This window comes from Chlamydotis macqueenii, chromosome 2 (assembly GCF_036417535.1).
Source record: "Chlamydotis macqueenii isolate bChlMac1 chromosome 2, bChlMac1.mat, whole genome shotgun sequence".
Lineage (NCBI taxonomy): Eukaryota > Metazoa > Chordata > Aves > Otidiformes > Otididae > Chlamydotis > Chlamydotis macqueenii.
The window spans coordinates 127,025,805-127,147,700 of NC_141557.1; the positions used below are offsets into that span (position 1 = coordinate 127,025,805).

At 39.6% G+C, this 121,896-nt stretch overlaps 4 protein-coding genes, 2 long non-coding RNA genes and 2 other non-coding genes across 14 annotated transcripts; 3 read left to right on the forward strand and 5 right to left on the reverse strand.

Annotated features, from left to right (window-relative positions):
* Positions 1-14,371: 14,371 nt before the first annotated feature.
* Positions 14,372-60,899, forward strand: SGK3 (serum/glucocorticoid regulated kinase family member 3). 4 transcript variants are annotated; one of them, XM_086740900.1, is made up of 18 exons: positions 24,537-24,650; positions 30,972-31,195; positions 31,772-31,977; positions 36,858-36,941; positions 38,223-38,295; positions 41,084-41,159; positions 47,009-47,096; positions 49,022-49,071; positions 50,376-50,433; positions 51,244-51,327; positions 51,425-51,556; positions 53,059-53,171; positions 53,394-53,430; positions 53,545-53,631; positions 55,756-55,851; positions 57,041-57,196; positions 58,279-58,368; positions 59,499-60,899. In XM_086740900.1, the coding sequence occupies exons 3-18, from the start codon at positions 31,900-31,902 to the stop codon at positions 59,667-59,669; spliced, it is 1,473 nt and encodes a 490-aa protein (XP_086597026.1). In that variant the 5' UTR covers positions 24,537-24,650; positions 30,972-31,195; positions 31,772-31,899; the 3' UTR covers positions 59,670-60,899. The 4 variants fall into 4 exon arrangements, with proteins under 4 accessions (XP_086597027.1, XP_086597024.1, XP_086597026.1 ...); XM_086740901.1 differs by lacking the exons at positions 24,537-24,650; positions 30,972-31,195 and adding an exon at positions 14,372-14,393; XM_086740898.1 differs by lacking the exon at positions 30,972-31,195 and having other exon boundaries at positions 24,518-24,650.
* A 3,399-nt stretch (positions 60,900-64,298) lies between these two features.
* On the forward strand, positions 64,299-73,980 carry MCMDC2 (minichromosome maintenance domain containing 2). Its single transcript, XM_086742388.1, has 14 exons — positions 64,299-64,461; positions 64,555-64,685; positions 64,759-64,818; positions 65,125-65,320; positions 66,180-66,302; positions 66,472-66,579; positions 67,821-67,949; positions 68,479-68,710; positions 70,241-70,446; positions 71,073-71,239; positions 71,617-71,793; positions 72,322-72,464; positions 73,074-73,183; positions 73,680-73,980. Exons 1-14 carry the CDS (start codon positions 64,299-64,301, stop codon positions 73,838-73,840), a joined length of 2,106 nt encoding a protein of 701 aa, XP_086598514.1. The 3' UTR covers positions 73,841-73,980.
* Positions 73,981-74,884: 904 nt separating this feature from the next.
* On the reverse strand, positions 74,885-76,832 carry LOC147601816 (uncharacterized). Its single transcript, XR_015257858.1, has 3 exons — positions 76,715-76,832; positions 75,770-75,873; positions 74,885-75,248 (listed from the first exon to the last, which is right to left on the reverse strand). It is a non-coding gene; the product is annotated as an uncharacterized LOC147601816 (long non-coding RNA).
* Positions 75,323-75,401, reverse strand: LOC147601817 (small nucleolar RNA SNORD87). The gene has a single exon (XR_015257956.1). It is a non-coding gene; the product is annotated as a small nucleolar RNA SNORD87 (small nucleolar RNA).
* Positions 75,940-76,018, reverse strand: LOC147601818 (small nucleolar RNA SNORD87). The gene has a single exon (XR_015257954.1). It is a non-coding gene; the product is annotated as a small nucleolar RNA SNORD87 (small nucleolar RNA).
* A 1,755-nt stretch (positions 76,833-78,587) lies between the features above and the next one.
* Positions 78,588-83,660, forward strand: LOC147601819 (uncharacterized). The gene is made up of 2 exons (XR_015257708.1): positions 78,588-78,768; positions 82,010-83,660. It is a non-coding gene; the product is annotated as an uncharacterized LOC147601819 (long non-coding RNA).
* On the reverse strand, positions 82,006-88,231 carry TCF24 (transcription factor 24). Of its 4 annotated transcripts, none has more exons than XM_086740905.1 (4): positions 88,161-88,231; positions 87,013-87,098; positions 84,682-86,062; positions 82,006-82,135 (listed from the first exon to the last, which is right to left on the reverse strand). In XM_086740905.1, the coding sequence occupies exons 3-4, from the start codon at positions 85,063-85,065 to the stop codon at positions 82,022-82,024; spliced, it is 498 nt and encodes a 165-aa protein (XP_086597031.1). In that variant the 5' UTR covers positions 85,066-86,062; positions 87,013-87,098; positions 88,161-88,231; the 3' UTR covers positions 82,006-82,021. The 4 variants fall into 4 exon arrangements, with proteins under 4 accessions (XP_086597031.1, XP_086597030.1, XP_086597029.1 ...); XM_086740904.1 differs by lacking the exon at positions 88,161-88,231 and adding an exon at positions 87,263-87,511; XM_086740903.1 differs by lacking the exon at positions 88,161-88,231 and having other exon boundaries at positions 87,013-87,511.
* Positions 88,232-93,866: 5,635 nt separating this feature from the next.
* PPP1R42 (protein phosphatase 1 regulatory subunit 42) lies at positions 93,867-117,331 on the reverse strand. Its single transcript, XM_086742389.1, has 9 exons — positions 117,267-117,331; positions 116,138-116,348; positions 113,754-113,920; positions 113,169-113,307; positions 110,930-111,046; positions 104,128-104,245; positions 102,719-102,847; positions 101,450-101,603; positions 93,867-94,012 (listed from the first exon to the last, which is right to left on the reverse strand). Exons 2-8 carry the CDS (start codon positions 116,264-116,266, stop codon positions 101,467-101,469), a joined length of 936 nt encoding a protein of 311 aa, XP_086598515.1. The 5' UTR covers positions 116,267-116,348; positions 117,267-117,331; the 3' UTR covers positions 93,867-94,012; positions 101,450-101,466.
* Positions 117,332-121,896: the final 4,565 nt, after the last annotated feature.

Below are 121,896 nucleotides of genomic sequence, written 5' to 3' on the forward strand. Positions count from 1 at the left end.
GGATCCGGAGCCACGGAGGGTCACGGGGTGGGAGGGAGGACGGGACACGAACACGGGGCCTTTTTGCCCCCCTTTTGTTGCAGCCCGAAAGTGTGTGCGTGCTTTTCGTGTGTCCCCGGTCGTTTCTGAGGGGTGCGCTCAATGTCCGTCCGTCCCCGTCCCCCCCGCCCAGCAGAGCGGGTGGAGGGGCAGAGACACTGAAAACGTTCACGCAGCAAAACGCCGACCTGCGTGGGCGTACGGCTGCGGTTGCAGGGATCCGGTTACGGACTGGGGGCAAAGTGCTCGCAGATGAATAAACAAACAAACATGGAGAAACTTCAGCTTTTTTTTTTCTTTTTTCTTTTTTTTTTTTTTTTTCCCTCCCCAGCCGGTATAGTTTTAGACATTATATTTGCAAAGAAGTTGTGAAGTCATTCCACATTTTGCATTCTCCTCTCGTCTTTTCTTTTTTTTTTATTCCCACCCTTCTCCGACACTGTTACTTGCTCCTGCTAATACTCCTGCCCTAATGTTTTTATGCCTTACTGTGTGTATGTGTAGTTTTACATATTATGTGTTATTTTGCGTGGCTGGCTGAGTTTGGGAGGGTTTGGTTTCTGGGTTGCAACTACGGACAGCACCGAACTCCATTTCAGTTCCACTACTTAATTGCATATAGGCAGCGATGCTAAGCTGGAAGCAGACGTTTAAGAGGTAAGGGCTGGCTTGGCGCTTTCGTTCAGAGCAGATGAAGGAGCCCTTTTCAGAGATCCCTTTCCCCGCGCGCCCGTAGGACGGGGAGACCCCGGTTCACTTTGTTTTGTGCCTTGCAGAGGAAAGGCGTTTAACACAGTTCGGTCTGCGATCCGTCTTTCTAGTGGTCTCTGTGCCAGAGAGGCAAGGGCTGGAATTGCCTCTTAAACACCTGCGACAGGAGAGAAGGTTAGAGGCAGGGAGAAAATGAAAAGAGTGTTTTCTCCTCCTGTGCAGAAGGAGTTGGAAAGCACTGGTACTTTCTGCACAGGTCTTTTACAAGGGAAGGTAAAATTCCGATGCAGGCTTGGAGGATTTGCATTATGGGGAGAACTAGTGGAGCTTGCAAGAGTGTCCCACAACATTCACCTGCATGACTTCTTGTATTTGCAGGACGTCTTTGGCTCAGCTCTTTCATGAGCACTGGTCAGCGCTCCTTGGCTTCCCCTTGCTGAGACTTACTTGCTCCTGCAGAGCTGGTTTTTTTTTTGTTGGGAGTGTGTCAAGAGCAGGAGTATGCACTTCTTGGCTGCAAAAACCACTTAGTGATCTCTGTCTCTCTCTTTAGTAAGTGCTACAGCCTCTTTGTTACATGCTCTGAGCACTGAAATAGCGTTGACATTTATTTTGGACACTCAGAATAGATGCTGACAGCCCTTGCATTTAATTTCTTTCATGCTAATCTCATAAATTCACTACCTATTATTATCTTAAAAAAGGATTAAGCATTTCTTGAGGGGAATGAGAGGCGGACTGGTGTATACACGGGCTGCATCTAGAGTACTGCAAGACTTGTCATTCATTCCTTGTGTTGTTCTGAGGGAATCTTCATTCTGATAATCCACAGTTGATAGGAGTTGTTGCTTTTTATTATTGCTCTCTGCATTTTCATCCTCTCAGGACAAGCAGCTTTTTTAAGAAGCCTGACAAAGCTGGATGTTCAAGTTTCATTCAACAGAGGTCTTCAAAGGACTTGCGGGGGACATTACTTGGGCGGTTCCTAGCCCACTCTGCTTATAAAATAATGTATTGCAGCGAGCTAGTAGTTCAAGTTTTAAGATGTGGGCACTTTAAAATTACTAGTCTGTTCATTTTTTGACTTGTTTAAAGTCAATCCACAAGTAGGTGGATAATTTGACTGTAATGGCATGTGTTTTAAAATAGCGATTGCTGGTTTTTAATATGCAGAATTGTTTCAGCTTAGCTAGCTGGGGTAGCTGCAAGCCTCCAAAGGTGACTTGACCCAGCAACAAGATATTTCAATAGTGTATGCTGAGAGCCAAAATTAAAGTATATTAAATAAAATGTCACAGGTATTAGCAAATAAAAATAGATGCAAAGCAACTTGTCTCCCTTGGGATCTAGGATTTATGATGGAAATCATCTGTCATTTCATAATGTCATGCGTGCTAATTGCAGGTTCATGTTAATCATCACTGTGTAAGAGGGTATGTCAAATCTTGTTTTCCATCCCATCCATACAGGATAAGCTTCTAATAAGCATTCAGCCACATCCACACATTAGCTCTCCTCCGTTATCCTGCCTATATCCCAGATAATTTTCCAAATGGGTTCGGTTTTATAACTTGTATGCAAGTACAAGGGCATTTTGTCCCATGGTTACAAGCCATTGTATACACAAATGCCCAGCATTTCTGCATGTAAATCGAGATCAGATGCAACACGTTTGTAGTTGTAAATGAATACTTATTTTTGGCTGTCTAATTTGTCATTTAGAAAAATGTTATTTTTAAGGAGTGAGCAATTCCCAAAAGGAAAATTGCTATTGGTTGGTTTTGTCGTTTCATTTTTGGATGCTTATAAGTCACTGAAGACTCATACTGCTATGATTTTTTTTTTTTTTAAAGTAAACCAAGGAACTAGAAATTAGCATAAGTAATTTATCTATTTATATAGACTGGGCTGTAGTAAAGCAATATGTTGTTTTTATTTGAAGCTAGCACTTCAAGTGTTTATATCGAAGGATTCATTTTGTTCTAGTTTAGGTAGTATCCATATGCTAAAATAACCTGCAAAGCAAACACACTTTCCAAAGTAGCACTGAAGGGCTTCAGCATACTGTGAGAACATTTTCAAATGTGTTAATCGGGTGTCTGCTTGCTTTCCTAGTTCTCAAACAGAATTTATCTCCCCAAATCTTCCAAACCACCTAGTACAGCATCTGCCTGACTCTGAAAGTGTCTTAAATGAATAGAAACTCCCTCTTTAAGCAGAAAGTTCTTAAGCGCCTTATCTAGAGCTGCTGTATTTGGGCATCAAAGCCTTTAGGAGATCAAGAAACTGGGACACCTGGCAAGCACACTGTAAATACACGTGCTGATAGGATTGGTTGTGTCTCCAAATGCAGTTGTACGGGCTTTCTTTTTAAAACATTGCCAGAAGAGGAGCCAGTGCTTGCCTTTCCCTGAGAGCTGCTGGTGGTGGGACCGATCTGAAGAGTAGACTGTGTTCTAGTCATTGAAACCTGGGCTCCTGGTCCCTGCGCCCAACGGGGTTCAAGCCCACATCTTCCCCCACCTCCGCAGCTGTTGCACAGGCCAAAGTGAGTGGGAGGGCACGCTTCTCTCCTGTGTCTGACCTGGGACGTCTCCTGGAAGGTGCAGCAGGTTGCCCGGGGCTGACAGGAGGGAGCAGCAGCATGTGCCTGGCTGTGTTGCAGCAGTTTTTGTGTTCTCCTGGGAGCAGGGCTGGGATCTAGTGCTCGGTCACTGATAATGAAACTATTATCAGAGGTGGGAATTTCCACGATGTCCTCCATATTTTGGGAGAGGAGCAATGCTTGGCTAGTTGCTCCAGGAGAAGAATGGGCTCTGAGCTCTGCTGTAGATGGTGACAGCTGTTTGTAGTCCTGGCTTAGGAGTTTAAACCCTGAAGTTGAAGTGGAGAGAGCGTTCGGTATTTCCTGCCAGAAGACCCCATTTCCAGTGCAGAAAATCTCTGTCCTGGGTCACCTCTCTTTTGCAGTATCTGTGTGGCAGTAGGTGCCAGCCCGGCTGTTCTGTGTTCCCCAGGTGTTCGGTTCTTATCATAATCGATGAACCTGCAAGTTGGGGTGGCTGTGACCTGAACTGTAGCTCCATTCCCTCACCCAGCTCTGTGTTGAGATTTGTCTTCCCTAGCCTTTAGCAAAGGAAGACGTGAGGTTGTGTCTTCACATGATCTTTTCACTTGGTTCCTTCAGACACCCTGCAAGCATCATCTGACAAGGAGAGGGAAATTCCTCATTCCCTCATATCTGAAAAGCTTTGCTTTGCTACTACAGTGTTTCTTTGTTCTAGGGCAGGAAAGCACCTGGTTGAGGGATGGCGTGGATAAGCAAGACTGGTGTTTAAATTTATTTGAAAGCTCCTTTATTCAAAGAGATATCACATCTTATTTTTTGGCAGCTCTTTGAAACTCTGAGAGCGACTGGCAAGCTGCTAGTGCTAAGTGCCTTGCCAAAAACTATTGCAAAATACTGCCACCACAGAAGTTGCATAATTTGACAGACTGTTACAGTTGTCTTGGAGTAAACCAAAGAGGTACCAACTTCTGATCCTTTGTCTCTGCTGAGAAGCAAGACTGACATGTTTCCAGCTGCTTCCGAGGCACCAGTATGCTGCTTTGCTGCTACCGACTCTTCTAGTTCTTCCATTCAGTTTTCCTTCAACAGTACTTCTCCATCTCTTGTTCACTGCGCTGAACTAACTGACAAAACAGAACTATTTAAAACTTTTTCACTGTATTGTTAACTGCAAAATATTTTGGAACAGAGATCAAACCAAGGGAAGCTTTGCCTCTGGTTCTGAAGTCAATGTAGCAGGTGCATCAAAAGAGATTTGCAGTGTCCTGTAGAGTTATACCTCATATTTGAGTGTTTATTGAACAGCTGTGGAATTTAAATAACTCCCAAATATTTATATTCATCTAATTAATAAGGGATACAAAATCTGATATCTAAATATATGCAAACTGCGGGTTGATTTTTGAAGTCTTGTAACTTTTCTGTTTGCTGTTAAAATAAGGCACCAGCTAGAAACACAGTTCTTATTTTTCAGAAACTATCTTGATGGCTGTTTCAGGGCTTTGCACCATTAATCTTTCCTCAAATTGATACTTTAATGGGAAGTTGTGGTTTTGGGACTTGTGAGGTTTATTGTCCTGTAATGTTGCATCTAACATTGCAGTGACATTTCTGCATTCAGCTAGGAAGATGTGGTGAAAGGGTAAGAGCTGCTTAGAGCTAAAGGTCTTAAATCATGCAGTTATTCAGGTGAGAAGGAACCTTGGGAGGCATTGAGTGCAACCTGTTGCTCAAAACAGCGTTAACCCTGAGTTCAGACAGGGCTTTGTCAAGCTGAGTTTTGAAAACCTCCAAAGACAGAGGCTCCACAGCCTCTCTGGGCAACCTGTGCTAGTGGCCAGTTATCCCCATGGTGGTTTCCCTTCTGATGCAGTGCAATGCAGCAAAGAGACTGTCTCTGTCTTGCTAACCTTCTCAAAGGCTGCTGTTAGGTCCCCCTGAAGCCTCCTCTTCTCAAGGCGAAGTGAGTCCAGTTGCCTCCGAGTCATCTCCTGGAGTGTGTGCTGCAGCCCTGGACCGTCTGTTTTCTGGCCTCTTCCATACCCTATGTAGTTCCTGCTTAAGTGCAGGCATGTCAGATGTACATATTTAAATGTGAAGGTACTCAGGCTGCAGGACGCTGCTGTGTATTTAGATTATGAAAAGTTTAGGTTTAGACTTTTTTTTTTTTTTTTTTTTTTTTTTGGCATCTTAGTGTTAGGTATTTGTGAACTGGGATCGCTATCAAGCCCTAAAATATGTATCATACTAAGTTTAGTAAATAAGTAAGGACTGAGCATTCAGCAAATGAGTGCTTTTACTGAAATGCTGTGGAATTTCCAGTTTGTGGTGTGTGTTTTTCTTTCATGTTGGGCAGAGCATGGAAGAGGGATAGGAGGTAATTAAAGAAAAAAATAACTTTTGTACTCCCTTTGGATGGGATTTAACCATACCTTGCAAATGCAAGATGCATTAAGTCTGCGAGTTTGGAATCCCACCAAAACCTACAAAACAGAGAAAATTTAGAACAGTTCAGAAATAAAAGCTGCCTGGCAAAAGTGCCCAGGCTGTCAAGTGCCTGAAGACAAGTGCATCAAAGAACTAGGAGACTTCTGCTTCCTTGCTGCTGTAGTAACGGTGCATCTTGATTATATTATAGGGAAAAAAAAAAAGAAACCAAAAAAGCTATGTTTTCATAATAGGTAAGTAAAAAGAGCATGTGGCATTAAAGAGTATATAGCAATGTTTTATGAGAGGTAAGAAGTGAAACAGAAGGGTGTTATCTACGGTCATAGTAGATGCTGACAGCCTAGAAACCAATTTGCCTCTTGATTTATTTATTTATTTTCACAAATACTAGGCCCTCCTGTTTCATTTAAGCATTTAATTTAAGTAATGAATCTAATGGTGTTAATCTCCTGGTACTCACAGTAAATTTTTTTTTGTAAATAATGATTTTAGCTTGATCAATTGCTCTTAAAGGGTTCTGGATTTTCAGACTAACATGGAAATACTTAAGCAGCATTTTAATATTAAAACATCTAACTTTCACTCTCCCTGATCAGCCGTTGGTAAGAGAGTATCAGTTGTCTTTGGTGTTGTTGGGTCTAACAACTTTCCTGCAATCCCTCTGTTGTCAGAGCCCTGATCAAAAACGTACGTGATTTCTCTGTCAGGGGACCCCAAAACTGTCCCTTGTTGGTGTCCCTCAAAAATCATGTGGTACTTGCAGCAGTGACAGAAAACCTGAGCAATTGTATTGCTCTGGTGAGAGAGCATGGCCAGTGTGCTCCGAAATTTTCAGCTGTCCTAGTCTAAAGTGTGTGTATCAAGAACAAATTATGCTGTTTTCAATGAGGTTTTACATCTTGTATGTGTGTCCACACACCTTATATGTAACTCTGAGGGCGTGTGCCGGATAGATCGGTTTAACTTCGCTTTTCTTCAGAATTTTTTGGAGGTTGGCTGCCTCTTTGGTGCTCTTTTCATGTTAACTAATAGGTTATGTGGTGGATGAATAGGATTCTTTACAGAATTATCTAAAACCAGGCACTGATTTATTTGAAAACAAAGGGTTTCTTTAGAGCTAAGTTTAAGCTGGCATTGCCATGAATCCTAGAATTATTCTACATTTAAATGAGAGAACAGTGATGCACTTGTACTTGGGCTTTGAACAGCACAGAGCTGTTGACCAGAGACTCGGAGACCGCTGAGCAAATCTGTTTAGGTTCATTTGCCGAAGTTTGCAAGCCTACTTTTCTCTCCTTACACAGATAATGAAAAGTAAAGCTAAAAAGATGCTGTAAGTTGCACTGATCAATTTGTTTGGAGGTGCGCAAGCTCTTCTGCAGTGTGTGATCAAAAAATGTATAAAAACCTGAGCACTCTGTAGCAATCTGAATGCATGCTTTTTCTCTGTTTTGGTTTGGAGTGTGTGGGGTATAGCGCATAGCAGCTAAACAATACTTCACTTGTTTATAAAAAACCTTGGGAAGAAGGAGTGAGAAAGAAGAAAATATTTACAGTAGTTTTCTACCCAATTAAAATCAAAAAGCAGACTGAAAAGGAAAGAGTTCATCTACCGTCCAAGCCAATTAAAAGTAAGTTTTGCTGCTTGGATGTTAATTTGGACATCCAAGGCAATGTAAATGTAAACTAGAAGCTTGACTTAACCTCACTGGTTCAGACTAACTTCAGATTTATGGTTCATTTGGTTTTGGTCATAGCATCTGGGAATTTAAGCACATTTTATGTGAATTGACAGAGGCTATTAGAAATTCATAAACCGCCTTAAAATGTTAACCTTGTACTTCACCAGAATGTGCAAATAATGCCTGTCCTGCAAACAGAGCTCTGCAACACAAGCTGGCTGGGATCCTCATTTAAGATATTCTTAGGTTTGATGCCCTCAGCCATTTTCCTGTTGGTTAATTATCTGGGAATGAAACCAGATGAAAGAAATTTTATCACCAACCACCCAGTGAAAGCCCAGATAGTTATTCAGGGAACCATGTGGGATGCGTGATGTGCACAGAGTTAGAAACAAAACAGTCCTTGACAGTGAATCCGAAGTTGCCGAATATTTTGGAAGCTACAGAGCGATGGCCTCGTAAGGAACAGAGGATGGCCTTGCACCTTAGAATCTAAACAGGCACATGCGTACAAACATGTACAAGATTTGGCCCTTCTTTAGGAAAAGAAAGTTGCGTAATGAAATGAAGATGTGTTGATAAGAAGTTAGGAACCGGAAATAAGAAATTGGAATGTTCTTTGCCTTCATTACTGTTTTATGACTTGGCAACTGGAAAAGATTGATGGCTTGGGTGCTTGGCCTTTTGTTTTGGTTCTACTATTTTAATGTATATGAGTCAGAAAGTTCCTAGACATAGGTCCTCATTTAAAGAAAAGAAAGAAAAAAAAAAAGATTATAAGCAGTGTTATTTTAAAGCAACTGCAGTTGTTAAATGAAAACATTGTGATGGTTTGTTACAGTTCATTTACAGACCTACCAAAGAGTCCATATGTCACATCAGATGTCAGTTAAAATGGTCAGTGTGCTGTCTGGAAACAGGTGGTGCCTGGTGCCTAGGTGCTTGATGCCGTCACTCCAGTCATGCTTGGTGTTGCAGAGTGTTTAGATCTATCGAACAGGTGAGGCAAGCAGCGTTCTTCTGGTTTGCTGTGGGTGACCTGTCCTGCTTTGCTCTCTGCCACATGGATGCCACTGTTGATCCCTGGATTCCTCTGGTTTGGCTTGGGGTGAGTGTGTGTTACCGTATTAGTTCAATTTAGGAACCTGCTATTAAAGTACGTCCCTTGCCCCATTTCGGTTCACTTCGCAGAGTGATCTTGGGGAACATGAGCTGGATTCCTCTCAGATGAAGTGAGGCTGGAAGATGTTCTGCAGGAGTGCTTTTAACACCTACCGACCACGAATGGGTCTCCTGCCCACAGGACCAGGCTAGAGCTGGCTCGAAGCAAAACACACAAATCCTGCCACACCAGCATGGGTAGTGTGGATGTTGTGTCCTCAGCATCAACTGTTTTCCTCTCTATGGATGTGCTTTACTTGCACTGCAGTACTTCCTAAGGTAAATGTTGGAACAAAAACCACTGCAAGATTTTGTTGTTTGGTTTTTTTTTTTACCACCTGGAGCCTGCCTTTTCTCTTGACCTCAGGTGCAACCTCATAAGTAGTGCTTATGAAAGTGTAACACACCTCTGAAGTTACTCTCCCTGCAAACGGCAGTCTCATTTTTAGTTTTTTTCTCAGTTTCCTGCCTGTCCCTTGACTTCCCTCACTGCTTCTCCTCTCTGTGCTTCCTTCCCCTCACTTCTTGTCTGCCACCAGCTCTTTCCGAGAACGTTTCTCCCAGCCATAAGGTCTCAATCTCAAGAGGTCACTTAATTCACTCTGCCGCAAAGGTGCAATCTGTCTTTTATGAAGAAGTATTTTTAAACTCAGCTGTTTTCAAAGACTTTTTCCCTGGAATCTCTCCCAGTGCTTCAATACCCTTCCTTTTTCTTTTTGGTGTTCTTATCTCCCCTTCTCCAGTGTTTAACCTGAACCATTTCTGTGCTTTTTTTAAGCTCATTAGGACTTATCCAGAGCTGACTGAAGGGACAATTCCTTTCTCTTTGTAGTAGTCTTCCAATATAACAGCCATCCATTAAGTATTTTGTTCCCCCCTCCCCCATACTAACAAGTAGCTTATACATCCCACCTCCCCATAAGTCACATTTTCTAGACTACTTTCCATTCTCATTACTGTTCGCTGTGATGGGTCCACATCTTTCCTAAGTATTCAGACATGAACAGAGTAAAATAGAAGGACTTTTTTTTTTTAGTTCAGCAGATTATGCTCAGGCTTTGCACTCCAATAGATTTTATATCTCATAGCAATGTTTGTGTTTCTTAGAACAGCATGATATTTCTCTCGTGACCCGCTGTAGTCTGCTGCCTTGTTTCCCATCCTGTGTTTCTATGTTTGATGTTTCCTGCCTGTGGGCAGTACCTTGTACATAACCTGCTACATTTCACTCCGTCCTTCCAGATCACTACTCTATCCTGACGATGACATATTTAACCTTTGTTTCTCACATCTTGAACTAATGCTTATTCTTCCTGTATCTGTAGTCTGACTGTTAAAATACCTCAAGGCAGTTTCAAAGTCTTACTAAAGGAAAGATGTGACATCCGTGGTTTCTCTCCTACTTATCTGGAAGGCTTGTCAAAGGAAGTTAGCGATGTGATTTAACAAATCTTTTTTGGCTACTAGTTAAGATTATCTTCCAGGTGCTGCTCACTAATTTGTTCTGCATTGTTTTCCCCGGGAACTTGAAGTTAACCTGACTCATTTGGTCTCTAATATTCTTACCTGTTTTTTTTTTTGTGTTGCTTTGTTTTGCTTACTTGTTTGGGTTTTTTTCCATCATGCACATGGGCACACACTTTGATTCACATTCTCTCTCTCTCTCTCTCTCCTACTTTTCCCCTGAAATCTTACCTATCATTGCTATTATATATGCTAATCACTGCTTGCATTTGACCCTCTTAGCAAAGACTGATGTCCTAGACATGATAGCCTTCTGGATGTAATCTCTCATCAGTTTTCCTCTGTGTCGACTAGAGCAGCAAGGTTTTTCTTGCTGTTAAGCTAGAAACATATTAATAATAATTTTTTTGTTGCTAGACAGTTTGTTTTTGTTTTTTTTTTTAATTTTCATTATGATTCTATCTTAACCATGCTGATTCTCATACCTATGTACTTATGCAGATTTTGTACTTATTGCTAGCAGTTTGATTATATTTTCACATTCTATGTCTGGCTTGACAAATAAATCTTGTGCTGCAACTTTGGCTGTTTATTTTTACAGGACATAAGCACAGATTACCCTGTTGTATCATTTCTTGTCTCTCCTCTTAGTTTCTCTTGTGAAGTCTCCTCCCTACCGGAGTGCGTTCACATTTATCTTTGTTAGATTTATGAGCTCCCTCTCCTATTTCAGGAGGTTTAGTCAGCTTGTCCTCTGAACTAGTTGCTCTCCATTTGTCTAGAAACAAATCTAAAGGATCTGCTGCCTTCTGTATTTCCTCCATTTTTTTTTTTAATTAAAAAAATGCTGATTTTGAAATAAAAGCAGTGTGAGTCTAAACAACACTAAAGCTTCAAGTCAATTCACAGGCCTCTGCTCCTGGTACCTTGTGGCTATCAAGATAGCACGTGTTGTTAGATTCCCATTTCAGGCTTTTCTGGTTTATTTCCAAGTTGCTAGCTATTTGATACGTAGATTTGAGATATCAAACAAATAACCCTGGTGCTGCTAGATATTATTTAATGGCTTCATTGTCATGTGAACTGATTAGGCCTGTTAGTGCAAATGGCTTCTTGCAACGTTTCAGACTCTGATGGCTGCCTACCACGCGTTGTCTGTCATTGTGCGCAGTGCCAGTGGGTCCACCATAGTGGGAAACATTAAGGTAAAAAATAAAGAGAAGGCGTGCTTTCAGATTTACAGAATCACAGAATTGTTTCAGTTGGAAAGGACCTTAAAGATGATCTAGTCTAACCTTGTTTCTGTTTCTGGTCTGTAACCTGAGCCCATCTGTGGTGGGTCCAGATTTCGTTCCACAAGTTGTTGATAAGGTGCAAAGGTCAGATGCTGGATCCAAACTCTTCCAACCACGGATTTGTTTCTACTGCTTGTTACAGCAATGAAAGAAAACAATTTTAACAGAACCACTTCATCAGAATGAACAGTTGTGTGACTTGAGTGACTTCGGCAATTAACTATAAATGCCTCCCCTTGCTGTTTTGAAAGGGGAATGCTGTACTGCCCACTCCCAAGAGAGAACTGAGCCTTTGTGCATTCACCCTTGGTGACACCAGTGATGCTAAAAGCTTACCATTAACTTTCTTCAAATCCAGGGTGAGTGAAAAAGGCAGAAAGAGTGTTCCCACCCCACTATGGGAAGCCAGTCTGTGCAGCGTTTCCTTTGAATAAAAGCTGTGACGTGTGCTGCCACTCTTTCAAAAGACAGGGATCTAGTTGTTCTGACCAGCGTCTTAAGAGCTAGGAATAGAAAGATTTTGAAACTTTAAAGAATTACTCTGTAGTCCATTAAGCACAATAAGAGAGGTGTCTGCAATGATACCTATCTGCATGTATAAATTTACATTGTTATCTTGGTCATTGGCAGCCACTAGGCACCTGAAGCAGCATCAAGTCCACTTTATGCTAGATGTCTTGCACAAAATTAATAAAGATGACCTATTTTCCAAAGAACTTTGCTCTGGGTTTTATTCCTAGCTGGTGAGATAAGAGAAGTCACAGCTGCAGCGTGAAAATGATCCTGAACAAGAGTGGGTGACAGTGGCATTTGAGTGCGGAGAGAGCAGGAGGAGAGGGGTTGTGAGCGAAGAGCTGCACCTCTTGAGGGTTGAAACCCTGTGGGTTTCCTCCGGTGAGGCCGAGTTACAGAGAACAGGCAAGTGGAGAGGTGGGATGTAACATGGTAGACAGACATTATCCTCCCAGTGAAGGTAAACGAGAAAGATGACACACCAGAAATGGGAAGATATTTTTTTCATTGCCTACTATTTGATAAAATGTTTGCAAGTGTGTGCAACTGCCTGCAACCTTTTTTTTTCTGTGCTCATGAAGGAGGTACCCAAAATAAAAGGCTATTTGGGTTTAATATTATGATTAATTAGGCAAAGGTCTGCCAGTTCTTCTGATCACAAAATGCTTTTTTAGGCTTGTGTCTCCTTTTCTTCCACTTGCACTACCATCTCCAGCCCAACAAGACTTACTGTGATTTTGATGATAATTTATTTGCAGCCCTTTGTATCATGTATCTAATTAGAGATTAGTTTTAGCAAACTAATTCACTGAGCATATTAACACGCGCACCCAGATATTCCTAGGGAGCTCCGATCTCGCTGGGGTTAGCAAATGGTCTTCCAAATGTTTTATGTGACCTGGGGTTCTGCTTGTGCTCTACACCGATGAGCAATCAGTATTACATGGTGCTAGACAACTAGGGCTGGGGTGCTTTTAGAAGAAAGTAAGAAGTAGATTGTTTTTTTCCTAGCTGAGTAAAAAGGCTGTCCTTTGCAAGTAAACTTCCTCCACTGTGGGATAACGAACAAGATGCGCTGGGAGTTCAGAAGACGCAAGCTTTCTTCCTAGTTCTACCACAAAAACTTCCCTTGTGCCTTGGTTAAATCTTTGGGTCTGTGTTGCAGACACATTTTTATTGTTGTTTTCATGTTTTACAATGTGGCAGGTCTAAATTTTATTGTCCATTGGAATCTGAATAGATTTGGCCAAGAAAATGCTGCTACTGGCAAAGAAAATACTACTTTATTTATTGGGATTCAGACCTTGGTTTATTTATTTAGTCTCCTTAGCCAATATCTGGGATTTTGTTTGTTTCTTTCTTTAATCTGACTTCCTTCCAAATTTGTGATATGTTCTGTGCCAACGTACTACAGAATTAACCACAGACCAGCGTCAGACCTCTTTTCCTTTTAAGGCTTTTCAGTAAATTGGTTAACTTCTCAGATCTGAGGAGATTATCTAGCAGTATTTGAAAACTTTTAAAATGTAAGACAAATTGCACGAGTTGTGTGTTCAGAAGATACTGACAAGTATTCTCTGAAATAATTTTTTGTTCATATCAGATTTACTTTTCTTCATAGTAAATTTGCCTCCACCCCACATATGGTTGCAATTTTTAATATTTTTTTTTTTTGCCTTACGAAAGAAAATATCTTTTTTTTTTTTTTTTTTTTTTTTTTTTTTTTTTTGTAAAAAAATAAAGTAAAGGAGTGGAGGTTCTGCATGTTTTCCTCTCCCCTCCCCCAGACACTACAGGAAGTCATGGGCTCTGCTCTCAACTTTCCTGGCAGTAAAACAAAACTTCATATAATCCTATGTAAATTTAATAACTAATCCCACCACCTTCCTGTTTTCCATACTCCCACAATTCTAGCATCCGCACAGGTATAGTTTGACTCTATACCTGCCCACTGTGGTAGGCATATTAATGCTTTCAAGTTTGCATTTATGTGAAATGTCCAAAATGTCTTTTTCTCTGGTGTTAGTTTAAGGGTTTATTTGTTCTCTTTTTGTCTCACTTGACTGCTGGTCCTTTTAGTTGATAGAAGCTCTACTGTCATTCCATTATCCCATAAAAGTGCCCAGCTGCTCTGGCTTTTGTGACTTGAGACATCCTTCCCATAAACCAGATTTTAAAATGGGTTAACTGTGCAAGTTCACAATGGATGCAATAAATTGTATATGAAAAGCTCTATTGAGCAATTACGCATGTAGGAACGCTGGAGTCGGGAATCAGCAGTATAAACAGCCATCTTGTGTGCTTTGACTTTAAAAGAATTAGGTGAAAAAATGCTTTTGTCCTCAGTACTTCCGCATTTCTCTTGTCAAAATTAGGCGTTATTCTTGTAAGAGTGAAAAATAAACACTGCTTATCTTTTCTGATTTTGAAGATGCTGATCAATCGATCAGTGGAGGCAGACGGGTGAAGGATGAAAATATCTATAATTACCTTGACTTTTCTTTAACGGAGGTACGTGGTTCGGACCCCTTGGTGGGACACCAGCCCACCGGCCCAGGCGCCACCAGGAGGTGACCACGCCAGCAGCGCAGGCGTTCCCTGCGGTTCTGGTGTGCTAACGACTGTGTGCGGGTAGGCTTAAATTGGTGGCAAACAAAGAAAAAAAAAATTGAGCAGCGTAGGCCTGGGAGAACCGCAGTTATATAAAGGTGAATGATGAAACATTAATTCTGAAATGGGTATTTTGAAGGGCTGTTACTGCAACACTTTTTATATAAATGAAAGGTACATTTGAATCGGAAGCAATTTGGTGTAGAAACCTGCTATTGACAGAACAGAGCTAGTGTGGCACGGAGAGATTTTTTGAGCACTTGCGCAGTATCTGCTTCAGACTGAAGTTAAATTTTCATCGGTTAATCCAAGAGTGAAAGATAGGAGCACCCTCCTCCAGCACTGCTCCTGTTAGCTTCCATTAGTGTGGTGCATACTCCAGTTTGGGTCTGGATTTGGGTGTAGCCTCACCACCATTGCAATTGCATCTGAACAGAGGTTGACTATTGGTAGTTCCTGAACATTGTGCAGATTCTGCACAGCTCCTCTATTTTACTACCAATGCAGTAACAACGTATTTGCCAAATGCTTCAGTTCATGATATGTACAACATCTTGAGTTCTCATGGCTTTACAAAATTCTTTACCTTTCTCTAATTATTTTTTTTTCTCTGCTTAATTCGGAGATTTATAAAAACATTTAATGGATTGAGTTGACACAAAGATTGCCAGGTAATTAGAAAACTTTGGCACTTTGCTCTTTTGTGTTTTTATGCAAGATTAAAATTGCGCTGTCATCTACAAAAATTACTTTAATTTGCACAGCATTGTTGGAGAAAACTGTAGTTGGAATAAGACTTATTCTTGATCTCATACCTTATAGAAGGAAAACAAAGTAGCGCGAACATTTTCATAGGAAACATTTGACTAATTGGAACAGTGACTGCAAGAAAATACTGTGCCTTTTAACTAATATGGCTGCTATTGTCCCTTTAAAATAGCTGTATGTACATCAAAGCAAAATCTCAACCGATGAAATTTTGTGATAACTTCTCCTACTTAGTATTTGGGTTCCCTGTTGTAACCTACAATATCTTTCCTTGTTCCCTGTGGTTCTTACCACCTAACACCATAAAAGTGAATATTAAAAAATTGCTGACCTGAAAGATGAAACACTGCCATGTTACTTTTTAAAACTGGATAATGGAACAGTGGTCTTCAGTTAATGTTGAGATTAGAGGGATTTATGTAATTGTTGCTTATGCTTTATACTCAGATGTACAACGTTCCAATAACTGGCTTCTGCTAGATTGTCATAGTATAAACTATATGTTAAACAAAAATTCAGTTTAGTGGAGTCCAGAAGTTGATAATCTGTCCTCTGTCCCTGCTTTTCTTGGACATCCTGTGTTGTATTGGTTTTACCTAGTATATGGGGACAGGATGTATCTCTCTCTAAATCTACTGCTGCAACTCACTTTAATAGTTCAGACCCACATGCACACTTAAAACATTGACCCACGGCTTGAAGGGCTGAAAATGAGAGTATTTGTGCTTGGAGAACAAAAAACAGACTCTGTAGTTGGTAGATGGAAATACATCTTCTCTGTGGTTGAATATCTGGCAAACGTGAGAAAATGGCTAGATAAACAACTAAATAAAGTAAGGACAGCAAATAATAAACTCTTACAACAATTTGCTTAGTTGTCTCTCATTTTTTTTGATTATGAGATACAGCTTCTTGCTTTGGTAGTGGGGTTTTTAAATCAGTGCTACCTTTTTTTCTACTCAGGTTGGTGCATAACAATGCTGTAGTGTGCAACAATGCTGCATGTGTCTTTTGGCATAAACAGTTTGTTAGAAGTATTAAGAAGAACAGCAAATCCAAATCTGGTCTATTCTGTAGATCTTAGGCTGCCTTTAAAATGCTGGTATTTTGGAAAAAGGCTGTGTGCCTTTTGTGAGGGGGTGGGAGTGATGGGAGGACACCTGCCAAACCTTGTTTAGTTTAATTTGAATAGAATACCTGTACAGGTGAGCTACCAGTAAATAGCTTGAAAATGCAAATGTGGCGATTGTGTTCTTGCTCATCTCTACAATTTGGGGAAGAACTCTTGACATTCTGGGTAGACCCCACCTACATAACATTGTATGCCAGAGCATTTGTTTACCAAAGCATGTTTGTTCACCCCAGCCTGTATTTGCAATTCTAGTAGAACGTGCTGTAGCTGGCATTCTGGAGGCTGAATTAAGAAACATCCATACAGAATTACTACTTTCACAGTGGTTTTTTTATACTTCGCTTTAGTATACCTTCCTGCACAAACTGCTCAGATCTGCAAACCCAGATACTTGGCCTGTTTTATAAAACTGTATTTAGAAGCTGAATTCCAACGAGGCTTTTAGGAACAAAATGCAGGTCTTGCAGTACTATGAGTTGGGTGGGTTTTTAGTAACTTATGCTGATACTTCGTGAGATGTGTTGAATAACTCCAGCTTTGAAGTGTTTAACAGTGCAGTGATTTTTTTACTGTGTTGTATGTGTGTCTGCTGAAACTAGCCCCAGAACATTTTAGCGTATACCAATAAGCTGTATATACCAATAAGCTGTATATTTGACATGTCAAGATCATATTTTGCTATATATCTATAAAGAAACCTGTTATCTTTGGCTTTTTTATGTTATGTATTCACCCTTGTAGGATTTAGTGATAAATCAGGTCCAATGCACTTCTTCTTTATATTCGTGGAACCCATGTAAAACTTCCATGTGTCCACATAAGCAAGTGGAGGTGGCTTGAGGCAGTACCTACAGCGTGCATCTCTAAGATAACGGAAAGCCAAGGTAAACTAGGCTGTCTGTAGTCTGGCATTCATACCATTATTCTGCTTCTGGTACCTGAACTAGTTCGTGGAGATTTGTTTGGGTACCTGCTGTAGGCTGCACACTGGCAGTGAGTGAGGGCAAGTGCAAGGCAAAAGAGCTCTGGACCCTGTGGGGAATAAATCCAGGTGTATGTCCATGTGCCCGCAGTTAGTGGTGCTTCTCCTCGTGATGAGGCTATAGTTGGGTGACATCTCCTGGTGGAACCCTGCCAGCTCTTGCACCCATAAGCGAACAGGATGTAAACAGCAGGCTTTGTGTCGGAAGTGAGCTGTGTCAGACAATTCACGTGCACCTCACCTTTCACTTTAAATGCCTTGCATAGTAAGTAATTTTTAGAAAGTAATCTTACGTCATTTTGCTTTACAACAAAACATTGTTCAACTTGCCCTAACTAAAAAAAGTACTCCAACATTACTGATATGGCAATAGTAATACATTTCGTTTGTGTGTATGTATGTGGGAACTAAAGAGCTTGAGGAGGATGATGTGAGGAAAATAAAGATGCATATATTTAAAATGCACATATGTCTCTGCCTAATACTGCTTTTTTTTTAATCTTGAAATCCCATCATGCATTTATGCCGTTTTTACCGAAAATCGCTTGCTCATATCAAATTACCCAGAAGGTTGTTAGTTACAACATAGTGTTGTACAAAAGGAATGAATTTTTCTAAATATATTCATGGAAGTATACAGAGGCTTCAAGTAATCACAAAATTAAACAAGCAGAACTTTTCCATGAAGGGAAAAAGGGGTAGCTAATGGCCTTACTTGTCTTCATGTTTCCAGTTTGTTTTCCATCTTTTAAAAGCTTGTCTGATGCTTGTGACAGTAAACTGGTTTGCATGTATGTGTTCTAATATTCATATATTTGGATAAAATGTGAAACTGGTTATGGTATGGATTACAGGTTGGTATGCAGCTCATGAGGGATGTCTGTGCTATGTCTGAGGTATGTACAGGTTTTCTACTGGAATGAATCACTTGAATTTCCTCCTCCTTACACCACTCAGCCTGTTACGCTCCATTTGCTACCTCCAGATCTTTATGTGTATCAAGTACTTCCCCACAATGAGATGGTGGCCAGCTCCATAAACTCCCTTTGCATTTGCCCATAGTTGTTGCTTGAAACAGATTCCTTCTCATTGTAAAAGACCATATGCGACCTAACTCAACATGAAGTATATGAAGTACGGCCAGAAATCCCTGGCTTATAAGAAAGCAGCTCAGAATATAGCGATCCTTGCATCTTAGGCAATGAAAATTCTTTGAAGCGGAGTAAAATCTGGGATGTGAAAGCGGCCTTTGTGAGCGGAAAGGGAGACATCCCTAGGCAAAGTTCTGGTACTGTGGGAGGAATGAGGGCTATGCATGGGCTGAGATGGGATCTGTAAAACCTGGTATACATCTGATTTTCGCCAGAGATGCCTCCTCTCTTCTGCCTAAAGGTGCTACCAGGACAGAACCTGAGCTGTTTGCATTTGTTTTGGAGGTCTGGATCCCCAGCAGACAAGTAAGAGTTATCGTTCAGCCTGGACAGTTAAGTCCCATATAGGTCTGCTCAATGTTAAGAGTGCAGATACTGCTTCTAGGAAGGACCAGATACGTGTGTTGCCATGTTGACCAATGTAAATGTCAATGCATTTAAGAGAGAGGTGCCACTGAACTCCTCCTTAGTGGCACTTTTCCATGCGACTGAGAGTATTTGCTGTTTACTACAGTTATTCTTGCCCAGAGAAACTCTCAGCTGTTGGCTTCATCATCCCAGAGTGTAAATGCATTGCTGAAGAGACTGAAAGCTTAATGTATTTTTAACAAAAACCATAATTGCTCTGAAGAGCAACTGGCAGGAAATCTGCACTTCCAAGGTATGCAACAATGTACTTGGCATACATGTTCCCCTACATAGGGATAAACTTGCCTTTGTAGTCTTTCAGCTTTATCTATTTTTCCTTAATTCCTTGTGACACTGCTGCTTTTGGCACAATGCTTGCTTGTGTCTGCTACTGTTCATCTTTACTGTATGCTTCAGTTGATTTAAACCAGTTTTTTTCTTAGCTTCTGTGAAGAATTTCTTTGATGTGGTGCTGCTGTCATTCTTCTGGTCCGTGTTATGCATACTTGGTGATGTTTGTGAAATGATGGAATGTATTACAGTTTTTCTATAGTTTTCCATTATTTTGGTTTGTGGTGTTAGCTATGCTAAGTGGGGTCCGCATCATGTTGTTGTAGATCCTGTTTTTCATCTGCACTGGCTTCTCTGCTCCAGGACACTCCCCATGTAATACATGGATCATCTTCTTTGTGTCTGGAGTGCTGGAAAACTGTCATCTTACTGTGAATGTCAGTCAGTGTTGGGAAGCTTCCTTCACCTGCCAAGTTCTTATGCTTTGTCAAGAGATAATAATGAATCTTTCAGTCGTACTTTTTTAGGTGGCTTGTGGTAGTTTCAGGTGGATTGGTTTGTTTGTTTGGGAGAAGGGGGTGAAGTCTATGTTCACTACAAATTGATCTCTTTAAGTGCTGATTTCATTCTTCAAATTGAAAGACTGTCTTTGTAATCTGAAGTAATTTTGTAGTTGATCTAGAGTACAAAAAGAAAGTGGAGGAAAAAAATTTCTCTTGCACAGCTCCTATAAAACAGAACCATTATTCAGACTTTGCTAATTAGCACAGGCATGCAGCTATGAAAATGAGTTAAATGAAAGCCATTAATATGCTTGCATGTATTAAGTGTTACAAAACCTGCTTTGGTAAAGAACAGTTACCTGGTGACACTGTTGCTTGCACCTGCACTGTGAGGTTTAAATCTTGTCCAGCTGGCGTTTCTTCCACAATTTTAACCTTTTAGCTTTCAGCTAAATCACTTTCCCACTGCGGGTCGTCTTACTTGATTTTATCTGTGATAGCCCATGTTTTCTGGTAATCTCAAGTGTCCAGAGAGTCTGTTTTCTCCAGTACATGACTCTTGGGTATCATGCTTTGCAGTGCTGAACACCTCGTCACAACTGGCCCTTTCACAAGCCTCTTCAGAGTCCTGTTCCTGAGCAGGCAGTGGGGTATGAACATGGATTAATTAGGTGTATCCAGACAAGAGGCTGGGAAGCAGTGTGAGAGTAATCGATAGAAAAGGGCAGGTGCAGATCTGTCTTCATACGTTTTATGGGGTCTTTGTGGCTGCCAGAATCTCAAGAGTTAGACAATGTTTGCCCTGAGTTTCTGTGCCTGCATCATTGTGAGGAGCATGCATTGCAGCCTGAGGCTTTCCAAAGGGTGATGTCCTCAGACTGCTCAGTGCTGTGTAGGTGGATACAACCTGCTTCGAGTCGGGTTCTTTGATTAAAACAATTGGCACATGCAAAGTTAACTACAATGGCTGTCACTTGTTTCCGGAGTGAAGTCTAAGTTTAGGGGCTTTACAGGCGAAACGCAAACAATAATAATTTCAAAGATCACTTCATATCTACTGCAGTGTCACCTTCATGCCTTTTGGAGGGTTTTAAGCAGAAGTGCATTTGGTTTAACTAGAGTTGCTGGGGATACTGTCACAGAAGAGTTTTGATTCCAAACACCATCTCGTCTTAGTGCCCAAACCTGATGACTGTATTGATGGTCTGTTCTGGGGCAAGGAGTTTGTGTTGTCCCAGAGCAGAGGAGTGGGATAGAAAGCTTGGTGTTAAAAGTGACAGGCTGAGATACGCCTTTGAAGATGCAGGAACGGAAATTGAAAGTTCTGGTGGTGGTGTTTGAAGCTGATAATGAGGTAATGATTTTGAGTTTACTCAATTACTCAATGTTACTCAATTGACCGACCACGTTTTAGTAGTAACTAAAAATATTGGACTGCACTTGTGAAGTGGTTTTGGGCTTGTGTGAATATTTGAGCATATACTAAAGTACCACAGAATATATATACAGAACAGTGTTTGCTAGCAAAGCTCCTGGCTATGTTTAAACAAGTTGTCTGCATTCCTGCTTGTCTTTGTCTTATAACATTTTTTTTATACTGTGTTTTTGTCCGTATTGTTCTCTTGATGTTGTAAAATTAGACTTTTGATCTTTGGTCAGGGACAAGGTTTTCATACTAATTCAAGGACATCTTCAGTAAAAACAGAACCTAATAGTTCAGATCGTTGCTACCTGCTCATACTGGGCTTGGAGAAACACATCAAAGGTAGCCTGCATTTTTGTGACCTCTTCGTTTGCAGTGGGTTGAGATGGGTCCTTCATTTCTCATCCCTTTTTTAAATTTTTTTTTTCTGCCCCTGCCGCCCAGTCCCTGGTATTCTTCAGCAAAGACTTGAAATAGTTGGAATGACAGCACAGTACATGGATTTGTAACATTCTTTAGAAGCGAAGTACTGCAAAGCAGTGGAAGCGAGATTCTTTGTGTGCATTACTTGCCCAGGAAACATAAATGGGGAATGCAAGGGAGTTCCCAGGGACAAAAATGCCAGAGCAAATGCTGACCTTTAACTTCATTTAAAAGGCAAGTTGAGTTCTGTGTGTTTCTGTGTGTGCTGTGCAGTTAACCACCAGGTATCCACATTGATGTTAGAATATTAGCCATTAAAAGCTCATCAAGCAAATCTATAAATGAGGGTTTATGGACATTTTGGGACTTTAACAATGTTTTGCATGGTATGACGCACTAGACAAATGAACATGCTGTGGAATTCATTCAGGCAAATTACAGTTTAAGGATATACGTACCACGTTGCTGCTCTCTGATTGCTTAAGACTGAGTAGAGCTCCAGAACAGTGAGAGGAACTGCAAAAAATTAACCAGTTGACAGCCCAGTTTTCAGGGAGTTTTTAACTGTGAGGAAGGACAAATTTTATTTGCTCTTTATTCAAAGGTTTAGGGCTTAGACTGTGTGGCCAGGTAGATGGAGTTAAATTATCTCTAGGCTAGGGTGGTCTTCTCAGCTTTCCTGGGTTGAGGCCCCTCTACTTACTGTAAATCAGTCTAGTGGCTCCATTCAGCTGATCTGCTGATGAGTGAATGATTAACTGAAAACTATCACCCAGACAGGTGAACACTGCTAAACAACTGTAAAGTAAAGTAACTCTTGAATACAAATTACCTGATTAAATTATTTGCCAACAAGTTATCCTAATTGACTGAAGTTCAAAAGTGTCCTGCTCTGGAGTTCACAATGAGAAGTGCTAACAAAGTTTCTTTGAAACCTCTCTAAGAATGTAGGGCAAATAAATACCTTGCTTGATCTGAACAAGCGAAAGGCAGCAGTTGCTTCAATGCAGTATCTGGATCTAGCAGTGCCTACCCAGAAAACTGAAACTCCAAAATCAGGAAAGGGCAGGATAGGATGGGAGAATTCCTCATTTCTTCCTGCGTGGACTCCCCTGAAATGGAAGCTTGTGAACCAGTTGAGCTGCATGTACACAGTTACAATGTGCAAATCCAAACACTGAGGTATTTTAAATAATGCCAGGCAGCTTCTCTGGTTTGTTTTTGGAAGGTTCTTGGATGACTGTTAGTGTCTGACACATGAGTGTAGTATTATGCAGAAATACTTCTGCAGCAGGAGTGTTCAGAAACAGGATCTCCCGAATTGCTACTTCCCAGATACTTGCCAATACCTGTGACTGTTGAAATGAGCATCGTCATGTCTCGTCAGGCCCAAACACAAGTCTTGTGAAGACACACTTGTAGAACATGGGGCTTCTCCGTAATCAATAGAACAATTTCCTGATGAAAACCTGTGGGATTTTGGGGGCTCCTAGGAGTTACATCAGTTACGACAGTGGAACAGGCTATGGTGTTTTCACATTTGCTCATTCTTCACGCGGCAGTTGAAATCCCAAGAATCATTTCAGGTATTTATATGGAAGAAACTAAAATGGCATAGGCTTTTACCTCATCCCGAGTATGACTGTTTGCGTTAGACATTCTTTGCCACTAAAGCCTTGTCTGAGTGATGAACAGACACCTTCAGAGACCATAGCAGATCGTCAGTGAACACGAGGTTTTAACTTAATGGGTGCAGTGGTCTGTTGTTAAACTGAATCCACGCTAATTCCTGGCTGTCCTGCACTTTTAGATCTAGTTAACAAAATAAAGCAGAAGTGATACTGCCATTGAAAGAGGTTTTTGTTTTTTTTTTTTTTTTTTCCTGCAATTTCTATTTTTTAAAACTGTTTTATGTTCTCAATCTACTCAGGAAAAACTTAGCAAGTTATTTGTTTTAACAGGTCTAGTTGAATTTTAACTGGGGTATTGAAACTTAGCCTCTAATTTCAGAGGATGCAGAAGTAGTTCCCTAATTAGTTATTATACAAACCTGTCTCATTTTTGTTACTCCTTCTGCATGTCCAGAAGAATGGGGAGAGTATCCATTACAGCAGCCGGCTGGCTTTATGATGGCCTTGCCAGTGGGTTGTGGGCAGCCCTAAGCGCACTGAAGAGTTAAAATGGAAACCCCTCTTGTGCGGAATTATTATTATTTTTTTTTACTATTATTTTTACCAGAGTGGCAGCTTGGCCGCTGCTGATTTTCGGGCGTTTCTGGGGGGAGCCGCCCAGCAGAAGCGGGAGAGTCCCCTGGGGGCTGAAACCTGGAGGCGGGGACGGGGCAAAGTGGGTACTGGTAATTAAAAAAGATAATAGGAAATTCATTTAAAAAAAAAAAAAGTTTTTTTATGAAAACAGGAGGGGAGCGAGGGGAACCTCGCCTCCCAGCCCACAGCCCGGGGCCTAGAGGGGGTCCGGTGCCGCGGGGGCAGGCGGGCAGCCTGGGCCGGGCCTCAGCCTGGCGCCGCGGGGGCGGAGGGCGGGAGGGCGGCCTGGGCCGGGCGCTGGCCCCGCGGGCGGGCGGGTCGGGGCGGCCCCCCCGGCGCTCATTGTTCCGTGCGACGGAGTCACTGCGGGGGGGGGGGGCCGGTTCACGTTACCCCCCTCTCCCTCCGCCTCAGCGACGGCCGCACGTGCAGGGTGCGTGGGCGGGCGTAGCTCAGGCGGGGGCCGCGTGCGCCGCCGTTGCTTCTCGGCGCGGGACCGGGCCGGTCGCTTCTCCCGGGTGGAGCCGCCTTTCGCTGTTATTTTTGCTTGCTTGTTTGTTTGTTTTTTTTTTTTTAATTTCCCCGCCGTTGGGGCTCCGAGGGCAGGCGCGGGGCAGCGGGACGCCGCCCGGCAGGAGATGGCGGCGCGGGGGAGCGGCGGGCGCTGGCGGGAAGCAGCCGCGCGGCGCCGCTGGACCGGGAATGCGAGAAACGTGTAACTTCCTAGAAATCAGGGAGCCGAGAAGGAGCTGTTGGGGCGAAGGCGAGTGGCTCGGTTTCGTCCCCGAGCTCGGCGGCCTGGCTTGTGCGGTAGGTGGGTGGCTGCGGGTTCACGTTACCGGCTGCGCCTCTCCGCCAGTCCTTGGGCGGGGGCTTGCGCGGAGGCGTTACCTGCGCGGCCTGCGTGCTGCTTCCTCCCGGGGCCTCGCAGCCAGCGCCTGGCTGGTGCTTGTGGGAGAGCAGAGCGAGCCTGCGGGGGCACGCCGCTGCGGGACTGTTCTGGGAAACTGCAGCGCTTCAGGCAATGCTGGCTTGCAGGAGGGATTCAGGTACTCTTGAGGAATTTAATTTTGTAGGGGTTAGTTAAAAGGCAGTTGTAAAGTATCAAGCCGTTTTGACAGCTCTTTTTTGTTTGTTTGTTTGGTTTTTTTAAATATTTACGTCAGTTTTCCTCTTCTAGCAGCTCTCAAACGCGTAACTGTTCTGCTTCTAGATGTGCAGTAATTTCGCAGTATGGAATGTTCATTTCTTATTCCCCTGTATACTTACGGTATGTCTTCGTGCTGGTGCTGCATTTCATTTCAGCGCTGTAATGTCACTTGAGTGCTGTTATGGTTCTTCCAGTTATTTGGCATCGAAGATTTCTGTGAATATCACTTGCTGACGTATTCTTGTAGCTAAAGTTTTTTTATATCTCCTTTAAAGCATACATTAAGTGTGTTTATAGACTTATGCAGAATGATTCTGTATTTTTAAAGGCTGCTGTTATTCCATTTTGGGTTCTTTCAATGTTGTTTTAGTCTGAGTGTCTAAATATAGTTCTGATTTTTTTTTTTTTTGTCTTCACCTGTGCATCAGTCTCTCCAATAACTGTAACATGAACCAATCATAAAAAAGGAAGATGTGTATGGAGGAGTGTTTTCCTAAAGGCTTTAAGATACTTCACATTTCAGGAAAAATGTTATTAGCTTTTGGAAGGCATTTTGGAAAGTTCACTGTTAATGTTGTCAAGGTAGTCTCCATGCATGGTATTTTTAATAACTTAAAGCTAGAAAACTGACCTATTTCTTAAAACATATTTTGAGATACTCAATTAGGTCAGAAATACAGCATGTTTAGCTTACACATGTCAGTGAGAAGTACTGGTGGTTTTAACAACCCTGACAATTTTAAAGCTGAAGAATAGTCACTAGTGGTTACATGATGATGATGAATTGTGTTAAAATTGCTTTCCAACTTTAATTCCCACCTTTGATTGTAAATTACAGCCTCACCACATCTGACGTTATTGCACTAAATTCTGTTTTATGTGTGTAAACAACTGTTCTCTGAAGCCTTACAAAATTGAAACACCTTATTCTCTGTGCAGCCTGCAGTATGTGAGAGGTCAATGTATGCTCTTACCTTCAGGAATTTGTAAACTGTCCTTGAAGAATGGACATAAAATACTAGCTGTAGTTGCACTGATGTAAGGTGAGGAATCAAGTCGTGGTGAACTGGGCATGCAATCTGGATATTGCTAAAGGTTCTTTCTCTTACTTGCCTTTTATATTCCAATATTTAAGTTATTGCCTCTTCATTATCCAATAGCTTTCTGGTTCTGGGCAGCCGTGATTTCTGTAGAGCACGACTTCAAAAGTGTGTTTTCTGGATTGTGAACTGTAGCTTGGATTTACATATGTCTTTATTTTAAAATCCAGATACATTCGGTGGTATGGATTTTACCCTTTTGCCAGTTATAGTATGTAACATCAAGTAACTTTCTCCATGTTTGATGCATTAGCAGTAACATCAATCTTAAATCAGCATTCTCCTGTGTTTATGTAGTGAAACGGAGGGACTTTTGTTGAAGGTCATGTAAAAATATGGTCAGTGTATCTGGAATTGAAGTTTGGGGTTCTCTCACTTCATGAAGAGGGGCAAAATGAGGCTCGGATTATTTGCTTTGTGTTTACTGAAGCCTGACTGCCCTCTTATGTAGAACCGACTATGTTGCAAGTGGCTGGTATCACCTGTCTGTCAGACCTCTTGAAAGTAGCTCACAGTGCCGTTGCTACGGCTTTTGATCTGTGCTATCCTTAGGCATCTGCATTTAACTGTAATTGCACCTGGTGTGTAGGAAGGCTGAGGAGGCATGCCAAGAAATGTACAGGTAGCAAGTGTAATGCAAACTTGATTTTTTTGTGTGTGTGTGCTCTGCTGTTTATGTAAGTCATACTGTCTGAGCCACGTAGTGACCGTTCCAGATACTATGGACGGCAGGCTAAAGATGAAATTATTATGGACCTGTGTTCAGGATTAAAAGAGAGCTGCCTTTTGTAGGCAGTATTTGTTCTTTAGACCCATTTTATTACTCAGGGTTTGCTCACCACTGCAAAGAACCTGTATTCTGTCGTGTAATAAACATGAATGCAAATAGATCCAGTCCAAGCCACACATCTTGTTATGTGCCAGTTAGAGTAATTTACTGGAACTTACTTTGGGAGGTGAGGCAGAAGGGATGTTCTTGGGTGCAGTAAGATGATGGGAAGTAAATGTTTGTCTGACTTATCCAAAGTAAATTTGATACAGTTAGAAAAAGAGGTTGAGTTTTTGCTTTATCCTTTTCTACAAGTAGAAAATCAATTGAATTGGACTTTGCCCACATTGCTGCAGAGTAGTGGTTTGCTTTCTGTAGTGGTGCTACTAGAAATTTAAAAAAATGCGAAGTAGTGAGTGGGTGTGTAAGTAGGGAGCAAGGTTTTTCCTTTATACCAGCAGCTGAATTCTCAGTTCTCCTCTCAAATCGTAGGTAGAATGGAGTATGGAGATAAGCTAAGGATTGACCGGAGTATTTTGGTTAGTGCTCTGCTTTTTCTTCAGCTGTAATATTTCTAGAGGTCTACACTAGTGTTCGGTGTTCTTGTATTAAAAATAATATGTATATGGTATTTTAAAGGATGGCCTATGTGAAACCTGCTTTATTCAGAACCTAGTTATTCAACAGCTTCTAGCCATCCATCTCTCTTTACAGATCAGGGATCTGTGTTTTGCTTTTGACTCTCTCTGAAGCATGTGACTTCTGCAGTCCCTGGCTCTCCTCATCCTGTAGTTCTGTTGCATTGGATTTTGAGTACCTCATCTCCCATTTCCTGTGTGTCAGCTGCTTGTCTGGTAACAACAGAGTGGGACTTTTTATTTCATCATAGAGTGGTTGAGAAGAAGTTGACTTTCTGGGCTTTCTCAAATATTGTGTAATGTCCAGTGATATGCTGAGTCATTATCAGGTTATTTGTGGAGAAGATGGAGGAAGTGATGAAAAAATATGCCAAAGATTATCTCTATTTATTCTTACGTTAGAGAAAGTAATGTTTATAGCAAATAATAGGACTGTCTCCGGTATCTTGCTCTCTGTTTCTGCATCTGCAGGTTCCATTGGAATCACACTCAAGTAGGATTTTCAGCAGCTGGTTTTGCTGGGGACTTGGTCCTAGAGTAGGTCTTTGTAGGTGGATTATTAGTGTATGCTCTGTTCCAATGGGTGAGTATGGCTCCTGGTGATGCTTTCCTGCGTGCTTGCTGGAAAGACTGTCTTTTGAGTTTTTTGACTGTTCTTGACTCCACTTTACTTGCATTACTGAAAGAGCTGGAGTGATTATCATACCTGATTTGCACTGGCCTTAGAGGCATTTAAGGCAATTTTGCTACAGCTGGAGAGCGCTCACCCAGCAGGTGAGTACACAGATTCCTTATCTAGTTTTGAGTGTTCTTGGCAGAAATTGACTCATAAGCACCCTGGTTATACAGTGGTATCATCTTCAGGCCTTTATAATTTTTTTAAAAATAAAATGTTTCAGTACAGAATAAAATAATCTGATTTAACTTAAGAAACTTTTTCTAATACAGTTTGAGCCTAGCTTATGTAGAAGGGAGTAAAAGAAGGTTGCCATGTACTACTAAACTACATAATGCTTGCTTGTTGTGTGTAGCTAGCTTGAGGTTGCACAAAGTATGTCATTGTAAGGCATTCAGAAAATTTTTCATTTGTGGGTATAGTAGATCTATGTATGTTCTCATAGTGTCAGAGTTCTGTTATTGCCGTGCTCTTACTTCACCAGAGGCAAGGGTCAGCCTGAACTTTGACATTGTTGTGGTTTCCTGCAGGAAACAGTGAGAATACTGCTGGCTTTTTGACAGCCACCATGGAGAAAATGGACAGTGTAGCTGTTGATAGGCTTGAAACTTTGCCAGGAGGATGCATGACTTCTGTTCTCCTCTGATGCGTTTGTGTGTGCCTTCCCCTGTTCCAGGCCTAGATACTGTAGGAACTTAAAAGTTTTAGGTGTGTCTGGACAGCACTGGTCTCAGTGTTAATCTGTCTTGTGCCCAAGTATGATTTAAGGGGTATTTATTTTGCTACCTGTTTTTCTAAAGTTCCTTCTCTCTTGTGTCTGTTATCAAAGTTGAGGCCAGGAGATACTTGTTCTTAGTTATAGGAAGAGCTATAACCAGAAGCAGAGACTTCTTAACTGACGCTATCTGTATCACTGGTATCTGCCAACCCTCAAGAAACTACAGTTTGTGCTTTTGAAGCTGTGGATGAAAATGTCTCTACTGTTTACTTTCTGTTATTACTTCATGCAGTTCCCACAGCATTAGTGGTTTTTACCTGCTACTAAAACTACAGCTGTATTCCTAAACTACAGCATGGCAAAGATTAAGGCAAATCTATCCCTGTTTTTACAGTCAGACCTACATTTCAGATATGAGAAGCTCTCAAGAGCTGATACGCTCGTTGCAAATAGAAATTGAAAGAAAGCTCTGATCCTCTGGAGCTTAGTGGCAAACTGATAATGCGTTTCTTCCAAGTTTGTCAGTTCAGCTTAGTGTTGGTGACCCAGGCACAACTCAGAGGAGATGCCTCAGGGAAAGAAAATAATCACAGCCAGTGATCTTCCAGACAGCTTAAAGAAAGAAGTATGAACTCTGCAGTTTCAGCTTCTCACATGATTTATTCTTTTTCTCCCTAGTAAGATGAATAAACTCTTCCTGAATTAATCTGGGTAATACTTCCTCCTTTTGTTTTCTGTAGATCTTTCAACTTCAGATGTGCAATAAAGCTCAGGCTTCCAAGTCATATTCTTTGGGCTACAGTTTTTAATCCATACTTGGATTAAAATCCATACATATATCCATGGTATTTAAAACCATGACACCAAGAATAAAAAATGAAAAGGTTGAGAAGTACAGCCTGTATTGTGAGAATGAGTACAAGCACGTTAGGAGCCTTTGTAATGCATGTCATTTTACAAGAGGAGAAAGATGGTGACTGATATTAGTCAGGGAACACCTAATCCCGTTTTAAAGCTTTACTTGTTTTTTTTCTGTGATGAGCAGGAAGATAGATAAACACAGGGACTTGTGCTCAGTTCCTGGTACTGGAGTGGCTAAAGATTGACATAAGTGCTTAGTAAAGTCTAAGCTTAGTGAAACACTGGCTGAAAGTGGTGCCAATTGAATATTTTAGTGGACCTCTTATGATGGAGAAGAGCACAGATGTTAATTTTAGTGTGGCAGTGGGTGAAGAACAGTCTTAATCCCATGCTGGTGTAAAATTGTGGAAAATGGGAGCTGTGCCCTTTTAATAATGAAGCTTTTAACAGAGGCTTGCCAAAGGAGAAGATAAACCAATTTGAAACTCAAAGTCTGTGCAGCTGGCTTGGATGAGCTGTGTTATAGTCAAATAAAGGTGAGGGGAAGCTTAACCCTGCTCAACTGTATAATTACCTAATCAGTGAAGTAGGGAGCAATCACATTAAGGTAAATGCAGATATAACTGAAAATAATCCTCTAAATATGTTGGAGTATGGATGATCTATCACTTAGCTGTGATTACAGTGGTTTCAAACACTCCTTTTTGTTTAAAGCCACCAGATAGGTCTTTAGAAATTACTTCATTTTAAATGGCTACAGGAGGAATAATAACATGAAGTTTGAACCAAAGAGATGATCTGACTTTTGAGAACAAGAAAAATAGTCAACTGACTAACTTGAGACTAGTCGAATATCAAGAACAAATCTTTTCACTGGATTCCAGGGACATTGGCCTTCGTACCAACATAAATATGGGTGTCTCTCTAATAGCAGAATTGCATTGGATTAGTTTGTACTTTTTGGAAATTTATTATCTGAAATACACAGTTCACTTTTATACTTCTCTGTTTTAAGAAAATAGGGAGTTAAATGTTTGTTCCCTCTTTTTCCTCTAGGTGTTTTGGAGACAAATGAGGTCTCCTCTTTCTAAGAAATTTTTTTCACGTTGGTCAGACACACTGTTCTAAAAGCTGAGCTACGTTCACTGAATCACTTCAGATGGCTGTGCAGGCCTGAACAGAGTTGTAGCTACATAGCATTAATTTTTTTTGCTCTTAGAGAGTGCTGAACTTCCTGTTTGCAGTGGGGACCAGTAAACAATTGGCTCGTGCTCAAGGCAAGTGTGGAGAATACTGTCCCTCGGGAGTGAAGAGGCATCTAGTTAATACTAAACTCTCTGTCTTTTTGATGGCTTTGTGCTCTCTCGTCTTCCACCCTTCTCAAGTTCTGCAAGGAAGCTAACTGAAGGGAACGGACGACCTTACTGTTCTGCTAAACACAAAGTATGTAAAGTATAGGGGAGAAGGGGGCAGAGAAGGTAAATATTCAGACAGACATGACCTGTGTCCCTCTCTAAAATTCACATGAAAAATTTTTTTTTTCTCATGTTGTCTTTCATCTCTGATGCAATAATTAAGTACACTCTTCATGTTCTGACAAATCTGAAATGCCTTCTGGTACAGACTCATGCAGTTGAAATCTTTTGTTTTTGAAATAAACTGTTCTAAATGTACATGTTAGTGGCTTTTCTCAGATGTCTGATACCAGATTATAATCTTTAATTATTTCTCCATGCTCCATCTTTGTTCCTTCAAAGTATTGTCTGTAGCGAGCCCAAATCTGTTTCCAGTTTGTCTACACAACTTGGGGGTGCACTTATGTCCTTGGAGAACATGAGTGATTTCAGTGAAACAACAAAGGACCACAAGCATGAAACAGTTTACAAAATCGTAATGATTATGGCTGTACATGTGCATAGTAAAGTGCATTTCCTGCCAGGAAAAGTTCTTGTCACACAGGTTTTAACACTGCGAGTTACGTGTTCCTGTACTTAATTTTCCTTTTATGTTCACTTTAAGATTACATGATGGAATTCACATTTTCTCAAGAAAAGCTGCGTATCTTGGATCAATACCGTTGAAGATATCTTCTGCTTGCAACACCCGAAGCAGGCTCCTGTGGCAAATTTGTCAAAAGAACACATACAATGGATCTCAAAGAAAGCTGCCCAAGTGTTAGCATTCCCAGCTCTGATGAACACAGAGAGAAGAAAAAAAGATTTACTGTAAGTATGTAAGAGTGTAAGTGCTGTAGGCAAATGCATAGGCTGTTAGTGAGTAAAAGTGGTTCGTTCTTTTTTTTTTTTTTTTTTTTTTTACTACTAAGCTTGGTATTATTTTCAACAGGTTTATGGAAATCCTTTCACTTCTCACTACTCAGACAGTGAGTACTGGCCATATTCCGGTGTGAGAAGTTGTGAATGTTTTGCAGTGCTTAACTGTGGTGCTTTCTGCAAAAAGAATTTGGCATTACAAATTTACGGTATTTTTATCCCTAAATAGCAGCATTTTATCGTCTAAAATACATAAGTGTCCAAATGCAGGGATAACATTTTGGTACCAAATCAGATTAAGATTTGGCATCCTACATGATTTTTCAGGAAAACATTTATTTTGTAAAGGAGTATAGTGTGGTTTTAGTTTTTGTTGTTTACTTGTTTTCTTTTGGCTTTTTGGTTGTTTTTAATGGCTCATTTTTCCATAGATACCCTGTTATACACTTAAAAATTTGTGTTAAAAGGAAAAGTAAAATCAAATTTTTGAAGTCCTTTTTTCTGTCTTCCTTCCTGTTTTCTGATTCTAATGCCTATGAGTTTTTTCCTATCCTGTTCTCATTTCCACTCCTTGTCACTCCCCTCCTTCTTCATTTTTTGGCCTCCCAATTAGAATTGCTTTCTGGAATTAAAGTCTTCTCGTTCTGTAGGGAAAATTTGCATTGCATACTGAAAAATAGTGTGGTGTGGATTTTTGGTTTGCTTGTATGTATGCCACTATACAAAGACAACATCATAGTACTTCCTTTAACAAGCTTAAACTATTTCATTGCTCTTGTGCAACTTCCTCTAAGCTTTTTTTTTTTTTTTTTTCTTTTCCCCTGAGTGAATTAGTCACACTTCAGATGTGGAATGCAAACACCCTTAGACTGAATTGCTGTCTGAAGAATACAAGAAAGCAAAGATTTACTTTGAGTTATGCATCTATCTTTCCTCTTCACCTCCCTTGCTCAGAGAAGAAAAATGTTGTTTGATTCTACAAGTATATCAAGATCTGATATGGGAAAGGAGCGTGCTGGTAGAGGGAACAAGCAAAAGAGAACTTTACTAATACTTGAAATTACTGCATGCAAGTGAAACTCAAATGAGCAGAAAAAGCTTCATAAAAGTCTAAACTTGAGCAAAACAGGTTTATTTTATTGCCTCAGTGCTGACAGTCCGGCTGTTTAAAATATGCCCGTGTGGTACATTTGTGGAACATACTAGTGTTGTGATTTCCAGGTCATTTTACCTAAAGATCTGTGTGACAACCTTAGCAACTTAAAGGCACTGTCTTTGGGCATGCCATTTAGAAATCTGTACAAGCAAGAGGAGGAAACTTCAGAAATTAGGAGGGGTGGGGGGGTGGGAGGGTAGGGGAGGGAGAGAAAGGAGTCCAATCCAGCTTGTGCTGTGTGGATGTATGCTTTGTCTTGGCAGCTTCTGCTTTCTGCATCAAGAGATAATCAGCAACTTGACAAGAACTGCTTTTCACAACCAAGCTTTTGAGTATTGTCGCATATATTTTAGGATTTGATAACAGAAGTGAGGGTCATACTAAACTTCACGGTAGGAACTGTGAATTCCAGCGTATATCTGTCAGTGCTTTTACTGTGTCTCCTCTTTTGTAGCTGTGTTGTAATGTCTGGAGCTCATCAGTACTGCTTTTGGAATGGACTGGGAGAGGGGTGTGGGGGGAAACACTTAGTTCTTAACAAATTTCTGGTAGATATAGCTGTCTGTTTCTCATGGCAGTGTTAGAGCCACTTCAGTAAAGAGCATGAGGAGCCTTAGGGTGAAAGGAGAGGTTAAAGTGATAAAGGCTAGGAAAGACTTCGAGTGACTGTTTGTATAATCTTCACCTTACTGTCACTTATAGTATATCTACTGCTTCTGAGACTATTCTAGAATCTTGATCACAGAATAGTTAGGGTTGAAAGGGACCTTCAAAGGCCATCTAGTCCAACCCCCCTGAAGGAGGAGGGACATCTCCAACCAGATCAGGTTGCTCAGAGCCTCATCCAACCTGGCCTTGAATGTTTCCAGGGATGGGGCATCCACCACCTCTCTGGGCAACCTGTTCCAGTGTTTCACCAGTGGTCTTAATGGTCTGAATAGAAACTATGAATTCCAATTTAAACCTTACACTGGCTCACAAGAAACAAGACAAGTATGTGCAACTTTGCTTTTAGTAGCCATTCTTTTTCCCCCTCACACTTACCCTGATAGAGCATTTTAAAAAACAATCATGTCTCTATTCAGTCTTCATCCTGATAAATAAGTCAAGTTTGTCAATTTTACAGATTTTGTGTTTGGAAATTAACTGTTCATTCTTCCTGAGAATTATCATAACAAAAACAACCTTTTATTGAATATTTAATTTAAGTACTGCATATATTTGATATATTTACTACCAATATTTTTTTTTATTGACTAACAATTTAATGTTTTAATTCTTCGGGCATTCTGCCAGGGAAGCTTTTTTGCTTCCACTTAATTTGTGGTAACCAGCGTCTATGTGTATCCACTCTTGTTCACTGTCCTGCCTTTTTCTGAAGATTCAGCATTCACTTTCTTCATAAAAAGAGCAAAATACATGCCTGTTTTGGACCATGTTTGGGCTATATTAATTGCTGTTCTGTCCTTGCTGCATAGTAGGCCACTTTCTTTTGTTTGTTTTGCCATATAGCATTGTTTTGGTTTTCTCGCTTTTATCCCTATGCTGTCTGATATCTGAGGCTTAATTTTATCTTCTGATCTGTTCTCTTGTCTCCCTCCACGCCCTCATCATATATAGGCTTATTGAGAAATCTCTTTCAAGGGTACTCTTTGTCTGATTAAATCTGGAAAGTCTGTCTCAGACCTGTGATATATAATACTAATCTTAAGCCCTGTGGAAATTGTGGAGTTGTTGTTTTATTTTGTTGACATTTATTAAATAATTTCCTTACTTTCTCAGTACTTACCCTCCTGAAATTGGAAAACAGCCTGCCTTTTTACTTATCTTTGTTTAATACAAATTGAATATTTAATCCAGGATCATGAGCTACCAAAACAGAGTTGAAGCCTTTTAATGTCAGTGACTTTTTGTGAAGGAATCTGTCACATCCAGAAATAGCCAGATCTGATCCTATCTGTGTCTGGGAAGATAGTTTAAGGTGATGATTGGTGATGTTTTCAGGAATAGTTTGTTTTTCTTCCTTTTTACTTTCTCAAAGCTTTGCATTGTTTAACCACATGTTACAAGGTATGAATGCATCTTCTCTTTTTTTAGGAGTTTTCAAAGACTAGTTTTGGTTTAGATTTGAAAAGGTTATTGTTTAAATAAGGCTAGATTCTTCCCCTCCCCTTGCCTTTCTAGAAACAGATATTGCATATCGTTGTTCTACAGTTTGCTACTCCGAGAACAAAACTGTTTTAATTTTCAGGTTGCCAAGGAGGTGAATATCATCTTGTATGCTAAGTTATGCTCGCCTGTGCGCTTCGCAGTCTATGCGTTTTGCCCTGCTAATTTAAGAAGTTGTCCATGGCCTGCTTTTAAAGCTTGTTGGCATTAGTCTGCCATGGAGTCATGAGGAGTCAAGAGGTTGAGTTTTTGAGCATTATTTGCAGGACTTGATTGTTGTATAAGATACCTAGTTCAGGAGGACAGTACTTAAGTCTTTGCAGCTGAAGCTTTTGCTGTTTACAGTCTAGGGAGGCTCTAGGAGGTGTGTAGCTAGGTTTTGTGGTAACACTTCTTTAGCAGTATAAGGGAAAGCTAGTTTTCTAAGTAGAGTCTCATCAGCATCATGCTTCTGTCCAGCCTCTTGTGTTCCCTAGGGAAGGCTGAGAGCAGCTTTTTTGAGCAGTTAATGTAGCAGGAATGCAAATCTCAGGTGAAGGAACTGATGGTGGTGGCTGCCGCTTCCACTGAGGGAGTGAGAGAGGTGAGCTGCTGTTGCAGGACAGAAGGGAGATTGGGACATTGGTCCAGTTTTCTACCTCAGGAATTATCATCCTTCTGCACTCATTTCCTTGCTGTGCCTGTCCTCTCCCTCGAAGGAATAGCCAGGCTCCTTCTGGAAGCCCCAAAAGGTACAGAAGGGAGGTCAGCTAGTTGCATAAGAGACAGGAGAAGCCTGCTGGACGCTCAACTGTCAACCAGATTTATGAAGCCAGGGACTGACAATCTGTCTAGTTACTGCCATAGAATTTGCGTGGCCAGAACTGTGCAGCAGGTTGCAGCTACGCCCCCCTTGATCCCAGTGCTGTGTGTTATGCAACCTGTGCTGTATTTCAGCCGCAGCAGCATTTTTTCCCTCCCTGAGCAGTTGTGTCTTAAGTCCTCAACCATCTGCCAGGATCCAGACTATAATATGTATTCAAGATGTTGCAAGGAAAGTTGTCTTTGTAAGTGCCTTCCATATGTACTTTTTCTTTAGGTTTTAGTGAAGGCAATCTTCAGTATTTAAATGCGTTTATTTCTTAATATTACTCTTGTGTTATAGATTATCAAGTTGTTAACAAATTTCATAGCAAATTTTCATAGACTATGTATATAGACTGTTACCTGATGGTCAGATGTTCTTGTTGGATATGAACTAATTTGTGAAACTCCACTAAATCAGCTTTGGTGTTGTTTTTAAACACTAGGTAAGCAAAAACTTATTTCTGTAAAATACCATACTCTCCTAATTGTCCTTTTAATTATTTGTATTGATGTCTGTATGACTTAGCTGTAAGAAATACATACCTTAACAAGTATGTTTACACAACACATTTAACAACCTGGCCTTGTTTTCACCACAGGATTAAACCTGCGAGGTTTTATTAAACTTTGCTGTTGGCAATAACTTTCTTTGTTACTACAGGTTTACAAAGTGTTGGTCTCGGTTGGCAGAAATGAATGGTTTGTCTTCAGACGGTATGCAGAGTTTGACAAACTCTACAATACGGTAAGCAAAAGGCAAGCTATGAAATCATGGCAGAGTAGCACTTACTTGCAGTGTCATGGTTTGAGTTAATTCCTTCACTGAGGATTTTGAGTCAGCAGCCAATAACCATAGGAGCTTGTTATAAAGAAAATGACAGGATGGGTTTTTTTACACTTTAGTTAGTTAGAGTTTCAAACTCAATAACTACTTATTTGTCACTCTTTCTTATTGTTGCTTCGGATCATAGTGTAATGAGAGAAACTTCCAGTTTACTGGTTGTCAAAACATCTGAAATGTGTGTTTGTTCATGATGGTAAAAATCACTGCAAAACTTAAAATATCTAGATAGATACATTTCTGTTCAGTGTTTTATTTTGAAGTACTGAAAGCATTGAACAAATGCTTGTTTCTTAATATAAACTTTCTGGTCAGTCAGTCATGGCAATTGCTACCTGCAGTTTCACAGCCCAGTTTTGTGGCAGTGGTCCAAACAAAATAGGCTTCTTCAGTTGCTAAGTATGGCTTTCTTGCGTTTGCTGCTAGAAGAGGATTTTGCCCCTTCTTCATAGTGGGCAAGCAGTGCAAATACTTGCTCAGATGTGCAGTCTGTTATGTGTCCTGTGTCCATACTTTTCTCCAGTTCTTCATGTTTAGAGCCCACAATTTTTGCTTTGACAAAAGGAGAAATAATTTCTCTGTGATCCCCATAAGAGAAGATTACCAGCTGCTTATCTGTGCCTCTAGTTCCCTTCCTGCATTGTAAAACAGTCTAATAATGTATTTACAATTTTAACTTAGAGGTAGATCTAAAGCTTTACGAATGTTATTTGGGCAAAACCCAGAGGCTGGTATCCCTAACCCATCTTAAACCTCATGCACACACCGCTATGCAAGCAAGAAAAAAAAAACCAAACCCAAGAGAGACAGAGAATTGATGGAGGAGGAAAGTAAAGAGTAGAATAAAACCAAAATTGAAATTCTAGCCTACTTTTTTAATCTGCGGCAAGTGGAAAATAATTTTGGCAATATTGCGGAAGATAGCTGCAATAGTCTATAGCTTTCTAAAGTGAAAGCTTTTGAATTTGAGAGTATGACTGGTGCAAACAAGCTGACTACAGACTATTTGGGGTTTGTTTGTTGGTTTTTTTTTTCCCAAGTGTATGAGTAGAGAAGATGGCAGAGGGGACCAGAATTACTAATAATCAGATGTTCAAACTGTTCAGCAGAAAAGAAACAAAATACAATTATTTCTAGGTACTTTGATGTCTAAGCGCAATCCAATTGTATGTGTTTTGTTTTCAGCTAAAGAAGCAATTTCCCACCATGAACCTGAAGATTCCAGCTAAGAGAATATTTGGAGATAATTTTGATCCTGGTAAGTTATCATCTTGTTACTCATTTTGTCAGTTGCTTCATATTAAAATTGTTCTATTCCAACCTACAGGAAGCTATCTTAGATGAGTTTTACACTAGTCCTCAAAACAGTGACTAAACCGAAGTTTAGTCATGCGTCAGTCAATAGGTAGGTGTTCTACCTTGTGATCTTAAATAAAGTGTGGCTTAGTGGCCCAGTGCCTTTCTTGTGCCAAAGGCTATATAGCTCCTCCGGTATTCAGGATTGTGAGAGATTTTGAATTGTCGGGTGTAATCTCTCTTCTGTAAAAGCAAAAGCCAAACCTCAAACTCTTCTAAACATAGGCCTAGTAAATTTTTAACTTCTTTGTGTGACATTTTATTTCCCTGCTCTGAAAAATGAAATAACAAAAGGATTTATCTTTGAAGGCTTTTGAACTCTCTGTATCCAAATGTGCTTCCTTGTACAGCTGAGATAAAAATGAACCTCTTCCTGTTGTTGTTCAATTTAGAGAAGCTTGTCTGATGTGGATATGATGTGATTCAGTTAGCAGTGATAGGTCCCAATTAAGCTTGCTCTTCCCACATCAAAATACTAATGGAAAATCACTTGTAAAGTGCATTTAATTAACCTAGGTGGCACCACCGGTGAATAAATAAAAAGGAGGAGGAGAAGGCCAGGCTTTTGCTCTATGTATTTATACTCTTCATTCAGGCCGTTTTTACTTGAGGATTTTCCTAATGGTATTTGGGAACCTTTCAGCCTCCCCTGGCTTGGTGATGTTATCAGACTGTGTGTGTCCTGCACCTGTTTCAAGCATTTCATTTTCTCATTTCCTGAAGAACAAATGGATCCAAAGTGAACTTCTTGGGATGTGTTGCTTTAGTTTTTTAGAATTCTTTCAAACATATTAATTTTTGGCAGTTACAGTTAATCATCAGGATCCTGACGTGAAACTCCCCTTTAATTTTTATTAAAATAATCAAATACAAATATCCAAGCTCTGATAGCCTCTCCTGATGAAGATGTAAATGATTGCCAGAAGTTCTATGTGTATTGTGTCTACAGGGACTTCTTGTTTTGCTTTGGTTACTTACCTTTTCTCTGACCTTGGAGTTTTCAGAGCTGGCTGAAGACCTAGTCTGGTCTATTGTAGAGCTGAATGTACAGGTGGATGAATATCTTAGAGTCAGATTTGGGAAACTGGAGTTTAAATGGGGGGGAACCCCTAAAGCTTTATTAAAACTATTGATGCAAACCAGAGTCCTCAGACTTGTTTTAAATTTCCATGAACTATGCTTGAAATCCTCGAAGCATGAGAAACTAAATAGTTCTCAAGATGTTTCTTGCTGGGGGCAGGGTGGAGACGAAGCTATGATGCTAATTTAAATAATTCTTTATCTAACACTGATTTATTGAAGCTTTGATGTAATGTTTCTACTGACTTCTGAAATAAGTCACATATTTTACAAGTGGTGAAAAGGTGCTTTGATTGTGTTAATCTGTGCTTGGATATGCAGCATTGTACTATTGCATTGGAGTCACAAGTGCAGTAGAGTGAAACTTGCATATCCCTTTTTCCAAAGGCTATCAGAAATACTATCATAACATATATTGTCATCGAAACGCTCCATTTTTATTGTCACTCAGATTATTTCAAAATTCATCTTGTTTTACCTTCAAAAATGAGGCAGAGGGAAATCATAGAAACCAGTCAGAATATAGAACTCGAAAATTACAGAATACATTTGAGCTGACACCATGCAGGTGTTTTATCTTCGACAACAGGGATAGCTCTGTAGGCTTAGCGTGTCTGATTGCATTGAACATCCACTGTACTGAAACTGCTGGTGTTGGTGACTCCCGTAACATCTTTATGCATATTTATCTTCCTGTTTATGTCAGTAATTTTGAGATTATTAAATAACCTAACAAAGGTTTAGGGGTTATAACTCTGAAACAATATGATCATTTTTCTTAATATTTGAAATATAGCTTTTAATTGAAATATAATTTTCACTGAAAATTTTAATAGCTATCAGTAATCTGTATGTGATAGAGTCATTGGAACACCTTAAAAGTTAATACAGAAGTTAAATATTTTTTTATATGAGTAATAAAATACAAGATTATTCTGTTTAAAACTTTTATTTAATGTTAGAGCCCTTTTTCTCTAGTTCAAGTCCCTTATGTATCTTTCCATATTGCTAAGAAAAGTTACATGTTTTAAGTTTTGAATCAGGGTGGAGATTCTGAGGATTTTTTCCTTTTCTTGCGTTAGAGATTAAGTCCAAAACAGGAAAAAAAGAAGTTGTTTTATTTAGTTATCTTCAGTGGTTACATCTGAGTGCCTGCTGGCTGGATGAATTATGCAATTTCCCCATTGCCATACATATATTATGGAAATATGCAGCTTGGTGGACTGTTCATGTGAAAACTTGACTTGTGCAACTGATGTCAGGTTTTGCCTGTGGCTTTCTTCTGAGCAGAATCCAGTCCTCAAGGGCTCACCCATGCAACAAAGGCTGCACAGGTCAGCCTGCTGTGGTTACATGCTCTTCTTGAAGCACTTTAGTGCACTTTTAATCCACCTGACTTTTTACATTTTCAGGTGCAGTGTTGCAGAGAAACTGACATTTGTTCTCTCACCTCACTTGAATGTTTTAAGCTTATGTTTTTCATATATAGAATCAGTCCTGTTCTGAACCAATTGTGAACCAATCTCTTTTTAACTGCTGTTCAAGTCCTAAATAAGTCTTTTTCAGAAGGTGACTGATCATTCTAATAAATCAATCTATGTTTTTTCCAGATTTCATTAAACAGAGAAGAGCAGGACTGAATGAATTCATTCAGAATTTAGTTAGACAACCAGAGCTATGCAGCCAGTAAGTAGTTTGATTTCTGTTTTTTATGGACTATTTAAAAGACATGAGAAATCAAATATGAGATTGCAAATTAAGTACTTTAAACCAGGAAATGTATTCTACCTGTGCAGTGCCCTTAAGTATAATAAATAACTTTAATATTGCCATTCATTCCTTTGGGAAAAATCTACAGGCTGGTGAATAGAAAAAAAAAGTCTTTGTTTTCAGAAAACTGATCTACAAATAAACTTGCAGGCAAATACCTGATTTTAGTTTGAGAGGCACAGATTCCAGTGTAAACTCTCTTGCTTTAGGACAGGTGTTTGTTTTGCCAATAGCTTTACTGCTTGAAAACTCGGCTGTTACTTGCTACTACATTGTCCTTCTGGCAGTAAGTCACTGCCTGCATCTTTCCGTTAGAGCAGTTCATATGTGAACTCCAGAACTTGTTTTAAGCATGTTAACCAAGTAGCTTAATCAATGTGCATAAGTGGTTTGGGGTAGCCAAGCTGACCTGCCTAAAGCATAGGAATAAGCTTGCACATAAACTACAGGTGTGTTAACCTCCATCGGTTGGACAGTGATGCATGGGAGATGGTGATACACTACAGTCAGCTCCAGTTCAATCTGGAAGATAGCGCTTCTGTGTGTGAACTGATCTTGGGGCTAAACGGCATTTTTCTTTCAGTTTAAATCAATTTAAACTAAATCCATGCAGCTTTCTATGTTGCTTGAACTAGTAAAATGGTAAAGATTTATGTTTGGCTTTAGTGTTGAGTAAATGTCTTTAATATGTATGCTTTGTTTAATTAGCCTATCTGTACAACCTGTGAAACTGTCTGTTTCCCACAAAGGGGAAGAAAAATCTCTAACAGAATATTGCTGCAGTTTGCAGTGTGCAGTCAGATTACTATTTTTTTTTTCCCAACAAATGAGCTATTTAATGTCCTATTAACTTGAAATATGTACTTCCTTTCTTTTTCAGAAAAAAAGAAACATTTTATATATACTTCCTTGTGATAAGTGGTAAAAACTTCAAAACAAAATCTTTATGGGGAATAGTTTTCCATAAGAACATAAACTGTGAGGTTCATGGTCGTAGTCATGTTCTCCTCTGGGAAAGAATAGAAAGCACTTTAACTAATTATTGAAAGCTAATCTGTTTTGTTACATTAGGAAAGGACATTGGTTTTATTTAGTGTAATCCCCTCCCCTATTTGGTTGTCAGTATGTTCAAGTACCAAATATTTTGTCTCAAAACATACTCTATTTGTTCTCAAAAAAAAAATTGTAAAATTGTACTTTTTTTTTTAATGCACATCATGAAATTGTATGCTTAAAAAAAAAAAAAAGGCCAAACCTCAAATCCATTTGCCTTCTTAAATTTTTGGGAGCTTTTAAAATTGTTTTACTCTCAAATGCATCTATGACTGACTCTGTGTTCTTTAACACGGAACTTAGTTTTAGTGGATCAGACAGGCTATCTTAAACCAGTATTAAGAAATAGGTCTTCTAATGTATTTTGGTGCTTTGAAAGTGTGTTAAATAAAAAGCTTATTAGGCATAGTTCTACAGGAAAAACAAAATAGAGACTGAAGTTTGTCTTTGCTGTTCTCCTCCTCCCCACTCTTAAGGTCACAGTGATTTATGTGGGAGAAAAAATAAGCCTTTAACTCGCAATTCAGTGCAAAAGCATTTATTTTTATAGTAATTTCTGTGTTGTTTTAATAATTGCAAGGTACTTTGTTTTTCTCGAGTGAGCTTTTACTTTTTGCAGTGCTCCACTGTAACAAATTCTATTCATAATTACAGAATCCGTCACCTTTTCTGTGTGCCAATCAGTGTTATTAGTGAAGAAATACAAAAATTTTATAACTTTGGTTGGGTTTTTTTTTTGGTTTTTTTTTGTAAAATCTTCTAGAAACTACTCAAGGAATATGTGGTGACTTGAGTCTTTGCAGAGTCCACATTCTTGTCTTCTTAGACTGTTTTGCTTTAATGTGCTAATTAAATTTTATATTAGATAAAATATTTATGTGACGTTATTAATGTGCAAGGAGGACTTAGGGTGTTGTGCATTCTCACAGAACTTCAAGGAAGTCCACCTTCCACTGAATGGAAGGTGCATTAAAACCAGTATCAGGATGTCGTTTATTTTAAGTCCTGCCTAGGAAAACTGTTTCACTGAAAGCTTAAGGATTCATGATTATGATTATGTCCTCCTTTCTGGAAGGAAAGGCACCTGAACATCTGAATTGAAAAGCACAGATGTCAGATTCAGTGTGTCCAAGATGGTAATATTTACATTATTATCTGAAACATGCAGCACTGTGTGTGGTTTTTTGGGTGGGTGTTTGGGATTTTTTGGTTGTGGTTTGGTTTTCTTTAGTGTTTTTTTTGTTTTGTTTTGGTTTTTTTGTTTGTTTGTTTTGTTTTTTTACCTCCCCCCACCCTTCAGTGGATTTTGTTCTTGGGTCTGACATATTCGTTGAATATTGTATCAAGTCAAACTTTTCTGCTCAATAATAAACCAAAACAAAAACCCAAAGTGTGTCAGAGTGATTAGAGAGACCCTGTAATGGTTGATAAGGATTTTCCTGCAGTCACTGTCAGGTGGAATACAGGGTGATATGGATCATTGGCTTAGACTGAATTGGGAATTAAGTGGACTAGCTTCAAGTTCCATTTACTCAGCTGACTGTATTTGATAGCGAACTTGCTCTCATGGATAGTATGCAGATGTTGCAAAAAAAAAAAAATGTCGGAAGGGACAGAGATCTGATAATACATTCCTCCTGCTGATTGAATAGGAGCTGGGAGTTTGTTACTTGTGAACACTGTGAGGCTCTCTAAATCACTGAGCAATTATTCAAATCGGGCTCCTCACTCCCTCAAGTGTAGGTCTTCACTATAATGCATTTAATTGTCTATCAGAATATGGCCAAAAAAATCTGATTTAATCCAAATGTGTAATAGAGGATGCATTAAAAATGTAATACAGTTATTTTTAAATAGTCCAAAGTAGCTCTTTGATGAAAAGGAGAATATTTGCATGACACTTAAAGAACTCAAGGATAACAATACCATGCAGCCTCTCTGGGGAAATGAGTTATCAGTTCTTTAAGTGAGAAGGAGGGTTCTGCATTTGTTCCCTAAAAGAAAATCAGAGTGACTAGATTTTTCTGGTTTCAAAGTCTGATTAATATAAAAATGAATATGAAACCCCTGGATTGTAAGATCCTGCAATCCACGCTGGGGAAAGCGAATCTTGCGTTACATTAGTTGTGCTCTTTAAAAAAAAATCTTACTGGCAGTGTTTTAGTTTTGCTGTTTGGCTGTTTTTTAGAAAGGTGCCTGGAGAAGAGAGAGGAGCTGGGCACTATTATTTAAAAGAAGTGTGTCTTAAATGTTAAGATTCTGTCACTGGCGATTTTACCATTTTGCTTGAGAATTTGTATAACTTTTTGGGCTTGTTCATATTTATGGATGTGTCCAAAATTTTTTGTGTGGCTTCATGTGTTCCTGCAGGAAGGCTAATGCAGAATGAGTATCACACAAGAAACAGTGCTTAAGCAGAGCTTAGCATCCCTTTGTGGGTTTCAGAGATAATCCGTAAACTAGATTTATAGAGTCAATTATAAAAATCCAGACAAAACCAACTTTTGCTGGTAGTCTGTGTACAAAGTGTATCAAGCATGCCTTTTTAAGCTGTTACCTTGATCCTTTTAGTTGGATATGTGAGATTAGTTTAGGAATAGTTCAGTATATTTTAAAATACACATTGAGTTAATACATGTGAGCTAATACAGCACCAAAGTTCTACCAATCTATATACCATTTTGCATAACATGCTGCTATCTTGCCTAAGCAATCGGTGCATTAAACTTTTTATTTTTAATCACTACTTCTTTGCAGTGCTTCTAAATGTACAAATGTGAACAATGTAATATTGATTAGTTATGCTTCTGTCTGACATGTATTGCGAAGACTGTTGAATACCCTGCAACTGTACAGCATGCTTTTAGTGTGAATGTTTTGGTGGGTTGTTTTTTTGGTTTTTTTTTTGTTTGTTTGTTTGTTTTTCCTGCTGTGAATTCAGTCATGGACAAGTTACTATAGTAACTATTTGAGATGTATTGCAACATGCTCTATTTAATTAGCCAGTTGTCCAGAGTAATTAATGCTGAAAGGTAATTAAGGCCTGGTTTTGTTGCTCTGTCTAGTGAAAAGCATTAACCATAACTTTTTAATCTTGATTTTATGATATCCAAAGATTCTGAAACTTAAATTGTTGTATCATGAGTCAGTATTATTAGAATATTCAAACCACAGTGATTTTTGTCTTCCTGAGACTCAGGATATCAGACAGTCCCTGAAATAGATCAAAATTCAGAGTTGATATAAGATGGGGAGAATTAAAATGAAATTATAGCAGGAAACTGTATGAACGGTCTTGTTGCTGTACTTCAAACTTGAAAGGCTGATGGTAACTGAAACAGACTTCAAAGAGAGTTTAGGAATACAGAATGTGAGCGATGGAGACTGGGAGCCTCAGAAAGAAAAGGATGTGAATTAGGTTCCGTAATGCTAACAGGAAATAGAGGAGATGGAGAAATGTCAGAAACAGCTCATCTCTTACTTCTGATCCTCACTTTACAGAAGTGTGGAGGGTGAAGTGAACTGAAAATAGCAAAACAAGTGTATCTGCTTTTTATATAAAACTACCCTATTTTATATGTGCCAGGGATAAGATAAAAGAGCAGCTCCAGTAAGTACTTTTCTTGAACTGATCGGCTCATGCAGAGTTTCCTATCAGGGTCTGCCCTGAGACCTTCCCAAAGAACTTCATCTGTGAAATTTAGGTAAGATTTCTTCCTTGATAAGCAGGCTGCCTTTTAGTGAACTGAAAGACCTTGAAAGATTCATGTTATCTCTTTGAGGGGTATACAGACTATATGTGATACTTCTTTTAGGAATTAATTTTGCCTCACTTGTATTACATTATTCTTTACTCACTCACTGTGCTGTGGTTAAGAAAGACATTACGTTCTTTTGAACTGGCTGTTGGGTAAGCCTTGCTTCTTAGGAGCGGGTTCTCAGAATTCTCTTACTTTCCCTCCTTTCTCCCAGTCTTCCTTCCCCAGCCCCAGCAAGACACAAGCTAGAAATCAACGCTGAAGTTAAAATGCATCTCCTTAGGTACTGTGGGAAGCTTGTAGTCTCTCTTGCTGGTTCCTGAAGGATAACGTTTGTGTCCTGCGGCTGACTGGAAGGATTTCTTAACGTTGTCTTGTCGGTGCCCGGCTGGAATGCATTCTGAATACAAAATCACCATCTTCCGCTTTAAAGCGAATGGGAACAGGAATGTTACTACTCTGTACCTCTTGGGACATGAATCTCTCTATGGGATACAGTCTATGTATTTCATTCTATATTGTGTTGGACTGTTTCATTAATTTTGGAAAACTAAAAATGATTTAAAACTCTTTAGTCTTTTGAAAGAAAGTTGGTTTCCTGGTGGCTGCTAGCCAGTTAGAACTCATGCTTTGGATAGTGTTCTTTCTTCTAACTCTTACCTTTTAATGCCGTTCCGCGGAGCATTTCCTTGTGAAGTCTTCAAGTACATACGCTTTAACATGTCAGGGTTTTGCAAGTGGAAAATTGTATGTACTGTATGCAATGCATTCAGCACTTGAATTATGTGGCTATAAAAGCATTTCTTGTACACAGTCCTTAACTGCCAGAACTTAAATATAAAACTTTGTGATGAATAACTCCTCTATATGCTGCTGTTTAATCCTGTGCTTCCTATGGTTATGACTGAACTACGCAGATTAGCGGTGTGCGAATTAAACTAACTGTGTTTTTAGCCCAGATGTCAGAGCATTTCTTCAGATGGATAACCCAAAACACCAGTCGGATCCATCTGAAGATGAAGATGAAAGGAGCAGTCGGAAGGTAATAGAACAGTCTTGTAAATTTTAGCTGCTTGAGGGCAATCTTAGTTATATTATTTACTGAAAATATTATATTATTTACTGATTGATTTTGCAACCCTCTGTGCTCTTTTAAACAATTGTGTTCCACTGTGAGCTGTAAGATATTTTTCTGTCATACGTGAACTGCAGAGAGGGGTAAAAGTAATTGCTAGCTTTGTCTTGCTTCTTCCCCACTTGCTATATGGGCTAAGGAAAGTTTTAGTCGTAGCTTAGCTGTCACAGTTTTTGCAGTCTTCAAAGATTCTTGCTAAGAACATCTGGCAAGGAGCAGAGGAGATTGAATGTTTAATTGTCTTTTTGTTTGCTTGTGTGTTGTTTCTTTAAAATATAATTATCTCTGGGGAAAAAAATGCAGTCTTTCTAAAAGTCAATCAGGAGCAAGGATGGATTTTATTTCATTTTTCATATAACACTGTGTGAGGTCTGAAGCCTCTTTTGTCACAAAAGCCACTACATGGCTAGATGGATTCTCAAAAAAAATTAATTTACAGCCTCCAGAAATGGTGCTGTTTGAAAAAAGGAGTATTTCTAGGAAGGCAGAAGTGCTATATTTAAGATTGTTTTCTCTATGGCTTACTTATTGGCATACAGATGTGGTCTCAGTACTTCTCTTCATATTCAGCCCCTGTTAAAGATGTAAGAGTTGTCATTTTGGTTTGTGTGTGATCCATGGTAGATTTAGGGTTTTCTGAAAGTTTCACGTCCAAAGATGCCAGTCTTTTTTTAAGTGCTTGACAGCACTGTGAGCATGGAGCAAAATTCTAATTTAAAATACCAGTTTCCTCCTCCTTTGAAAGGTATTTTAAGTAATGTGGAATGATCTAAACCCTCTGTGGAAAATTAATTGATCTGTCATGCCACAACAAATTCTAAAATAGGAAGATAGCTAATGCGTGGTGGCCTGAACCATACTCTTTGATAGAAGATTCACTTTCTCATAGTTACTGTAAGTGATTAAGCTGAACAATAAGGAACAAAATCAAGCCCTCAAGACAAGAAAAATCTTAAAACTTCTATAATAGCTTTTAAAAAACTGTTCAGTACCATTGTGTGATTGGCTCTTATTAGTGCATAGTAGCATCCAGCACTACTGGATGTAGTCAGGGCATTCTCTGCTTCTGTAGGAGTACTGGTTTTGTGATGCCTGGTAGCCTATACTCAGGTAACTCGTATTTGAATGCAGTTTATCTCTTTCTATTAAAGTCCAAAATCACAATGAGGGTGCAAATACTGCTCTTTAATCAAAAACAAATTGGAGAAAATTACCTAAATGACAGTGGCTTCCTACTCTCCCTGTAATGTCTGTAATTCTGTCTGTGTGTGTACTGGTAGGATTAATGCCAGTCCTGATATTGAGTTAGATAACCTTTAATGTCAGGGTAGAATGTTTTTCTTGGGGCAGGGAGAATATTCACTTTTGTTTTTTTAAAAGCACTGTCTTTCATTAATTACTCTTGCATAAACTGTGGGTTTAAAATGATCCTATTGGCAAGATCTTGTGAAGTTTAGAATAAAAGGTAGAAAATATATTCCTAGAGCAAATACAGAAAGAGTTAAGTTCTAAATAAGGAACACATTGTTTGAAACGCTCTTAAATTTTTGTTCCTAGTCTTGTCCTCTGTGGCTGGACACAGTTATTTTATTACCTTCATCTGTGAATGTGATGTGCATAGAAATAATTTGTGACAAGGTGATAATGGCCAGATATTTCAACTTAGGAAGTTCCCGATCTGGATGTTAGATCTCTTTTAGAAATCTAATGTAACACATGTAAAGGTATAGACTGAGCAAATTATTATCATATTTTGAAATTAATATTGTTTGAAATATAAGAGATAATTTTAAAAATATATATTATAAGTAAACCTCTTTGTCTCCTAACAGTTAAACTCTACATCACAGAATATCAACTTGGGACCATCTGGAAATCCTCAGTAGGTTTCCATTAAATTGAATTAAAATGTAATTCAATTTAATGTAAAATTTTTATTTTAATGATTTTTTTTAAATTAGTTTTAAACCCTGAAAAATTAGATTGAGTGTAATTGTTAACAGTACTAAAAGTTCTTTGGATATATCCCTTTATTTGTTGATTTGCACTGCTCAGGAGGAAGCAAAACATTGAATCCTGTGCTAAATAAGCAACCACTTAAAACTTCTTTCACCTTCAGATTTTGTTAGTCTGCTCTCCTTTACTTAAGGATGCTATAGCAACAATGACCTCTCTGTCTTGGGAGTGGTTCCACAACTGCTGAGAATGTGAACAGTTTCTGAAAACAAGTTTGTTTTAATACATGGCAAAAGAGCACCTTGCCTTGTTGATACTACAAACCCAGTTACTGCAGTCATAACTTGCTTCTCTGTTCGGTTTTTTCTGTAGAGTTTCTGTTCTCAGTTCTGTGTGAATCTGTGCTTTTCTCATCTAGATGACTACTGCTATTTTAGTTTTGCTTTCCTCACAGATTTGTTCTGGGCTAACAGGAGGAAATCCTTAATAGATGTCAGTAAGAAATGAAATTTCAGAGTACTTCCCTTCAGGGGTACTAAATTGAGAGGTGTATGGTGATGTAACTTGTTTTGAAATTTAAAAACGTGGATAATTGTTTTGCTGACAAAAATATTTCTGAATTGTATTTAGGAAAAAGTAAGGGAATCCTGGGGAAAACTGAAAAGAGTGGTGATGTGGGAAGTGGAAAAAATGAGAGTGAATTCATATGTACATACAGAGAACAGGAAGGTGTTAGGGCCTCCCTCCTCTCTCTGTAATTTCAAATGAGGGAGGAATGGAGGGAGAGAGGATGGGTTAAGCAAAGAGAGAGCAGATCACAAACTTGATCCTTCCTTCCCTCGTGTAAGCTTGAGAATCTGTTTGTCCCTCTGGAGGGAGAAATAAGCTCCAGGATGAGTCATGGGGAAATGCAGACTTAAAAATTACAAGAAACTGACTATGGAGAATAAAAGAATGGTCTTGCTCCTCCTTTACCCTAACCTTACAAAATAAAATAAACTCAAAGGATGCAGCTTGAGCACTTTCCTTGGAGGAAAAAGGAACTGCAAAAATGGAGTCGTCGTCTCCAAGGCAAGGTCTGCACAAGTCTGGGTGCTGGGTGGAATAAAGGAGGATGCTAACAGTCAGTCTTCTCACATTACAACTGAAGTGCTACACTAGACTGCTGTACAGCTATAAAACTTGTAATTTCTGCCCAGATGACCTGTCTCCTTCCTAAATATCTTTCAGTGCTAAACCAACAGACTTTGATTTCCTGAAAGTTATTGGAAAAGGCAGCTTTGGCAAGGTGAGCTTTCTTATTACTGTGTCTTATCCTGGTGCAAGGGTGCCAGCTGGTGTCTTGTGCATAGTAACTGTTGGCTAGAGACTTGGCCAGAGATTTTGGAAGTTGTGTCAATCTAGGATGGCATATAAACTGTCGTATTGGATCCTTGTTGCTGTTCTTTATAGCCCTGCCATTTTTTTTCCCTGGTGTGGCAGTTGTTGGCTGCATTGGTCACTTGTTGGGAGTGACAAAAGGGAGCATTTTCCTTTCTCGTTAAGAGCAATAGAGATCCTCTGGTTCCCCCAGAGAGGAAGGGAGGCACTCCTGTGCTTATGCAGCAGCTGGAGTACAAATCATGCATTTCTCTTTGTTGGGATGCACTGTTTTGTCAAACCCCTAATGCTATGCAGCAGTGTGAGCAACAGCACATTGAAAAGTGACTTAAGTATTGATTTCTGACAAAGATGCAACAGACAATCCATCTTGAAATCTTTGTTTTCGGGTTATTTTTCAAGTTGTTTTCTGTTACGTTATTATTAAAACTTAGAAAAAAAACAGCTGAAATTGATCTTTCCTAGAGTTTTGGCAGGTCCTGGAAAATAAATGTTACAATTCAGTCTTTCATGATACCACTATCATCATAGATTTTACTGAACTGTAAACTCACTCTGTTGGTGCTTATATTGCTGATTGGCTATATTAAAAACAAGGAAACTTTATTGTGAAAAAAACAGCACGAATACTTTCCAGTTATGCTGAAATTATGAAAATATTACTAATAGAATGTGAACTGCAACAATCACTTGTCTTTATTTGTTTTGAATTTCGCAGGTTCTTCTTGCAAAACGAAAACTCGATGGGAAATACTATGCTGTCAAAGTGCTGCAGAAAAAAATTGTTCTTAATAGGAAAGAGGTGAAGAGAAATGTTCTTTCTCCACCCACCTCCCTTCCTTTTTCCCTTAATTACAAAATCATTCCTGTTTACTTATTAATCTTTTACTTCCTTACAGCAAAAACATATCATGGCTGAACGTAATGTGCTTTTGAAAAATGTGAAACATCCATTTCTGGTCGGATTACATTACTCATTCCAAACAACAGAAAAGCTTTACTTTGTCTTGGATTTTGTTAATGGAGGAGAGGTATGTGGTGATTGCATTTGGATCTGAGTCTCTCTATTTTGCTCATTCTAGGTGGGAGGAACGAAATGATCCTTCATGATGAGCTGTGATCAGTATTCTCCCAATTTGAAAATACTATTACTTTATCTGCTGTTATTACAGACTTCTGTAGCTATATGGACCCTGTTGTTCTTATTGACAACTTTAATCCCAAATTTGTTTGTGATTGTCAGATAAAAATACTGTCTTTTATAGTTATATATATGTGTACCTTTATTATGAATTAATCTTATGTTGACATTTTTCACCATGTAAAACTGTCTTTTCCTCTTGCATCTGCATTAGCTGAGATGCTGGTATTTCGAAAGCAGAAGGAAGAAGGGAACTGGCAACTGAATTTACTACATTGATGTTATTGGGAACTTTGTGATTATTCTGTAGCTTTGCATGGTCAGGAGAAGGAGGTAGAATTGAAAGAAGCACAGGAGAAAGGGTAGACTTTTCAGCATATCAAGGTTTCCTATTACGTTGCTGCCACTGGATATACACAAACAAGTATAAAGTACGCTGAATAAACCAGGATGAGATACGAACTGGGGTATACATTATTTCATATTCATGTGGCCTACTGTTAGTATTTATTATGCTCCTAGAGCTGGCATTCTGACTCATTTAAGTGTCAGAGTTGGGACAAGATGGGCCTAATACACTCTCATCTTATTTGGAAGTTATTAGAGCAAACCCCTGGTTTGCTCTGCTCTGAATTCCCGGCCACAACTTTGGCATTATTCCAGGCAAACTAAAATACAGTTTAAAATACCTTTCAAATTTGAATCAAGTGCTTGGAAAGACCTGATGACTTCTTTTTTTTTTTTCCCAAACTTTGTAGGCAGTAAACAGAAAATTGCTGTTTTCTTAGAATTGTTAGAAGTTGAATGGGTAGTAAAGTTTTATCTTTATGTTTATGATTTAATCTTTGGCTAGACTTCTGTATCTTCTTGAACCATTTGAAGCCAGATAGTTCGCTGCAGTGAAGAAAACTCACATATCAACTTGGAATATACATCTCCCAAAGTGATCTACATCTAGGTGGTTTCAGAATACAATTATATAAAAACTTACATACAAAACACTAAATACAAGCATATACAGAAATGGAAGATTATTTATTTGACACAAGATTACATTCTGTTAGGAGGCTGTCTTGCAGGATTTAATCTTGCCAACCTCTGTTCATGGCTTAGTGGTTTACTCTAGTTCTTTTTGACTGTTCTGAGTTTTAGGGGAATGTCCTTATGTGTTTGTTACCTATCAATTTCTGAGCTACAAAAGGGAAGAAAGGAAAAGAGTAATGGAATGACAAAGTCATGCAGCAAAACCATTTTAATTTCATTTTATGTTTTTTTTTAAAAAAGGTGGACAGCTAAATAGAATTGCTTTTTACTATTAAAATTACATGTTATTAACCTGATTTTTTTTGTGTGTGTGTATAATGTTCTTATTTACTATTTGCACATTTACAGCTGTTCTTTCACTTGCAAAGAGAACGTTCCTTTCCTGAGCACCGAGCCAGATTTTATGCTGCTGAAATAGCCAGTGCACTGGGCTACTTACACTCCATAAATATAGTGTACAGGTAAGTTTCTGAAACTTACTCTTGTCCTGCAGAAGTTCAAAGTGGAACAAATTACTGAATAAAAAACACTGCGTGAAATGATCTTACGGGAAATTTGAACATAAGTTTCACCAAAACTTGAAGCTTTCAGTTGAAGAATAAAAGTTCTTGCCTCTGAAGCTCTTGTGTTTAGTGACTGCTGTTTGAATTAATATGCTTTTTTTTTTTTTTTTTTAAATACAGGGATTTAAAGCCAGAGAACATTCTCCTAGACTCGCTAGTAAGTATGAAACGTTATTCTTGTTTTTCTGTGTTCTCTCTGAAAATTGACACTTACGTGTATCCACATGTTGAGCATGTTCTGTTTTTAAAATACCACTCTTTCTTAAAACAGGGTCATGTTGTGTTGACAGACTTTGGACTTTGTAAAGAAGGGATTGCAAGTTCTGATACCACTGCAACTTTTTGTGGGACACCAGAAGTATGTTGACAACTTTCGTGGGTTTTTTGGCTAGTAATTAATGACTGTTGACTATTGTTAGTATTTGTGTAACTGGAAGATCAAATACTCTGTTTTGTACTGTTGGAGATCTGCATTCTTTTAAGTAGCTCATCCATGCAGCCAAACCAAAGACAAGTTTCCTGCAGATCTGTTCTTTGTCCTTGTTACTAATATGTGGTGTCTCTTTCTTGCTACCCACATCCCCGTAACTCAACTCATCTCTTCCTTCCTCCCTTTGTTCCATCCCTTTTCAAACATCGTTTCCTCCCATGTCTCTTAACTGCTGGCTAGATGTAGGACAATTAGCTTGTGTAACAGCTTCAACAAATTTGCCAGTATGAATACACTTACCGTAACCTGCCATTGATTTTTAGTAAGTACATAGGGATTTAATATCTGTGAGTCTGGAGCAAATTTTGCATATGCGTGAAATTTTGAGCTTACTGACCAAGTTTATTGAACCCTGTTGTCTGTTTTTACTGAGGAAATGACACTGGAAAACTCAGAATCTGAAAGTCTTGAACACACATGAGGGATTCACTGAAATGCCAGGATCAGTGGCTTTGATAATTTGGTAAACATACTTCAGATTACAGAAGAGGCCTTTGAAGGCAGTGAAGAATGAATGAGGATTAGTATTTAGCTGAAACATTTGAACGAGAGGAGGGGGTGGGGGGGAAGGCGAGTGGCAACATGTGACAACTTACCCTAGTTATGATCAGAGTAGGAATCCATAAAGCTGAGTGGTAAATGTGAGCTAACACAATATTTGTTGAATATTTTGGAAAGTTCAAAGGGTAATTTATAGAACACTTGTAACTCTGGATCTGTTTAGGAAAATCTGTAAGTGTTTTTTTTTTTTCCTGTGTTCAGAGGCTTGGTCTTCACACGCTCACTTGGGTTTGCATGAATTGCCACATAAGAGGATGCTAATGCTGTTGCTTCATATGAGTTCTTAAAAATACCAAGACTAAACATAGCAGTTGTGTTTTAGCCTTTCTAATACAAGATCTAGATTAAAATCTTTCATAATCCTGCTAAAGTGTAGTGATCTTTTCAATGTTTCTGAACACTGAGTTGAATGACTTGATGTGTTCCAACACCTAAAAAACTCAAAGGAGATTGTGAAAGGTTAAAAAAAAAAAAAGTTGAAGTAGTTGAATTCAATATACTTCAACTGCTTTTCATGCTTTTGCAGGGTCATCTATAGACAAATGACTTACAGGGCACTCACACATACAGAAAGCTGGAGAAATACTGATCTAATTAAACTGTGAGTTTCAGTCTGTGCCTTGTCTGACAATGCTATAATCTATTTGCAAATTAAATTCCAGAATTTGAATATTAGAATGATAGAAGTGAGCATCCTCTTGTTTTGAGAGGTTAAAAACTGTGTGTGCTGTAGATGAGGACTGAGATGATGATGATGATCCAGCCACAGAATTTTATACTACATATTTACAAAGAATAGTCTCGTATTATGAAGTGGCTGTAGTGTTAGCAAGGTCTGAGATGTTGAGTAGATTTCTTTCAAGGCAGATGGAAACCAGTTAGCATTGTCATTCAGTGATGGTTATTGGATGCTCAGCACAAATCAGTCAGACAGGAATCTCTAATTTAGCAACTCGCAACTCATGCCTTCATTGAAACTTAGAGTTAAACTTCATACAGGTCATACAATTTCTCAGTAATGCTAGATTTGAAGCAGAATTAGGATCTTCTTTCATTTTTATGTACTGGATAGGGAGTATGCAGGCTGAGGATGGCAGAATAGGCATGGCTAATAGCCGTCTTGCTGAGAGATGCTGCCTCTGCAACAGTGCAGCAAATGTAAAACAAGTTTCATAGTAGAGGTGGCAAAGTAGTTTGGCAAAACAATGTGTGTGGGAAAAACTGTTTCATTTGGGAAAACAGCTGTGCTACTTGGTAAATAACTAGATGGTGACAAAGTATTTGCCATGTTTGTTGAAGAACAAGATAAATACTTAGCAGTCTTAAAATTGCTATGAAGCAACTTTTCCTGAAGGTGTTTACTGTGATGTGACTTAAACCTAGGTTTTATTCCTGCTAGCCTAATGCTCTGAAATTTTTTTTTTTTTTTAGTATCTTGCACCAGAAGTCATTAAAAAGCAGCCCTATGACAACACAGTAGACTGGTGGTGCCTTGGTGCAGTTCTTTATGAAATGCTTTATGGGCTGGTATGTACTTGATATGTCGGGGACAGGGGTTGTTGCTTCCTCTCCTTGTCCCTCTTTATGTGAAGTAACCCTGGAGTGTTGTTAAAGATGTTAAGTTTTGCAAAATATTTAACTACTCCACTTAAATGGATGAACAGTTTGTCACAGAATCATAGAATGGTTTGGGTTGGAGGGACCTTTAAAGGTCATCTAGTCCAACCCCACTGCAAGGAGCAGGGACATCTCCAACCAGATCAGGTTGCTCAGAGCCACATCCAGCCTGGCCTTGAATGTTTCCAGGAGTGAAGCATCTACCCCCTCTCTGGGCAACCTGTTCCAGTCCTTCACTACAGTCATCTAGAAAATTTCTTCCTTCTATCTAGTCTAAACCTGCCTCATTCTAGGTTAAAAGAATTATCCCTTGTCCTGTCAGAACAGGTCCTGCTAAAAAGTTTCTCCCCATTTTTCTTACAAGCACCCTTTAAGTATTGTCTTAAAGTTAACATACCACCTGTTTTTCTCTTTTGGGTTTTACATTGCCTCTTGATGTCTAAAATTTTGCTTTCCAGTGAACTGCTGGATATGAACTCTGATAAAGACTAGTCATCACTTTGAGGGAATCTGAGAGTAAATTGAATCAACAGTGATAAACTCAATTAAAAACCTCCAACATATAAGTGAAATTTTGACAAATACTGGAATAAATAACATTAAAAGCCTTTTTTTTTGTTTGTTTTTACTTAGATCTCCCAGAATTTCTCCTAGCTTTTCCACTTCTTGATGCAGCATTGAAACAAAAAATCCTACTATGCTGCTTCTAGTCAAATGTGTAATCACTCCAGTAACAATCTGTTCTGTTAGTTTTCTTGAGTTTTATCTCCTCCCATAGGACCTTAAACAGGGCAATAGATTTGTTTTTCCACTCTCATGTTCTTTTCAGGCAAGCTCAATGGGAGGTTTGAAGCTGGATGGCATCTATGGCTACTTCTGAGTGTGAGAACATGTTAGGAGAAGAGGAGGTGGGTTGGGAAGCTATCAAGTGTAAAGATCTGGCAGTGGTGATGACCGAATTAGAAGTTAGCAATGCATGAGAAGAGGTAGATTTCTTCTTCACTGCTAGCAGTTTGTATTTATTACAGAATCATTTAAATATACATGAAACGAAATGTTGCATGTGGCTTCAAATTAATGTATAACTTTTGGTTTTTAGCCTCCTTTTTACTGTCGTGATGTTGCTGAGATGTATGAGAATATTCTTCATAAACCCCTAGTTTTGCGCCCAGGAATCAGTCTTACAGCCTGGTCTATTCTGGAAGAACTTTTGGAGAAAGATCGGCAAAGCAGACTTGGAGCAAGGGAAGATTTTGTATGTAATGTCCTAATTTATCAAGCCCTACTTCACATAGATTTGATGATGTCCCTTTAATTGCACAGCACAAGCTTAACAGTTGGAGATAGAGATTGCACTGTTACGTCTGTCTCTCTTTTCCTCATCTGTATTTCTTCATTAAAGACACCAGTGTGGTCAGTTCCTGAAAGCTGCTGGGGATAGGAGAGAGATGATTGTCATGAGAGGTAAATATTTTGAGCTTGGTTGCTGCTGTACCTGCCAGCAAAGGCAACACAATTCCTGGCGTAGTCACTAAGGTGTACTAAGGTAGGTTTCCCTGTTCGTAGTGAAACTGAGAGAAGAAAAGGCTGTTTTCTGGTAATGTCAGTTTAACTACATGAAAAACAGTCTTCATATAAAGAGGAAACCACTACAGTGCAAACATCAGCTCCTTTTTTTTAGCCTTAAAATAATGGCAAATGTTTTTCCAGTGTAACAACAAAAACTTTGTTTGCAAGGAGGTGATGTGAGAAAGTATAGGTATCTTCAGAACTGTGCGATGAGGAATAATCTAGGAGGACTTCTTCTATCCGTTAATTTTGAGATTTATGTAGTCTTCTGTTTGCAGCCTTAACGTTAGGTAGTCTGTTGACCTTGTAACAGACTATTTAGATTATGACATCATACTTTCTCACAGTGTGGAGCAAGATGAAAGGATGGCAGCATTTAGCTTAGCTGTTTGCTGCTTTGTAACTAGTAAGCATATCACAGAGTTGTTGAAGGAGACGCTTTTCAGACAATTATCTGCTTTATAAAAGCTAACAAAATTTAAGGCAGGAGCAGGAATAATAACAGAAAACATTATTGCTCTGTGGTAGACTTTAAGGTGGTTGATTTTTAAGGCTTAAAAGCAGAAAATAGGATATTAAAAGGAAACCAGTTTGTAGAGGCATTCTAACAAATTTTAGCTGCTGTTTTTACCAGCTGCCAATTTTAGTGTCAAATAAACGGTGGGTGAAGGACTTGACTTCCATATGTGCAGGTAGTCTGAAGTAGTAGTTACTATAATGCACAGGATGGATTTATGAAATATCTGAAATCTTTATTCCTTATTGCAGCTTGAAATTCAAAAGCACCCGTTCTTTGAATCTCTCAGCTGGACTGATCTTCTTCAGAAGAAGATTCCACCACCATTTAATCCTAATGTGGTAGGTGCCTGGTGCTGTTTTAGTTCATACCTGCCAAATTTCTGCCTTTGAGGGCTCATCTATTTCCAAAGAATGTTTGTTTCAGAAGGGTGAAGAATGAGAACCCCCTAAGTGCTGACTAGACTCTGAGCAGTCACACTTTGAGCACCGATACTGTTTTGTTCTTTGGTTTTTTTTGGTTTTTAACTTAAAACTCAGTTTGACATATCACTGTTTTCTCTGCTTATTCCTGTCAAAGTACTGTCAATTTTTGTGGAGTCTGAAGACCAAAGAAAAAATACAGATGGCCTCTTTATTTGAAGACTTTCTGAAAGACTGATTTCCTGCTTTTCTGTAGTTATTAAGCCTTAGTTGTAGCTTTTGTTTATCCTCCCATCAGTTTAAACCATGTCAAACTGTGACTGCTTGTCCAAAAACTCAGTCACATCAGAGCATCACCTTTCATTGAGTCAGTCTGTCTGGTGAAGAAGCCTTAGGTGTCTTGTCCCCTCTCTGTGACTCAATATTACTATGCTTTATAGTTGTTAGGTGTGTTAATGGGAAGCTAGTCTGTCATAACAACAGTACTGTTGCTAGAAATTAACAAAGTATTATTGATGGAAAAGGGAGAAAGAGAATTCAGTGAGGTTTGGGGGTTGTTTTCTGTTTGGTTGGTTTGGGTTTGTTCAGCGGGGAGGGGCAGAGGGGAGGAGTTGTGGTCATCTTCTGGTTCTTTGCTTTTGGTTTGTTGGGTTTTGGTTTTTTGGGGGGGGGGTTGTTTGGTTTGGGGTTTTTTTTGTTTGGGGTTTTTTTTGTTTGTTTGTTTTGTTTTGTTTTTTTTTTTAGTTACTGCATTCTGTTCTGTCATTTAAGAAAGAGACATTTCTTCATATTTCTTAGGTTTATCAGATCAGATCATAAAGGTGTGTAGGCTTTGGCTTTGGCCCGAACTCCAGCCTAAAAGAAACCAAGCAGGCTTTTAATAGCTATTTTCAGGGATGCTGGGATGTGCTTCCTGAAATTTCTTGTACTTAAATAAGAAAGAACGACATAAAGTAGGTAGCTGCAAGAATTAAATTTGAAATATAAAGGACAAGCACAAGTTTAAAACACACTATTAATGACAACTGATAGATCTTTCTGTTTTCTAGGTTGGACCAGATGATATTGGGAATTTTGATGCAGTGTTTACAGAAGAAATGGTCCCATACTCAGTTTGTGTTTCTTCCGATTACAACATTGTTAATGCCAGTGTCCTAGAGGCAGATGATGCATTTGTTGGATTTTCTTACGCACCACCTTCTGAAGATATGTTTTCCTAGGAAGTCAGAAGCCAACAGTGTTTTGGAAGTCTTGGGGTGAACTGAAATGTTAGGGTTATGGACACATTCCAAAATAGCATAACTAGTGCCTCGTTTTGTATATAGGTGTGAAACCTATGGACAGACTTTCTCTGCTGTATAGGGGGAATTTGGGCATTTTGGATGGCTTTCTTTGGAGTTTGAACTGTTTGTTCCTGCTGCAGAAAATATTTTTTAAAACCTTTAAAAAGCGTTCTCTACATATTTTTTAAGTAAAAATACTGACTGTTCTCCTCAGTCCCTTCAAGTTTACATTCATACCTATCTAAGATTTGGCTGGCACAAACAGCAGCAAATTTAGTAAATTTATAAATGCTTTTGTACCTATTTACAGTGACTTTGTGCTTGAATTGTAACTATGCAAATTGTCTTTTGTATATTCTGGTTTAAAAAAGGTAAATGTTTTCCCTGTTATATCAGTTTGAAATATATGTTAATTTACCTGTCAGCACTTAAATGAGGAGTTAATATAAGTTAAGACCAAGATTCTTGATGGACTTCTACAGAATCAAAAGTTGGTCATGTAGAACTGGATTGTTGCTCTTGCACTTGCTGAGGTACCCATTCACTCAACTGGATTATCTGAGAGGTATGGGGGATTACTCAAAGCAAGGATGGAACAAATTAACTGGATTGATTTGATAACATTACTGATCATGTGTTCTCATTTTCTTTGCTCCCTGAGATAAATATGTCTATATCTGAACTACATTAAAGATATTTTTGGTTAAAACTCTGCTTTTCCAAAGATATAATATGCAATAATCACTGTTACTTTGAAAGGCTATCTTGCTTTGACCTTTTAGGTGTTTGTGGTGAGGGGATCATGCCAAATATTAGGGATTTTTCTCATGGATTTATAGTTTGAAACGTATTATGTTCCAAATTGATTGTATTTCAGCATTCATAGCTACTTGTCTTTGTGTTCCAGTTTGCACCATTTTTAAGTCTTCACTTGATATTAAGGGGGGGAAAAAATGTAAATTACGCAGATAATTTTTAAAATGTGAAAAGCTGTTGTATTTCTCATAACATACACGTGTATGGACAAACTGATAATTTTGAACAATTTCTGTTTAAGGAAATTTTTTTAACAATGCAAAAATTGACTGCAGTTACAGTGTATAGCCTGTCACAGTAGTAGTTTTATATATATATTACTTGTAAATAACAACTTATTTTTGTCTGTTACTTCAAAAATGTTCTGTGTTTTTTGTTCATAAATGCATTCAGTTAAATGCCTTGATTTGAGAGCAGTCTGATAAGACACTGATGAGTAGCCAGAGTTAAATGTTAGATAAATTTCAGTATTTGAATCCTCTCATTGTTGACAGAATAAGAATGAGCTAAGAGAAATGCTATCTATATTGCATCAAGATCAGTTAAAAATTGAGAATATTGGGGAGAAGAGTGTATCAAATCATAATTCTTCTGAAATTAATGTTGTCAACAGTGCAACGTTAGACAAGTGGGAACTAAAACAGGATTCCTAGCTTATCTGGAAGAGTATCTCCTATAGCACTGTCCTCCAGCACAGCGCCTAAGTGATGAGCAGTTGCTACGTGAGGGATTGGAAGGAGTGGCTGGGTAAAAGAACTAAGAATTGACATGGGCATGGGAGGGAGGAAGGAAATATATAATTTGTGGGAATGGAGTGGTGGCTTGGTGCTCATTTTCCAGTGTTGCTGCTCTGAAGTTTTGAGAGGTTTGGAACTGGCTATGCAGCTGTTCAGGACAGCCAACAACTACAGGAATCCTGTTCTTGCAGCTGTAATTATTTGTAAGTAACAGCCTTACCTTTTTTTTTAAAAAATAAAAAAAAACCAAACCAAAAAAAACCAACCAACCAAACAAAAAAAAAACAAAAACAAGCCAAGCACAAATGACAGATGGCAGTGGTAGCTTAAGTTATTTCTGGGAGAGCAGCTTAATAATTGCTTGTTAAGCTTTTTCCTTCAGCAAGCTCTGCCTTTTTGGTGAAGTGTGAATGTGTTAAACATATGACTTGCAATACTTAAGTTCAATTTTTTTCTTGTACTGTAAGTTCTTGTTGTGAAATGCTTTGGTTAGATCAGGACTTCTGAAGATAACAGACTGTGTACGACATCAGGCAGTAAAGCCTCACAGTATTTCTGTATCTAGTGCTCTCGTTCTGCACCTCTCTGCGTTTCGTGATGACGGTTTTCCAAGTAAGACTGCTGGGTTCAGAGGGTAGTAGCCCCTTCCCCCATGCTGAACTGAGAAGTGAAATCTGAAGCACTGGCTGTGGTAAAGGCTAGATAGGAGATTGCTGAAGAACCTACTCAGGAACCACCCGTGGTACTCCCTTCCTGTTTTGGCAGATGTGTAATAAAGGAAGGTAATATTTGTCTTTTTGTGAGGGACGCAGGAGTTTTTGCCTGTCCATAGCAAATGGGGATTGTTTCTCCCCTTTCAGAGAGGTACATCTGAACCCCGTGAGGAGTCGGCCGCCTCTCCTGGTGCTGTGGAAGCAAAGGAACAGTGCCACCGTTGTTCTCTCTGGTCTTTCAGGCTGGGAGGAGAGTGAGAGACAAGAAGTTGGACTGACTGGAGTGCGTGGCAATTGTAAAAACATGAGCTGAAATGTGACAGAAAAAAAAAAGTTTAGAGGTGCTTTGGAGGTAAATTTGCAGACAGATGGCACGCTAAAGGCAGCAGTTAAAATATGCAATATTTATTAATGAAAGCGAGAAAATGGTTTTACAAGTATGTTGTTATCTTTTAGTACTTACAAGGCTGCCAGTGCATGACCCTTTTCTAGTGACCTGCCCGGGACTGCGGCTGCAGGGAGGCAAGGCAGTGCCCCCACAGTAGCTGTGCGCTCAGTGGGGCTGAGTCACCCAGAGGGGTGGTGGCTGGTGTGCTCGTGCAGCTGTGGGGAACGCGTGGGGTTGGGTTTTGTCTTTATTCGAGGGGAAAAAGGAGCAGTTCTCGCACCGGTGCTGCCCTTCGGGGCCCTGGTGACGGTTCCTCGAAGGGCTGGGCCCGGCGGGGCAGGCGGTTGCCGGGGGAGGGGCGGCGGGGCGGCCATAGCGCCTTTCCCGCCTGGGCCGCCGCGGGCTGACAAGCAGTGCGGAAGGAGGTGGGGGGTGCATAGGAGGCCTAGAGAATATTTTGGGAAGAGCGGTGGTAGGTTTTGTAAGGAAGCGGTGCTGATGGCAGGAGCTCGAAGCCAGGGAGGGCGCTCTTGGGTATGGTGCCGTGTCACAGGCCGGGGTGCAGCTGAGTGGGGCGGTTGGCTGTGGGGGCACTGGTGAACAGGGTCATCCCGCTAGTAGGGCTGGTCAGGCTTTATTTTTTGAATTTTTTTTTTTTTTAATTTTTTGAAGCTTAGGCCATGACAGCGTTTAGTGCACAATGACCTGGGCCATAGCTTAGTCCCTCCTCATTGCGTTTGGTGTCCTTTCCTTCCAGCCCGGGGAACCCAGGGTCCAGGGCCATACGGTAGTTCTGTTTGTGTGCGTTTCAGCCGCATTTTAATCCCTTCTTGTTGAAGATTTTAAGGGATGGAGCAGTAATCATGTGGGAGTAATCCCAAAGAAGCTGGAAAAAAAAAAAAATCCCTACTACAAATTCTCTTTCAACTTGTGCTTAAAAGTTGATACTTCAGGCCTCTAACCACCTCTACCAGCCGGCAGCATACAATTCTCAGAGGACAGGGTTTACACCGCTGCCACGCTATCCAGTTATCCTGGAACAGTACCCAGTTCTGTGAACTCCTGCAAGGGGATCTTTCATATGCTATGAGCGTTGCTTCCTCATCAGCCTAATAATTCTATGTCTTGTACTTTACTAGGTAGCTAAATCTGTTTTGGAAGATTTAAGTGGCGTTTCATATTGGTCATCTACAGAGAGCACAAAGGACGCTTTGTAGAAGAAAATCTGAAAGACAGTAGAACAGATATGTATATACAATATACCATAGTTTGGTCTTCATAATTCTCCCTCTAACTTCAGCAAAGTAGTGGTTCATAGCACAAGGTTTTAATTGAAAAAAAAATGCAGAGATGTGGATAATACCCAATTAAAACAGCACTGAGGAGCACAGTCAGCCTCCAAACCAAAACTGTTGTTGTGAAAATTTTTATCTATGGGAATCAGAATTGATCTTCTGTGTATGTGGATAGAAATAAGTGTTTGCAAGATAAGTGGGTGCTACAGGGGTAACAGCAGAGTTGGGAAGTCAGATTTTAAAAAGGGAAAAGATGTTGCCTATTTTCACACTTTTACCAACTGTGACAGACTTCTCAGATAAGGGAAATATTTTAAGTCTTACTTTTGATAGGCTGATTATACCTATGAAATATATAAGGAAGGTTAAATTAAGTGCAAGCTTTAATTTAATGGGTTAGGGAACTGGGCAGTGAAATAATTCACTGAGAAAGGAAAACACTAGAGCATTTTTCAGGAATTTACTTGGGAATTTAGTATGCTTCAGCCATTGGAAAGAACTTGCATTGAGTGGTGGTATTTTTAAAATCCTTAAAAAATTGCATAATTTGAAAAAGACTAATTTTGTATGGTATGTTAATACATACCCTTATTGTTATCATAGCATGGCCAGTTCTAATGTCACTTCTTCACCGTTTATTCCAACATTTTCGTAAAGAGTGCAAGGATCTTTCCTGGAAGATGCACCGTGAAATACAGAAAATGAGAGAAACTGCCCTCATTTACCTTGACAGAAGTGGTGGCCTTCAGAAATTTGTGCATGACTGCAAAAAATATAATGGTATTACTCACTCAACAGATATTTTGCTAAATTGATATGTAACGTTACACAAATCTTCGGTAATTTTATTTAAGACACTTTTTGCTCCTACAGACTCAAACCAAAGTTATGCTGTTTATCGTTTCATTATTTCAATAAATCCTTCTGATATTGCTGAATTAGATGCAACTCTTGGAAACTACATTCTTCACAATCCCATACAAGCTACACAGGTTTTTCAATCAGTAAGTATGTATTTATGGAGAAGAGCAGACAAAAGTACATCTTCTATATTTTAATGAGATTGTCCTTTAACAGGTATGTTTCGTAGCTGTTAAGACATTATCATTAATTGAACAACTGCAGACAGAGGCCCAGGTGAGTCTGCATTGTTTTCCTCCATTTAGATCTTAAGTATGGTGAAGTATTAACAAATATTATTTTTGCATTAACTCTTCATTTTCCCATTGGCTTTTGTATTATTTGTAACTAAAAATAGCTGGAAGTCTCACCCAACCATATTGCAAGAATTTTGAGATAATTAATATGAAACTGAGTTATTCTTACATTTCATGCATTTCTGATTTTTTTTTTCTAATAGCTATATATCACATTGTGTATAAGTAAAGAAGTTTTAAATTAAAAAATATTTTTACGGTATTAATGGCATTGTGTCTCTCTTAGATTAGTATACTGCTGAAGCCAACACATTTGCCATCTTTACCAAGTTATGTTCTGAGTCTTTCTACGTTTCCCTTTAATTACACATCTCAAAGATTTTATATGTCTGAAGGAATAGCGATTGCAATGGGAACTGTAACAAAATACACACAAGGAGCAAGATTTCTTTGTACTGAGGAAACCTGTCCCTTTTCTGAAGGTAGTTTAAAAAATCAGTACTATTTCAAAAGCTTTTAAATAATTTTGATATCAGAGGTTATAAACTTAGCATGAAAAAGGCATTTTCCTATGCAGACATTTTTGTAATGAGCAGAGCATGATTTTTATTAATTGAAAGCAGTGGACCTTGCCAGTGGTTGCTCAGCATTATTAAATGTTTTAGGAGCTTAGCTATGCCAGCAATCCATTTTCCTAATGCCGAAGATAGTTTATATGAGAAAAGCTATGTCACCAATATAAGTGAATAAATTATCTGAAAGAAAAAAAGTTAAATTAGTAGAATACTTTTTGTTTCCCTTGGAAACTGTGTTTATATAAAAATACTGCGGAACAGTATGGTTAAGTGACTGGCAAAAGCTTCTAGCACAGAACAAGTTTGCTTTAATGAGTAGCTGGCTTCTGTGGAACTACTTTGAGTAATGCTACTGAAGTGCTTGTATCCTTGCAGGATTAGCCCTTAAGTACTTTAAGGCCGTTTTGTTTGCTTCTTGCTGTAACACAAACCATAAAATTATAAAAGAAAATTGAAATCCCAAAGCTAAAAGACTGCAGAATAAATCATAGTGATGTCTTTATGAGGGCATGTACCTCTAATAAGGAAAACCCCTCTCCCATGTCATTTCCACGCCAGGCAGAAGCGGCAGCGGCTCGCTCCCTGCCGCTCAGAAAGCCAGGCGCAGCTGTTCTGCTTGGAAATGTGCGATAGGAAATCCTGACACCTCGTGGTCACCCCGGAGTAAATTACTCAGAGCATTCTACTGGAAGGATAGTTAGTCTATGACCGTATGCTTGTCTGAAGAAACACATGATAACTTTGAAATTATTTTTTTTTCCCCTAGGGTTTAGGTACATAAGAGTGCATCTGCCTGGAGCTACAGAATCTGCCACAGTGAGGACTGATTTTGTGTGTGCTTTGTGTTCTTCGCCACTGCAGGAAGACATGAAATTGAGAGTACTTGGTGGTAAGATCTATGTAGTTTTATTTTTAGATCTGTTGCTTTCCTACTTCTGTTACACAACAAGTAAGCAAAATGGTTACGTGGAAAAAGCCCGAAAATAGACCAGTCATTTAAATTTTAAATTGTGCTGTTTTCAAGAAAACTAACCATTTTTTTGCCTTTGTTTTGAAAGATAAACAAATAGTTGAAATGATTGATGCGAATGTTCTTAAAGCTTTAAAAGGATATTCCAATGATAAATCACACTTTAGGATTCAGACATTTACTGTTTTCTTGAGAGGTAAGCTGAATTTTGGAGATTTGTCAAAAATGTTTTAGAATTGAACTGTAATAATCCCTTGCATTTTCCTTATAGTCCATTTCTCTGGATAAAACAGTGAAAGTCATAATGTATATTGCAGTTCTTTAATAAAATTAGAGGGAAAAATTTATAAAATTAGAGAGAAAAATTTATAAAATTAGCTAGGTGACTAAACTGTATACACAGGTGATTAAAGAGTGCATGTGGCAAAACTTTTGTTGTACACTTTTACACCACAATTTAAATAAAATCCCCTGGCTGGCTCTGCAGTATTGCATTCTAACTCTACCTTTTTTTTTCCTCCTTCCTACTTCCTTTGGTCATACTGTTTTGTACTAACTTCACACATTCTTAACATCCTTCCTCAATCTAGCTGTTTTCCGCGGTCTGTCAGGGTTTTTGGCTTCTACCAGCACTACCTTCCACGGGAAACATTAAATGACTTGTCATGTGGCTATCCAACTAAAATCACAAGTCACCAACATACTTCCATTAATTCTCCTAAAAAAAAAAAATCCACCAAAACAAAAAAAAAAGCCACCATGCCAAAAGTCTATGTAATTATATGGTTCATTTCTTGAAAACTAAATAGCTCCAAGATAATGAGAAACACTTAAAAATTGACACTATGTGTATTGTTATAAAACAGAATCCCTTCCAACCCTAACCATTCTATGATTCTATGAAATTTCCACTGGTTTCAGTGAGGTTAGGCAGGATCTCACAGCTGAGATTCATATCTGGCTGAATCTGACATTTATTTTTCTGAAATGAGAGTTATTTATTTTAAAAAAAAAGAAGATGCATATAAATACAAAGTTCCCAAAGCTATTTATATCTTTTAAAAAAATCTGTTTAGTTTGGATCTCTCTTTTTTTTGTGTGTGTGTTTTTTTTTTTCTCTGACATTTTATAGGACAGTAACTGATAAAGGGTGTCACCACAAGTTCCAAAGTAGGAACACGTACTTGCAAACAACTGTTCTTCTCAATGCAGAACTAAATGCATCACACACATTCTTTAGCAAGAAGCTACTTTTCCTCACCCAGTGTGCCTGCCTTACCTTTTGCATCCAACTGTTATTTTCTGCAATTAAATCATAAAATTGAACCGCTCAGAATGTGAAGAAAAGTTTTCTGACCATGTCTTTAAAACTGTTTTTATGCCCTAATACATCTGCAACTTCCTCTCCTCTCCCTTCCCTTTTTTTCTAATTTCCAGATGAACTGGCCAATAAAATGAAAATAGGAGACCACTACAAGATTATAGGAATCCCAGCTTGTGTACAGAATGGCTTACAAGCTACAGCATGTATAGAAGTCAACAGTGTACAGCTCTGTAAACCAAATGGTAAGAAAGTTCCATTACAAATTGACTAAAAGAAGTTGGAGAACCTTCTAGAACAGAATCTTGAGAATTGGTACAGTTTTGTGATATCTAGAAGTCTAGATTACAAAACCACTCTGGGACTTTCCCCTTACAGTCTTGAAATATGTGCTTACTGTTATTTGAGAATATCTTCTTTTGCCCACTTGCTGTGCACTGGGGAACTACGTAATTATTTACTGTAGTTCTTCAACTTCTCTTTCCAACTTCTCCTATCCATTGGGAATCACTTTGAAATCATACATTAAATGAGCTTGATATTTCAGCTTGTTATCCCTTTCTTAGCCCATCAGTTTTAGCAGATCATGTCTGCTGCCTTTTTAGCAGTTAAAATTAATAGGGTCAGATGTTTACATTCTGAATTTGTGCTTAATACATGAACATATTCATTCTTTGTAAGCTTTGTACCGAGACCACAATGGTGGTTTGTTCTAGTATATCTGCAAAGCTCTCTTATGAAGCATTGGTTAACCTCGTACTTTGTTTTCATTAGGTCCTTCTTTTGTCAGTGACAATTTTAAGTATCTGCTCTCACTGACCTCAAGTTCATGCTGGAGGTTTACCGCTATCCTCGCCAATATCTTTGCTTCTCAAGTTGTCCCACCAGGCACTTACAATACTCTTAAACTGGCAATATTGCTGAGTCTAGTACAGACATGTGAAAAAGAAAATGCAGATTACCTGGATCTGTTGGTTGTGACAAGCGACACACTAGTAATTGATAGGTAAAGAAACTCCTTATTTTTCAGTAAATTAGAATTTAAAACATGAATATTTTTAAAGATAATAGGATCAGTCTTAGTCAAAGGCTAAAGAGAGTGTGTTTTAAAAGCATATACAGGGCTCCGACTTTGTAAAAATACCCAAATTTTTATCGCTGGGACATTTTCATTTATTTCAAGTGATAAATCTAGATGAGAACTTCACTAATAATAAAAGGTCTGAACTCTCTTGTAACGATCTCAATAAGATTTTAACACTAGGACCGTTTAGCAGAGCTCGAACAAAACATTATTCTAAAATCAAAACTGAAGCTGGTAATAATAAAAGCAAAAGGCTCTACTTTTCAAATCTTGTGTCACTTTAAGCCTTTTCATCACCACTTCCCAGCTATCAGCACTTTCAGTTAAGCAGTGTGTAAACAGATACTTAAATTTTTATCACCCTTTTTTTTTTCATAAAAACTGTACCGATAAGGTATCAAAAGTCATGTACATCTTTATATGCGGGTTGTAAATCCAGTGGTTGTTGCCTTTAGCATAATGTTTTTCTGAATTTATGCTTTTATGTATTAGCCCCTTCACACAACTATAAACTGTTAACACAATTTCCCATGCACTGCAGAAAAGTACAGAATGCTCAGCTTTAAATTTAAATTTTAAAAAATATATTCTCCAGCTCAAAACAGGGTTTCTTTTTTATTTTTGAAAAAGATCTTTGGAAGTGGCATGAATTTTATTTTCATTTGAGAGTTCTTCAACAAATGCATCAGTAGTTTTTGTTGTGGAAAAAAATACTTTAACCATTTCAAAATTTAGCTCTAGAAATTCGTTCAAATTTGAAAAAAAAGTGAGCTGCAGGATTTTTTTCCCCCCACGTTAAGACTAAAATTTCATAAGAGAAATCATAGGAACTTGGAGTATTTTGAGAATCAAAACATCTGGTTAATATGAAAACAGCTGCGCACTGTAGATCTTGGTCAGTACTGTCATTTGTACTGTCTTGCATGTGCACATTGTATTTTGTTGTCAGCAGCCTGTCAAAATAGGCATTTCCTACATCATATTTATATTGGTATGATAACCTATTTATTAATACTTACTAATTTTAATTAATAATTTTCCCTGAGTTATTAGTAATAGGACAAACCGTGCTCTGACATCTTAAAATCGTTAGGAGCCCTTGATTGCGGAACCAGACAGACAATTTGCAACCTCTTTATGCCCAGAAACATAGGACAGGGGATGAAAAAGAAATCCTATACCTGCCTGCTCAAAAAGAACTGGGGGAGGGGGAACCCGGGCAGGCAGAGCTCGCAAGTTCCCGGCCTTTTCATTTTTCCCAGATGGCCAGGATCGCTAATCCTCTGTGCTTTTTAAATCACCGGAGAGGTTTATCTAGAATAGCAGTTAACAATATGGGGTTAAATTAAATGCCATTATAAAGTGTTAAGTATAGTATTAAGTTGTTTAAGTTTTGAAAAACTGAACAGCAATTGAACAATTTATGACTGACACAATTACTTAATCCTCTAGGCTTCTGAATTACAGCATTTGTCTTCTGCCTCGTGGCATACGACACCCATCTTCTAGTGAAATTTTTCCTTCTGTGTCCAAAGATAAACACGGAACTGGAAGTGCTAGTATTCACGCTTGCAGTGCTGCGCTGGCTAAGGGTGGTATCTGTTACATAGGAGACTTATCTTCATACAAAAAGGATAAACTTGAACTTCTACAGTCTGGTAATCTCACACCTACTAACAAATGAGAGGACAGAACAAAACAAACATGCAAATTCAGGGCTAAGTTTGTTCCCCAGCTTATATCCCTAAATGCTGGGAAAATATGTAAGCTATTTTTAATGATGTGTAAGGCACAAGGACAAAAAAAAAAGCCAAGGTCCTATAAGATTAGATTTACTACACAGGCTCCACTACCAGACATCCATTGATCATGACAACTTGATTTCCCAAAAGTAGGTATCACATAATCATGACTGGCTTCAGATAGCATGTGCAGGACTAGAATTTATACTAAACTAGATGGGGAGAAACTTCTTAGCAGGGCCTGTTGTGATAGGAAAAGGGGTAATGGTTTTAAAATAGAAGGAGGTAGATTCAGACTTATATAAGGAAAAAAATTTTTACAATGAGAGCGGTGAAACACGGGAACAGGTTGCCCAGAGAGGTGGTGGATGCCCCATCCCTGGGAACATTCAAGGCCAGGTTGGACGGGGCTCTGAGCAACCTGATCTGGTTGGAGATGTCCCTGCTCCTTGCAGGGGGGCTGGACTAGATGGCCTTTAAAGGTCCCTTCCAACCCAAACCATTCTATGTTTACATAACTGATGTATTTTGTCCTATCCTAGTGCTAGAGAGCAGAACAACAACAGTGTTCATTCCTGGGAAGAAGTATGGAGAAGAGGCTGACCAACAAGTTACTGTTTCAGTTCAGACCAATTTTTGGTCTTTTGTAGATGTGGATTCTTCCTCAAAGAAACATACACAGAAGGACAACTCTTTAATTGGACAGATGGTAAAGCACATGCCTTGTTATGACAGTAACTGTACTGTAGCAGTCATTTATGTTTATAATTATTTCAACTTATAATGAAAACAATAAAATTTGCTAGTATTTCCCCAAAAGTCACAACCTAAGTGACTTCAAATTAAGTATCTTCTAAAATCAACTATCTTTCCCAAAAGGAGGTATCATTTATTTTATTCAGAACAGCTTTTGACAACTACCATTGAAACAAAATTTTACTGGAGCTATTATAGGCAGTTCATTATCATCTTGCAGGACTCAGTGTATATAGATATTGAACATTTCAGACTGAAAAAAAACTGCACTGTTTCTACAAGTCAAAAGGACATAATAAATTGCTTTCTTTCTCTGGGTCTTCTCTTTAGGATGTGAGTTTGATTCCACCTAACCTTCTAGATGTTTTTGGGCTTTTGATATACAATGAGTTTCCTTCCTGTGGACTGCCTTCTCCTCTTATACATCATATCTTGAAAAAAGCCATGAATCCTGAAGCCATGCTGTACAAAGTCTCACAGCAGTTCCGAACGCAGGATTATGAGGAGGTAACAGATACTACCCAATCATTTAGAAATGCATTATACTTGGGAATATCATACAATTTCTGGAATCAGAAGGTTCTCTCTGCACGTTCTGATTGCTTACTTTTAAACCTGTTTGTACTCGCTTCCTACCCTTCCCCCCCCCCGTATTCCCACTAGCACTGATAGGATCACTGATAAAATTAGATTCAGTTCTTTAAAAGGGCCAGCATAATAACTTCAGTTTGATCTTCATTCTGAAAAAAACATTGGTTAACATTCTTATGATTCATTTCCAATACCTGCTTTTGACAAGAAAAGCTTACAAACAGGAGTATAAGTTAATACTCCATTCTGGAGGTCACTATCTCTAGTCTAATTAACAGGCACTCTGACATCTATCATTACGTACAGCTGTCTTTATAAAAAAAAACTATTGGCAGAATATATTGTCCAAACTGTATTACTATGTCATTGGTATGTTAAAAGGTGTGAAAAATGTAAATTCTGTATTTTCTAGTTAAGTATTTAAAATGTATACCCTCTCTCTAGTTTATTTTGTTTGCTAAGAATCTTCATGTTGAACTGAGTTCAGAAGCAGAAAACCTCATTCAGGGCTACTATCTCGCAAGTCGCAGAGTGAGAAGAGATTCTGTTAATGGATCAACATTATCAGCATCTGCATTAAAAATTCTGTATGTCCTACTTTTCACAGTAAAGGAAACACAGCTATGTTTCAAGTAGAAATTGTGCTAACTTACTCAAGAGGCTTGCTAAATAAAAATCTAGACAAGACTCTTAAGTTTTGTAAAGTTCAAATGTAAAGAATCTCATGTACCATTTATGAATACCATTTATTTTATATATTGATGTTGCAAAAAAAAAAAAAATCTTTAAAAAAAAGTTTCAAGAATTTTGCCAGGTAAAAACCCAGTGACTTAAGAAACAGCTATCACTATTAAAGCTATCTAGAAAAACAAAAATGGGATTTAAAGTAATACAAAGCTGTGATAACAATGAACATACTAGATAATACGTTAGATAGACATATAATCTAACGATAGATAATATGCCAAATTCCATTGCTTTCATAGCACAAAAAGGTCATGCATAGTAATATGTACTTTGTCAGTGACTGTGTAACTGCGCAGTTCTTGTGGGCAGTTTACACACCTGAAGTATGGAAAAACACCCAGTCCAGTGTTAACTTTCTATTTACAGAAGTGCTTGAAACAGAGCAAGACATATTGCACTCATGTCTGTAATATTTTTTTATTTCTGATATGCTTATATTAATCTTCTAGGATTTCACTGTCTAAGGCTCATACTAAACTAAGTTTAAGAAAGAAAGTACTTGAGGAAGATGCGTTGATTGCCATCTTGTTACTTGAATCATCTCTTACCCTAAAACATGGTAAATAATGCAACTCAGTCTTTAGTCTTGGGTACATCACTTTTGTTTTTTGTTAGTTTGGAAAATTTTTATCAATTGATTACAATAAGAGTTAATTAATTTCAAATCAAAGTCCAGTTTCCACTGTTGAAGACTGGTATGAGAGAAGTCTTTATCTGACTTTCCTGCCAAGAGTCTCAGTGCTGTCTGTGATTAGGCCACAGCCCAACACCAAGCCTCCCTCAGATAAGCCAGCTTAAAGATGAATTGCTCCTCTAACATTGGTCCAGGTTAAACTAAAGAGAGGTTTCCCTCCCTAGGGAAACAGAACACAAGGGTTGAGGATTTTTTTTGGTTTATCTAGCATCACAGTCAAGAACTATGATGTAACACTTAAAAGCAGTAACATACAAGATTGCCTTGTTAAGTAATCTCTGTCACAGCTTTTTTTCCTTCAAAATTCTGGAAAAAGTTTATCAAGTCTTTTAGCATCAGTCTTGATTTCTTCTTTGTTTAGGCAAGTCTGCATTATGCATAGCACCAAATCCAGTATTTCCATTTGACCTCAGCGATGAAAACTCCCTGCAACAGAGAGATCGTTACCTAAGAGAATGTCACCATCAGCTGCTTAAGTTTATTGGTGCATACAGCCCAGGAATTCACATTAATGAAGAGTGAGAACTCCAGTAAGTAAAGCCTGAAGCTTCTACTTTATCTTTTTGAGAGACTGCTGCTAGAAATATGCAACACTTGTCTTCATCCTGGGAAGCCACGACTTCAGAATAAAGCCACAACCTGGACTTCTCTTCCTAGCTACCACTGTTCATCCACAGTTAAGGGACAGGAGTAAAGCAGGGTTTTTAATAAGACTACAACTAAGAATTGAACCAGAAGTTTAAAATCCAATGTTTTATTTCAACTATATGAACTCTCTGCAGGTTTTTCTTGTTGCTTCTTTTCCAATGTATCACCCAATGAGGGTTAAATAGTTTTAAGTACATTAAAACTTTTTCTAGTGTAAGCCAACTTTCTGAAATTATTACTCATGAGCCAGAAGTTGTAAGAGTATCACCATACTGTTAGATGTTCTAAGGCTTAGTTTTACATCACAGCAGTGTAACAGCAGACCAGGATGCTGCTGTGCTCCTGCAATCTAAAAAAAAAAAACAAAAAACAAAAAACAAAAAAACCCCAACAAACAACAAAAAACAAACACACCCAAAAAAAACCCCAAACAAAACAAACCACAGCAAAACCAAACACAATCACACCACCAAAACCCACCCCACCAGTATTTCCACAGTGCTTTATATAGACTGGAGGGGATAGCAGAACCCTACAGGAAAGTGGGGGGAGTGGGGAATTAGATTACTTAGTAGGTAGGCACCTCAATGAGTTCAACTCTACCTCACTGCAGAACAAGTGTAAAGAGTGGTGGGGTAGAAGATGAAGTATCTAAGATACAGTATGCTTCTCCAAGTGTAGACTTCCCTGTATTTTATCTTGTGGTAAGGTTATGGCAGTAAACATAGTACTGAGCAAGTTTTACATCCAAGAGGTCCACATCAAAAAAAAAAGCAGAAAAATTGCACAGACTTCCTGTCAAATCTAGACAAGCTGAATACTTGAAGGCTTAGTGTGACTCCTATCCAAGATGTCACCCAGTAGAATCTTGGCACTACTGCTCACATAGACTCAACAACAACAACAAACTACAGTCACTGAAAACAGAAATCCAAGATTTTATTCATACAGACATTGCCTTGGAGATAAGCTGCCACCACTAACATTGTACACACTCTTATTTAGATGAGATAACACAAGTTTTCCTTGTGTTTTAACCCTTGATTTATTCAGTTTTGTTCAATTTATTTGGTACACTTGAATATTTATACTAAGTTCTAAGAGCATCCACAAGGCCACTCTCACCTGAACTTAGTTTGAGGATTATTCACACATTTTCACTAAACAGCTACTCCTCTGCCTCAACTATTGAATCAAGCAGTATTTCTGAGGAGCAAGAAGGGCCATGAAAGCATTTCCAAGTGCATTATAGAACTCCACATTTCAGGATGCTGTTTTCAAGCTAGAAAAAAAAAATAAAATGAGTTGGCCAGTTTTCTGTACACTTAAGAAATCCAATACAAAGTTAGTAACTTTACTGGCAGTTCAGATTCAAAGGTACACATCAAAAACCAGTCAGTTGGGTAAACGGCAAAGATTTCATCATTATGCCAGTAAAATTACTTCTAGAATACATAAATACAATTCCTTTATAAGTCATTGTTTTTGACAAGCTGTATTAAAGAATGTATATATCCTTAGAAAAAAAAAATTCTGCAAAAAGAGCACAACTTTTTATCCTTACCTCTCCCCAGCTTTTCCCATTATGCTTAAGCCAAAATTAGAAGACTAGTAGGAGCACCACAAGTAAATGACAGCACAGTCAGACAAAAGTGTCCCTGACTAACAGGCCGCAGCATCAGCTGACACGAGCCAGCACAGCTCCAGACAGCAGCAAACGTGGCCGGTACAGGCGTTCACCAGCCGGCAGCGCAGCTGACTGGAGGCCAAGCACGGTAGTATCACAGTAAAAAAGCAACTTACCCTTCTTAAACACCCATACTTCTAGAAGTGGATGGAATCTACTGTTGGCTGCCTGTGCACACACAAGGCTCGAAGACACTGGAGGTCATCTGATGTCACAGCACCTTTAAAAGAATAAGTAGAATCAGAAATGACAGTGGCAAATCAAACTGGAAAAATCCTACTGATTAGCTGGCACATCAGATCCAATATTGCTCATCACAAAATTCAGTTGGGTAAACGGCAAAGAGTCATCATCACTGTGCCAGCAAGCAGCTTCCTGCCTGTCCTAAGACTGGTATAATTTTTTCCAGGTATCAAACACAAGGGGATTTGTTAAGTTCCTCTCAAGAGATGCACGTCTATAAATTGAAGTAGAACCTTGTTTTTAACTATTAAGCACAGAGAGGATTCAGTTTAGCCAGGAACAAAAGAAAAATGCGCTCTTTGGGCACAAAACTGCAGGTCCCCCTCTGTTGTTACATTCAAGCCCCAGACGCCAGGTGTCTTTGTAGAGGTGCAGTTCAGTGCCGTAGTCACCCTTCCCTTTGGAAAACATTCCAACGGAGCGATACGGTAGAGTGCCAGCAGGGATGGTGATTTGCACAGTTCTTCACTGCAGTCTCTCACTTCCAACTATCATCTGTTAATTCTCCAAAGGAGAAGCCTTGTTTCTCTCCCCAGTTAAAAACTAGATGCTCTGATACTATTACGAACCTCTCCTGTCCCATTCCTTCAGGATTCTTGGATTCTACCTGCTTTGTTCCGGGGAGCAAGTCCTACAGGTTTTATAGCTGTCATAATACCTTTTGTTAGAATTTCAACCTCTTAACCCCACATGCAATCACATTCCTCCTCGTTCCATCTGTAAGTGAATTTACAAGCCATAAAACAGCTTCAGAAATCTAGATTTCAGGAGGTTTTCTTCAACATTTTTAAGTACAGTTAAAAAGTAATTACTTGTACCTCCAGAATGCACGTGACATCTTTCTGCTTGCAAGGTAACAGCATGGCAGAGTCTAGGTGGAAGATTCCCAAAGCCAGTAACAAACACATCACTTCAGTTGCTGCCTAAAATAATGAAAAGAGAGAAAAGATGTCTGAGTCTGAGAATTCCACTGCTGAGCCAGTAGCAGAAGTCATCAGCATTTCCTTGGGGAAAGTAAGCCAGTCAAAGAAATACCAGCCCATGGGGCAACCTCACTGCTGACTTCAACCACTACCTGGGGAGGAAAGTACAGGCAGCACCGGCTGACATCAAAGTTAAACAGAGGCACGACCATTTCGCCTAAAGCACGCTCCAGTGCGAGGAATGACTGATTGCAGGGCTGTGATGCCGCTCCTAACGAACAGCGGTCGCTGGGGAGAGGAGTACCCCAGCAGGGTGCAGCTTTTAACCCCAGTTCACGTGCCGCGCTCTGGGGAACGTACTGACACGTTTTCCTGTCGGTTGCATTAAGGTCAGCACTCATGGAATGCTCCTGGCAGCAGAGCATTGCCGCAGAGGCTGCTGAGACCCTTGGGGTCCTGCCCCTGCCAGAACCCACCATTCTGAATCCGTGTTTGCAGCCCAAAAAGGGCACTGTTGGGGTCACCACACAACACTTGACAAATTCCCTGAAGGAAGAAAAAAGGTAATTTATCTTTAGAATTAGAACATACATTTGCCAATGAAAATGATTTATCAGCAAAACCAAGTCTCTCTGGATGTCCAAGCTGTCATTACTTTGAAGACTTGACGGACCAAGAGATAACTCAAAGCAGGCACCACAGCTTGCCAGTGGACACGCACTAATTGGGTCCGTCTTAGCCTCACGCGATGCACGCAGGGCCCTGGAAAGCCTGCGTGGCTGGCGAGCGTCAGCTTGACCTAGGCAGCTCCAGCAGCCGGGCAAAGCCAGCCGAGCGCGCGTCGCCAGACGCGGTCACAGCAGCCTGACAGTCCCTCGTCCTACGGGCCGTGGCTTACGCTGTTCAGAAAACAGCGCCAGCACTCCCTCCCTTCATCCCTGAGATCACAACCATTGTTGTGAAGAACGGGATTTCTTACATTAAACAGTGGGGGTTGTTTCCAAGTCCTCTGAAAAGAAAAAAAAATGAAAAATAGGAATCGCTCAGCTGTTCATACCGGCATGAGCACGGGCTGAGGAGCTCCTCCAAGGAGGCAGCGGCTGCCGCTCAGGGGTCGGGGGACTTGGCCGCTCTCGGCGCCGCCGGGCAGCCAGCGGCCCTGCCGCTGCCCGAGGGCCCGCATGGCCGCGTCAGACTCGGCGGCCCGAGCTGCCCCGCCGGTACCGGAGGCCGAGGCAGGCAGGGAGGGAGCAGCTCTCGCAGTTACCGCACCGCGCCCCGCCGGCCCCTCGCCTTCCCAGCAGCCCCACCGGCGCGCGCCCCGCTGGAAGGGGCTCCCACGGCGCGGCCACCGCAAACGCGGGCCGGGGTTGGGGCCGGGTCGCCGCCATGTCCCCGTGTCCCTGCCCCCGCCCCGGGCGGGGCGCGGTGCAGCGCTGCCGCTTCCGCTGGTGCCGCTCCGCTCCCCGGAGCCGCAGGGCGCGCGGAAAGAATGAGCCGCGCCCGGGATCGCCTTAAATACCCCGCGCGCCGGGGGCGGGGGAAGGCGCGCGCGGCGCGGCGGCACTTTCCGGCGCGGCGGTGCCTGGCGGGACCTTGGGCGTGGCTGCGCATGCGCACGAGTGGAGCGGGCTGGGGGGTGTGGAGGCCTGCGCGGCCCCGGGGTGCCGGTACTGGTCACGGTGGGGGTGTCCCGGCAGCGTCTTGGAGGCCGGCGCCGGCGGAGGGGGCTGGGCGGCCCTGGCCGTGTTCTTGCAGGCGTCCCCCAGGGCCGCCGCTGAGGGCAGCCGGGGTCCGGGCCCGGGATCCGGCGGCGGCACCCCGTCCTGTGCCGGCCCGGGTTCTGAGGAGCCGGCCGCCAACGCCCCGAGCCTGCGTTTGCGGGACAGCTCGAGGGGTGCGGTTTCGCTGAGACGAACGGGAGGATTCATAGCGGTCGGGTTAAGGAGGTAAACCAGAGCACCTGGGGTGGGAGCGGGCTTGTTCTCTTTTTGGCGTGTCTTACAGACAACAGTATTAATAAAGCGCAGCGTTTGCAACCTTAAAATGCTGCCATTCTCACCGAACAGTCGGTCTTTAAGAAGTCAAAGCCGTGGAAAATTCATCTTTTCGGTGTTGTCGTTCCTCACAGTACACAAGCACAAGGAGCACTTTGTCCTAAGGGTCTCCAAGGGAGCCGGGAGCGGTGGGCAGGGTGTGCGTGGGGGGAAAGCGATGCGTGGCCGGGGGCACAGGACTGCGAGGAAAAGCCGATCCGCACAGCGCGGGTTTGGCGTAGGCAAGCTGTTTGCCTGCGGCGGGGGGAAGCTTACCCGCCCCATCCCTCTGAAGGAAAAGCTGTGACGGCGGTAACTGAAGCTTGCTAAGATCTTTTAAGTTACTCCCTGAAAAGCAGTTCCTTTTGATAGCGATGTGTGGACATTGTAGAATTTTATTCCTAAATGTATGCGTATTTGCAGTGCCAAACACCAAATCATATTTCGGTATATGAACACTTCCAGAGAAATCTAACATTCGCTCCAAAAGTCAGGTTTGAAGGAAACAAGTTCAGAGGATCTCTTTTCATCCTGGTGTAAATTTCTAGAAGATGCAAGCTCTTGCACAGAGGCTTAAAAATTTGCAGCTGACGCAAAATAATCTGTCTCAGGAAAAAAAAAACCCAACTCGTAAATACAGGGAGTTCTCGAGAGAAAAACTGCTATTGCAGTTCTGTGTATTCTTACTGGCCTTTAACACGTCTATAAAATGCTGCTGAGGTCTTCGCACTGTCACGTCTGCGGCCACAATTTATACAAACGTTGTGGGTACAAAGCAGCACCCGTGGTTTGCTGCTCCATTCCACTGTCTATCCCCTGACCACTGCAAAATCTCTGCCTGTATTGCAGTAAGTCCAAGCCATCTGTTCATAACTTCCCACGTTTTTGACCCTTATTCCTATCTATTTTTCATGCTTACTTCATGAATAAGCAGTCCGAATATTTCAATTACATTTAATGGAAGGAGCCTTAGAAAACTGCGGGGGGGGGGATGTGTCTTTTTTGTCCTTTTTTTTTCCCTTTTGTTTCTTGAATTCTGTCCCTTCGGGGTATATGATTTAAGAGCCTGTGAAGTAACCAGCACCTCTGTGCTAGGTAAGAGCACACAACTGATGGCAAAATGGCACTACATTTTGCATTTTCCTCACGCCATCTCATATGCGTGTTTCATATGCATTTTCTTTTTATTATCAGACTGCTGCTACACAGCAACGGCTCGAGGTTTGACATTGACTCCTGGCTGAGATTTTGCTCGCCCTTTTTCCCTGACCTGATGCCAATCACTTAGATCTCAGTTACATACAAAACTACTCTGAAATTCTCTGTGCTTCTACGTCGCTGCTTGGTATTTTATCAGTCTGAAGCGTAAACTGTGTCTCACACCTTCATCTTGTCCAGCAAAGCACTCCTGGAAACCCTCACTGTCACTCTCGTCTTGCTTAACTATCGTCACCTTCACAGCTCCTTCGCTTCTCCTCATTAATGTCTCCGAATAAAAACAGCTGCCCCAATAATAAGAGGTGGTGCTAACCCACTTTTTACTACCATGGAAAGTGAGTACAGTTTGTTAAACTCTTATTTACGTTAAGAGTAGATACTTGTCTATGCAAAACTGCCCTTTTGTACCTATTTTTTCACGAAATACAACAGTTTGTGTGGTCAAATGGTACTCTCATAAAAAAACAGTTACAATTGCAAATGAGAAATGTATGCCTAAAATAGTTTAAAAATATATATTAAATACATTTAAAATATAGAAAGCATTTTTACTATTTAAAATAATAATCTTGTTAAAAGGTCAGAACGCAGCAGGGACGGAGGGGCGTTCCAGATTTCACCGTGCTTTACAGCTCTCCCGTACCCTGGATGTTTGTCCAGCTCTTTCTAACGGCTCTGCTTATTGTGATGCACCAGAGGCCTGGCTTCCTGCAACACTGGACACTCAATTTGCAGTGACACGCTCAGCACCTCTGAAAGACAGCACAAGTTTGACTCAAGAATGAAAGCAATAAAATGCTTTTTTTTTTAATAAAGGTTGTTCTTGCTAGCTTTCGTGTTTTCCCTATCTGCCAAATATAATTTTAAAATGTAAACTGTGGTTTTCAGAAAGAAGCTACTGTAAATGCAGAATATTACTACTAGAATCTATCAGTCTTGTACAATGAGAAACTGATACAGATTTTGCAACTCAATAAATACATAATGTCCACTGAATAATGTTTAATAAAATGTTTACCTCAGCAATAACAAACTATATGAGAAGTACAGTGTTTTACAGAACAGATACATTAAATGGTACTAGTGCGTTTACTGTCAGCTTTTCTTGCCTAAATATAGAAGATATTTAAGTGAAAAAATGTGCTAAGAACCAAGCCAGCTCTTAGGGTTCATTTCCTTGAAGGCATGAACCTGCTAAAAGACAAGATAAATGAACTTTGATCTCTTGAGCAGGCAAGCAGTCGTACTGGGGTAACACTTACACACATTCTGAACCCCGTAACACACCACACAACCACATGGATCAGTACGAGCAACGCTTAACGTGCAGAGCGGTTTGTGCCTGTCGTACATAGCGCTGTGTCTACGCAGGGTAGATTTCAGCACATTTTCACATGAGGCGAACATGCATCCACATTTTCAGGAATGACTACAAACATTTAAGGTGATCCGAAGGAGGAAGCCCTGACCTGACGACTGCGGCCAGTGGGATTTCTGCCGTTGGCTTCATGCAGTGAAGAAAGTGCACGGGGTTATTTCGATGACTGTTTTTAGACTTGCCCCTTGCTGCTCACCCAAGCCTGTACTGCTCTGCACGTAGCCAGTTCTGCCTCGCTCCCTTCTCCCCCCTTTCCTGCAGTGCACACATTCTGCAGTTACCCATTCTGCCAGCAGCTCTGCCTTTGCGGCTGCCTCTCGTCTTGGTGCTGACAGCAGTCGCCTTCTCCTCATCCCCCACTTCAGATCCCGGCCATGTCCTCTGTGATAGAAACCAATCATGCATCACATTAACTTAATGAGGTATTAATTACATTTAAGAATCAATTCCTTCTCTTCTACAAACAGTATTTTGGCAATTATAATCTGTCTGTAGGTATTTTTTAAACTTAAATATATATATATAAAAGGTGTAATAAATAACTTTTTTTTTTGAAAGTGAGAAGGGAGATTAGATTTGTGAAGTCGTTGATGTTTCTCCTTGGTTTGCGCCGTCTCCTTGTGCTGAGTGAGTCAAAAACTGTCCCGTGGCTCCAATGTACAACCTGGAACGCATCGGCCACTTCTGCAAGAGAAGAGACAAGCACAGCGCTGAGATCCCCAGGACCTTTCCAGTCTGAATGCAGTTCTCAGCAAAGCTTTAAAAGTTGATGGATCCACAATACAAGAAAATAGGAAACTGTTGCCATCACCCGAAAGTTCCTGTGTGTCATGCATTGGAAAATGTCATTGGAAGCTGGATAAGAAACCTCCGCCTGGGTATTTTCTCTGGTAATGAATCGTGAGGCACAGCACCGAACCCCCACCGAGACCCAACAGTCAGGAGGAGGCCGTGCTGACCGATCATCGTACCACCATTCTCTGTTGGTAAGAGAAACCAAAGCATCCCTCTTTTCAGTGCCAGGAACGCTGTGAGGATACACCAGCGCCTGCAGGGACTGCAGCCCCGTGTGCGTTCCCGTTCGTGCCGGCCAGCCCCCCACCACACCGACTGCAGCACAGGGGCTGCTGAAGGAATTTAATAGAATTGCTCCTTGGCGGTCTTCTTGCTCTTTGTCAGCTCCAACAGTTTCAGATGAGACAGTTCAGCTTTCCATTCATTGATTATTGGAATAATCAGTGACATTGGTGTTAAATATCTATTCTTATAGCTCGACTTTCTTCAGCGAGCCAGTCTCTGCGAACAGCCCTGCAGTAAGGGTGACGGCAGCTGGGTGCCTTCCTCTCGGGAGGAGGCGCTCAGCTCCAGTTTGATGTGCTGAGTCCGTTACTAGAGAGGGGGATGTTTGAAAAGGCAACTTGTCATAACCATCGGGTGCAAAAAGTACCTGAAACAGCCAGCGTGTTGTTCCAAAAGAATACAATTTTTTAAAGATGCTTTTGGGAACAGGCTGGCACCTTTCCTGTGGGTAACCAAAGAGAGCTCTGAGAAGTAGAGGGGCTTAATACTGCAGTTAAATCTCAGCTCTTCTATTTAAAGACATAAAGAAGCACCAGATCCTGACTTGGCCAGACCATACGATCTCATGCAGCATTTTTTATTTCAAGTGTGATGTTATGATTTCATCACCAGTAAGACATCTGAGTTTAAAGTCAGTAACCATATTTTTTGTTCGATGTGCATACTTTACTTTCCTCGCTATTTGTATTTACTGTGCTTGATATATGAGTGTAGTTAAAGTCCTTATCTGTACTGGTTGTCTCATGTCCTGCACTTTGGGGTTTTTTTTTTGAAGCATGTGCTATGATTTATCTGTGACACACTTGTTCTACCGCCAACTAAAAAAATTAATTTACTCCCAGGAATATTAGAAATATTGGTTACACTCACAGAGTCTTTACAAAACTAAACACGGGTAAATGGCACATAAATAAGATTATGAAAAATAACTGCTGGATGAATCCAGTATTGCTGTATTCCAGTAGCCCAGGAAATGTGCATCTGGAGCATTTAACTGCTGTAATAACTATTTAAAAGTATTTTTCTCCCAGTAATAGTTGGCAGCTGATAAATACCTTAAGAGACCTGTGTCCTTTCCCTCTGACCAAGGAAACTAACAGAAGCTACTTCAAACTTATTTTGAAATACATCACAATATTTTTTTTTCTTAAATTATAGCCACTTTCTAATTGATATAAAGGTTTTGGTTTCTTAATGAGCCTGCTAATCATTCAAATGGCCTCAGAAGGCTACGTTCACACCATGCTTTTTACAGCGGCCGACACTGTGAACAAGAAACCCTGTGTGAATTACTCACTTCATAGGAATTAGAGATTACTTCACAAATTAATCTTAATTAAAGCATTCTGAATTCATCAGACTCTTAAGGGGGGAAAAAAAAGCAAACACCTCAGTGCTCTAACTCAGTCCCTGAGACCAGAGCCAAAGAAAACACCCCCTGGTATTTAAGTCCCGTCAGTCAGCCAGTGATGCATTTGAAAACAGTTTCCAGCCCCAGGTCCTCTCCAAGAGCAGTTCCCCTTTCTCGTCCCCTCTGCATCGCTGTGATTTTTTTTTTTTTTGACAAAGGGAAGAGCAACAACAGCGTATACCAACTAGACAAAGTAAATGCATCAGAAAAGCATGTTCAGAGAAGAAATTAGCACATGGCTTAGCACGTGGCCAGGAACTGATGTCACTCCCCGTACCTTGGCTGCCTCAGCAGGAGAGCCAAAGCGGGCCCAGCCGTGGCTGGGGTCACCGCTATGGACAGTGCATCACCTCAACCACGCACATCCCCTACAGCTGGTTCTGGTGGGGTTTTGGGGGAGGATCACCAAGGTTTCCATGACGGGACTGAGAAGGTGCTGGTACTGCTCTGGCGCTGCCCGCTGCCTTCACTTCCAAAGGACCAAGTCCCACTAGGTTTGGACCTATGCCATACTTGATATTTTTGTGCCAAGTCCCGGAAGCTGGAGGAACAGAGCTCCCGGACGTTTCCATCAGGCCCCTAGCACCTAAATGCAGTGGTTAGTCTAGGCAGTCTTTTCATGCATTAACTCTGGCAAGGTGAATAAGTTTGAAATCTTTAGTTTCATCTAAGTATCTTTAAGACCTATTATTTACTTCTTCACTGAGAGAAGGTGGTAGCCACTCCTCAGCTGTCCTACCTTGACAGGGTGGAGGTACCCATCCCCTCGCAGCGTACCCAAGCCCTCTCCTGGTGCCTCTTCCTCGTCCTGAAGGCTGCGAGTGAGGTGCGCGATGTAGGTGGTGGCCAGGAGGAGCACATCCAGCTTGGAGAGCTTGGTGTCAGGCGGCACGGAGGGAAGAGTCTTCTGCAGCTCGAGGAAGGCATGGCGCAGGGTTTGAACCCGACTGCGCTCTCGAGCAGCATTAGCAGCGGCGGGTCTGCCAGGAGGTGCCCCGGCCCGCTGCCCAGCCACCAAGGGCGGGCAGGAATTGCCGCCAGCAGCAGAAGGCAGCAGGGAATCGGGCTCTGCGCCCGGGCCGGAGATCTCCTCCCTGCTCTCAGCTAAGTGTCCACAGTCCATCGGTGACTTCCTCAGCAGGGAGGGTCCTGCAACCAACAAGAGTATCTCTGAAGCCAGCCGCCGCACTCTGCCGAAGCAACCGCTTTCTAAAAACAAAGATTATCAGCAACACAAGTGCTGCCCCTGCCAGGAAAAGCCAGAATGCTGCTGTGCAGCTGTGCGAGCTGGTTTTCTGCTTATTAACTTGTTATCACACACAGGTACAGAAAGAGAAGTTAAATTCTTCACAAAGATTGAACTTTTGGAGGGGGACAGTATTACACAGAGACCTAAAGATCACCCGGCTCTTCTGAGAAAAACCAACAGGCAACGCTGAGCAGCACTGCCGCAGTGGTTTCCATTTACAACCAACTAAAAATTAGGCTAAATGCAATTTTTTTTTAAACACATTATTTGTATAATTTGGGATGCGAGACCATGTGTATATTTTCTATTTACCTGCTATCGTTTTATTGACGGTCTTTTAAGTGATCAGGGCTCCGTGGATTACAGAAAGAAAAACATAATTTTCAGATGCCACAGAGCGTAGTGCTGAGGTTTTGAATGCCGAAGCTTGGTCCACGATTTTAAAGGATCAGGAACCAACTTCTATCCTTCTACCCTAAATGCTACTCAGGAATTTCCGTGCTTATCCTATAGCTTCTACTTTTTCAAGCATAAAAAGCATCTCATAAACTGGATTTTGGCCATTGGGGGGCAAAAGAACCCTTTGAAAACAACAGCACAAAGCTCCTTTTGAGCAAAATAATGACTGCGAGGTCTTTTCCCAATTTTCAGAAAAGACGGTCAGTCCGCTCTGCCTATAATAAAACTCACACTCCTCTAATTCCTTCAATTCCACAGTAAACTGCAATTCAATCAATACTCCCCGCAGCGCAGCACTTCTTAGCTGGAATCACACCTGATGCTGTTGCGCTTTGTCAAGCAGCCCTTCCGGGTGCCTCAGACAGATCCTGGCTTTCACGTCGTGGGAGCGGCTGTTTCTGTGACAGCCCAGCTAAACAACAAGGGCAAGAACAAGTTATTAAAAAAACTTTTAATTGCATTCAAATACAGTGTAATTTAAGAAATTTAAATAAAATCGATGCACCCGAATGACTGAAGATCTACATTTACAAAAATCAGGCCTTATTTTGCAAAGCATTTCAGCCAAATGCTGAAGTCCCACTGAAGTCCCTCTGTAATTGCAGCTGATAGTGGCAAAAAAACCCACGACAATGAACCAAGTCAAAGATTTCTAGCAGAGAAGAGGAAAGGTTTCCTAATAATCCTTTTTGCAAGGTTCTAATTTGATGGTATTTACAAGATATTGTTATTTTGGTTGCTTTACTGTCACTAATTTGCTGTTAATCTGGCTCACAGAGTTTTACCAGGTAGCGTTCTCTTAAACAGTAGTACAGTTTAGGCTGAAAATATTTGTGAAATACTCTGTGTGCATTATAACTGTAAACTAAATACAAAAAATAACTTATGACCAATATAAAATAAAACTCACATTAAGTCTACATGAGCTTGTCTTGAATGAGGGCTGAAAAATGGTCCTTAAATTGGCTATTTCCTTTAACTTACAATAAAAAAGGTTCCATTTGCTTTTTGTTTGTTTGTTTGTTTTGATATTTTCTCATTGTGTTAAGCCACAGCTGAATCTGGATGCTTTTCAGTGGAAAAAGAAAATAATCATTATTGCTATTGCAGAGTCAAGACAATAATGAAAACTAGCAGAAGCATCAATCTTTTCAGATTTATCAGCAGGATTTCTAATTTTCCATCCTATTAAAATCCCACTGAAACGAAGAAGTCTTCACTGATTACTGGAAAAGTCCACATTACCCAAGGATACAGACAGACTGGGTATAAATGATGCAGTTGGGATTTTGCTGTATTGGTGTACAAGCGAATGGAGCGCGCGAATGACTGCGTGACATAAGTATATAGAAGTGCACCTACCTAAAAACCTCATTTCCTTGGGCGCCTCTTGGAGTAGAAGTTTCTGTTTTCGCAGCTTCACGTCTACATCAGATGAAATCCTGGGCCTAGGGGAAAAAAAAGGCAATGTTTCAGCTTTGGAAAAGAGAGCGTTCCCTCTGAGTTGATTTCTTCGCTGTCAGGTTTCCCATCAGATGTGCACAGCAAACGGCCCGAGAAAATCCGCTGCGCAGAAACACGGGCTGTGCTGTAGGTCTGTACACGCGTGTACCCAAACACGGGGGTTCCTGAGCCACGGTGGCGCCTGTCACGCGCTGGGGCTGGGCAGTGTGGCTCTTCACCCCACTGCCGTCAGGGTGCATGCTGCGGTGCAGACCGAGGGGTCACCCAAACCTCCTGGGCCAAAAAAACCTGTTGCTGAAAAACTAAAGGAAATGAAATGCCTCTGGGCAACAGTCGGTTTCCATCCCATCTCCTTCAAAATTTTATGGGGGAGGGGTTTGGTTTTTTGAGATAATCGCAGTAATTTTTGCAAACACCCACTTGCTGCCTGGCGTGCAGAGACACCTGGAAATGGGTATGTGAAAGGAAGTAAAAGTATTTATATTATTTCTAAAGCGTTTCTGTTGCAGTATTTCTAATGCAAGCGGATGCATTCGTGGCTTGTATGATATTACAAAAGACATAATTGGTTTGAAATCTAATTAGTTTAACAAAGAAAACACTTATTTTAGTTCTACATTCCGTGCCAATTAAATGGGGATGAAGGCAACCTGCCCACACGGACAAGGAAAAGATGGAAACCGCCAGAGCAGAGTACGCAGACCGGAAAAAAATGAGTGGAAAGATAAAGGGTGAACTTGTTCGCAGCCTTTTCAGTTGTTCCTGGGGGGAAAAAAAAAAATTACAGTGAATCTCTATTATTTTGCATCGGTTTCAAACAGACCTTGCCCTTTGCGTTACTCCGGTAACCGGTAACGAAAATGCTTTGGAGCGGGGAGAGAGGAGCGCGCCCGTTGCCGTGCGAAGGCAGCGCGGGCGCTGACCGGTCCCGCCGCCCCCGTCCCGCACCCCCGGCCCCTGAACCGGCTCCCCGCCGCCTCGTGGAGGGGACCCCGACCGGGGGGAACATGGGTTCCCCGCGGCCTCCAGCCCGGGGATGAACTCACCGTGCCCGTCCCGTCCCGTCGCGCCCGGCCCCGCGGCCCCGCTTATAAAGACGCCGCGACCGGTGGGTGCGGTGGGGCCGGGTCGCACCTGCCCCCCCCCCCCCCGCCCCCGGGCTCCCCCCTCCTGCCAGCCCGGGCGGCAGCGACCGCCCCTTCCCGGGCGGATGGGTCATTAATCACGGAGCTGTCGGGGGGCGGCATCGCCTCACAAACCACCCCCCCACCCCCCCTCTCACCCCCGACAGCGCCCGGGGGGCGGCCCCGGGTCCGCGGGGGGCACGGGCGGAGGGAGGCAGGGAAGGAGAGTGTGGGGGTCCCACGGCCGAGGCCCCGTCCCGCAGGCGCGGGGGGTGGCAGCCGTATCGTGGCTGCCACCGTGGGGGGATGGACCCACACGCGTGGGTCCGAATGCGGAGTGGACACAGGTCCGGGCTGAGGCGCGACCCGGCGGGCAGAGGGGCGATTTGAAAGTGAACGGGGAGCAATTAAAAATTAGTGACGTTAATGAAAGGGGACAGTCAAAATAAATAGCGGGGGTATAGAATTAGCCCAGAAAAAACATTTCGGACGAAGCCCGATGGTGCGATAACAGCGACACAATAAATCAAGCCTCGGGAGCAGTGGGAAAACAAAGTCTGAACGACTCGTTACTGGGTTTGCGGCCAAGAAAATTAAGGATTTAATCTCCAGCGGTAATTGGAAATCCCGGGAAGGGACGAGTTAGAGACGGGAGGGACGAGCCCGGTGAGGACACGGCGGTGGCCGGGCACTTGCTCTCGATGGGGCCCCGCGTCCTTCCCGCGGGGGTGTGGCGGCCTCCGACCGGCCTCGGCCTGGCCCCAGCCCAGCTTCGGCCCCAGCCCCGGCCCCAGCCCAGCTTCGGCCCCAGCCCCGGCCCCGGCCTGGCCCCAGCCCAGCTTCGGCCCCAGCCCCGGCCCCGGCCGCCGCAGCCGCTGCCCCTCGGGGGCGGCCGGAACCGGGCGAGCCGGTCCCAGCGCAGGGCTCCGAGACGAGTATTTCCCCTCCCGCGCTGAGGGGGCCGAGCAGGAGCCCCCGGCCCGGCCCCACCGGCCTCCCTGCCCCCGGGGCACCCGCAGCCCCGCGGGGCCACCTATGGGCTGCTTCATGGGAGGCGAATGTAAACAGCAAAACCGATTCTGTGCCTCTACACTTCCCTTACCCGGGGCTGGCTGCCTCGGTTGGGGTTTCCCTTCTTCTGCCAGGCGTTACTCTGACCAAAGCTACTCTGTCAGTATTTGCAAGGCCACGATTACGGGCTTCACCCACACCACGGATGGTCCTTCAGCCTCCTGAACAAAGAACAACGAAGCTGCAGCTCCTTGGAGCATGGTGGAGGCCCCTGTGCTGGGTTGGCCTTGCACCGCGGCCCACCTTTCAGCCTTGAGGTCTCCAGGTCTGCCTCCAGCGCAAGTGAGCATTGCCAAAACCTTTCTGCAGCGAAAACCTCTCAGAAATTCACTCTGCCAGCCTCTGGGGCTCAAACAAGCAACTCTTGAACACATCCTTAATCTTGCGCTGAAAATGCCCTTGCTGACACCAAGGTGGGAGAACTGATCCCAAAGTCGACAGGAGCAGGGAGACTTCTCCTCCAGCCCCAGTCCCGCGGGGCCCCTCTTTCGTTCTGCAATTGCCAACCATGTGCCGACTGGGTCCAGCACACAGGTCTGGGGGTCAGCCCTCCTGTAGGCCAAGGACGTGTCTTAGGTCTGCCTGCCCAAGAAATGTCTGCTCCAAAAGGATTTCTCACTAGTCTGAAAACGTAGGGACCCTCAGCAACATTAACGTGGGTCAATGATAGGCAGAACTTAAGAGTAAGCCACCTAATTTCCCGAGAGTTCCAAGCCACCCTAAATGAGCAGATCATGAGTGCTATGCTCTTCTTCTCTGCTCTCATGAGATTAATGACACAACATTATGGTTGGTTTTTGTTTTTGCTTTCCCATTGTGCACATGCTGAGTTCAGCCTCAGTGCAGGAAATCCAGCAGAAGGAGTTGAAAGAGAAGAGGTGGAACCCCCGTTACCACCTTTTGACAACCCCAAATCCAGCTCGCTGGAGTGCAGTTGGAGAGATTGCACAGTGAGATTGGTGAGTGGCGTTTGGAGACACCACCCTGGCTGCTAACACAGTTACCCAAGAAGAGGTGCTTTAGAGATATTAAAAAAAACCCCAAACAGATATAAAGGTACAAATAGTTGCTCTTTGCCCCATCAAGACTTTTTCCTACCAGAAGACTCCTCCTCCATTGCAACCACAAAGAGATCCAGTGATTATTTTCTCCTATCAACCCACCATTTAAGTCTAAAGCTGTAACAAGCTGCTGCAGCTGTTTCTTCTTCTTTCCCAGATAAATGTCTGAGAATTACTTTCCTGCCTTACCTTCCACAGTATATTTCAAATCTGAGAAACACCAGAGTCACAGAAGAGCCAGATTTCCAGTGTGATTTAGGTAAGAAAAAGTTCCACCAGAGACAGAGCGATGTTTTTCCAGGTACACTTTGCTCCCTTCATGTCAGATTATTTTTCTGGGTTTACAGCTACACTTCAGCATGAACAGTCATGGTATTTCTTTCCAATTTGTTCATTTTCTCCCATTCTCACTTCTGTATAAGGACTTAACAAGTCGGGTTGTCTGCTGGTGAGGTGGGGCGTGGATGTTGGCGCTATTGATGGACCAGCAGAAACGTCACTCATCCGAGTAAAACAGTTGTGGCGCAAAGCCACCGCGGTCTGGATCTGGTCAGGTCCCACTGGTTCCAGCTGTAGCTTGGGAGTAAATCAAAGGCAAGAGACAGCCGCAGGAGAGCCAAAATAGGTTGAAATTCAGAACTTCAGCTTCCTGGGGAAATATCAGCATTTCACAGAGGGAGTGCATTCCAAACCCGAACAAGTATTTTGAAAATTTCCCGTTAAATACTTTTTTTTTCCCTTTGCTTCAAATGCCATGTTGTTAGTGTATTGTAGGACTGCAGCATATTCTGCAGTTATGTCAAATACGTTATATTACAGTGAAGCAAAATAGTTTTTATTGTATTTTCTAAATTACTAAAGGCAGAGCTGCTTCTTAATACTGGAATACTAGAACACATCAGTGCCTCTCCAGTATTTTAACAAAGATTTTAACATTGAAAATAGAAGAAAATAGGGCAAAGATTTTTAATTTAATCTCTCCTTCCAAATTTGCTGATCAAAGTAGTTTAGCTTCCAAAAATGTTGTCTTAATCAAAATTCCATTTTAAATTACAAAGTCTTTTGAGGAAAATTTTCATTAAGAACCTTAAAACAATAAAAAAGTTTTAAATTTGCTCTCCTGCTCCCCTTTAAAGTTGTCCTCTCTCTAGATTTTTCCATTTAGAGTCACAAGTCCAAATATGTAAAGACAAATGTGGGGATTTTTAAAAATGACAAAATTCTCAGAGGCAAGTTGCAAAAAGGAAGCTTGAGTGAGTTTAATATTCCGTTCTCCCAGCTACCACCAAGAAGCAGACATCAGCTTTTCTCAGTAATAATTACTTTTAAAATATATCTAAAATACCTATCAGAAGGGCTCCATTCCAGTGTGTGTGTGCATAAGTGTTAGCGCATAATATTAAGACTTAGTTTTATATTATTTAAAAAGACGTAAGCCTTTTTAAAGACTTGGATGCTGACATCCTGCCATAATTCCATTTCACACCCACAGATGTTTAAGGAAATGCTTCAAAACGGTTCCATTCTAGATCACATCCACGGTGTCCAGTGTGGAAGGGTCTCCATTAGCTCAGCCGCTCTCACTCTGGGAAGAGAGAAGGCAAAACTGGGGTGAAGGATGAGAAACCCAGGAGATCCGGCTCAGAGTTTTCCCTGGCTAGCAGCCGTGTGAGAAGTGCAGTGTTGCAGCCAGCAAGAGCGAGTGGAGCAGGAGCTGAGCAGGGTAAGGGCTGGCTTTGCTGGAACTAAAGTGTGAATATTTATGCATCAAATGACAGCGCGAATGATTGCACTCAAGGGGGAATCGCAGACTTAAAATGGAGGGGTTCAGAGCAGACCAAAGAATGGGACTGAACATACATGTATGCAGCTGGAATATAGCCAGGCTACGACAGGACATCGAAAGCAGGAGGGAGATGGGATCCAGAGAGACCGAGACCCACTGTGCTGTTTTACCAGTGGAAGACTTTGATAGGGGCTTCCTTTAGCTAGACCTGAGTTGCTTGGTTGCAGGAATCACTGTGCAAAACACACAGGGAATGTACAGGGAATGATTCATTCAGTTCCTAAATATTTCACGTAACATACAATAAACTAAAATCTTAAAGCTGGAAACATTCAGAACCTATGAAAAATCAATCACGCTCTGGATGGCTTACTGGCATAACACCCATTGAGAGATATTAAAGATCCATTAAACATTTTTAAGCAGGTGTGTGCAAGGCAAAGGGAAGTGTAGGGGTGGAAAGTCTTCCTCAGAGAATGCCATGCGATAAAAATCAGGAGGCGACTTTCTAATGCGCTGCGTTGAGTCAGTAATCCAGCAGCTGCCACTTCAAACGTGCTCACCAGAAGTACTGACATTCTTCTCTGGAAATTGTCTGAACAAGAAGCAACTTTTTTAATGACCTTAGTATCATTGATGATGACAGCTAAGGCATGCTTGATTAATACTAATTTTGGTAATGGGCTAATAACAACAGCTACACATTGGAGCTTGATTTGTTGTTTTGTATTTTCTTATTCTGATGGCAAATCACTCACTAGCTTTAAAAGAAGCACGTGGCACCTCAGGGTTATAATACCACTTATTTACTACCTTAATTTTGGAAATCTGTTTCTTTTATAATGAAGATAAATATCTTGTTGTTCAAGAGGAGAATGTATGCAGGAGTTAAATTTATTTGAATTATCTTCATCAAAGGGCAATAAAACATAAACAGTAACAAAATACACAGCACATTGAATGCAAAAACACAGATCCTGATTTCCTTATTCAGGAAAAATTCCTTTCTTATCTCAGAGAGGGTCTCAAGCATAAGATGCTGAGCTGACATTCATAGAGAGAAACTCCATTAGGAAAGGTTTTATTCCAGGGGCAATTTACAAACTAGCCTTTCCTTTCCTTATCTGTACATTTGGAATTTTCCTATATCTGAAGTCTTGAGCATTCACGTAATTATTTGAATTAGTGCAAAGCAGCCAAATTCAAGTCCCAGTTACTTAAAGCAGAATTTGAAGTAAAATTAATGTGTAATACTCCCAATCCAAAAATTAATCAGCACATATATAATTAATCTTCTTGTGCCTCCTTTCCAAACTATTCCACATTATTCACCAAAACTTGGAAAAATCTAAATGATGTAAATTATTTTTTAGGACTACAGCTGTCAAAACTCATGTGCTAATAGCACCTTGCTTCTTGAAGTAAGAGACTATAAGCGTGCCTCTGCATAATTGCTAAGAGTATTATATATGGAGAGAAGCAGCTACTCGAGTATTCAGGTCACAAACTAGGTAAGACACTGGTTAAAAACTAGGCAACTAGTTTAGCTTACCACGTGCTGATGTTTTTACATGCTTTTAATACAAAGCATTTATTCCAAAGAAATAGGCAGTCCCCTTATTTTTCTGAATGCACTTAAAAGGCAGTGTTAAGTTCAACATAACTTCATTTTATCTGGTTTTGAGATTACAAAGACACAGATAACATATCCAAAGAGATACCAGTACCTTTATCTGTAAACTTTGAGGGGGAAAAAAAAAAAGAAAAATCCAATAATGGCCAAATCTTCACATCCCGTAACTTCTGGCTTTTAGAATTCAACTTACTTCTGCCGTTACTTCAGGTTCCTCCTCAACCTACATCAGGGAGATCAGAGAAGACAGATGAGATCTTCACGTCAGAACCACACCGAAGCCCCTACTGCTCCTGTCTTTGTTAACACTTCCCAGGACCACACAATATTTCTACAAAATTTATAAGCAGTGTTATCAAAAGCTGCAGATGAAAAAAAAAGGTCTTTACTTATTGCAAGGATATCAGCTAACGCAGTGAACCTCTTTTTTTTCCCCCAGTGCGAAACCTGGGGCCAGATTAATCTGAATTGACATAATATGACCATTTGGGGTGTTGTCCATTCCTTTATTACAAAATTGACTGACTTTTTCCACACATAAAAATGGTGACAGTTAACAATTATTTTTCCACATAAATTTGTATTAAATATTGATAATTTTCAAATCCTGTAAAAAAAAAATCTTAGTAATAATCAAAGCAATTTCTTGTATAAACAAAATCAGATAAGATGCAGTCTTATTCCAAAACATTTTTCTACAAACTACATATAACTGATTATACCCAACTTTACTGGACATGTAATTAGTGATTACTATGACAGTCTAATAGATTAACTTTCCGAGAAAGGAAGATCTTATTGCTCCAAATCTCTTTTTGAATTAAAGTATTAGTCTATTACATGGACCATTTCACAGCTGGCTCTGATTTATCTTGGTTTTGATGCAGCAATTAATTCTGCTCAGAATTAAGCGAACAGAAAGATGTCGTCAGTCATTTCTGTAGTCTCTGGTTACAGTGTTATTTGATTGAAGAGGTAAGGTTCAAACACATATTTTTTTAGCAGTGAACTCCTAGAATCCTTCAAGGCCATGTGACAAAGTAAAAACTTGTGTTTTTTTCCCTGGCAAAGTAAAATTTGTTTGTTACACTCACAATATGTAACATTTATGATTTAGTGGCTGTAAATAAGCAGATTCACATATTAATTGATTCTCCTCAGAGCTCTGTTAGTCAGGACAGCTACTTTGCACAATACACCGAGATAAAAAATCCTAAGAAAAACAAGGAAGAGCCTTTCAGATCCTCTTGTTCTTGTCAGTTACAATCTGAATCACAGTCACATACTTTCCTATATTAACAGATCACGTGTCTGAATCCTTATCCTGAAAAACTAGTGGGCACACCTTGAACACTGACTCAATTTTTTGGCTATTTTCTTCCCTTTCTACCCCAGTCTCAGAACTTTCAGATTGTGCAGCTTATATGGCTGCATCACAGTGCACAGTTTGTGCACTGCTTGCATAGGGCATCAAATTAACTCACACCTTGCACTCTTTTTAATGCGACATTTAAGAAAAATAGGAATTTTTCATTGCAAGCACTGTGTGTGCGCACAGGGATTACAAAGCTTATATATCTGTATATATATATTCTGATTATGGTCAGAGCAGTACCAAGGGGAGGTGTGCAGACACTGATGTCTTTTTTTTTTCCCCTTTTGGTACTTCTAGGACACCAAAAAGCTACAAAAGTACTGTGGATTGCTCTGAAAGCATCAGAATCTTTACTGGCACGGCCTGTCTCACACCTCCTAGGTGCTAGGAACAGTTTTTGGTGGGAAGAAATACTACCAACAGTAAATGATGATTGAGTTAGGAACCACTAAGGCAAATCTGATGCATCCACGTCTCTGCAACCGGGTGGGATGCATCCCAGGCTGCTGGAAGTGAATTTGAGGAGGTACAGCCGTTACTAAGTAACTAGTGGTTGTAATGCTGGCTTTTAAAATGTAGCATCTCATCTTGCCAGGCAAACAATTGTGTTTTCACCTCAAGTTTGTTAAAACAGCTGCTTTCAACTTTTCAGATACAGGAGCATGGCTCCAGAATGTGTGATGGGATACAGGAAGGCAAATAGTGAAACAGGGCTTGTATCACTGCAGTAACTTAGTTCATTGGAGCTGATTTCAACTGAATAGCTTCCAGAGTTATACTGTGGTACTACAGAATTCATTTATATATCCCTGTTGAAGTAGCAGTCTTTATTTTAACATCAAATTATTTTTTAAATCTCCCATGCAGGCAACTGTTTTAAAAACCTGAAAACACAGCATTATTTCTTTACTTTGTTAATTTGATGCATGCTTTGTGTATATAAAAGTGATTTTTATAATTTTGTAAATTAGTTACACAATAAAAAGTGCACAATGCTAATGCACCAGACTAAAAATGTTATGAAGTTTTGAGTTTTTAATCTTAACAGCAGTCTGTAAAAGAACTGATAACAAAGATCTAAGGATAGAAAAAAAGTAAACACTACATGCTGGATGTCTGTTTCATTTATCTAATAACTATTATAATGAACACATAAGACCTGAAAAATAGATATGCCAAGATCTGAGTTTGCTTTCTGTTTATTTTACCATCCCGAAGTAGTACTTCATTCCTGATACAATTTTGATGGAGCCATTTACAAGATGCAACTTACTCTAAAGTCACCGAACAGCCCTCTCTGTATGTGCGTTCTGCCTAAAATGTTACTGATGTGTGGTTGGACTTGATGATCTTAAGGGTCTTTTCCAACCTAAATGATCCTAAATATTCATGTATTTTATGTAGAAGGTTTCAAACAGTCTGGGTTGCAATGCTCTTGAAAGTATATTACAGCCTGCAGACCCAGATGTGCCCTGGTGATTTTTTAACCTGCCACTGGCTGACAAGTTGCACGTGCCATTTGTTCTTCTGAAGGTCTAGGAAATAGCACGTATCTCCTGCAAGCGCTAGCAGACTAATGCAAGCAAACATGCTCCTGCCAGCCTGCCAATCGGCAGGCACGTACCTCCCGACAGGAATGTGTCTATGTGACAGCTGGTTGTCCAGACATGTAGGAGTACATGTGGTCTAGTTGGCAATCTGCTCATCAGGAGATGCACGCTCTCTCTCAGAGACTTGAAAAAGCGTTTCTTCTTTTCAAGGGCACAGGGCTCTCTCAGTGCATGTGCTCTGTTACTGTATTTTAGATCCTTTCTCTTTCCCAGTTTTGGGCACAGCTAGCGGCACAGAGAACTGGAGTGGGGAGGCACGGCCACAGGAAACAAAGGATAATTTCCAGATCAGTAGTCTCTAGGTAAATAGCAGAATTCATGGCCAAAAAGGGATGCTTTTTATCACTGCCTTTGTGATGCTGAATGATGTGGCAGTGCTAAATACTACAGACTTGGCATATACTAAAACTACTTCTTTTTTTTTTTTTTTTTTTTTTTTTAATTAGCACTACTGAAATTTAAGCTTAGAGAGAAGATAATGCTTTTTGTACATTTGTACATAATCTTGCACATTCGTAATAAGAGTTATATTTTTCCTTCTAAACAGATTATGAATTATCATGGGCAGAATCATTCAGCACCACATCAGCTGAATTAATCCAGCAAGACTGGAAACATAGATACAAAAAATACCATGAAGATACACAATACTGTAACGTTAATTGTGGTCCTACAATGCACTCCCACTCACCTTTGCAGGTAGTGCATATCCTCCAAAAAAAGGGAACCGACCACTAAATCGGTGAATTGCCCGCTGAAACCTTACATGGGCCTTACGGTGACCAGAAACTGTTTATACCTGATCTCCATTCAGATGGCTCTGCTTCAGCAACACTATTTAATTTCAGAACTTCATCTCTTCATCCTTCCACTTTATCTAGCTTTACAGTGACTCCTCTCATAACCCGTGTCATGGCTGAATAATTCAACGGCAAGTAAATTCCTTACATTTTTCTTCAAACAGCCTTCATCACTAATTGCTGATTGATATTTTCTAGACCTCAGTGAGGAGATGTTTGCATTTTTCCTTCAACACCACTACCAAGGAAAGGCAGTGAGGCAGGCTATAGCTGCTGGAAAAGGCACTCCAGGTCTGTTCACAGCATGCTCTCAGCTCTGCCAAAGTGCTCCAGCTGATACCTCCAAATATTTAATGCACCTAATTCTGAATGCAGTCGGAGTGCTTGTAGGCTATTCAGTGGCTAAAACCAGCTGTAGGGTGCACTGCTAAAACTGCAGTGGTTTCTATCTTAACTCGGTATTTCTCCTTTTTCTGAAGTCGAGGCTGAAAATATTTTTTATTTTTGAATTTTCAGAAATTTGCTGAAATTGATATTCAGTAAGATAACAAGATTTAGGTTACCTGGAGGTAACATATTCCCCCACCGCCCTCTCAAGTAAGAGAACTATATTCTGTAACACAAAATAAATGTATGATTTTAAAAGTTATGTTTTGGGTATCAATAATTATAATCTCATTACCAGCTCTCCTCCAAAACCTGTCATATCATAGGCCTTAATAGTTCTATTTATTACAATACCAGTTAGATTAATATAAAGAAAAAGCCCAGTATACATGCAGAACATGTACGTTCTTACCTGTTATCAAGTACACATTGTATAGATTTCAGACCACATAAATCACCTCAACTCAAGGCATTTATAAATATTTAATAAATAAACAAATACAACATTGATAAGAGCAACTGCCGAAGAGCTAAGAAGAGGAAGAACTAACATTGCAGGTTCCTTCCACGTGAACTAGAACTTGAACTATACAGGGTGTGCATGGCGGCTAGGAGAGTGGCGTATGCTGAGCTGACACAATCCAGTGTACTTATCATATGCTGACTATATCATTTAAACTTATTACCATATTGCTAATCACATAACATACACTGGAGAGACAAAAGGTGACTTTCCCACCAAATTCTGAATTGCTACGATATTGCTATGAATGCCTAATATGATATTTAATTACATGAGTAAGGAAATGTGGGCAGGAACTGCTGGTTACAGGTTAAGTTTACAACATCAAAATTTCAACAACTTCTCTACTCAGGGAAAATTAATAATAGGGTATCCCATTGGAAGGTATTAGGTATCTTTAAAATAGTTAAGCGATTTGTTTTCTTTTAATTACTTCCTGCCAATATCCATAATTCTCTCTAACTGTTCAAAACTAACTTAAAATCCAATATAAAATTGCTATTGTTTCTATATCATCAAAAAAGAAAGATTAATGACATATTTCAGTAACCTAGTAATAACTGGCATTTTTCATTGTTCAAGCTCTACGTAATCCTCAGTGGATCTTAGATGTAGGTTAAAAAGGTATTTAATGCCTGCTTTCCAGGTGCCAAGGTCAAAAATCACCTAGCATGTATAGGAAAGAGGAAACATCTGTTTGAATAATTTATTTGACTAACACAGAGGGTAGGATTAAAATTCACTAATTTCTTTGGTCTGATACTGAATTTTAATTAAACAATACAGGTATTTGTTCAGTTTGACAAAATTTCCTGGCTTTACTTGTGGGCACATTGGTGCATTTCCCTACCTACTGGATCTGGCAAGGGAATACTGTGATTTGTTGTTATTTCATATCTGCATATACTCTGAGAATTAATATTTCTGTATTTTGAGTTATTTTCCCCCCCCAAAAAAAAAACATTTTAAAGAATTCAGAAACTTTTAACTAATTCTCAAGACTCTTTAGTTTCCATGGAATTCCTAGTAACAAGATCAGAATATATCACAAGATCAGTGATTACATATGAAGTTGTAATGTACAGCAACCTTCAGCATCCAAGATAAAAGTCCTGCTTAAAAGTTTTTTGAAAATATTTTATGCAAGTCATCTGACTGTAGTTTATTCTATCCTTTATGTGAGTCAAGAGTAAAATCTTCTAGATTAATAGTAAAAACAACAACAAAAAATACTCAGTTTGCTTAATTAGCAAATATAAATTAATACAAATATAGATATTTTATTCAAATCAAATATGGAAGGTGCAATTTTTTGCCTTTCTGGGGTCAAAAGAGATTTCAACAGGGCCAGGATTGTACTCCAGTTTCCTAATACCGGGAAAATTTTTGTCAAGCAAAGTAGCTCAACAATTGGACAGCTTTTTAACACAGTAGAGTAGAATCAGAATGCTTTATCTCCAAGAAGATAGCAGAAGTTCTTACACTGAAGAAAATAACTTTCTTGGAGGTGCTGTACCCGCATGTTCCATCCTTTATTAGAACCAAGGGGAATGGTAAATGAAAAGTGTGGTTTTATTCAGGCTGGCCCAAAAGACAGAACGCTAAATGAAGATGAAATACAGGCTGACAGGACACGGAGCACGTGGACAAACTCATTTTATAATGGAATTAAAAGAAAAAAATCCATGTTTGAATGGCATCAGTATTAGGTTCTAAATTTCACGAGCCTGGTCTATTCACTGGAAAATAGTCATGTAGTAATATTATTTTGTGATGACTAGTGCATTGTTCCTAAACTTCTCATTTTTAAACTTCTCCACTTCTGGAGCAGGAAAAAAAATCAAGAATGGGCACATATATGATGAGTTCCATTTCTTTTTACACGGGAATCTATCCATTGTCATATCAAGAACAAAAATTATACTTTGGAAGACAGCAGCTCTGTGATTTGTAATTTTTCTTCCCTTCTCAAGGGAAAGACATCTTTTTTAGTCAGAACAAATAATCAGTAGGAACAAAACTGACAGAATGGAAAGTGGTAAATTGTCAAGAATAGAAGAGTATTAAATATTGCCTAGTTAAATTTTCAAACATACGAATAAATTCTGATTCAAATGTAAACTAAACCACTACATTTAGTAATTTAGTTACAAAAAAATACCTGTGTCAGTTGAATTTGTTTATCTATTTTATCTACAGCATTGCATAAATGATGGTTTTTTTTTTTTTGTTGGCCAGTACAGCTGATAAATAATAAACCAGTTAGGCTAAAAGTAGCATTAAAAATCTGTAAGGAGTGATATTAGGTCCTAAATACTGAACTAAATTATTACTACAGGTAACATTGGAAAAAAATACAGGTCCCAAACTGTAAATCCTATGAGCAGATTTTATTTCCACAAAGAGTTGCATTAGAGTTCACAAGGCTGCTTATGTGAGTAAGGAATACATAAGCAAAACACTGAATTCATCTGAATTCATTTTCTTTCTCAATTATCTTGATGGTCTTGAGCTGATGCTCCAGCAAAATGCTTATCAAGCATACAATACACTGGAACATGTCTATTAGAAGCAAGCTATGGTGATGAAAAGTTATTGTCTCTCCTTCTGCATATTACTGCATGCACAGGATCAACCTTCACCAATGTTGTTGACAGTAACTGTACTTCCAAGAATTAACTTCTATGTTATTTTACCTTTGTGGAAGATTACAATCAAATGCATATGACAGGAACTGGTAACACTGGCACAAAGTTATTACTATTAGCTGATTTATAACTGGAAACTGAAATCTATTATCCTGTTTTTCAAAGAAATAAAGACTACAAATATAACATGGCTAAAAAACCCTGAAACTGATTTCAGATGAAACTCTACCTTCATGTACTTGTTTTCCAACTGATTCAGTAAGAGCTGTACAAGCAATAACCAACAGAACTAAGAGGAAGACGTCTGAGGAACATACCCACGTTCTCTTCTGACTTATTTTTTTCCCAGGATTCTTGGCAGAGGTTTTCTTTTAACTTTGTGCATCTCAGGCAAAACTGAAAAATTTGGGTTTTTGTTCACAGAGTGACTGTAGTGAAAGGGAAAAACAGGATAAGGTGTTTCAAAGTCAGCTGCAGAAAACAAAGAAAAAAGGATTAATTCAATATCCCAAGTCAAACCATATCTATCTTAATATCCAACCCTAACCATTCTATGATTCTGTGATTCAGTATGATTCATCACAGGTTCCAATATATCTTTTATATAGAAAAAGTGTAATAAGCCTCAAATTTGATAACTGAGAATGGAAAACTTTTTATGAAATTATGGAAAGTGCTGCAAACACTGATGAAGGTGAATATTAAAGCAGGTATTCATTTGTAGGTAGAGTTATTTGAAAGGGAGTAAATTATAGCAGTAGTTATTCAGAAGACAGAGTATTGCTTTCAGAACCATTACCATTCACATATGGCTTGCAAACACTGAGCAGACTGCAACTTTCTTGAGGATGAGGCTGACAGGCTAAGTGCTTTTCCCTTCATGTCTTCAAAAATAGCTGATCTTCATGAGATTTCATGAATTAATAATTTCAGATAATATTGCTATAAAGAACATGATCTCTCCCCCAAGTTACATATCATAGTTTATCTTCTGAAAACAACAGTGTAATTGTCACCAATGTTGTTTTATTTTATAAATATGGTCATTCAAACAATTTCAAGTGATTGGAAGACTAATGTCTGTTTCCAAATCCTGCAAGATGGCAAGATATGCTGTTAAGTCACTTATGTTTTAATCTGCAGTCAACTCTATAATAAAAACAACCCTCACAGATGTATCTTGTGAAGGCCTGTAAGAGAACTGGGAATTTACACAGATCAAATAGTTATCAACAAATAGATTTTAAAATAGATTTTAAAAGTCTGAGGTATTTAGTGCATATTTATTCTAGCATGTCTAACACTTTTTTTTTTTAATATGGAAAGTAATAATGAATATTTACAAACATTCAAAATGCATTAGCTGCTCCTTTCCATAATTCCGGGAGATTGGAATGGCAGGAAAAAAACACCACATGAACTAGTGCTAAAATTAACTTTTATATTGGAAAACATTAATTTCTACTCCTGTGTTCCGGTCTCACCACCAGTACAAGTCTCATTCCCAGTATATTTGCCATTAGCTGCTATTTTATTATTTCTATAATACTGCAAATAAGCATGAAGTAAGCAATTAGTTTGCTTACAGAAATGTAGATAGGCTGCATGTTCATTTGTCATTCTTTCTTTATTTTTTTTTCTGGCAGCTTTGGAGGCTTTCCAATTCATTAGGAACTGTCTTTCAATTTCTTTAATTTCTTTCCCATCAAGGAATTCTGTCAAAGAGAAAAGAACATTTTCTGTGATACCCAAAGTTAACTAAAAGGCTGTACAAAGCTGTATGTAACGTGCTGGTCTAGATTTGCTCTCTTCAAATCTTTTTTTCTCTTTTTAGTCTTTCGGTAAAAAAAACCCCAATACTGCTTGATATTCATATTCAAGCTGCAAGAGTGAGTTAACACGTCTTAATCACAAAATAACTGTTTTTATAACTTTCAAGGGAAATATATATATTTCACATTCAGTTAATGTGCAACACCTTATAGAAAGTTCTGAAGAAAAGCTATGCTCTTACACAAGATATACATAGATGCAGAAATTCAGGTTGAGAGACAGAAACTGCATGTCTTAGCGATCAAGCAATCCTACTGGTCATGAAGACAGACAGACAGATTTGGCTCTTTAAGGTTAACTTTACTCACTTTGGTGCCATAAAGCTTATGCTCTATGTTTCCCTGGTTCCTTCTGCATTTTTGAGTCAGACCAAATAAAGTACCTCACCTGGCCACAAATTTACGTTGCACTAGAACTGTCCAAAGGGACTGTTATTTTCATTGTTTTCTTAATGGCCAGAAAAAACCAAAACCAAGTTCTGTAATTACAACCTTTAAGACAATTGCCACCTTTTCCAAAAAAAGTAAAAAACGAGCAGAGTTTTTTTTGCTTGTTTCTACAGTATGAATACTTACATATAGAAGACTAAGTTGCTTCCTTTTATGCTAAAATTATCTCAAAATAATAATGTAAACTGCATCGCAGTAAGGTTAAGATTAACAAATCCATTCCTAACGTAAGCGTGAACTGCTTCTAAGGACAAATGTTATATAACAAATTCAAACATGGTATGGTACAACCTGTACAACTGTAACTACTCAACTAAAACACCTAAGCAACTACTACCGGCTTACAGGGAAGTAGAGTAAAATTATGAAAATGAGTTTCACAACATCTGGAATATGAAGACAAAAAAGCCTTACCATCTTATAACAATCTCACCAATAATCTATTATAAAACAAATGATTATCTATGATTCTATGATTACTACTACTAACAGCAAAAGCTAAGCAACAGGGTTTGTGCAGTTGATTACATAAGTAGTTTTAGCTATATTACCTATACAAAATTTAAAAATGTATAATTTGACATAAATATCTATGGCAGTAATTGTGTTTACCTAAATAGTGCAATTTAAGAACAATTAATGTATCAGTTATTTTCTAAAACAGTGAGGGTTACGGGTGGGTTCTGGGGCTGGCTATTGGTTTTATTTTTTACCTAAAGTTCGTGACTGCACTACAATCTTGTCCCTGTATTTTGGTTTGTGGCAGATGGGGTTTCCTGTAAGATCCATTCTGTGTAGCTTTGTCCATTTGTTTAACACAACCTCCAGATCCTGCAGTTGATACGAGAACAGAACATTGTGATTATTTCTCCCTCTCCAGAGTAAAATTCAATAGTAATAAGATTTGTTCAGCCAGGACCAAATCCTGCACACAGAAATAATTTAAATGAGACTATTCATGTATTAATCTGCACATTAAGAAAGTGTATTTTCAAACAGAGTCGTGCGTAGCATTCCCTGAATATATCATAATTGCACAGAAGAAATGGTGATGCAGTTGGAAAACTGCACTTTTAAGGATACAGTCATGCCAGCTATGGAAAATTACCACTAGAATCCCACTTATAAACACCTAAAGCTGAGGAATTACCGGCCAAAAAAATGTATATGATATGTAATGTCTGTTAATGCATCCCCACAGTCTCATGGAGCCCTTAGAGAATCAGTGTCTGATTAGATTTTCTAAAATTTGTGGAAGAATAAATACTTTACAGAGAAACCAGGCCAAGTGTAAGGTCCTGCACCTGGGTCATGGCAATCCCAGGCACAAATACAGGCTGGGCAGGGAATGGATTGAGAGCAGCCCTGAGGAGAAGGACTTGGGAGTGCTGGTGGACGAGAAGCTCAACATGAGCAGGCAATGTGCTCTTGCGGCCCAGAAGGCCAACCGCATCCTGGGCTGCATCAAGAGGAGCGTGGCCAGCAGGTCGAGGGAGGTGATTCTCCCCCTCTACTCTGCCCTGGTGAGACCCCACCTGGAGTACTGTGTCCAGTTCTGGAGCCCCCAGCATAAGAAGGACATGGACCAGTTGGAAAGGGTCCAGAGGAGGGCCACAAAGATGATAAAAGGGCTGGAGCACCTTTCCTATGAGGACAGGCTGAGAGAGTTGAGGCTGTTCAGCCTGGAGAAGAGGAGGCTCCAGGGAGACCTGATAGTGGTCTTCCAGTACCTCAAGGGGGCCTACAGGAAAGATGGGGAGAGGCTGTTCAGCAGGGCCTGTTGTGACAGGACGAGGGGTAATGGTTTTAAAATAGAGGGAGGTAGATTTAGATTGGATATTAAGAAAAAAATTTTTTACAATGCAAGTTGTAGAACACTGGCACAGGTTGCCCAGAGAGGTGGTAGATGCCCCATCCCTGGAAATGTTCAAGGCCAGGCTGGATGACGCTCTGAGCAACCTGATCTGGTTGGAGATGTCCCTGCTCCTTGCAGGGGGGTTGGACTAGATGACCTGTGAAGGTCCCTTCCAACTCTAAGCATTCTATGATTCTATGAAAGAACAGACTAAAAAAACCCTAAAAATTGTGCAAAGAGACTGTCTCTCTCTTTGTATATCTAAAACTGTATTTTACAGGAGAAACAATAATCCTCTCCTACACAACTGTGGGTGGTCACTTACAATATTGGCCCAAATAGTGAAATTTTTGAAATATACCTTTCTCCATCTGAGTTTCTGTCTAGTTACCCAAGGGCAGTATGACCTACATAAAACATCTTCTGTCTTTTAAATACAATAAATTCGAGTTAAAAGGATGCAAAGCATTGCAGAATGGTTCTTTCTACTCTGATACTTTACTTTCTCAAATACTTCATTTTCAAAATTTCAGTTAACTGTCATTCTCCATAGGCTTCCTTGTATGTATGAAAAGCTTAAGGAGGGATTCAAAACAATCCATATGAGTACAAGAGAAGAGAGTATTTCTGTTCTACAGTTGTAATAATTTGGAAAAAATCTACCCATCATGATGTGACAGATTCTAAACTGCAAAGTCTGTAGAATTTTGTAGCTTGATGCCAACAGTGAAGTATCTAGCGATGCAGCGATATCTCTTAGCTCCTTCAAATTTAGAAAATCACCTTCGTAACGCAAGCAGGGAGAAGTCTGGTTTTGCAGGTTCTACTCCCTTGGCAGAAAATCCTCCTGGGAATATTGTATGGGTTATATAATACATGTTTAGAGAAACCACATGGAAGTGGCAGCACAGCCTCACACCTCCAAACTTAACTTCTTTCGTCTGCTGTTGCTGATGGTGTATCATCTAGCATCTACTGTTATCTAGTGATGATAACATCTTTTTAGAAAAATAGAGAGCAAAAGTCTTGTTCTGTGAGGAAGCAAGACTGATAAAACAATGCAAGAAACTCTGAGGTCTAGTTCACATGAAGAAATGTTGATAAATCTCACAGTTACACAGCAAAGCTTTATCAGCATGTATCAGAAGAGCAATATGATAACCCCCACAGTTTAGGTGCTAACACTTATTCACAAACACAACAATTTAGGTGGAAAAATATTTTAGGCTAGACTTATTAAAAAAGAAATAGCATTTAGCAAGTGTATTTATTTATTCTTACCTGAGCATTCAGGCATTGTCATGGAAATCTGTAATGTGTCCTAGATTTCACTAGAAAGAATTTTTTCAAATAATAGTTTTGCAACACAAAATTGTCTATTACTGAAATAAAATGTATATGGTTTAACCTTGCTGAATGCATACAAAGAGTCCTGTAGATTTTTGTTAGCTGTTACTTACTTGATAAATGACCCAGAACATGCTTACTCCAGTGTATGTTTATCTAAGAGCACACTAATCCTGTGCTGAAATATGATTACCCTTTCGATACGCTCTAGTTGTTCATTGCCTTCCTGTCTCTAATAAAGTGCTTTCACTTCCCAGCCTTTCAATAAGCTGTACTAAAGGGACCAGACACTCTTCTGGGCAGTCTCCGTTTGATAAATGATCATGTCATGCTATCACTTTGAGGTCTGCTACAAAATACTGACGAGCAAATTATATTGCATTGGTGCAGGGGGATAATGGGGGAGGGCAAGTGCCTTAGTAGGCAGCTGTAGTGCTAGCAATAACGTTCTTACCAATTAACGATAGCCATTTAAGAATTGGTATTTGACCAGTATGCTCCAGTTTTTATCGGAAATGTCTAGTCCGACTGCCCTAACTACATCTACAGACAGCAATTTGTCACCATTTTGACTACCTGTCATAATCTATTTCAGAAAATCTATAATTTTTCTCGTGTTCCTGACTGAATTCTGAAGTGAATAAATTCATCTTTTGTGATATCCTCTTGTCATAATCAATATCGGGCAGAGGTTGAATAAATTAAAGACTTGGGAAATACAGAACTTTATAGGTATTTCTAGCCATATTTTCTCTACCTGTCCAAATACTCACACAAGTCATAACCATCCAAAACCTAATGTAATTACTAAATAAATAATATTCTGGCTTTTTGTAAACATGAAGATTTGTGGAGTTTTTTAAACAAGAATAGTGTTTTTAAAAAATTCCCTTAGTATTCCAATTCAAATACACTGCAGTGTAGAAGTCCTTGTGAACCTGACTAAAGTAAACCAGAAGCTCGATAGGATAAATAAATGAAGTAGTAAGCAACAGAAAACAAAGAAAAGCCAATCCTATTGAAATAAATTATATTCTTGATAACTGACCTAAGATGTGTTTTTTACATGTGGTAGCTAGTCATAGCAAGTTATTTTGCATGAATTGAGAAAAATTACTTAATTTTGTTCTGTCTGCTGTTCAGACTGCATTATATAAACTTCAGTCATGTGAAACAAGGTCATATGCCTTGATGTCTGTTAATTATGCTAACAATGCCCTGAATTAGCCAGAACCTTAAGTGCCTGAATTTACTAGCCTTAATTTTCAACTACGCTGAAATCAATGTGGCATTGTTGAAAAGTAAGGGAGTATGGGCTTTCATAATAATGTGAAGAAATTGAGATAAATGTTTAGATATAAAATAATTTTACTAACTATACAAAAGTGAGAAAAGTCTACATGAGAAGATTGTATTTCATGCATTTTTTATGCCTTTCACATTTCCCTCTTTTCCAAAGATTCCATATTAATCCTGCTGCCATTTCTCTCTGCTACACAGCCCACTGCTGTTGACCAGCCCTGCTCAGAATGTGGATGGCTCCTCTGCAGCTCCTTTTCCAACCGGGTGAAGGACAGCTGGGTACAGAGCTCCCTGACACTTTTCTGAGCACTGCCACAGTCTCTGATCAATGCCAGACGTTCCTGGGGATGTTCTTGATGGCAGTGATAGGGAAACAGGAATGGGACAACAGGGGACATAGAGCTTTTGGCATGAAAATGAGGTATGCTTCAGAGTTTTGAAAACAGAAGGGCAAAAGGGAGGAGAATGGAGGCAGCTTGTGTGGGAATGAAAGAGCCTTTGCTGCATGTAACAGGTTCAGCCAGCAGGAGCAATTAAGTATAAGTACCACAATTATATACCCCCTAAAATCCTCTCAACTATCATGGTTGTAGAATAATGCAAGCCACGGAATCATGAAATTCAGGGTCGAAAAAAATTGAAACATACTCAAAACTTCCCTCAGCTATTTTTTTTAAACACTTAGTGGATGTAGAAGATCATTCTCCTGCTAGATGTTCACTCTAAGATATAACTTCTTAAACAGAGCTAAAACTGACTTTTTTTTTTTTACACTTTGCATGGCCTACTGCTTTTTCAACAGCTTGCTTTTTAAAAATTTAAATAAGAACTTATATTAGTCATAAGTAGAGCCTTCTGAAATGTAATCTTTAAAACACAGTAATTATAGCTGGGAAGTTGGATATCCAGCTGTACTACACGATATGTTAGACATATTCAGCGTGGTCATTAATTTTACAGGTCTGCAAAGACAGGAATCGAAACACCCTATCTGCTCCATATTTTCAAAACTTGGGAGATTGTTTAGAAAACACACAGGACAGTCACTTTCAAAATTTACCAGAGCTTGAGCCCAGTGTAACTGATAGCAGCAGCTAACTTAACTGCTAAACACATTATTTTTCAAAATCTGTGACCATGTAACACGGAAATCTAAATGTCTAATTGTTTTGGGTAAATATTAACTCTGGTCTTCCTGATGATGAAAAAATGAAATTGAATAATGATTAAATAGTATATACACAGTTACTGAATAATGCAGTCTTTGTGTCCTCTCCTTATTCTGTTTTAGAAGATACTGTTTTTTCCTCTGAAACACTGAAAACGCTGTCTCTGAACTGGCATCCTCATTCTTAAAAATAATTGGTTCTTTGGCTAAGACAATCTTTTTTTTAAGATCATCACAACTAAAGTCTTTTATATTTATAAGAGAAAAAAACAATTAGAAAACATTGTAAAATGTTTTATTTAGAAAAGGAATCTTTTTCAAAAAGGAAGTTTTGGAGACACTACATATTTAAAAAACTTACTGTTATTTTGATGTAACCAACACATTCAATATGGTTTTAATTACCCAGCAAAAGCCTACATGAATTGTATTTTGATATGAATTCAATCACAACTGCCAGTCAGAAACACAGCTTGAAATACAATACATTAATAGTCCTCTAGTAAAAAAGAAATGCACCACTCAACATTTTTAAATAATAAAATGTAAAAAATTAAGAATCCAGATGAAATACATTGACCTAGATAATTGACAGATTATGCATACAAAATACTGGAATCTCCTCGTTAGTAAACAGAACTGACAAATTTAACTTAAAAGATACTAAGTGTTCTAAGAAGTAGCATGAATAGTTAATTTTAAAATTACTAACCAATTCAAGTTAACTTTTCTAAGGAAATAGAACGTATGTGCAAACCAATAATGAAAGAGTTCATTTTAATCAAGGCTTTGTCTTGATGATTTTACGACTTAAGACAATTGATTTTAGTATTTATAAATAAAAATATCAATTTCAAAAAAAAGCAGAACACTAATGCGTATGGTTTATATGAAATGTAAACAGTGCTTATTAAGTCATTTAGAAAGTTTGTTCCATGCCTCCATGGTACAATGATGGTGTCAGTACACTTTTCAACATAAATTTGATATTCAGTTACTAGCACGACACTAAAATTATTTTTTTAACTGCTCTTTATGTCAAGAAGTAAAAGACATCATAACTTATAAAAATAATGAGAAGTGACAAGGTCAATACTCCTGTTCCTTTTTGAGAAGATAAGCTGGAAATGTTAGGTCTAGAACATTCTGTTTGAACCACATTCAATACTGCAAAATGAACAGCAAAAATACTTTCATTGAATTTGTTTTAGTGGCTACTGTGAAAGTTAGAGCTCTTGCTTATGAAGATGTGTCTTTCCTTAGCAGAAATTTATGAAAGAAATTCAATGTATACTTTAATGACAAATACTTCTTGTGCTACTCCAAGAACAATAGTCAAAAAGTCATTTTGATATCAGAATGGCTGCAAAATCAGCTAGATGATCTGGTATCCAAGAAGTGGCTTTTATTTACGTTAAAATGGAGAATAAAAAACTGTAATATGGTAAAATATTGCAAGTTAATGAGGAAATAATGGCCATGTCATTTTTGCAAATTAAGCCACTGATAGCCACTCAGATGGTCAAAACATATGCACTAACTATACATTTTGGACATATTATATTATAGTTATAACTCTGGTGCATTTAATACTCAGTTAATAGATGCATGCACAATTGCCACTTTACATAGGATTAAAGGATATTGGGACATCCTAGAGAAATGGTTCTCCATTTTTAACCTCTAGGAGATTTCTGGGTGAGAAAAGACAGCATGCTTGGAAAGTCAGAGGTTCAGAACTGTAGAAGTAAAGTTTGTTTTTACTCACCTATTTAGTGAAAAAGATGAATTTGACTAGTTTTTTATGACTCATACTAAATAGAACAAATATTTATTTTAATACCTTCATATGTTGAAGTTGATTGTCAACTGCCCTAAGATAAGAAAGATTTTCCAGAACTGCCAGTTCTTCTAATTCATCGATGTTGTTATTGCTGATATTCAACACAGACAACGATTTCTAGTGGAAAAAAAAAGCAGAAAAAGAATTTTTTTTTTTTCATGCCATGCATGAGTCTAGTTGTAAATTCTTACAGAAAATTCTCTTAAAGGAAGAACAAGCATTTGAAGCAGAAACATGCAAATACAACTACCACATACTTCACATGTTGTTTTATGTTGGCTTTCCATCTTGTCTTAAAATGCTGTTCCTTTGGTTTTGAAGTCAAACCAAAGTAAGATTATTCCTCAATTATTTCAAGAATTCTTAGTAAATACAGAAATTTTGTTTTTCTCTAAACATGTTCAAATGCTTTACAGAGTTCTGCAAGTGCTATTAACTCTACATTTGAAGTACGAAACAGACTCCGAAATTGACTGCCTTTTCCAAGGTTACATCTGAACTGCACAGAGCTGAAATCCATATCTGATGCCCATGTAGTCTCATTTAACAGCTGGTCTATGCTGTTTTTCTTTCAGGCTTGATCCTACAAACCTCTTGGTATAGGTACATATACCTCCATTCCTTGCCCCTTCTTCGCAACACCTGCGAGTCACATAATGCACTTGGCCTTTTGTAACAGACAATAGTTAGAGAGATCTTTACATTCTAGATAAAATGTAAATGTGTTTCAGGTATTTATCTTAGGAAATACTTAACGTAGTTTCACATAAAAGGAACAAGAAGCTTTTATCTCTAGAAGATGAAGAAGGACACCTAATCCAGTGAGTTTAGAATTATACCAGATATGGGATTTACCATTAGTTACAAAATGTCTATTTCAGCTGTGAATACAGGAAATGTAACCCCCTTCTAAAATCTGAGCGAGATCTACAGGGCAGGCAGAAATCACCGGTATAATCGTGACACAGACAGTGTATAAACTTAAATCTCAGTCAAAAGATCCAGGATATTGTCATCATCAAAACATTTGTTGTGGTACACAGAGACCTATACGGCCCGAAGTTTTTGGCTCTTTCACCTCTGACAGCATTAAGAGCCAGAAACAGATAGAAGAAGATGAAGTGAGAAGTGATGTCTTAAAGAGGGATCAAACACTTAGCACTTGAAGGATAAAAATATGTTTTTACATGTGGCTTCCACAAAGATGTTGCATGGTCAAGAATGCAAAGTGTTTCTTACAAAACAAAACCAAATGCACACCAAAAGACCTTAAATAAAAGCCATGAAGAACAAAATGCTAGTAACCCTAGGCCAGGATGCTGAAAAACTCTGAAGTGTAGGAGTTATCATCCTGGAAGATTACAGGTATATAACCTCCTTCTACTTTCTCCAAAATAGAAGGAACAAAGTAAAAGTAGTCTCACAGGAATGGCTCATTTCTATTAAAGCAAAATGGCAATGCATGTGTTGGATTACTTAATCTCAAACTAGAAAGAATTAGAGCTAGGTCAAATTTTTCAGTGAGTTCTTCATCTTCACAAAAAAAGCTCATCAAGCCCTGACTACACTTTGGGAGATACAGCAAGATGAATTTTTTTAGTATAGAACTACATCCATTAGTAAATAAAGTGTACTTTTTTCAACAATACATTTGATGTTTATTGAGCAATTAACATGTTGAAAGAAAACTTCAAAAGCTGACTTTCCTGAATCTTGACATACCACAACATAGAAAAACCACAGAACTAAAATTGAATGATTCTGATTGTGTTGCTCTTAATATCCATTTTAAAAGCTGTTTTCACGTTTTTTTTTGCCATTGCATTCTCTAGAGAAATGCAAAAGGCAGTAAATAAACTAATGTAACAATCAAATCACAGAAACACTAACAAACTAATTAACTACAAACTAAGTAGACTAAAATAACTAACAGTGATAAATTTCTGCCACTTTTTTTAGTTTATTCACATTCTGTTGATATAGGGCATCCACACATTTCCTTACTTCCTCTCTCTCTTTATTCTCATTTCCATCCTTCATAGAAAAATAAATGAAGAAGTAGAATCTGCTGGACTCCTTGCTTATATGAAAATTGGGATGGGAGCCCCTTGGTCGAATTTGAAAGAATGCCACCATTTGGCAGAAAAGGAGAACGCGCAGTGATCAAGTCCTAATCGCTTATCTTAAAAATACTTATCTACTGATTAATGGCTCATTGAAATTCTCAAAATGTACTTACTGCCAGGGACCTAAGAGATCTTGGATCAAACAGAAGCTTTTCACCAAGAGGGAGATGTTGACTTTCAATATGTAGCTCCCTTATTTCTTTTATTTTATCCAAACCCTCTACTACAGCGATGCTGTTGCCTCCCAAATACCTGCAGAATAGAACACAAAATAGATTTAATATCCTTTAAAAGTAAAAGCAAACACAAGGCCTCAATACATTAAAAAAAAATATATTTTAAAGTATTATTGAATAATACCTGGAAATTATACTAGAAAAAGTAAATAGCTTAGCATGCAAATAGAACATACAATTAACAGATCCAAGTTTTTTTCAGTGGTTTAATATATTCCTATTACTATTACAATCATTATTTATTATTATTATTAAATGTCTGAAAAATAAAATAATTTAAATGCAAATAAATACGTTATGTCATTACTTATATCATAGAACGCTTTATTAAAAAAACCTTACTTTTATTTGACAAACAAAATCTAAGGGCTGAAAGGACCTTAATGGTTACATACTTCTAAAATTTCTTAGTGTAATATTTATTCTTTTACCAGTAAAATAAATACATTATTTTCAACTTACAGTTTTTCAAGGTTTTTCAGTGATGAGAGATTTTCCATACATGAAATACAATTGTTCTGAAGGTAAAGGTGTGTTATATTTGAAGCGAAGTCCAAGTTCTGAATTTGACTGATTTGGTTATCATATAAATATAGAACTGTAAGATTTTTACACAAAGAGAGGTCACCCTGAAATAAACAATAACAAATTAATGCTACATAGAGTTCACTCACTGCCTGTTGATTGTTTTTATATTTAAGTTCTGCTGCGTGATTTATACATGTTCACCTTTACCAAACACTTTTAACAATTATTTTTACTAGAAAAAGTGTGTTAATATCAGTAATTATCAGATTTAAGATTGAAATCTGTCATTACTATTCTGCCATACAGAAGATGAGGACTACAGCCATCATCAGCAGGCACACCACATCCTGTGTGACTTCATTCCCTTCCCTGCCTTCATCAGGTGGATTTCAGAAAAGCACAATTGTTAGCACAGTTGCCTCCATCAAACCTCAGTGATGTCATGGAAACCAGCTCTCAGCAAAGGAATACTGATTTATACAAAAACCTGCACATCAATGTATTTTAATACACTAATGAGTCTAAGATATCAAGTTTCTTTGAACGTATTCCTCTTAAATAACAACAAGATCACATATTCTTATGAGGGTTTCTGTAAAACTTCTCTGTGGCATCTGATGAACCAGTCCTAAGCAAATGAACTGATCACATTAGTAACTTGTGATGGCTGTGCACGTTCCCAGGAACGGGCTGAATAAACCTACTTGCTTGCATGGATCTGTTCACACAGAACAAGCTATTTAATCTTCTGGACTGAAAGCACACTTTTTAAAGCAGAAATCCACCATACACAACAATTCAGTTGTTCAGAGTTCAGCAATTTCAAATTGTGCTCAGTATCTTGAGGGGATTTGAATTAACTCAGGACTTACTGAAACCTGTATAAATTTCCTATTATTCAACTCAAAGGAAGGAGGACTGGGTTTAGTTGCAGGTTTAGTCTTTGAAAGTGGAAAGGTCATGGATTATTTTTTAAATGAATAAGCCCCAGGGACCAATTTAAAAAAAAAAAAAAAGTAGATTTTAACCTGACTAATTTGAAAAAGCCACTACACCAGTCCAAATTTGTTAACATCAATTGGCTTATATCCTGTTCCTGAACTCCCCTTTCCTTTCTCAGACTTCCTCTGAAATCTAAGGAATAAATCACAGATAGATTGAAAAGATTGTGCTGCGAGTTAACAACTCTTTGTAAAATTCCCAAGACTAGAAAAAATACAGCATTAACGAGAATAAAATACGTGTTGCACTTAATAGTATGTAATATCATTCCTTCAAGAAAAAAAAAAATCTGATCTGCAAAATTACGAGTACCTTACATCATCTTCTATTCCACAGCTTGCATTTTTATAAAGGTAACCATTAATAAACATAAGTCTTTAAATAAAAAAACAACTGTTGCTGAAAATATGAACTTTGTTTTTTAACCTCAGACCTAAAGTCTCCAAGAACACTACAGCCAGATTTCAATAGAGCTGTCAAAGCCCTACACCCACTGATCCAACGGCAGCAGCTCAGCTGTATTCTATAGGAAAAGTGTCAGGTCCAAATGATTTATTTGAAGTATTCTCTTTCTTAAGTGGCTAAAGAGGGAAATAAGTGGAGTTATCATTTCCATTCTGGTGACTTCCTGAAAGCTCCTTTACAGTGTAGCAACTGTACAAAATAATCAACATAGCAAATTGGTTTGATTTTTTTTTTTTTAGAGCTGCAGATTTCTATAATAGTTCTGTGAAATACTGCAAAAAATACCTCACTTTAACACTTCAGTTAATCTCTCTTGTGTAATTTCTTACATGGATTTTCTATTTTAATTACTTTATGTCAAAAATAGTTAGTGTACTGATAATATCGTTCTTGTCTGCTACAGAGATGATAGATATTTCCACAGTTTCAGGTTTGTAAAATACTTCAATGAGATTTTTGCCACATAAAGAAAAAAGTGTCAGGTTGGTAATAAGAAACTCTGCAGATTGTTGGAGTTATAGTCACCCACCTTGGTGTTTTATATGAAAAGTTACAGCTGAAAGATTATTTTTACATTTCAAATGCCAAACATTTAAAATCTATTTAAACACATTTGCGTACAAGCAGTGTTCCATATAATAACAGCAGTGAATGCTGAAGCATGTTTCCAAACAGATGTATTATTAAGGCTTAATTGCAAGTCAATATAAATGTTAAAACATAATACAGCTGTTATAAAACAGAAACTTGTCTTTGCTCGTTTGTCTCCCCGACTATAAATTCATCATAATAGTAACTACAAAACATTTGAGTAGCCAAGTTTAAAATAAGTAAAGAAAAATAAATCTTACAATTGCATCTATATTTTTATCTGATAAATTCAGATGAGTTATTTTTTGCAGATACCGTCCAAAGTCGTCTTCATTGCGATTCTTGTGACTGATGCTTTTAGCAATTAGGTCTGTTGTTAGTCGAACCATAATTCTGTAATAGGCCAAACTGCTCTACCACTTCTTATAACAGTGTATTCCACATGCTCTTATAAACAGTTTTATAAAATGCCTTAAAAACAAAAAGGAAAATGTTATACTACTTGTACCCGGCTCTTCAACAGCACTTATGTGTATACTTCAAATCTGATGTTTCCCCACCAATTCCCTTTTTGCTTACAGTGACACATTTACATATAGTTTTTGCTGCTTATAAAACTCTACCCCTTTCTTGCTGTTATTTTTTAAAACTTTTAGTGTATTAAATAACATTTAAAATATATTGTTATATTTGATTTGTTGTTTCAGTGTGTTTAAGAAGATTGTACTCTAGTCTTCCTATTTTTCATAGGGAAATATGAGCACAATGGTCCACAGCAGAAGTAATTCTCACACATAAGTAACTAATGAATGGCCGCTCATAACCTAATTATTAGTTAGAAAAGATATCAGTCTCTACAGCAGGCTGTGAAAAATGGTATAAAGCTACAGTACTCTTTATACATCTGCACAACTCCTTTGTCACACACACAACTGTATGTGCTTTTGTTATGCACAGTGAAAAACTGACTTTTTTTACACTGAGACATACTGTAGAGGCTCTCACAACAATATCAACTTTTTTTTTTTTTTTAAACTCTGGCCATTGTTCCAAGTGATCTTATAAATTGGGGAATGATAAAACTGGATGTGTAAACGGTCTAGGGGTAAAAATATCCTAACAAATATAACTTAACAACTCAGAATAAAAAGGTTGCTTTTCTAGGCAGTACATAATACAATGTACATTATGTGTTTTAGCCAATACGTAATACCCCCACATCAGTGTACCAAAACAACTGAGGAGACAGCAAAGAGTATCCCAATATTAAACTCATTCAGCCACACAGACCAAGGCACAGAGACTCCTCCATGCCAGTATTACATTTATGAGAAACTGAGGAAAAACAAAGATTGAAACTGTGGAGAGAGAAGAAGCTTCCTTACTTACTGAGCAAGGCTGAAGCTCAGTAGTTCCTCCTTACCCATGTGGGTTTTGTTTTGTTTTTTTTTTTTAAGGTGGGGGAAGCAGGAAAGCTGAAAGGACATTGGTTGTTTTAACTGAGCAGTGTGTTTCTTTCTTGCTTTTAAAATAAAAATACCTTTCAGAGACTTTTGTTAGACCGTCTTCGAAAACAACCAGTGACAGCAGAGGAAAAGCCGGGCTGCCGGCGCGGGGGCTGTGCGTGAGGCAGGTCTCCCTCCATTCCCCAGCTCCTACAGCCCCGTGCTTTCACACTGCCGTCCCCATCCCACCCCCGTTCCCGTTCCCTTGCTTCCCACCCCCCTGACGGCGACAGGGACCAGCCGCCACCCAGCACAACCCGCAGGAAGGCTGCTCTGATGTCCCTGCCCCTCAGCGAAAAGGGACAGGGTCCGCTCCCAACGCCCAACCCAGACGGAAACCGCTCCACGGCCTGGGCCAGGGCCAGGGCCTGGGCCTGTCGCGGCCCCGCTCACCCCCTCACCTCCCGGCCGCGGCAGCCGGACGGCGGACAGAGAGGAGGCGCGAGAGCCCCCTCCTCCTCCTCACCCGGACCCTGGTTGCCACGGCAACCACACGCCAACAGTCCGGCAGGGTGAGAGCACAGGTGGGCGGGGGGGAGGACTGCGCCTGCGCAGTGGCCTGGCGTGGGGCGCGCACAGGCGGGCGGGCTTCTTCGACGGCGTGGCGTCGGTGGCTCTGGGCAGTGGCCTGAGGCGGGTTGTGGGGAAAGGGCTCCTCGGACCCGGCAGTGGCCGTGCTTCCTCTGGCTAGGCCCCTTATGTGCCCGCACAGGTAAGCTGGGTGGGGGACTGGGTGTTGGTTTTTAGCCTGCGGTCATGGGCCTGGCTTTGCCTCTGAGTGTTGCTGTGCTGCAGGTCAGGGGCACAGACACGTCCTGCAGTGAGGGTGGCCCCTCGGCTAGCTGGGGCCTGTCAGCCCACCTCAGGAGTCTGTAGAAGAGGAAACACAACAAGGGAGTTTTCCAGAAGAAAACTTTGAAACCTGCTAATGCAAATGGACTTTGAACAACATCTCCCCTACGAAGAGCTCATTGCCTTATTGATATCTTAATAATGCTATGTGTTCTTAAGTTTTGTTTACCTGCAGGTTTTTTATCTGGTGTTATCTTCTTGCATGCCAGGCATTTTTGTGAGCATGAATTACTGGCAAAACCAAAATCATATGGTTCATTTCCCTCATGCTTAAATTAGAAGGGTTAATAGTTTAATAAATTGAGTGGTTACTGTATTTAACAGCAATGTTCTATAAAAAAAAAGTTTAGCAAATGTTTAATAAATTTTTCCTATGATGAAACATTATTCCAGTTTGGATTTTGGATTTTTGGTTGTTTGGATTTTTTTTTTGTTGGGTTTTTTTTTTTCAAATCAATATTATATCAACCTTTTTGGTTCCTTTTAAAATGAATTAATTGCAGATGACACGAAAGTGGGAGGAGTGGCTGACACACCAGAGGGTCATGCTGCCACCCAGAGGGACCTTGACAGGCTGGAGAAATGAGCCAACAGGAGCCCAAAGAAGTTCAACAAGGGGAAGTGCAAAGTTCTTCCTCTGGGGAGGAACAACCCCAGGCACCACCACAGCCTGGGGGCTGACCTGCAGGAAAGGAGCTTTGCAGAAAGGGACCGTAGGGTTCAAGTGGACACCAAATTAAACATGAGCCAGCAACAGTGCCCTTGCGATAAGGCAAATGGTACTCCAGGCTGCATTAGTGGAGTACTGCCAGTTGTGGAGGGAGGTGATTCTACCCCTTTATTCAGGGGTGAGGCAGTGAGATGAGTACACCTGGAGTACTGTGTCCAGTTCTGGACTCTCCAGTACAAAAGAGGCATTGACATACCAGAGAGAGTTCAGCTAAGGGCCATTAGGGTGATGAAGGGACTGGAGTATCTTTCTTTTGAGGAGAGGCTGAGAGATCTGGGACTGTTCAGCCTGGAGAAGAGAAGGCTTGGGGGATCTCGTCAATGTATATAAATACTGAATGGAAGAGAATAAAGAAGATGGAGCCAGGCTCTATTCACTGGTGCCTGGCGAAAGGACCAGAGGCAATGGGCACACACTGAAACACAGGAGGTTCCCTCTGAACATCAGGAAACACTTTTTCCCTGTGAGGGTGACCAAGCACTGGCACAGGTTGCCCAGAGGGTTTGTGGAGTCTCCCTCCTTCGAGATATTCAAAAGCCGTCTGGATGTGGTCACGGGCCCTCTGCTCTAGGTGGCCCTGCTTTAGCAGGGAAGTTGGACGAGGTGTCCTTCAGGGGTCCCTTCCCACCTTGACCATTCTTTGGTTCTATCAATTAAGCATATGAATAACTCACTGAAGTCAATAAAACTTTATGCATGTTATGTACTTGTGTTGGAACATAAAAGTGCATTAGCTGGTCAGTGACAAAATATATTGCTTCCAATGAAACTAAGATTAGGACTTTTTTCTCTTATAGGGAAAATAGCACAAGATGTTGTTATGAGCAAGCATGTTCCACTTTGACCTTTGTTAGAAATACAGACAAGGTATAAAGAGTCCCATCCTTTCAACCTCAAATTTCCTATATCCTTCTCTCTGAGGATACGAAAGATCACAAGATGTCCTTATTTCTGTGGTGGAATCCAAACTGAGCATGCCCTGGAGCTGCTTGTTCTGGGAAATGTTTCCATAAAGAATGTTAATATTCTGGAAGTTAATTTTGGACTTAGTTTGTTCTCCCTCATGGCTGTAGATTTTGCAGGTGTCTAGGGCTGTCTGTTAGCAGTTTGATTTAAAGGCAGAAAAAGCTATGAGAAGTTTCAGAGAGAGCATTTATTCATTAAGATTTGAAATAGGATTCTCATCTGGTGGCAGAGAGTATTAAACAATGATCTGTGTACTCTCCAGGATGGCAGTAATTTGGCTGAGTACAAAAAGTCCTTGTCTTCAAAAAACCTTTTGGAAATACCTGTGTAAAATCATTGGTGGCTATATTTCTTACAGTTCCAGATTGGAACATTGAACTGAAATTTATTTCTAAGGACATAAAACATCTTAAGAGCCTCCCTTGCATAAGCACTACCATGCACTTTGCATAGAGCTATTTCTGCGTATGTGGATTCTATAGGTGGGATGTGTCATATAATGAGTAAGGCAAATATCCTTAGAAGATACTCACACTTCTAACTATCTGTTTGTTAGGACAGGTGCAAGATTCTGTCTCCAAAGATGAGCAATAAGAAATAATTCAAAACACACTTGTACAGTTTTCACTATAGAGAAAATAACAGCTTTCCAAATATTGTAATGAAGTTTGACAGATGAACCAAGAAGAGAAAGTCAAAATTATTATATGCTGCTATTATTCCAAAGCACTCAGAAGATGTACTGGTATCCCAGCATTATTTTGTCAGATGCTGTCTAGAGAGCAAGTCTGAATATTCACACAGTCATTCTTTGTTCTTAAATAGATGTAAGATGTTATTTACATGTTATTTGTCCCTGGTTGATGTTTTACATGAATATTTGTGTTAAACCATTTTCACTGCTTTCAGAATTTTGCCTAGTTGTCATAAGAAGAATTTTTAAAGTGGAAAAGAAATACGTTCCATAAAAACTTGTTAAATGAGGAGCTAGTTTGGAGTTTGTATCACCATATAGAATACATGCATCTTGTTTAAGTTGGAAGAATATCTGCTGTTTTAGTACCTCTAAGTTTCTCCAGTTATATCTCCAGCTTTGTGGAACTCAGACTGAAAATGCCTCCCTTAGAAACAGATTAAAAATATAAGCTTAATTCTAACCTCAAATGATACAGTAAGTGAGTGCAACTTGTCCTCAGCTGGAAAAGAAAGTTCAGATGGTTGTAATTACTGAAGATTGCATTCCATTAGATGCAGGCACATAAATTAATTTCCTTTTATAATAAAGCAATGCCACTGCAGTTACACACAAGCCCTAAGGTAACTGGGTCTAAACCAAACAGAAATTCACACAGGAAATGATGGAAAAATTACATAGGAGGTGAATGCATGTTTCAGTTGAAAATGAAGAGTTCCTAAAACAATATAATTCCCTCAAAGGGCTTAGGCATTTCCGATTTGTGATCATCTAAACAGATAAACTATCCCAAACAGAGTAAACATTCTTTGCTAACAGCATTATTAAAAATTGTTATTTGAGGTGGTAATGTCTGACAAACTGGAGATGTAGCGATGACCTTTAGTGCATAAAAATAGTAATACTTGCAGATCCTTTTTCATCTGTATTTTTAAAAGGCTAATGATCAATCTTCTTATTTCATAGAGGAAAACAGACACTAGCTCTGGCAAAAATGCCTTGCTAAATTTTATGCACTCCTGGTTTGTGAAAAGTCAGGAAGAAAACCCAAATCTCCTGAGATGCAGTCCTGTGACCTATCCACTGGACCATGCTACTTCCCAGAATACTGTAGTTTTCAGAAAGCCCTGTATGAAGCAATTTTTCATAATTAAAAACAAACCAAACGTCACTGCAGATATTTCATATGTTAGAAGTTTCATCTGAGGGTCAAAATTAACTTTTCTAAATTACATATTTCCTCATGGATATTATTCCTAGGCTCTAAAAAGT

What these genes read in the sequence shown, in the direction of transcription:
- SGK3 (XM_086740901.1), top strand. Translation starts at nt 31,900, where the DNA reads ATGGATCTCAAAGAAAGCTGCCCAAGTGTTAGCATTCCCAGCTCTGAT. An exon ending in AGAAGAAAAAAAGATTTACT is followed by an intron (nt 31,978 to 36,857) that starts GTAAGTATGTAA and finishes TTGTTACTACAG; the next exon opens with GTTTACAAAGTGTTGGTCTC. An exon ending in ATGAAAGGAGCAGTCGGAAG is followed by an intron (nt 47,097 to 49,021) that starts GTAATAGAACAG and finishes GTCTCCTAACAG; the next exon opens with TTAAACTCTACATCACAGAA.
- MCMDC2 (XM_086742388.1), top strand. Translation starts at nt 64,299, where the DNA reads ATGTCACTTCTTCACCGTTTATTCCAACATTTTCGTAAAGAGTGCAAG. An exon ending in ACAGCTCTGTAAACCAAATG is followed by an intron (nt 67,950 to 68,478) that starts GTAAGAAAGTTC and finishes TGTTTTCATTAG; the next exon opens with GTCCTTCTTTTGTCAGTGAC. An exon ending in GACACACTAGTAATTGATAG is followed by an intron (nt 68,711 to 70,240) that starts GTAAAGAAACTC and finishes TTAATCCTCTAG; the next exon opens with GCTTCTGAATTACAGCATTT.
- TCF24 (XM_086740905.1), bottom strand. Translation starts at nt 85,065, where the DNA reads ATGGACTGTGGACACTTAGCTGAGAGCAGGGAGGAGATCTCCGGCCCG. An exon ending in GGTACCTCCACCCTGTCAAG is followed by an intron (nt 82,136 to 84,681) that starts GTAGGACAGCTG and finishes CTTCTCTTGCAG; the next exon opens with AAGTGGCCGATGCGTTCCAG.
- PPP1R42 (XM_086742389.1), bottom strand. Translation starts at nt 116,266, where the DNA reads ATGGTTCGACTAACAACAGACCTAATTGCTAAAAGCATCAGTCACAAG. An exon ending in GATCTCTTAGGTCCCTGGCA is followed by an intron (nt 111,047 to 113,168) that starts GTAAGTACATTT and finishes TTTTTCCACTAG; the next exon opens with AAATCGTTGTCTGTGTTGAA. An exon ending in ATCAACTTCAACATATGAAG is followed by an intron (nt 104,246 to 110,929) that starts GTATTAAAATAA and finishes TATCAACTGCAG; the next exon opens with GATCTGGAGGTTGTGTTAAA.